This window comes from Lynx rufus, unplaced genomic scaffold (genome assembly GCF_022079265.1).
Source record: "Lynx rufus isolate CCGP_SWC_20201006 ecotype Redwood Valley unplaced genomic scaffold, mLynRuf1.p SCAF_13, whole genome shotgun sequence".
NCBI lineage: Eukaryota > Metazoa > Chordata > Mammalia > Carnivora > Felidae > Lynx > Lynx rufus.
The window spans coordinates 45,090,459-45,213,071 of NW_025814827.1; the positions used below are offsets into that span (position 1 = coordinate 45,090,459).

Genomic DNA, 122,613 nt, shown 5'->3' on the forward strand with positions numbered 1-122,613 from the left:
GAAAATCTTTGAGCAAGGAGCCCTGCATTTTAATTTTGCCCCAGACCCCACAAATCATGCTAAGGGAGGTACAAAGGGAGAGGATACAATACTGGCTGGGATCCTTGCCTCAAATCACACATGGGCTTTAGGGGCTGTGATTCTTGTGAAGTGGGACAATTCATGTGCCCATGCAGTCATGCACTTGAGAATAGTGTGCATAGATTTCATAGATTGCCAAAGGGGTCTGTGACCCAACAAATGACAAACCAGGATGTTACTGATTGCTGCCGGGGAGGGCAGTTGGGTGGGGGCAAGACAGGTGTAGGAAGTGTACTTTTCATCATGTGCCCTTTTTGTTCCTTTTGAATGTTTAACTATGGCGTATATCACCTGTTCAAAAACTAAATAAAATAATGTAAAACAAAACACAGCCTTGATGTTCTAGAGAAAGAAGGACTAAAGCAGACGAAGAAGGTGGAGATGTAGCCACCACAGAGGCAGGCCGTGGAAGGACTAGAATTGTGCAGGTAGTGGCCAGTGCCAAGGAAGGAGGCCTTTTTTTTTTTTTTTTTTTTTTTAAAGTAAACTCTATGCCTAGCGCCGGGGGGTCAGACTCACAACCCTGAGAGCAACAGTAGCATACTTTACCAACTGAGCCAGCCAGGCACCCCAAGAGGAGATTTTTGTTTTTTTTTAAACATTTCTTTATTTTTGAGAGACAGAGCAAGACAGAGTGTGAGCAGGGAAGAGGCAGAGGAGGGGGGGTACACAGAATCTGAAGCAGGCTCCAGGCTCTAAGCTGTCAGCACAGAGCCTGAGCAGGGTTTGAAGTCACTCATGAGACTGACAGATCATGACCCAAGTCAAAGTCAGACACTTAACCCACTGAACCACCCAGGTGCCCTAGGAGGAGGGCTTTTAAAGGAAGACTACCACCAATGGTCAAATGTGGCCAAAGGGGCAGATGGGGAAAAAGGTCCAGTGCCTTTCACGTGGCTGAAGCTGAAAATATGCATATTGAAGATGATGGTGGTGGCGGCAGGGCCTCCCCCAGGAGGGGGACTGCACGCGCCACAGGCTTCCCTCCCCCTAACTCAGCCAGTCCCATCAGCCCAACCCATCTGTGCGTTCCCTCCAGACGCCTACAGGGACGAGCTCAGAACAGACGGAAGCTGAAGCCACGCTCCCGTCAGACTTGGAAAGTGGGGTCTTCTGCGAGAGCCAGGCCATTCTTCTACCTCCCTCTGATCAAGGCATAGTGCCAGGCTGCTGGTCTGGGCCGCTGTGAGAGACCAGCAAAGGACCCTGGGGCCTGAGCTGCTTGTGCCAGGTAAGGTCTTCTCTGCCCTCATGCTCCTCTTAACCACTGCAATCTTGTCTCTGCTCCTTTACCAGCTGGCCCCTGCGACCCCCGCGATTTCTGGCCCACAAGGCCTCCTCACTGGCTGAGAGCATGAGCTGTGTGTGCTCTGCTCTGAGGGGCCAGAGGTGAGGCCTGCCCTGCATCTTGGAAAGCATCTCTCTGCTCTGGGCCTCTGCTCAGAGTTGGGCCTTTGTGCCCTGCTGCATCTAACCCTCTCTAGAGAGACTGGGCAGGGTCTCTCCTCTCCTAAACTGTTTTTTAATGTTTTATTTATTTTTGAGACAGACATAGCATGAGCAGGGGAGGGACAGAGAGAGAAGGAGACACAGAAGCAGGCTCTAGGTTCCAAGCTGTGAACACAGAGCCTGACATGGGGTTGAACCCACGAACCACGAGATCATGACCTGAGCCGAAGTAGGACGCTTAACTGACCAAGCCACCCAGGCGCCCCTTTCGTCTTCTAAAAGGCTGCCAGTCATGGAAGAGCATTTCACAAGTCTTCTGGGTTAAACCCTCATTCCCAGAAAGTCCACCCATACATATACATCTTTTTATTCATCTAGCATAATTCTATCCACATCAGTCTAAGTCAATTTTTCCTAGACTTTCATCCACAAATACTTGTTGTTCCCCTCAAGTACTGCCATAGGCCAGTCACTGTGCTGGACCTTATGGGAAAAACAAATACAGGTGACACTATCCCTGCCCTCAGGGAGCTTACAAATGAGCTGGAGAGATGGGACAAGGTGGTAATAGCACTACCAGGGCCAACAACAGCAAACTGTACCACATTCTGACTATCTGAGGGCTATGTCCTGAGCTCTAAGAATTCTGAATGGAAGAAACAGAATTTAAAGACAGATTTTAGGAGCTGGGCCTTAAAGGATATATGTAAGCTGTGGATAGATGGGGGAAAGAAGAAAAAACTCCCTGTGGTGAAACTACATGAGCAAATGCACAGGAGACACAGACATGGTGGGCAGCCCGCCATGTGAGGTAAATACCCTTCCTGTAAGAAGGCAGCCAAATTTGGGTGGATGGTACAGCCAAGTTGTCAAGGGACCCCAAAACCAATAAGCAGCATCTTGCTGCTTAGTACTTTATCATCTTGGTGGCTCTCTGATGGATATGCTCAAGGTCCCTTTTAACCTTTTTTTTTTTTTTTTTTTTTTTTTTTAGGTAATCTCTACCTCTAATGTGGGGCTAGAACTCATAACCCCGAGATTAAGGGTCGCACACTCCACCAGCCCAACCCATCTTTGGGCCAGCCAGGTGCCCCTCATCTGTATGTAGCTTGATGCCATGCTCCATGGCTTGGTCACCTTGCAGACTCAAGATGCAAATACAGACTCAATGTGGGCCTTGCAAACATTTTAATTAGCACTTAGTCCCATGATTTTCTGGATGGAGGACACCACTCTCAACGTCTTTGCCTTTCTGAACCTCAGCTCTCCCAACTGTAAAATGAAGATAACATTACCTACCTTGTAGGATAGTCATAAGGACTAAATACAAATCCTAGTATCTTTGTAATTTGTCAAACATTATCCAAATGAGCTGTGGAAGTAATGCTTTTTACAACCTGTGTCCAGGTCCCTTATTCAGGCATCCAGACAGCTTGCTAACCTCTCAAGCAGAGCAGCACCCTGGAGATACAAATTTAAGGTGTGCCTGGCTGGCTTGGTCAGTGGAACGTATGACTCTTGATCTTGAGGTTGTGGGTTTGAGTCCCACCCTGGGTGTAGAGATTGCTTAAAAAGATAAATAAAAAAGTATTTAAGTTGCAGTCCACAAAGTCCAACTTGCCTCCCATAGGACTCACAGGTAACCCCCTGTGAGTTGTGTTGTTTTGAAGAGGATGGGGAAGGAGGGGGGTGATTGGCAACCAAAGCCTCAGTGATGGTATTATACTGCCTAGTGTTCCATTGTTTGTTCAGGTTATAATGTCTTTAGGCAGAGTACCTGTGCTGATTTAAAACATTTATCTGAAAGGAAATTGTCAGAGTTCTGGAGACCAGTGATGGCAGGTGCTACAGGAGCACCTGCGGAAGGTCAGGAGGGAGACTAAGCAAAGGGCTGTAGCAGACACCACTAGGATTTTCCCCGGCCAGACAAAGCAAAGGGCACTAGGTACCCTGAAGTTACCTGAGGGGGTGGGGAGGGAGAGAATCACATTGATTTTTCAAAGCCGTCTCGCTCTGATTTATAGTTTCAGGCATAAAAAGAGATTGAGCCAGTGGGACTGGTGTTTCTGAAAACTAAGCTGCTTGTGACCCAGGACCTAGGGAGCTTGGGACTTTAGTCCAGGAACAATTGAGACTTACTTCCACCATTGCCTCACCTTCACTTCTCTCCCTGCATATATTAAGCATTCTCTGAGGTTGGAAGATGAGGTCAGGTAGAGTCAAGTGTGTAGGCATCCAGAGGAATGGGGATAGTGATGGCAGTAGCTATGACAAGTAGTAATGACAAGATATCAAGTTCTAAGCCCTCAACACAATCATTTCATTGCATCCTCACAATGTCCCTGAGACAGGTACTATTGTCATCATTTCCCTTTTACAGAAGGGGAGTCGAGGTTAGAGAAGTGATGAACATCCAAGTTTATTCAGCTGGTTTGTGACAGAAGAGCTATCTGAACCATGTGGTATTGCCCCAGAGGGTGACCATTCTGCTACAGGATGGAGGTCTCCTGACTTGGTTGGGCCCAACCCAGTTCAGAAAAGGCTAATTTTCAGCACCACCCATTCTAAACAAGTAGGCTTCATGATGCCTGAAAGCTGACTGAAGCTCCCTTCCTTTCTGGGACATTGGCTAGAGTTTGACAAGTCTCTGATTTCCAAGGTCATTGCTTCTCCTTTCTGCAATCTAGCACTGACTGGCTCCTTTCCAGTCTTCAGGGCCCTCATCCATCTACCATTGCCCTAAAAAATAACTGCTTAATGGCTCTCCAGTAACTGCAGCCAACTCCTTAAGGGCTCTTGAGAGGAGATCATCTGGGAAAGCTAACAGAACTCATCCAACTTTTAAAAGTGAGCTATGATCAGCTCTTTCCTTGCCTCCACCTTCCCGTATGATCTAAACTGATTGGTCTGCTTCACCTCTCAGAGCTCTCTCAACCAAGAGCACACTGAGCACATCAGTTCTGGATATAAATGTAAGAGTTGGGAGAGAAGAGAAGGAATGTTTGAAGCCAGAAGGTTCAGACACAGTTCTGAGACCAGAATTTCTTTCCTGGATCCAGCTCATGACTATTGACTTCACCTGGTTGCCATGGAAACATCAGTCTGTGTTGGATGGGAAGCAGCATTTTTGACAGAAAGCATCACAGGCTACCATGGTAACACCAAAAAGAGTAAAGCTGCTTTCTCTCTTGGAGGGTGAGGAATGAATGGAGGAGGAGGCCAGGATGGACATTGGAAAGCTTAGCTCTGACTTGAACAGAGGGGAAATTAATTCAAGACATCTAATATGTGCAAAGGAAAGCAATAGTGAAAAAGACATGTCGATGCCTTGTCTCATTGGGCTATCACCATCTACTAGTAGAGTTTACACAGAACTGTAAATAAAGACAGAATGAGACGTCTAATGGGACAAAGAATACTGAAAAGGGAAACCAACTAGCAAAGCTTCAGAGTCTTAATGGACAGGATTTTAACCAGCAGGAGAGGAGCAAAAAGAGAACAAGATGAGCAGACGTGGAAGAGGAAAAGTTCAGGACATACTGAGAACTCTGGGTACAGAGATAGGAAAAGTGACTCCAAGGCCTTGGCTTCCACAAGAGGCAGGCTGAGATTAGGATCCAGGAATGTGAAGCTAGACTGCCTGGATTGGAATCCCAAACTCACTTGTGTAATCACAGGGCAGGTTACTTACCCTTTGGGTAGCCTCTTCCTTGTTCACAAAGATGATAAAAGAGTCTGCCTCAGAGGTCACTGTGAGGTTGAAGCAACTCTATACATACAAAGTGATTAGAACAATGCCTAACCCACAACGACGGGACAACCCTGCACCGATGTTAACCGTCATTATACCCCCTCCTACTTTCCGAAGCCAGGACAGCCTTTTCTCCCTGTCTAAATATTACTTCCGGATTCTCACCAGACCCCTTCCTTAACAGAGAAAGGAGAGGCTGCAGTTGACCATCTCCCTTCAAGGTGTAAACTTATTTTCCTTCTGCATAAGCACCAGGACTAAAGGTTCAAAGGGTAAACACCTGCTTCCTCTGGTAGCTCACATTGGGGGCTGTTGGAACCTAAGAAGGAAGTAGGCAGAAACCCAATTTCAAGAACACAGAAGTTTAGAGAACAGGGAGGAAAACATCACTGCCTTAGAAAAGGCAGAAGCATGGGCTAGAAGCCAAATGTCAGGTGAACATCTGTTTAGAACTGAGGACAGTTGGGAAATTCTATGCTAGTAGAGGATCCGGGTCAGTCTCTCCTCTACCTTCGCCCCAGGTGCCATGCCCAGACAAGAGAGGTTGAAGGTTTCTTTTACCTTAAGCTGGGCACAGAGGCTGTTTGCTGCCCCCTCCTCTCTACTCCAACCACCTCCAATGCAGGCATGAGTAACAAGAAGGCACTGAGTCACATGCAGTGACTCCAGCTGTCACCCACTAGATGCTGTCACCTTATATGGATTAAGACTAGAGTAGCTGTCTTAGATGTTTCCTCACTTCCACCACACTCTCTCTCCCAACAAGAGGCTGTATGAGGAACTAAGAAGGGTGGCAGGAACCAAAGTGCAGAAAGACCAAAGGAGGCAAAGATGGGAATATAAGGAAACCAAGCAGAGATAGACACCCATCTGAGGAGGGCAGGGAGGCAAAGCCTGTGGGTATTTATGGTTTGGAAGAGTTCAAAACTGCCATGAGGCGGCCCAGTCCATAGCCTCAGGATGACTAACAAAAATGGTCCACACTGTACTTTTCAGGATGCATTAGCAGCCAAATCAATAACTACAGGGGGACTGGGCCACAGCCAGCTGCTACCTAAAAACAATGTATCCTCTGTCCTATCCCCCTGGCCAAGAGAGCAAATTAGAACAGGAAAGGGTGGAGGTGGTGGCAAAGGCAACCATAGCAGCAAATGAGGCTGCACCAGCCTATACAGCCATACCACCCTAAACACACCCCATCTTGGCTGATCTCAGCAGGTAAGCAGGGTCGGTCCTGGTCAGTACTTGGGATAGGAGGAATCAAGACCTAGTCCTGGGTCCCAGTGGCCTTTTATACCACAAGCAGGCACCAAGTACTTAATACTTCAGTGTGAAAAGCAACCCCAGAAACTAATTATCACCAAAAACTCTTCACTCTGGTTAGAAGTCTGAGAGCTGACAAATTAAAACCTAACAGCAATTATCCATATTTTTAGCATGACAATACAGTCTTAACATTCTGTTGCCATAGAGACCAGAAGAGAATGGGGGAGTCCCACAGAGCTCTGCCCCTGAACCTCAGACCTTCTTCTCTAGGCTGGTCCCTAACTGGTGAGCCAGGTTCTAGCAGGCCCCTTGTCACGTATCTTACAAAGCCGGCAGAGAAAAGAAATGTGCATCCCCTTCCTCAGGGCGATTCCTGGGATACTCAGCTTTCTGTAATTCACTGTTCCTAGCCTGTGTTATCTCAAGCAGAGCCATATATGGAAACCAAGACTTGAGGGGACTGACCAAGGAATAGCAGATTTAAGGCCTGGGAGCCCTGATGTAAGACCCCCAAGCCCCTTTGGATACCAGACTGGGATTTCCATTACAAAAAGGGCCAAAAGCGGGCACAGAGGCTAATGGTAAAACTGGTGAGCTTACGCTTCCCTGGTACTTAAGCTGCTCAAGATCTCAAACACCTCTAGCCACTTGAGGAGCAGAATGTGCTACTGTCACACTGCCATCTGGTGGAAAGACAAGATCTGTCCCTTAGACGCAGAGACAGCCTTGGGAAGTGTGTCCAGTGGGCAAGGTAGGTTTGGAAATAGTTAAGATGAAGACAAACGGAGGAGACAATGGGGCTAAAGGTGTAATGCAGATACAGACTGGGAACTCCATCCAGGCGTGTGCCTTTTGTCCATTTTAATTTCTAAAGAACATTAGATAAAACAAAATTAAAGGGAAAAAACAGAAAGGCATTACAAATGTTTTATATCCTAGAACCATTCACGGTTTTGGCTCATGAAAAGTTATTAACATCAGACAGATACACCGACTGAGACCACACACACATGGGCAGCAGCCGCCACAACAGTGGAGCTTGCCTTTTATACAAAGTTTATACGTATGTGTATGTGTATACGTGTACACATACACACACACACACACACACACACACACACATACACACAATTTTATGTACACAGACACAAGGGTATAAAATCCAGTGAGAAGGGCTCACATGTGCCCAGGTAGGGGACAGGAGCAGCTTTAACAGCTGGGGTTGAGCCCATGGTAGAGGCACATGGGAAGTGGTAGAGAATAGCAGCCTCCTCTCCATCCTCCCACCCTGGGCCACAGGAAAGACCTGGGAGGAAGGAAAACTATACAGAGGAAGATGGAACCTAGTAGAGAAGTACCCCACCTTTCACTCAACTCCTGAATGCCCCTAAGACATCCAAAATGCCTGGCAGGACAGATTACTCCCATACTTCCCACTAAGAGGCTGAGCCCACAGTAGCAGTTCTGGCCTCAAGCTGAGACCCAAGGAAAGCTTCACAATGTTCATGTCCATGCCATCTTCCAGGGCCTGTGCAGCAGCAAGCCAGCACTTTCAAGGTTCACCTTCCAAACTGCAAAGTCCTCTTGGACTAGAGGTCTTCAAGGGTTTTCCTCAACAGATTGAAGGGTAAAAGTACAGGAAAAGGAGAGAGGTTAGTTCCCTCAGTTAATGCCCTACGGCCTTCCCAACAGGGGAGGAATCGAGGAATCACTAAGAGCTGGTCGGAGAGAGCAATGAAGGTCATCCCGGGAGATGACACACACGGAAAAACAGGTGTTCAATATAGGTGCAGATTCTGTCCTCTTCGACTACTGGCTTTGCTCAGCAGAGTCCATTCCCGATGGGGCCCTGGGCAGGAGCTCTTCTTGGAGTCTAAAGGTGGCCCCAATTCCCACAGAGTCAACATCCACGCCCTCAGGATAGCTTGGTCCACAAAATGGAGAGAAGGGGCCATGGAAGGGTAGACGTGGAAAAGGGAGTGGCACCCAGAGGCACAGGGAGGCAGTGTACTGAGCCACTGATTTACCTATGGCAAGGAGAAGAGGTAAATGGGAAACCAAAGGAAAGAAAATAACCAAAGACATGGCACTTGCCACCATGAATACCAGACCCTGAGACTCACATGGTCTGAGGGGTAAAGAGGCTGGAAAGCTGGAAGCACTGGGAGGCGATTGCTTGGGAGGCGAGGTTCAGGGCTGGACTCAGAGCTGCAAAAAGAGAGGCACAATGAGTTGGTGAGCACATAGCATTCCTTCTTTCCAGGCCCCAACCCAATTCCTCCCTTTCCCAAGTTTAAGTCTACCAGTCAGAGCCGCAGGGTTCAGGGCCCCCAAGGGAACTGTCCCATTCAGTTGCAAGGCAGCAGCAGCCTGGGCGGCAGCAGCAGCAGCAGCTGTGGTAGTAGGCAGCTGCATTCCAGAGCCTAAAAGGGAAAGAAAAGGTGGGTTTAAGTCCCAACCTCCTATCTAAAATTCAACCCCATGTTCTTCACTCTGCAGAGAAACTCTCTCCACCTTCTGCCAATTTGGCCATGAGCTGCAAACGTCCACCTGCTGATCCCAGATCCAGCTCCTGGTCCCCATCCGGAAAAGTGATGTCTGTGCCACCATCCAGTCGCTCCGTCACATGACCAACTCTCATAGGTCGACCAGCAAGCTCAAAGCCATTCAGCTGTTCCAGGGCTCGCCGAGCACACTCGGAGTCTGAGAACTACAAGAAACCCAGGCCGTATCAGTCACTTCCCGGACACAGACATGCTCTCAAAACCCCACTACTATTCCCTAGTCTCGCTATCCCAGGAAAACTGCATGCTCACCGTGGCACAAACTTTTCTGTCACAGGGAATGTGACCTAAGGTCCCCATCCTCCCAAAATGGGGTAAAAAGGACCTTTTCCAACTGACTAAATGGCAATCACTTCAATCTTCCAGCTACACTAAAAACCTAACAATACAAAAAAAAAAAAAAATCTATTACCCATAGAGTGCCTACCCTGACAGACTGTTTCACAAATGACCAGATAAAATGGAAGTAAGACAGGGTAAGGGGCCCAAACTCCTGGACTTTTATTTTATCTCAGCCCTTTGGACTAGTCAGTTTCAATTCTCACTCAAGAAAAAGGAATCTGGAACTCCAGAGTTCAGTCGCAGGGGGGAGCGCACCCTGGCGTGGAGAGCAAGACTGCACCCCACCCCTACGCCTACACCAGTGCTGTCGATCAGAGGGCTCCACTCCCCAGTCCCTTTCATCAGCGTCACCAGAGCTGCCTAGTGTAGAAAAGTTTCCAGTCTGCTATTTAAGTGTCATGGGTGTTTATCAAAAAGGCAGCAGCGCAAGGGCAAAAAGGCCTCACCAACACTTTTCTGCAACTGAGTCACACAAGGTGTTAGAAGAGGTACTTGCCACCATGAATACCAAAGCTGGCTTTGTTTATTCTGGTGGCACCTGCCCTAGGGCCTGGCACGTTGGTACTGACAATTCCTAGGCAGGTGGTGTAGGTGGCTTGCCTTTACTGGATACTTCTGAGGTGAGCAATACCTCACCTGTGCAGAACACAACCTAACTCTCCTCTGCCCTGCAGGCAACTGTGGGGGGTGTATGCTTCCTGGACTAAACCCAGGAAATATCAGCTTCTGTGAGACTCTGTGGCTGGCAGCCAGTCTTCAGCCTGGAGTCACACAGGGCTGGAAGAACCAGTTATGGGAACTGGAAGTAATTTTGTGACAGTGTCAGGAAAAGGTAAGACACAGCCCCACTATTCTCCCTATAGCCGTCTTTAAACATAAAGATATTTCTCAGTGGAGAAACTCCTTCAAATGGGATAGTGCCAGAAAAAATATAAATCTCTATTCCCACTATCATGAAAACACCAATTCCATGAAGCATGTCTACAAAAGCCCACATCTAACCTCCCTCATGCCCCCAACCTTTTAGCTGCTGCCTGAAATCATTACTTTTACCCAAAAAGCAAGTTGCAGCACCAGGGAAGCTGGTTGAACTCCTGGACACCCCCATGCCAGGGCCACTGACAGAGTGTGGGAGCAAAGCCAAGATCTCAAGCAATGCACTCATCTCAAGGGGAGGAAGGCTAGTCCAAGCTTCAGGCACCAGGGCTTATGAGTCATTTAGACAGTTCCTAAAGGAGGAGGAGGAGGCTGAGCTGCAGAATCAGACAAGTGGACAAACCCACGCTGAAATTCAAAACTTCAAGACCAGAAACTTACCGTAATGAAACCATAACCTTTAGAACGGCCTGTATCTGAATCCTTCATCAGGACAATATTATCAATCTGTAGAAGAGGCGGAAATTATTAACAATCTTTGGGCTAACCTGAGCTTTCCTATCTGACTGTTCACACTACCTCTAACCTTCCAGCCAATCGATTTCAACTCTCCCAAATCTTTTCTTTTTTTGAAGCTTATTTATTTTGAGAGAGAGTGCATGCATACACTCAAGCGGGGAAAAGGTAGAGAAAGAGGGGGAGAGAATCCCAAGCAGGCTCACTGATAGCACAGAGCCCAATGACACAGGGCTCAATCTCATGAACTGTGAGTTCATGATCTGAGCAGAGATCAAGAGTCAGACTCTTAACCGACTGAGCCACGCAGGGGCCCCCAAATTTTTAAAGAAGAGACAAATGCCATCTCTTTTCAAACCACCTCTCCTGACCAACCTTACTTAATCTGCACCCCATTATTTGATTTCACGGTGCCTGACTGACCCGTTTACTGAGCACTATGAAGACAAAGATGGAGCCTAACTTTCCCAGTGTGGACCTACATGCCCGTTCGATGGATGCAGTACCTTAATCGTGGTCAGAATAAAGAGGTACACTCACCCTCCCCACTTTTTCCAATTCCCTTCAGAGGTTTCCATCACTTTCTACTCACTTTGCCAAAGGGCTCAAAGATACCCCGGAGCATGTCCTCAGTGATATTGAAGTGCAGGGAGCCCACATAGAGGCGCATTGGTCCACCACTACCCTTCTGCAGGTTGTTGGCCATGGCTGCCAGTCGGTTTTTCTCAGCCTAGGCAAGGAGGAAATGACGGGTCACATCCCATACCTCCTACCTTCAACCCCATCTTCTTGTGTCAGGTTTTCAGCCTGCTCACCTGTGAGGCCTGGACAATGATAGGCACTCCGAGCAGCCGCTGCCCAGTCAGCCCAATGGCCAGTGGCACAGACTGGATCTCACAGAATTCTACGTAGGCGATGCCCTTAGAACGACGGGAATTCCGATCTGAGATGATCCGGACGTCACGAACCTATCCGGGGCAAGAAGGAAATCCTGAGTTGGGCATAAGGGAGGATGGACAGAAAATAGGCCACATGGACGAAAACTAAGGGAGGGAAGGTTACCTTGCCGACAGCAGAGAAAAAGTCCTCCAGGTCTCGAGGCCGAATGCGGGCAGCTAACTGCATACAGAAAACCGTGCGGGCATCACGCTCCTCGGGACTCAGATTATCAATTGGTTCCCTAAAGAACAAGTACAATTTCTTCAACGTTTTTTTTTTTTTTTTTTTTTTTTTTTTTTTTATTTATTTTTGGGACAGAGCGAGACAGAGCATGAACGGGGGAGGGGCAGAGAGAGAGGGAGACACAGAATCGGAAACAGGCTCCAGGCTCTGAGCCATCAGCCCAGAGCCCGACGCGGGGCTCGAACTCACGGACCGCGAGATCGTGACCTGGCTGAAGTCGGACGCTTAACCGACTGCGCCACCCAGGCGCCCCAAACAAGTACAATTTCTTGAGACACCTGCTCCGATACACAGTCCTTGTTTTCTAGCTACACTCAAGCACTACAAGTTCCTGTATTCCAGCTCAAACGGCTTTTTATTCACACCTCACAATCCCTGGGAAAGCTCATTATCCACTCACCTGACCGGGCTCTTCTCTCTGAAATGAGGACTCTTACTGTGCGCATACCTACGCCTATCGAACAGAGAACAACAAACGGAAAATCGTGTCATTCAATGTCATTCGCGCTAGTCCAATGCTCAGTCTTCTAACACGAGAAAACCAGATTCCAGCACTTCACCTCACGGGAATTCTCAACACCACCCCTCCAATAACAAGGTCTCCTGCCCATCACATCAGGTTGTAAGCATCCCCAGGCAGGAAGCACAGCACACTGGTTTTACCCAGACTACAACACAAAGGCCATCAGATTGGTGAGAGGTGTTACCCAGTGGCAAGTGGCGGGCTCCTGTAACGCACACGATCCTCACGCCGCCGGTCCCGACTGCGTGACTCACTACTGTGCCGACGGTCCCAGCTCCGGCTGCGGTGGCGACGCTGCCGCTCTCGACTTCGGCTCCGAGTGCTTCTCCGCCTGTGCCGGTCCCGATCTCGACTGCGACTATAGGTGGAAGGCACTACTGAGTTTGTTGAAGGACAAACCAACCTCTTCTGGCCTTTGATGGAGAGCTTTCCCTGGTATCTTTCCACTTATAGCAATCCTCAAAATCCAAAAGTCCCCACAATTACTTACCTGCGCTTTCTATCCCTGCTTTTACTAGGGCTCCGACTCCTCTTTTTCCTGGGAAAGAGGGGATAACTTATTGAGAACGTTTTATTCTCTCCCCCCAAGGACAAGAAACAAAAGAAAGGCCAGGGTGGAACGGCAGTCAAAGACCAAAGTGCCCAAGATGACCTGGCAGGAGTTCACAGTAACCGCGCAACACGAGCTTGCACACAGCCCTGGATGTTGTCAGGCATCTGGAGTGGCCGTTTCCCCCCCAAAGCCAGGCCAAACTTGCTGTCTCCAAATCAGGGGTCCTCTTGCTGTTTTATTCAATTAAAATATACTGATGCTAGAACAAATCCACAAATCTAGGCAGGAATGTGAAGATTAGAAGAACATCAAACCAAGTCACCGTTATTCTCAGGACCCAGTGGAGCCATCACTAAAAGTCAGCAGTCTTCTAAGCAACCATCTCCCTGTTCTGGCTGTTTCTCTCATGGACATGGTTGCTTCCTTTCCCCCAGCTGCCAGCCCATTTCTCCATACCACACTCACTTGCTTGCCTCCCCACTGGCACTGCTCCCACTGGTACCACTGCCACTGTTGCCGTTGCTGCTGGCGTTGGTGTTGCTGGGGCCATCTTTTTGAACTTCTTTCCTTTGCTGATCATCCTAAAGGGTTAGCCAGGAAAAACGTCACAAGGCACAAGGTGGCAACACACACATTCCACTGGGCAACAAAAGAACAAAACTGGACAGAGATTTGATTATGAAATCAAAGCTCACAATTAACTAGTCAGTTCCTCGGCACCCGATCTCCTAACAAAAGGAATAAAATAGGAAGAAAGAAAATCAAAAAGAGATCAGAGTGACAGATTTTGTCAAAACTTCAGCTACCCAACATTGGTTCCACTGACATCTATTTCCCAGGAGAGTGAGAAATTATTTAGGTTTGAGATACACTGACTTTCTAGTGTGTCACTGAGAGCTTTGAGCAAAGTACTAATTACTAGCACATTATGCCCTGCCCAAACCTCTCCCCCACACTCCCAGCTTTGGGAGCCTCTCTGCCAGCATGTCTTTGAATATGAGAGCTGGAGAGTGGGGTGCGCTAAAAGACTATGACTTTTACGAATAGCCACAACACATAATAAACAAGCAGGAAAAAAGGATTCACAAAATGCTGAAGCTGATGACCTAGAACTGCTGCTTCTTACTAACCCAATTCTAGGAGTGAAGTGGGGAGTATTACCTCTTCTTTTTTATAGGGAGCCTCCAGCATGGCTTCAATCACTATATCAAAGTCATCGGACGCCATCGTAGCAGATCTGAGGAGAAGACATGGATACGTGAGAAACTCGTATTTTTCCTCCCCTTCTGGCACCCCACATTCCCTTCCTTCTCCAAGAAACAGACTTCAGAATATACAGTTCTGTTTCTTGAATTCCAAAGGGATCTTCCTGGCTGTTGCTTACTCTAGGTTTATTTTTGTACATTATAAACCTTAACTAGTTCAGCTCTGTGGCTCAGAAAAACTCAAGGGTTGAGAAGGAAACTGAATAGGTAGGAAGAAACTACAATATGGACCCTGTCCTGTGAAAACAAAGTGTTGGTATTCAAAATTACTATTCATTTTACAGTAGACGCTAGGCCTCCATTCTACAGTTCCAAAATTCTGTATATATAACTGGCTTACACGTCAATCACAGAAACAGACACACGTTTCCAATAAAAAGGTAAAAGTGAAAGAGTACAAATCAGGAACAAGACAAAACAACACCAGAATGCAGATCTGCCCTAAGCTCTTCTCCCCACATACCCCACTCAAACATCAATAATTAGGCAACTCATCAGTAAGTATCTCGTGTACAACAGCAACTAGAATTCAGGTAACTCAGAAAGATTATGATTAAGACAGGCTTAACCAATTCCACTTTGAAGCCTGTCTAGGTAGGCAGGGTAAGACTTCCTGCCTCCCCCGAGCTTTCACACCTAGCAATCATCCTTCCCAAGACTGTCCACCACAGGCCTGTCAAATTAAAAAACAAACAAACAAAAACCAGAAGATATCAAATAAAATCAGTACGCTAAATTATTAAAAAAATATATACTGGTCTGGAATTATCAATATATAGAACATGGATGAATTCCAAAATAATTATGCTGAGTGAAAGAAATAAGACCAGATAAAGTATATACCATATGCTTCCATTTATATAAAATTCTAGGAAATGCAAACTAACTTGTACTGGCAGAAAGCAGATGAGTGGTTGCCTAGGGATGGACGAGGTGGGCAGGGGAAAGGAAGAAAGAATTATAAAAGGGCAGAGGTAACTTTTGGGGGTGTTGGTTTCATGGGTGTTTAAACATCAAATTGTACACTTTAATGTGTACAGTTTTATTTTAGGTCAATTATATCTCAGTAAATCTGACAAAAAAAAAACACAACCCTCCAACTAATCTGAAGAATTTCTGTACAAGGAAGCTAATCATAACCAGACTTTCCATATCCCCAAGAGCTTTGTCCTCTTTAAAGGAGCTAATGCATTATCCAATGATGCTGTCCTTGTTGCCCTCAAAGCCCACAGCCTATTTTGATGACTTAACAATGAGTATAAACATACTAATATAAACTAAGTGATACAAAAATAAAATTAATCGTTCCATTTGTCATTTACAGTACCTGATATTGCTAGGCACTGAACTAAGCTTGTTTCAGAAACAAGATTCTTGGAAAGAGCAAAACAATAAAATAAAAATTACTTGGAGCTATGGGCACCTGGGTGGCTCAGTCTGCTAAGCGTATGACTCTTGGTTTCAACTCAGGTCATGATCTTGAGGTTTGTGAGTTCAAGACCCACATCAGGATCTGTGCCAAGAGTGCAGAGTCTGCTTGGGATTCTCTCTCTCTCCCTCTCTCTCAAAAATAAATAAACTTTGGGGCGCCTGGGTGGCTCAGTCGGGTGAGCATCTGACTTCAGCCTAGGTCATAATCTCATGATTCATGAATTCGAGCCCTGCGACTAGCTCTGTGCTGACAGCTCGGAGCCTGGAGCGTGTTTCGGATTCTGTGTCTCCCTCTCTGCCCTTTCCCTTCTTATGCCCTGTTTCTCTCTGTCTCTCAATAATAAATAAACATTAAAAAAATTTTTTTAAATAAACTTAAAAAAAAAGTTAAAAAAAGAAAAAAATTACTTGGAAACAAATTTAAGACTTAAAATGGAATTCAAATCAAGATTAAATAGCTGTGTCTAAAAACCGGTGAACTCAACTGCTTACTATAAGTAACATCATACGTTTAACAACCAAAGGTAATATATGTCACAGGCAGCTGTCAGACCCAATGCACAATGAAAAACACTGAGGTTTTATGAATTGCCCAGAGCCACAAAGCTCAAATGGAAGAGCTGACTCTTCATTAAGGTCCCCTGACTCTAAGTCTAATGTCTTATCAAGTCGATCAAATTACCTCTCCTGTACTTTATAACTTAATTTTAAAGATTTTTCTAATTTTATTTTTTATTTTTTAAAATTTATATCCAAATGAGCATTTAGTGCAACAATGATTTCAGTAGATTTCTTAGTGCCCCTTACCCATTTAGCCCATCCCCCCTCCCACAACCCCTCCAGTAACCCTCAGTTTGTTCTCCATACTTGTGAGTCTCTTCTGTTTTGTCTCCCTCCCTGTTTTTATATTATTTTTGTTTCCCTTCCTTTATGTTCATCTGTTTTGTCTCTTAAAGTCCTCATGAGTGAAGTCATATGATTTTTGTCTTTCTCTGACTAATTTCACTTTGCACAATACCCTCCAGTTCCAGCCACGTAGTTGCAAATGGCAAGATTTCATTCTTTTTGATTGCCAAGTAATACTCCATTGTATATATATACCACATTTTCTTTACCCATTCATCCATCGATGGACATTTCGGCTCTTTCCATACTTTGGCTACTGTTGATAGTGTGCTATAAACATGGCGGTGCATGTGTCCCTTCAAAAGATCACACCTGTATCCCGTGGATAAATGCCTAGTAGTGCAATTGCTGGGTCGTTGGGTAGTTCTATTTTTAGTTTTTTGAGGAACCTCCATGCTGTTTTCCAGAACTTTAAAGATTTTAAAAAGAAGAGTACACAGCATTCTAATATGTCTAGTTTTATTTATTTATTTATTTATTTATTTATTTATTTATTTATTTATTTTTGGGGGGGCTTTTAAAAATTTTTTAGTATTTATTTCTGAGAGAAAGAGAAAGAGACAGTACGAGCCAGGGAGCGGCAGAGAGAGAGGAGACACAGAATCTGAAGCAGGCTCCAGGCTCTGAGCTGTTAGCACAGAGTCTGATGTGGGGCTCCAACTCACAAGCTGTGAGATCATGACTTGAGTCGAAGTCAGATGCTTAACTGACTGAGCCACCCAGATGTCCCTAAGATTTCATTTTTAAGTAATCCCTACGTCTAACATGGTGTTCAAACTTACAACCCTGAGTTCAAGAGTCACACTCTACAGACTGAGCCAGCCAGGCACCCCAAGATGTCTAGTTTTAAATACATACTCATCTGAAGAATGACTGTTCTGACAGGTTTATCAAAAGAATTACTCCCCTCAGTCACACCTTATTATGTGTCTTGTAGGTATGAGGCAGCATACACTTCAAAATATTAGGAACCTGGCTAATTTTAATACATACTATTTGGCCTATTGTGGAAAAATGGTTCTTTAAAGGTTTTGATGTTCTGTTTCTTCCAGTCATTTTGGCTGCCAGGTCTATACAAGTTCTCTAGGTGTCATACAGCTCCTCTTTATATTTTTACAATCTTTTTCCTCCCCAAATGAAATGCTTCGGATTTCAGTAATTGCTCTCTGTTGACTGCTAGTACAGAGTAGGAATTACTTAAACGCACAAAAACTTTCACTTAAGTCCACAAACGAACCACCACCTATCAAATAAAGTTTTCACTCAGGTACTCAGAAATGAATGAATCCCTTTAAGCAAAGATACACACAACACCAGCACATTTTGAAATGAAATCTCACTAGGTTTGGTGCATCTTTTCAGATATCCTAGAAGCAGTAAAGTCCCAAACACCATGCATTTTCACACTGGGAGTTTTCAAACTCTTCCCATGTCCCAAATTATGGGTCAAAGTCCATTCAATCCCATCCATTAAGACACTGTAAGAGCCTTAGTCCATCCCAGCTCCAAAAACTGCATTAAGGGAGGGCCCACAATCATGCAAGTCTCAGGGCTCTATCAACGCACAGTCAAGACCCAAACAAGCACTTAACTTAGGCCCCACTGCTTAAGGGTCAAAAAAGAGTGAAAAACCACTGTCAGCTCAGTTCAGGCAAAATTCACCACATGCTGAGTCCCAAAGGGTGATCACCTCCTGGGTCCACAGTCACAGAGCTGGACACAAACACCTCCAAACTGAAGACAGCTTAATTAAGAACAGGAGCAGTAAGATAAAAAACATTCCCCATGCTGCGTAACAAGCCAAGGCTACACTTCAAAAAATGGTCCTTACTATGAGCAACCGACTGGCATGGTCTCTGCGAGGGCCAGTGTCCCATGCTAAAAACCTCTTATGAAGCCTCACTATCCTCCGGTAAGGCCACGGAATGTGTGGTTAAAAAAAGAAGGAAAGCCCCGAGACGACAGAGTGAACACGAGTCTTCCAGAGACTGAAGACTGAGGAAGAAATCTCAGTTCCCTAGCCTCTCTCGGAGTGGTAGCACTAAGAGCTGAAACCCGAACCTGCGAGCTCTGTCAGACCGCCCCGGTATGGACGACCCTAAACGTCAGGGCAGAGGGGACCTGGAAAGATATCAGTCACTGGGATCCTTAAGACAGCACCTTCACCATTAAGAGATATACCCACGAGGGTGCCGATCCCTAAATCCATGCCAGCGGGCTACATTTAGGTAGCGAACACTTCCAAATCAAAGTAAACAATTTTTCTTTGTTTTTAAAAGTTTGCCTGACTCTGCTCTTGACGCCATTTTCTGCCTGTGACGTCAGGGGGAGGCGCCGTGCGGCGACGTCACGCATAGGTGACGTCGCGGAGGGACCGGGTTTCGGGGTTTCTCACCAGTTCCGGGTCCCCGCAGGGGGCCCCGGTTTCCTCCGTTCCTTTGGGTGTGTTGGGGGCAGGAAGCAGGGCTATTTTCCAGAGTCTCAGCAGTAAAAGCAGCACTGCAGTCGGAGCTTCTCCTCTTCCCGCAAAATGGCGGCACCTCCGCTGTCTTCCAGAACTTTCCCCAATCTGCGCAGGCGCCGAAACATTTAGGCGGTGGAACTAATCTCACTGGTTTCGCGGCAACAGTCCAAAGTCTAAATTTTCATTGGCCAAAACCCTAAGCATGGGTGGAGCCAAGCTCAAATGTTTCTTAGCAACCATCAAGTTCCCATTGATTGGCTAACCTCTCCCAGACACGGGAAAGTGGAAGCGTCCTAAGGCGGCCCGCCCGTAGCTCTCTCATTGGTTAGGCGACTTGAGGAAGGCGGAGAACGCGGGCAAAGAACCAGCGGGAATGATTTCCTACCCAGCTCCCGAGCTCCAGGCCAACGCCGGCAGGCAGGGCCGGCAAAGAGGTACAATTGACCTCTTTGCTAGTCCCTCCCTACTCTGATTTGCCGAGGGTTGCGTCGGACTTACCTGTGACAGCTTTGGGGACACTGCGGCACACGTCAGGAGGGATGCCGAACTCCACATCCCCATTCTGAGCTGGCTGTCTACACAACCCTCCCAACCATCTCCTCTTGCCCTTAGTGCTTTGGCCCCGGGAAACACAAGTCTTGTAACAGATTTGTCTTCTTTCACATTCTGCCATATCGTCATTACCTGGTCCCACAGCTCACACGCCTCCCACTCCAAGAGTAAACTTGGAAGATTCTCCTGGGACTCCGTGGGTGCAATACTCAGCCCTCTCTAACCAGAAAGAGAAGGAACTAAGGTCCATTCTCACATTCCAAGGGCTTCCATAATCCCCACACTTCACTTGCCCCATACGTGCTGCCAAAAATATAGCTGGTTATAACATCAAGAGAGCCAGAGTCAGAGGATCTGTGTTCCAGTCTTGAATACTAACTTCGTATCTATCAGTTTGATTCCTCCTCTGTAAAATGGAGAATTGGACTCTTAGGACTTCAAACTCTCACCTTGTGATTTTATTCAAACAAAATAGGTGCCTTCTTGCCGGCGATGCCTGGATGGCTTCCAGCTTCCCTTCCAAGAGGTAGCAAAGGAGCTGGTGGTGCAGCAGCTCAGAAAAGTGGAAGGGAAGCTGGCTTCACTCACTACTACATCTTTCTCCATAGTGGCAAAATTTCATCCCCAGAGAAAAGCCTAATCACAGGACCTAATGTACAAGACCTCTTTGCAGCTGGCCAAAAAGGCCTACGGCCAGGAGTCCAAGTGTGACCATTAAGCTTCCTGAATAGGGAACAAAGTTTTAGGGCACTTTGAATCTTGCATAAGGGCACAGATCTGAATATGCCTAGGTTTAAGTAAAGTGTGGGAAAGCAGAGGCAGGGGGCAACAGGGTTGGAGCAGGAAAAGGCTATAACTTCACTTTATTTGTATTTCCTCCCACACAAAACCATCAAAACAGGAACAGAGATGGGCAGGGAAAAGGGCTGAAAATTTGTTCAATCCACATGTTCTCAGGGCTATTCCAGGGAGCGCTTGAGGCCGAATGCCTGTTGGAGTAGCTTCAGATCCAGCACTAATTCCTCCCACCCTGGCCTGAAGTCTTCACAGATTGGTGGCTCGAGCCCTGCAATTAACTCTCATCCTTTGCCCACCTTGATGTAAGGCAGGAAAGCAGACTGAAATGCTCCACTCTGATGGGCAAGGGGAATCACAGCCCACAGATGTACTGCACTTTCTGTGCTACAGGAGCAGAACTTGAAGCTGCTTCCAAGGTCTCAACACTTGTAGGCAGGGCTAGAGGCCGATGGTGTATGAGCGGCCTGTGGGGTTATGAATAGCAGAACAGACTGGTGCTGTCACAGCCCACTCATACCACACCTTCTTGGAATTGCTGCACCGCCAGAAACGGACACAGATGGTCTGGCCTTCACGTACCGTAATGGGCTGCTGTAAGAAGAAAGACAGGGAGGTTCAGGGTGGAGCTAATGAATTGTATGTGGCAATGTACTACTGAGCTAAGTGTGCAGAGAAAAGGATAAAACATGACATTCCAACCCTCATGAAGTTTATTTGAAGTCTTTCAGAATGAATTATCTGAACAATCAGACACTAAACAAACCATCAGAAGTGTGATGAGTGCTATGAACATGCAGAGAACATTGCGCTACAAGAGCACCTAGGAGGCAAAGCGAACCTAGTTCAGGCAGTCAGTTAAAGTTATCTGACAAGTGGAATGTTTAAGGGGACCTGGAATATAAGTCAGCTGAGTGAAGAGATGAACAAAGAACTTTCCAGGTAAAGGAGGTGTGAAAGCCTGAGGCAGGAAAGAAGACAGGGTATTAGAGAAACCAAAAGAAGGTCCACAGAATCATGATGAGCATTGAGTAATGTACAGAATTGTTGATTCATTATGTTGCACACCTGAAACTAATATAACACTGCTTTGTTAATTATACTTCAATTAAAAAAAAAAAAAGGGCTGATGCAATGTAACTAAGGAAGAGTAGCTGAAAAGACAAGCTAAAACTAGATCACACCGTCTTACAAGGTTAAACCTTTCCCCTGATGGCAGTGGGAGGTCAATGAACGGTATTAAACAGGACAGAGATATGACAAGATCTGGGCTTTTGCTCAAGGTAGAGACTAGACAGAAGAGGAGCCAGAGGAGATGTGGGGAAGCTAAGGAGACAGGCACCGCAGACATCTCAACATCTACAACAGGGATCCAAGAACATGTGGGAGTAGCAGAACATGGGTCATACTCAAGCATCCTCCTGAGAGCAGGGAAAGGGCAGAACACCAATGGCAAAAGTTACTCCTTAACCCATGGAGTATTAAAGGTGATTCCTACCTTAATAGGGAAGAGGATGGGAAACCATGAGAACATCCCAGGAGAGTGAGTTTCTGGACGGATACCTGTTTGAAAAAATGAAAACACTGAGGTCTCTGTGACTCTGCTTTTTGCCTGGGTTGAGGAGTGTGTCTTCTGTGAACAGAGAAACAAGTAATCAAAGATCCCCATTCATTGATTCTTGGGCTCCCTGTGCATCTAAATGAAACATTAACAAAACTGCCCAAGTAACATACTCATGCCCTGCCATCCACTGCCCCAGACACTCACTCAGGGTGATGTCCTGATAAAGCACAGTTTCAAAGTAGCCTGCAAAGCCATGTAGCACTGTGTTCACTTCCACAGGAAACTCCAAGGTGCAATAGCGGTTGTTGTCAATCATAGGATCTGTCAAGGAAGAGTTATGTGGATGACAAGGGGCCAAAAGCTCTAGACAACTTAGAAAAGCAAGAGCAAAAAACAGGATGGGAAGCCTAGACAGAGCAGACCCAGGATAGCAAGAGAAGAAACCAGAAAGGTAAGCTCTCACCCATCCAGTCAGAGGAGAGTCATGCGGGAACCCACCTCTGTTGGGATGGCTGAAGGTAAAACAGGGCTGGGGCGCCGACAGCTGGTGGAAGTTGTGCAGCCGTACCACATAAGGCATCTCAAACTGGGCCTGTCCCGAGAGACCAAGCAAGAGCTGGAGCAGACAGGCAAGACACACCTACTTCCCCGGGGAAAAGAAGCCTGAGCCTCAGGGACACAGAAAAGGATAACATTTTCATTTCAACTTTCGCTTTCCCACATCCCCAGCTCCTCCATCACTTCATCTTCTCCAGTGCAAGAAAACAGTTGATGCTAACGTAGAAAAAGAAGATGACTAAAGAGAAAAGAGCTCTCCAGAAGACAGTGGCTCTTTACCTCAGGGTCACGGTCCTTTTCCCGACAGGCGCGGACCTCATTATACAGCTTGGAGGAGGAGATGGGAGCCAGAAAGGAGGTATACTCCCCAGGGATGCTCACACCATCATCTGGAGAGTAGGAGGGTCATATTAGTTCCCAAGGGATGAAAATGGTGCGTCTAACTGAAGGTTCAAACCTCCTACATCAAAACATACCACATGTGACAACATGGAGCTGTCTAGGTCTGTTTTGTCTAGGTCCTTTCATGAGAAATTCTACTTTGAGGTTTACTTACAGAGACACAGGTTAAAACTGGAAAGAACCTAAGATATTCTAATCTAGTGGTTCTTAACTTCTGTAGGGTCATAAAGAACCTTGATATATGGATGAAAGCTAAGCCCAAGGTACATATTACATCAGCTCAGGGAATCCACAGACCTCAGACTTAAGGAGGATCTGCTCTAGTCCACTCCTCTCATTTTACAGATGTGAACAGTGAGGTTCAGAGAAGTTACTTCATTTGCTAGGGCAATGACCCAAGTCCAACCCACCTTCCTTTAAACCTTGTCACCTCCTCCTAGGCTGCTGCTGCCTCACTCAACCCGCCCCCGCCCCCCAAACTGCCATGGCCTTCCAAGCTGAGAATCCATTCCCCTTACTCAGCACACCCCAGCCTAGAGGCACCTTTTAAGAAGTGTTGGGCTCCATCCAGGCACTCAGGTGACAGTTCATTGTCAGCAAAGGAGCCCAAAAGCTCACTGACGATGATGTCTGCTTTCTCTGGAGCCACCCATTCCCGCATGTCCGATGAGACTACGGTTACCTGGCTTCCCCATTCTTCAAATTGCCAGTTCTCTAGCCTAAAATAAAGATAATGCAAGTGAGGACACTGGTAAGAAAAACTGGCACTGGAGACAAACTTCCCAGCAAGGAGGTTGCTACTCACGTCACCACGGCATTTGGGTTCTTCTCCACGGCATACAGCTTTATCCTCCGGTCAGCCTGCTTGGCTGCCCTCAGAGAAGCATTTACCAGGGGACCCCGGCCTGCTCCCAACACCATTAGCACCCTAAGAAAGAGGAAGGGTCAAGCTGACTTAGCAGATAGAGAAGAGGTATGCAAATCTCTGGGATTGTGGGCAAGAGCACTCACTGGACATTGGTATCCTTCTCTTCGTCAGGCACTCGATCTAACAGACATTTATAGATGGCCTGGTGGAGGAAGGAGAAAAGACCTCATGGCTATGATCCCATCTTCACCCAGGACATCCCGGCCCTGTACTTGACCCAGACCCACACTATACCTGCTGATATTGAGAGTATTTGATGGGGTCCTTTTCAAACACTTCATATGTCTGAGATTCCAGATTGTCCATCAGTGGCTGACGAATGAGAGGAAAAAGGGAAAATAAGTTAGCCAGTTTCTGGCAAGGGCAACATACCAGAATACCAAAAAATCTCCCACTGCTTCCTGAGCTCTGGTAGGATTTTAGGGCACCTATGGTCAGAGACTCTTCTCCCACACCTCCCTCCTCTCAGAATACTCCAGACCCACCTGGAGTGGGGACTGCAGATAGTCTTCATAGCCCTTGGCAAAGAGTTCGTAAGCATTGGGTGGAGGACGGTTCTGGCTCAAGTATTCCAGGTACTGGAGGTAAGAACAGAACTCCTTCTCTGAGTGGTGGTTGGTGCCTGTGATGATGAACTGCACTTCCAGCTGTGAGAGAAGTCAGACCATCAGGTACAGTCCTCGAACCAAGATTCTGGGATATTGTTATGGCTTATGGCCAAAGAACCCTGGCGTAAAATAAGGCCCAAACGATTTGTCTTCCAGTTCAACAGATATCTCCAAGTATCAACACAACAGCATGAAGCTTCAATAAACTTATAAAGCCCTCTAATGCCATATAAGCATCATCCTGACTCAAACAGCCCCATCGATCCTCACTGTAACATCTTAAATGAAACCTTCTGCAAAGTTCTCATGAGATTTGGTTCCTTTTGAAATGTTCTGGGGCTCCTAATCCCATTCGCCTCTTTGTTCTCAAGAGCTCCAATTTTGATGAAATCGCTCCCCAGAAACCAGAAAGGAAAAGAATCAGCCTCACAGAAAAAAAAAAAAAAAAGCACCACACATATGTGAATAAGGCAAGAGGATTAGCTGGAGTATCTTTGGAAACCTTCTACCACCCACCTTGAGGAGCCGGAAGATCAGCCTCTGATGCATCTTAGAAAGAACAGGAAATCCCTTCTTATTGGTCAGGAAAATGCTGGTGGGGAGAATGGCTGCTTTGATGGGCTCCCCAAGCCAACGATCAATGACATGGTTAGATGGGAGGTCGGCCCCAATTTCAAGAGCTACACGAGGGAAAAGAAAGTTAACTACTATATAAGAAGGCTTTCCTTGCTTTTTTGTGCAACATCTGTTTACTCCTTAAGAGCAAGGCCTACTGAGACATAAAGTAGCAAAACTGCCCAGCAGCCTAGTATACATGAAACTCCTTTTTTTTTTTTTAAACTTTTTTTTTTATTTGAGACAGGGAGAGACAGAGCATGAACAGGGGAGGGTCAGAGAGAGGGAGACACAGAATCTGAAACAGGCTCCAGGCTCTGAGCTGTCAGCACAGAGCCCGACGCGGGGCTTGAACTCACAGACCGCAAGATCATGACCTGAGCCGAAGTCGGCTGCTTAACCGACTGAGCCACCCAGGCGCCCCTGAAACTCCTGATTTTTTTTTTAACTGTATCCAGCTTTATTAAAGATACTTTTCATAAACAATCATGGTATTTCAGGCAGAACATGAGCAGACAATGTTAACAGTATACAGCAACTTTCAAACTCCTTTCTTTAATGGACTACCAAAATCAGAAAGCCATTTCATAAAACCCAATGAAGTCTTCATATGATGCTCTGAACAGGGAAACGTTTAAAGAAATTTTAATATTTTATTTATTTTTGAGAGACAGAGACAGCACAAGTGGGGGGAGGGGCAGAGAGGGAGACACAGAACTCGAAGGGGGCTCCAGGCTCTGAGCTGTCAGCACAGAGCCCAAAGTAGGTCCCAAACCCATGAACCGTGAGATCATGACCTAAGTTGAAGCCAGACGCTTAACCGACTGAGCCACCCAAGTGCCTGAACAAAGAAAAGTTTAGAGTAAGGGTTGACATTTCACATTTAGCATGTTGTTAAACAACTTTTCACAAGCCAACCCTGACTTTGAAATGAAAATGGCAGAATTATCAATCTGATGCTCCACAAGCTAAAAGAGGAACTCTTTTGAGGGATGCCATCTCCATGGTGACCCTGCAAAGTCCAGATTGCCTGACATACTGGGAACCATTTTGACACTCGGGTCAGGTTCCAACAGGTCTCTGGGTTTAAGGAAGTCAAATCTATGTTGAAGGCAGAGAAGGAGAAGAGGACATAAAAAATGAATTTTAGTTTTTCCACACCATAAGGTGTCTGTGCCAAGGTGGCTAATGTGTATCATCATCAAGGAATCCCTCCTCCTGGGAACCAAAGAGGAAGTTTCTCAGAACTAGAAGGGAAAGGTATTTTCTCCCCCTTATCAATCTAGCTTCAGAGACATTCAATTAGTGACATTTGTCTTCCCCCTAAATAACAATGAAGTGTTCTGTGTACTAACAACATAGCTTAAAAGAAAAAAAAAAAAAGTAAACCAGGGATGCCTGTGTGGCTCAGTCAGTTAAGCGTCTCTTAACTTCAGATCAGGTCATGATCTCATGGTTCATGAGATTGAGCCCTGCATTGGGCTCTGTACTAACAGCGAGGAGCCTGCTTAGGATTCTCTCTCTCCCTCTGCCCCTCCCCTGCTTGCTCTCTCTCTCTCTCTCTCTCTCTCTCAAATAAATAAATAAACATTAAAAAAAGTAAAAAAATCGTCATTTTAACAAAACTTAATAAAAAAGTATTTCAAGCTGTAAAGTCACCAGAAGTACATAGTTATCAAAAATGCACACATTTCACTTGGCATCTCCAAAAACTCCTAATTCTTTTTTTTTTTAATATTTATTTAGTTTTGAGAGAGATATATATAAGAGAGAGGGAGAGTGTGTGCAGGGGAAAAGCAGAGAGAGAGGGAGACAGAGGATCTGAAGTGAGCTCTGTGCTGACAGCAGAGCCCAATCTCACAAACTATGAGATCATGACCTGAGCCGAAGTCGGATGCTTAACCAACTGAGCCACCCAGGTGCCCCCAAAACTCCTAATTCTTACTCGCAGGAGGTCAGAGAAGGGATACCTATCCCAGTACCCTTGTGGACTTACCCACCGCAATCCTCTTGCTATAGTCACACAAGGTCCGGAAGTTGTGCCACCTGTCGGGGTCAAATACAGAAAAATACAGTCAAATATATATAGCTCACCAATTACCACAGCTCGAGGAGACCTCCCTACAGGCTCCACCCTGTACCTCCCCTTATCCTCCCCTTTGCCCTGGCACAGCAGCAAAAGGAGACATACCACATCCATGTCTTCTCCTCTCCACTGTACTCCTCTGTGTGTGTACTTGGTGCATTCTCAATTATATCATCTCTCAGGTCCTCTGGGGCCACCAAGGGTACCCGCATCCAGAACTGCACATGAACAAGTACTCTATTTAGAACTCTTTGGAACTCACTAGGTCCAGAAAGCTTCCTTCAATTAAAAATATCTTGATCCACAGGGCACCTGGGTGGCTCAGTTAAGCATCCCACTCTTGATTTCGGCTCACAGTTGTGAGATTGAGCTCTGTGTCAGGCTCTGCGTTGACAGTACAGAGCCTGCTTCAGATTCTCTCTCCCTCTCTCTCTGCCCCTTCCCCACTCATGCTTGCTCTCTCAAAATAAACTTCAAAAAAAGAAAAATCTTGATTCAGCTCACAAGTTAATCCTTTTATGTTTTTCCCAACTTGTGGTTATATGCACATGTACACTTACCTTGTGTATATCCTTATGTAAATACCTGCCTTGTCCTTTATTGCAACTGTAAGTTTCTAGAAATAACTATACATTCTATATATTTTATAACAGTCTGCTTACCACTTTTAGATGCTGGTAGGCAGTACTGACATGTCAGTTCTCCCAAATGCACTCTTTACTCAATGGCTAGGAACAAGAAAATACCTAGCAGACTATCATAACATGCAGCAGAAAGGGAGGCCCTTAGCCATACCATGGAGGAGTGGTGGCCAGTGTGGATGTGGTTGGTCAAAACCCTGGCCAAGTTTGTGTTATCTTCCTGATTTAGGGGCAGCAGGAAAGCTGGAAGACCCAAATATGCCCCAAAATTCAGCTCCTGTAACATGGCCTGGAATGGAGATCAAGAGGAAAAGGTTAAGAGCTAGGAATCCAATTAGCTTTAATTGAATTATATTAGATTTACTAAGTTATGGGAGAAAAAAAAAAACAACTGCTCTTTGCACCCAGCGTGGTTATGAACCTGACCTCTAGATAAATCCATTGGATTGGTGAAACAGTCTTACCGCCTCGGAGTTCCTGCGGATCTTCTCCACTTTTGAGTCTGGACGAATCCATGGAGAAAGCTTTCCCACAATTAGCGTATTCCAGTCTGCACTCCCCCCATCCAAGAAAGACAAAGACTAAATGAGGGTCAGCACTTTACTTGTTCAATTTCTAGTTCTTAACAGGGAATAAAGAGTAGAGATGAGAGATAAAAGACTTTTTCTATCACAGATATGGGATAGCCTGATGCAGAATAGACTACAGCTTTTAGCAGGTAAGCAAGAAAACAAGAGTTATCTGTGTCCCAGGACTAACCAATATATCCAAGTCAGGAAAGGAGGAGAATGAGGGCACTGTTAAAGCAGAAGTTGTTACTGCCTCTAATAATTAAGGGGCATATGGGATGGTCCCTACCCCTTCCTGACAGCAGTAGGTCTGATCGTGTCTGGGGGCCCGGCCGATTCTTAGCAGGTTCCTGAGTGAACTCCCTCTTGAAACGCGGGTGGAAGACAGGCATGCAGAGGAAATCAAACCTACAACCGCGACAGACCCAGAATCGTCATGTAAAGAGAGCAGCAGTGCCCAGAAATCCAAGCAACTGGATTAGGCTATCTCAATTCTGCACAACCCTCTCAGCTGCCATCAGTCACCCGACGGGACTGCTGAGTTCAGCCCACCTTGGGGCAGATCACTTCCGCTGCACTGTGCCTCAATTTCTCCCCAAAACACAGGCATGGAAAAGACAAGGAGAGAAGATAAAAATCCACCCCAAGTGGATTTCTACTCTGCTGTCACCGGTTTTCCAGGATCGTCACATCCAGATTTGCCCCAGTATCGCCCATGCCTTCCCCCTTAAGATTTACCTCTTTCTCTAGCCCCCTGACTCTCCCTCCCACTCTCAGACTGTAATCCCGCTCTCCAGGGCCTTGGAGATCTGTATGTTCCCTTTTCGAGTTTACCTGACAACTCCCCCGACTTTGGGGCTCAGTGACCACACACCTCCAATAAGTTTTTTTTTTTTTTTCTTACGCCCCAGAGCCTAAGGCTCTCCACCCACCCGCAAGGAGTAATGGTTTCTCCCGCCCTAATCTTACTCCGACCCCCTCACCCCTGCTTCTCGGGGATGACTAGTCTGTCCCCCCTTCGTCCCCGAGTTCGGAGCCCGCATTCCGCTTGCAGAGGTCTGGGCCCTCACCCCTGCTTGGCCACAGCCCCCAAAGTGTCAGCTATTTCGGGGACGCAATTCAGGTCCCTGCCGCTGGACACGCGGCTCCCACCGGCACCTCCGACCGCCATCGCCGCCATCTTTTCCCTCGCGCTGTCCACGCGAGGGATTCCTTGATATTAGCAGCCAATCAAAAAGCCAGAAAAAAGCCCCCGGAAGGCGGGATGAGTCGCCCTAACAACCAGAGCGTCTTCCACGGCTTCAGAGCGAGAGGCGGAGGGGTGGGGAGTGGCTCCTCCCGCCAATCCGCGGGCTGCACAGTGGCTTACGGCGTGGCTCCGGAAGATCCACCAATCTCAGGGTCTGGTTCTCGACGAATTTCAATCTCCCAGAATGCTTCGTGCATTCATAGAACCCCGTCAAGGGACTACACGTCCCATGAAACCCTGCAATATAAGCTTGAAGTGTCATCATTGAGTCGGGTGTAATTGTCTCAGGGCCAGTGGCGCAATGGATAACGCGTCTGACTACGGATCAGAAGATTCCAGGTTCGACTCCTGGCTGGCTCGGCGGGACTGAGACTCCTTTATTGCATCGCATGCGACACGGCCTTAAGCAGAATCTTTTAAATCTCCCTTCCTTTCCTTACACTCTTAGAAGTTTCCTCTTTTATCTTTTCGCACCTTCGTTTTATAGGTCTTAATTTGACTGAGTTCTGCAGCCATCTTATATCAGCTTTTTCCGTTACCTAATTCAGAAATGACTCTTGTGTCACTACTTGCTTAGGTCCATCTAAGCAAGAGAATTGAGTTAATGGCTGGTGCTCTTAAAATGGGCTTTGTATGGGCCTTCGTATATTTACAAATAGATTGTGGAAACTCAGCCACTAATTCCTTGTGATTTTATATCTCAACACAAAAGGTAAACACACACACTCACACATTCGTGGTAAGGGATTACAGCGAAGAGGAGTCATGAAGTGCCTGGAGGAGGCCTGGGAAAATATATACACTCTTGTTAGAGGGATGGAAAGAAGCAGAGGAATGAAGCAAGGGAAGACACGGGGAGGAGAAAGGGAATACCTGAAGGCGGGGAGCCCAGAGGTGTTGAGGGCCTGGGAGCAGGGATGGAAAAGAGAACACAGTGCAAAAAGCCCGAAGAAGGAGGCGTTGACAGAACTTAGGGACTGCTTCGCAGGCCTCCAGGAAAGAGGAGTCTGGGTTCTGGCCTCTGTGAGTGAAACAAGAAAGGAGAGAAGCGGGTTTAGGGAGAATCAAAGTTCGGGTTTGGAAGTGCTGAATTGACTGGGCGCCTAGGGGGCGCTGTGTAATAGAGAGTTGGATGAACAGTGAGTGATCTGATCTGAACCAGAGAAGATTTGGAAATGCCAGAAGAGAGGTAGTGATGAAAGCCACGAGACTGAATGAGATCATCCTGGACCGTTGGGGACAAAGTCCTTGGAAACATGGAAAGGGTGTGGATAGGATAAGCTCGAAAGAGCTCTGGGTGCAACGATAAATGCTCCAGAAGGACGAAAGTCAAAAAGCCAAACAACTAAGAAAAGGCATACAAAAAGCCTCAAGTGGTTGGAAGTGCTTTTGTCCCATCATTACTAGTACACCTACTACAAACTACTACTAGTAGACTTTATTTCTTTGCTTAAGTTTATTTATCTATTTTGAGAAAGAGAGCACAAGCAGGGAAGGGGCAGAGAGAGGGTGGGGGGAGAGAATCCCAAGCAGGCTCCACACCATCAACACAGAGCCCCATTTCGGGCTCTGACTCACCAATCATGAGATCGTGACCTGGGTAGAGATCAAGATTCGGACCCTTAACCGACTGAGCCACCAGGCACCCCTAGCACTTTATTTGCTAAAACAGTTTTAGATTTACAGAATGATTGAGCAGATAGTACAGTGAGTTCCCATGTGCCTCCCCAGAGCTCTCTTTGTTATTAAGATCTTCACATGTATGGTACATTTATTATAATTCAGGGACCAATATTGATAAATCATTATTATCAAAGTCCATAGTTCATTCAGATTTCTTAGTGTTTACCTAATGTCCTCTTTCTGTTACAAGATCCAATCCAGAATACCGTGTTACATATAGTTGTCATGTCTCCTTAGGCTCCTCTGGGCTGTGACAAGTTTCTCAGTTGTTCCTTGTTTTTGATGGCCTTGATAGTTTTGAGAAGTACTGGTCAGGCATACTATAGGATGCCCCTCTGTTGGAATTTAGTTTGTCTGATTGTTTTCTCATGATTAGACTGGGATTATGGGTTTGGGGAGGAAGATCACAGAGGTGAAGTATCATTTTCATAATATATCAATAGTACATACTATCAACATAATTTATGACTGTTGATGTTGACCTTTATCACCTGGCAAGAGTAGTATTTATCAGGTTCCTCTACTGTAAAATTACACTCTCCCCACCCCCTCCCATCCTGTGCTCTTTGGGAGGAAGTCAGCATGTGCATCCCACACTTAAGGAGTAGAGAGTTCCGCTGACCCTCCTTTAGGGTGGAGTGTCAACAATATTTATTTGGAATTCTTCCCTGCAGGTCTTATGAGTAGGTGGTTGTCCACAGGAAGTGGGTGAGTGCTCTACCAACATTTTAAGAGGTAAAGAAGAGTTTTCAGGAGGCCTGCTTATTCTCTGCCCCAGCTGTGCCCAACCAAGCTCTACGTTCAGAGAAGACTTATGAGATGTGGTTTCTTCTTCGGAAGCTAATTATCTGGGTTGTGGACCATCTGTGCTCCTGGCATCTTCCTCCTGATGTCAAGCTGGTGGCTGCTTTTGGCTGTTGGTTGTTAACTAACCCATCCATGAGTAAGAGAGAGAGAGAGGAAAATCTATAAAGCAGTAATGTCAGTTTTGCCATCATTAAAATAATTTTCAAAAGAATATGTGTAAAAAGGGATTGGAATTTGTTTGGCCTTAAAATAAATTCACATGGGCTGCATTTCAATTCTCTGTAATGTCTTTGGTTTTTCATTCAAGATGGCCTCAGCTCTAAGGCAAGCATGATGCTGAACAGCTCAAAATAATTCCATACCATGTTGTTCCCAGTCTTTCCTACAGCACTTACCTGTGACTTAAAAAAAAATACAGCAAATACTATGGGTCTATCTATATGAACCAGAGAGAAGCAGAAGGCAAGGAGTGAAAAAGAAACAGAGAACTTTGTCAAGGACTTGGCCCTAAGCATAAAGTCAGAGCTGGCAAAGTCTGTCTTCTGTTCTGACTCCCTCTACCCTGCCCTCCGTGCTGAACTCTTGTGCTCAGAAACATGTAAGTCACTGATAGAAGGCCTCCAGATCCAAGCCTTTGCTGAGATGAGGGTAGGGAGATGGTAGGACAGTGGGGCAGATACAATATTATTTTCTCCCAACAGGAGCCAGTGACCAACAGACAAAGCACTGGAAACTCCTCTGGAAAGGAAACAGTATCCTCTCCCAGATAATTCTCTCCTTACCCACCCCCCCCACCCCCACCCTTCCACACCATCCCTAACCCTGCCTGGCATTCCTCACCTTCAGGCCCAGTTCTTCTACCTGATCCTGTTTTTGTGACCTTGTTTAAACACCTCCAGCCCATTGTAAATGCTCCTTTCATCTCTGGTGCTCAGCTCCTCCCTCAGCACTTGCCTCCCTCCCCAGGACCCCTTCACTCACCTCTGTGCCTGCCCAGCCAGCTACACTCTTCAACACCAAAATAATGGACCGTTTGACCCTCCTACTGCTCCAAATTGCGCCTGTACAATCAAGGCTGTCCTGCAGCTACAAAAGTGGCGGAGTTACTGAGGCAAAATAATCTGTGCCGATTTGCATTCTCTTCCTTGTCATCTCTATTATACAGTGTTTATCTGTCAAAATGAATAGAAAGTAGAAACTGTTCTGGAACATAGAAAAAGATGGAAAACTACCCAATTTGTTTACGAAGCCAGAATATACCTAATATCAAAACCTGTCAGAAATAGCACCCCCTCAAAAAAACCCTATAGATAAATCTCACTTGTGCTGCACATAAATGTAAAAATAAAAAATATTTAAGATTAATACATAAAGGTCAACAGTATATTAATATAATAATTATATACCACAACCAATTAGAGCTTAATCTCAGGATTTAAGACAAGATTAGGTATTAGGAAATTTATTTATATAAAAGGTCAAAATAAACCAAACAAAAAAAATTTGATCATTTTTTAATAGTCACCAAAGAGAACGTGGCAAATCAATTCCGTTTTCTGTAAACACTCCTAATCGTGTTAATATTCTTCATATATAAACACATGTATTTACATACATGAAGTCAACAGTTTATGTAAAAAAAAGAATGTCTACTTTCATCACTGTGTTATTTAATATTATTCTGAAAAATCAAATAAAATAGGCTGCAAATTTGAAAAAGGGGTTATAGCTTTTGGAAAGAGAGAAGCAAATTTATCACTGTTTGCAGATGATATAATTGTATACATAGAAAATCCATAAGAATCTATTTTAAAATGATGAGAACTGAAAAAAAAGGGGAGGGGGCACCTGGGTGGCTCAGTTGGTTAAGTGTCTTGACTTCAGCTCAGGTCATGATCTTGCGGTTGCGGTCTGTGAGTTCAAATCCGGCGTCTGGCTTTGTGCTGACAGCTCAGAGACTGGAGCCTGCTTTGGATTCCGTGTCTCCCTCCCTCCCGTAGCCTTTTAAATGCTGAGAATAACCAGTTAGAAGACATAATTAATAAAAAATATCCCAAAAACATGATAGTTAAGATTATGGACTGTGAAGAAGTGCCTGGCTGGCTCAGTCAGTGGAGCATATGACTTTTGTGGGATTGTGGGTTCAAGACCCACCGTGGTTACAGAGATTACTTAAAAATAAAATTTTGGGAGTACCTAGGTGGCTCAGTTAGTGAAACATCTGACTTTAGCGGTCATGATCTCACAGTTCATGGGTTCAAGCCCTGCGTCAGGCTCTATGCTGACAGCTGAGAGCCTGGAGCCTGCTTTGGATTCTGTGTCTCCCTCTTTGCCCCCCCCCCACTTGTGCTTCTTCTCTCTCTCTCTCAAAACTAAATAAGCATTAAAATTTAAAAAAATAATAAAATCTTTATATATATAAAAAAAGACGGGCCTATGGAGCCAGATGGAAAGAGATTAAAGTTCTGTTCTTCCATTTACTAGCCACATGAGCATAAACATCTCTGGCCTCAGTTTCCTCATCCATAAGATGGGAATGTAAATAACAGTTTTTATCTATTGAGAATTAGTTAAGTTTAAATGTTTATTTTTTCTGAGAGAGAGCAAGCAGGGGAGGGGCAGAGAGAGAGAGAGAGGGAGAGAGAAATCCCAAGCAGGCTCTGTGCTGACAAAGCCCAATGACTCAGGGCTCCAACTCAAGAACCATGAGATCATGACCTGAGCCGAAATCAAGAGTCAGTGCTCAGCTGACTGAGCCACCCAGGCACCCTGATGATTAGTTCAGTTTAAATTAATTAAAATAGCAACACACTTTCCTGCACATAGTAAGCCTTCAATATTGTGATTAGGGGGCACCTGGGTGGCTCAGTCGGTTAAACGTCCGACTTCTGCTCAGGCCATGATCTCGTGGTCTGTGGGTTTGAGCCCCGCATCGGGCTCTGTGCTGACAGCCCACAGCCTGGAGCCTGTTTTGGATTCTGTGTCTCCCTCTTTCTCTGACCCTTCCCTGTTCATGCTCTCTCTCTGTCTCAAAAATAAATAAATGTTAAAAAAATTTTTAAAAAAATACCGTGATTAGTATTTTCCCTATTCACAGTGGTAACAATAACACTGCTATAAAATACTTAGTTGTAACCTTACTGGAAAATGTGAGGAACCTATATAAAGAAAACAATAGGGGCACCTGAGTGGCTCAGTTGGTTAAGCATCCAACTCTTGATTTCAGTTCAGGTTCATGAGATCAAGCCCCACGTCATGCTCTGCACTGACAGTGTGGAGCCTGCTTGGAATTCTCTCTCCTCTCTCTGCCCCTCCCCTGCTTGCACACACTCTCTCTCTCAAAATAAATAAATAAACATTAAAAAAAAGAAAACTACAAAGTTTTGCTGATACAATGAAAGAAAAAAAAGGAGACAGCCGTGTTCTTACAAAAAATGAATCTCATAAAGATGTCAATTCTTACAAAATTAATTTCTCACTTTTACAACATTCAATCACAATTCTAATGGAATCTTTTGTTACTTGACAAAATGATTCCACTGTTCATCTGTATAAAAATCAGACAAGAAAAGCAAAGAAAATTTTAAAAAAGAGGAGAGTGAAGAAGGAATTTATTCTATAGTTTTAGCCCTTTACCTTAAACCCCTTTATGAAATAAGCAATGTATAAATAAAGAGACACAACGTGCAGTTGGTATAAGAATAGAGAGAATAAAAGAGCTAAACCAATAGTCCAGAAACAGACCAGTTGTATGTGTGTACATGTTTGTGATTAAAAATGATTTTATTTGTAATAATAAAAACAGCTAACAATTACTGAGCCCTTCTTTTGTGTCAGGTTCTATGAAAAGCATTCCACATTTATAAGAACACTGTGAGGTAGGAAATATTATTCTTTCAGTCTTAGAAAGATTAAGTGAGCTGCCCCTCTAAGAAAGAGTTTAGATGGGGTACAAACTCAGGTCAACAGACTCTAGAGCCTTGGATCTTAACCTTAAGATATATCATCTATAATTTTCCTTCTAGAAAGCTATCCTACTATCCTAGACAATCTTTCCCAACTAGGACAAAGATTAATTAAGAGAAATGCTTACTGTAGCATTTTTTTATGATTACAAAGAATGTAAAACAACAACTTGGATATCCTATAGGGGTATGGTTAAATAAATCATCCATGCAATGAAATCTTAAGCAGCCATTAAAATCAATGTTGCCAGAGAAAATTTAATAGCATGGAGGACCACTCAATGATATGCTATTCTGTGACACAGATTACAAACTGTATACACAGAATGACTTTGATATGTGGGAAAAAAGTGGTATTTTCCAAATTTTCTGTAATAAATGTGTTTATATTATATGAAAGACATTTTTAAAGTTTATTTATTTATTGAGAGAGAATGAGTAGAGGAGGGCAGAGAGAAAGGGGGACAGAAGATCCAAAGTGGGCTCTGTGATGACAGCAGAGAGGCCAATGTGGGGCTCAAACTCATGAACTGTGAGATCATGACCTAAGCTGAAGTCGGACACTTAACCGACTGAGCCACCCAGGTGCTCCTGGAAGACTTTTCTTTAAATTTTATTTATTTTAACAGAGAGAGAGAGAGAGAGAGAGAGAGAGAGAGAGAGAGAGAGAGAGAGAGAGAATCTCAAGCAGGCTCCAAGTGCAGCACAGAGCCTGATGTGGGACTCAATCCCACAATCCTGGGATCATGACCTGAGCTGAAACCAAGAGTTGTATGCTCAACTGACTGAGCCAACCAGGCGCCCCAGTTTAAGGCCTTTAGAGCAAAAACTGAGGTTTCCCGCTGAAGAAGAAATTCTGCCTCAAGACAGGAGCATCACTTCTGCCGGAGTTTCCTGCCTACAGCCTGCGCTATAAATTTCAGAATTGCCAGCCCCACAATCACATGAGCCAATTCCTTAAAATAAATCTTTTTATCTAATTAATATAATAAATATAATAATATAACATACATAATAATATAATATAATCATATAATCATAGGTTCCGTTACTTGGGAGAGCCCTGACCTTGCTCTTTGGATAACCCTTTTCTAAACTCTGGGCTAATTGTTTACTTTTCATTATACGTTCTTTCTTCAGCCAGGCTTGGTACATTTAAGTGTCTCTAAATTTCATTGTATTTTTCTGAGACTAGGAAAGCCACTTAGGCTAGACCTCAGCCACTCAAATACATACCATTTTTACTGTTTTTTAATTGTTTTAAGTTTATTTATTTATTGGGGGGGGGCAGACAGAGGGAGAATCCCAAGCAGGCTCTGCACTGTCAGCACCTAGCCCAATGAGGGGTTCAAACTCACAAATCGTGAGATCATGATCTGAGCCGAAATCAAGAGTCTAAGGCTTAATCAACTGAGTCACCCAGATACCCCATCGACGACATACCACTTTTCTTGGTAAATTATTTCTACAGATTGCTAATCTTGTCCATTATCAGTTGCCTCTTACATTTTCACTGTCTTAAGATATGAAAAGACCTATCAATTCCTTTTTTTAGTAACATATATATTTTTTTTTAACATTTATTTGAGAGAGAGAGAAAGAGACAAAGCACAAGTGGGAGATAGGCAGAGACAGGGAGACACAGAATCCAAGGCTCCAGGCTCTGAGCTGTCAGCACAGAGCCCCAGGCAGGGCTCAAACTCTCGAACTTGTGAGATCAGAACCTGAGCTGAAGTCGGATGCTCAACTGACAGAGCCACCCAGGCACCCTGACCTACCAGTTCCTTTAACAAAACCTAGCTCAGGTCCTTCAAGATGGGTAATGCGGAGGGACTGTTTACAGGGTGAGGGGCCCCACAGAGGGGGGTGGATGTCAGGGATTCCTTTCTCCTTTGGGGATCATCAGACTGGGCTCTAAGGGGGCACTGTATTTCCTCTTTGTGGTGGCTGAGGGAAAATGCAGGGTGGCTGCCCCAGAGACCTGGATAGTCACCCTTCATAGAGAACCTTGAAGGAACAGGTTTAGTTTGTCCAAGAGCCCCAGAGTTTCCTTAAGGAGAACAATCCTAGGGGTGCCTGGGTGGCTCAGTCGATTAAGCATCTGACTTCCGCTCAGGTCATGATCTTGTGGTCCGTGAGTTCAAGCCCTGCATTCAGCTCTGTGCTGACAGTTGAGAGCCTGAAACCTGCTTCGGATTCTGTGTCTCCCTTTCTGTCTACCCATCCCCCACTTGTGCGTTCTCATTCTCTCTCTCAAAAATAATTATTAAAAGAAAAAAAAAGAACAATCCTATCCTGAGCTCTGGAGGTGATATACTTTGTTTCTTATTATTGAGGAAGAATCAGCAAGACTTAGTTCTTGATCAGATGTAGTAAAAGACAAGTGAAGAAAGATATGCCTGCAAAAGAATGAAGGAAAGGCAGTAAATGTAAATCTTTACTGAAACGCGTGAGGGGCAGCGAGGGCAACTGAAGTCCAAGATGTTAACCTTCAGCTCTCACTGTCACCCACCCCCTCTGCTGGCCCTCCTCCAATCCCCTTCCCACCTAGTCCACACTAGCCAACGGCTCATCCTGCGAACCTGCTATCTCCACTCACTGCGAAGAATGAGGACCAAGACAAACTGCTGTAGTGTCCCCTTTGGGCAGCACCGAACACCCTTCATGTCCCTTCTCCCACCTCCATGGAACAGTCTGGAGATACTTTTCCTACCAAACTATATTCATAAGCTCAGTAATTAGTTTATTTTTTCATGAAATTACTAGAATATATTGATTTTCTATACCAAAAGTGCTTTAAAGGCACTTGAGCAAGAAACAAATGCAATGATATTCAATTAAGCATTGTGTAATAGGGCAAACTGGGAACAATCTGAATATCTATCATAAAGGGAATGGTGAAATCATGATACAGCCATACCCCCAACGATATGAGCTAATATTTCTGTGCATACATTTGCAAATGTTTAGAAAAAGCTCTGCTCTGGCATTATATTCACCAAATCAGTCTAGTTATTCTGGGGTAGTGAATTGGCATAATGGGCTGTGTGTGTATGTACACGCATGTGCACGTTAAACCTTTTACTTTTATATATTTCTGCTTGAATTTTTTTACAAAGCACATTTGTTTTGCTTTTAAGCCAATGTTTTTTATATAGTTGGGCAGCACTGTTGCTAGCAAATGTTCAGTTTTATTTAGGTTTTGGGAAACACGAGGAACAACTAGCTGTCCAGCTCCCTGTCATTTAGGGAACCAGGGCTGGGAACCACTGCCTTGGAAGCCATTTTGTTTTCTCAGGTAGTCACTTCTCAAACCTCAGCTCTCCAGAAACTTGATTGACGCCAGGGGATATTCTTTTCAAATTTTGGTCATTTAAGATGAAAGCTTTCCTTGGTGTGCGATTTACTCATTTCTCACCCTGTGCTTTCACTTACCGTCGCTTCCCCTTTCTCTGTCTTTGTCACTTTTTGAACAATGCCATCCCAGACTCACCTCTACAAATCCTGAACCAAATCTGTTTTCCCTACTAAGGCTCTACCTTATAATCCCGGATTCACTTCTCTTGGTTTTTCAACCATACTCATTTGCACTTCCTGTTACTTTATATACTTAGACTGTCTTTTAAATTAATTTTTTAACGTTTATTCATTTTTGAGACGGGGGGAGGGGCAGAGAGAGAGGGAGACACAGAATCTGAAGCAGGCTCCAGGCCCTGAGCTGTCAGCACAGAGCCTGATGCGGGGCTCAAACCCACAAACTGGGAGATCATGACCTGAGCTGAAGTTGGATGCTTAACTGACTGAACTACCCAGCCGCCCCATATACTTAGACAGTTTTTATGTGTCCACTATTGTCTATAAGTTGTAGACACTAAGACAGAGTCCATTTTTTTTTATCATTATTTCAAATACCAAAACCTAGTATGGTTTAAGATGAGTACCTAACTGAGGAAATGCTAAATGCCATAATAAATATCAGGAAAAACTATTTTGAGACTTTTGATGTCATCTCCAGATGCTACTAACTACAAAGGGAAAATGTACTTCTATATTTTAATTCTGAGCTTTTTATTTTTTTTATTTTTTTTTTTAACGTTTTATTTATCTTTGAGACAGGGAGAGACAGAGCATGAACAGGGGAGGGTCAGAGAGAGGGAGACACAGAATCTGAAACAGGCTCCTGGCTCTGAGATGTCAGCACAGAGCCCGACGCAGGGCTCAAACTCACGGACGGCGAGATCACGACCTGAGCCGAAGTCGGCCACTTAACCGACTGAGCCACCCAGGCGCCCCTGTACTTCTATATTTTAGAGACATCAGCAGTTACCACCTTAACCAAGCAACCCAACTCAGCATAATTTAAGTCTTTAAAAAAAATTTTTTTTTAATGTTTATTTTTGAGAGAGAGGGAGAGACAGAATGTGAGGGGGTGAGGGGCAGAGAGAGAGGGAGACAGAATCTGAAGCAGGCTCCAGGCTCTGAGCTGTCAGCACAGAGCCCCAGGCAGGGCTCAAACTCTCGAACTTGTGAGATCATGACCTGAGCCGAAGTCAGATGCTTAACCGACTGAGCCACCCAGGCATCCCCAACCCAGCATAATTAATAGTGACACACTCTAACCTGATATGGCTCCAGGGTGATATAATGTGAAGTACGTTATGTCATCTATTAAGTTTTCTTTGCAAAAATGTTTACCCTGAATCTAAAAAGGCTGTAGACCTACTTCCAGTTTACAGGAAATATAGGCTTATAGCACTGTCCAATAGAACTTTTTTTTAAACAGCATTTGTATTTTTTGTTAATGTTTATTTATTTTGAGAGAGAGAGAGAGAACAAGTGGGTAGTGGGGGAGGAGCAGAGAGAGGAGAAAGGAAATCCCAAGCCAGCTCCACAATCAGTGCAGAGCCCAACACAGGGCTCAATTACACACCATGAGATCATGACCTGGGCAGAAATCAAGAGTCGAACACTTAACCGACTGAGCCACCTCGGCACCCCAATAACTTCTTTATATTTTTAAAAACTTTTATTTATTGGGACTGGGGTGGCTCAGTAGTTGGGCGTCTAACTTCAGTTCAGGTCACAATCTCAGTTTGAGTTCGAGCTCCACATTTAAAAAATTAAAAAAAAATTTAAACGTTTATTAAGTAATCTATACTCCCAACGTGGGTCTAGCGTTGGTAGCATAGTGGTGAGCATAACTGCCTTCCAACGTGGGTCTTGAACTACAACCCAAGATCAAGAGTCCCACTGACTGTTCCACTGACTGAACCAGTCTGGCGCCCCTAGAACTTCCTAGAATGATAGAAATGTTGTATATTTGTACCATCCAATACAGTAACCACCAACCTACTGAAATTTTATGTCATCCTAATTAACTTAAATTTGAATTTGAATACCTGTATGTGGCTAGTGGCTACTATATTGGACAGAACAGGAAAGGTGCAAGTTAACTACTGCAGGAAATAGACAATGGGACATTCTACAAAGTAACCAGCCTGGATTTTTCAAAAAATTAATTTCTATTTAAAAAGAAAAAAAAAAGGTAGGAGAAATGGTCTATTTTTAAAGAGATTAAAGGGGCGCCTGGGTGGTTCAGTTGGTTAATGAGGTTGAGTCCCACATCGGGCTCTGCAGTAAGTGTGGAGCCTGCTGGGGATTCTCTTTCTCCCTCTCTCTGCCCCTCCCCTGCTTGCACTCTCTCTCTGTCTCTTGCTCTCAAAAATAAGTAAACATTAAAAAAAAAAAGAGAGAGAGAGAGAGAGAGAGAGAGAGATTAAAGAAACCTAATATCCAAATGTAATGCCTGGGCCTTTATTGGACCCTAGACCAGGAAAACATATTAGGGAAATTTTAATATGACCTGGATAAGAGTTATTACAAAGTTACTAACTTTTAGGTATAATAATTTTATTAGTTATACAGAGGAGTGCCCCTATTTTTAGGAGTTACCTGCTTAAGTATTTAAGAAATGAAATATCACATCTGTAATTTACTATAAAATGGTTCTAGAAAAAAAAAGTCCATATAACCAAATATTTATCAATCTATTTAGAGAGAGAGGGAGGAAGGAGAGAAAAGAAACAGAGAAAATCAAAATGTTAGTAGTTGTTGAATCTAGGTTGTTGAGATTATACTGGTGCTTATTGTATTATTCTTTTATATTTTTCTGTAAGTTTGAAACTTTACCCCAAAAATGTTGGGGAAAAGAACACTATAGAACTAAGCAATATTGATTATTTCTGACTTTTTCCATTAATTGGTTTGTGATTTGTTAATTTTCCTTATAGATAAATGGCAATAATCACCATTTACAGAAAAAGCTAAAAAAAAAAAAATTAAAATTATGTCAGGATACCTGGGTGGCTCAGTCAGTTGAACATCCAGCTCTTGATTTTGGTTCAGGTCATGATATCAGGGCTTGTGGGTTCCAGCCCCAGCTCTACATTGACAGTGTAGATTCTCTCTCTCTCTGGCTCTCTGGGATTTTCTCTCCCTCTGTCTGGCCCTCCCCCACTCACACTCTCTCTCTCAAAATAAATAAACTTAAAAAAAAATAAAATTATGTCAAAGACCTTAGTCTTTCCTATAAAGCAATCCAAGACCATCGTTATTCATTGTAGCAGAATGCCTCGAGACAGCCTCCCTTGAAAGAAGTTTGAGAAGCTAGGTAGGCTCTTCTAAATAAGGGTGGAGGTCTTCTGCTTCTGTTCTCAGTCCCCGACTGTGATGCCAATCAGGGCCCTGCCTTGTTCTAAAATAAGTGGACTGTGAAACTTGGTCCCTCAGGGTGATCTCTTCCCACTCTCTGCTTTCAGAGGAAAAAGTAACCCTCAAACCACACCAGAGGGAACCAGGAATCCAAGGGGTGGGTGTCCCTTCTAGTAACAGAGCTGGGTGCCCTGCTGCTTTATCAGGACTGCCCCACTGAGAGCTGTGGTGATGGAATAGTTCCCCCCCCCCACCGCCTTGGCATTGAGCACTCCTCTGGATATTACAGTTCTTTAAGAGCAAGGCCAGATGTAATCCAAGTCTGCTCTCCAAGAATGAAGCCTCTAAGGCTCCAGGTGGGCAGGCTGCACTCCTGCCTCCCACTGCTAGCAGAGGCATTATCCATCGGTCTGTCTGGATCCACTCAGTTCTCCTCCTTACCCACCTTTCATGTTCTTTTTTCATCCTTGCCCAAAGGAAGCATCATCACTTTATTCAGGAGGTAATCAAATATCCTATAGGGCTGACACTGACAAATAGTTGCACATAAAATTATATAAATCTGTTACATTTCCCAGAAGAGACTCAGTCACTGTAAACAAGGAAGAAAAACCAGGACGGTGCCTAAACCACTGCAGGGCTTCAAGCAAGTGTCCCCACACTTCTCAGGTGGAGGTGGTCCTTTTGGCAGGAGGGGGAGGCAGCACCGGAGCAGAAGTCCACCTCCAGACCCCCACCAGCCAGCGCTCAGCGGCAGGCCTTGTTAAACTCTTGGAGGGCCCAGCGCTTGTTCTCAGTTGCCTGCTTGAGTTGAGTGTACTCTTTTACCAGCCTGTCAAACTCCTCCCCAAGGACCTCATAGGTGCTTAGGACCTGTCGGGACTTCTCCATGTCCTGCTCTTGTAGGTAGATGGCCCCCTCCAAACGGTCCCTATACACCCGGGGAACAGAAGATACAATATAAGGATCTGGCTCCTCAGAAAGTAGACAAGATTATCCAAAAGATACAAAAATGCTGATTGAAACAGGTACATGCACCCCAATGTTTACAGCAGCGCTATCAACAATAGCCAAAGTATGGAAAGAGCCCAAATGTCCATTGACAGATGAATGGATAAAGAAGATGTGGTGTGTGTGTATATATATATAGTGTAATTTTTAAAAAATTTTTTAATGTTTATTTATTTTTGATAGAACACAAGGGGGGTAGGAGAAGAGAGAGAGGGAGACCCAGAATCTGAAGCAGGCTCCAGGCCCTGAGCTGTCAGCACAGAGCCCGACATGGGGCTCGAGCCCATGGACCAAGGAGATCATGACCTAAGCTGAAGTTGGTCGCCCAACCAACTGAGCCACCCAGGTGCCCCTATATACAGTGTAATATTACTCAGCAATCAAAAAGAATGAAATCTTGCCATCTGCAACAAAGTGAATGGAACTAGAGTGTATTATGCTAAGCAAAATAAGTCAGAGAAAGACAAATGTCATATGATTTCACTCATATGTGCAATTTAAGAAACAAAACAGATAAACATAGGGTAAAAGAAGGAAAAATAAGAAAAACAGAAGGGAGGCAAACCATAAGAGACTCTTAAATATAGAGAACAAACTGAGGGTTGCTGGAGGGGAGGTGGGTGGGGGGGATGGGCTAAATGGGGGATGGGCATTAAGGAGGGCACTTACTGGGATGAGCACTGGGTGTTGTATGTAAGTCATGAATCACTGGATTCTACTCCTGAAACCAATACTACACTGTATGTTAACTAACTTGAATATAAATTAATAAATTTTTTAAAAAAAGAAAGAAAGTAGACAAGAATGTGACCACGTTAAAATGAATAGGTATGGAGAACACAGGACCAGCTCTGAGTAACTGCACCCTGTCCTCACGAGTTCTTACCTTTTTTTTTTCAAAATTTTTTTTAATGTTTATTTTATTTTTGAGAGAGAGAGAGAGAGACAGAATGTCAGCAGGGGAAGGGCAGAGAGAGAGGGAGACAGAATCCGAAGCAGGCTCCAGGCTCTGAGCTGTCAGCACAGAGCCCGACGTGGGGCTCGAACTCAGGAACCATGAGATCATGACCTGAGCGGAAGTCGGATGCTTAACCGACTGAGCCACCCAGGCACCCCGGGAGTTCTTACCTAATGAGACGATGAACTTCCACTTTCTCAGTAGTGTAAGTGTCAGACAAGATCTTTAGCTCCTCCATCCTGACAAAGGGAAGAAAGAAATATCAACCTGATGATCCCTGACAACAGCAAAGTTATGAACACAACAGAGAGTACCTGCCTATGGTCAAGGTGTGGGCTAAGCAGTGACAGGACAAGCAAGGTCACTCTGAGTTCCTGAGCAATGTATCTCATCTCACAGGAAAGCACCTATTTCAGAAGGCTTTAAAAATAAGACTCAGGAATGGTGAATGCTTATGGGTAATCCAAAGGCTAATACCCACAAGGTGCTAGGCATGGTGGAGAGGAAAGACAGATGAGGGTGACGATTGAAGGGGGTGGTGTGTGAGACAGAGTTCCTTGGACCCACAGGGGTCAAAGCTCACCTCAGCTTAAGGATCATGGCACTGCACTTGATCTCTAGGTACTGAGCATTGATGCGGTCCAGCTCAGACTGAGTCTTAAGCCGGTGCTCTTGAAGAAGCCTCTGCAGCAAGGCTAGGCAGCGGAGAAGCACCTGAGCCCCCGGGAGGCAGGAAGAAGAGGGCAAAATCAAAGTCAGTAGTAAAGAAGGCAGATCAGAAATCCTTGTCTTCCTCAGGGCACCCGGGTGGCTCAGTCGGCTAAGCATCAACGTTGGCTCAGGTCATGATCTCACAGTTCATGAGTTCGAGCCCCACCATCGGGCTCTGTGCTGGCAGCTTGGAGCCTGGAGCCTGCTTTGTATTCTGTCTTTTTCTCTCTCTGCCCCGCCCCTGCTCATGCTTTGTCTCTCTCTCAAAAATAAATAAACATTAGAAAAAAAAAATTCTTGGCTTCCCCCAAAGTGCCCCTGGGGCCAGGATAAAAGGGGGAGTGGCTATCCCACTGCCCTGACAAACCTGGGAGTAGGTGGCACTCTTCTTCTCCAGCAGCACCATCTGCTCCTGCTGCTGGCTCTTGGCATCCTGGCATTGCTGCTTCTCACCCACCAGGATCTCTGCCAGTTTCCACACCTTTGCCGCCTTCAAGGTTTCACTGTCTGAATCTGGGCAAAGAAACAGAGGACTAGACAGGAAAACCCTAACTGCTACTGCCCTTCTGAGGCCATTTTTCAGTGCCTTATCCCTTATCTAGCTCTACAAATTCTCTCTTCAGGTTTTCTTCTGACGTCCTGTTAAAATGGCCCACTTCTCATAATTAAGTTCTCTTTCCTCTTACCTTTATTTTTTATTTTAAAATTTTATTTATTTAAGTAATCTCTACACCCAACGTGGGGCTTGGCCTCACAACCTAGAGATCAAGAGTCACATGCTCTTCCATCTGAGCCAGCCATGTGCCCCTCGCTCTTACCTTTAATTCCAGATTTGGCCCTTAATTCTTAAGTCAAATAAATAAGATAAGGAGAACACCTATTAGCTTGAACTTTCCTCCCTATTCCATTCCGATTCTCCTAAGAATGAATTCATCCTTCCCTGTAGCAAGAGGACACTCCCACTTGGTTTTCACACAATTCCTTGCTTGTATTCTACCAGCAAGGAAAGAAGCCTCTCCAGTGCTTCCTAGCTTCTGTCGCAAATCTATAATTCAACAAGTTATTCTCAGAAGAGCAGACCAAGAGACTGGAAGGTCAGCTGTGGACAGAACAGAGTGCCAGCACTCACCTGAATTGGGGTCATGGTAGCACAGCAGGGTGAAACATTTCTTCTTGAGCTGCTCCTCTACTTCCAGCGGGAGCCGAGCTCTCATCCACACAAAATCCTACATCCGCAGGAATGAGAAGGGAGATGCAAATAGACCGTTAGAACTAGGAAGATCCAGCCGATGAGCACAGGATGATAAGTATCTCAGTGATAACCAGAGAAAATGCCTCAAGAGACATCAAGGAGATTCACTTTTAGCCTACCAAATTTGCAAAGGATAAAATGATGGTTAAGAGCCCATGTTGATGAAAAAGTGGGGAGCTGGCAATATGCACCAATGTTTAATGTGTATATCCTCTTGACCCATTGATCCCACCTCAAGTACTAATACTCCGGGAAATAATCATACAAAGGCAAACACACCTATGAACTAGCATGTTCCTATCAGTGTGGTTTCTAACAGCAAAATGTAGAAACAACCATATCGATCACTAACGTTGAGCAAACTGTGCTACATTCATACAATGGAATCCTTTTGGTTTTTTTCAGGTTTTTTAGTGTAATCTCCACCCCCCCATCCTGGGGCTCAAACTCACCACCTGGAGATCAAGAGTCACATGCTCTACCAAGTGAGCCTGCCAGGTGCCCCCACACAATGGAATCCTACCAGTGATTTAAATTGATGATATACTAAGAACACTGAGCACAAACTACGTGCCTGGCACTGTGCTTGGAGTGCTTTAGGAACTATCGGTTTATTTATGTTTATTTATTGACTCAAAAAAAAGTCCAAAATATATTCAGTGAAAACGGATTATATTCACTATACAAGCATGGAGGCTATAATACTGTTTATGTCAAGTTATATATAAAACACTGTATTTATTTCTAGATGTAGTATTTCAGCTTTTACTCTCTTCTGTGTAACACATCTCTCTCTTATTTATTAGAGTTTACCCCCCCCCATGAAATTAACGCGTATCATTTTTGAAAAAACAATAAATTGTAACGAGACCACGTTTAAGTATATGGGAGAAATTAAGCCATTTCACTTCTTTGGTCCCCGTATCTGCCCACTCCCAACCTCTGAGGGGGGCATGAGCTCCAGAAGGTCGGCTTTCTCCACCCCTAGCAGCGGAGGCATTTCCTTCTCCCGGCTGGGCCCTAACAGCCCCGTCAGTTCAGTCACGAGTAGCCGCTGTTCAAGGGTCTCGTGAAACTGAAAGAGAATAAAAAACAAAAAGAGGTTACTATAAAATTTCTCCCACTCCACCTCCTCCATCCTCATATACCAGTTCTTCACACATTTTTAAAGTCCTCAAACATGTTATCCCCTTCAGCTGCCAGCGCTTTCTCCTGTCAGTCTTCCTTTTCAAAACCCTAACAACACATCCACCTCTTCCCCCATAACTACGGGCCATTTCTTTCTTTCCTTTTTTTTGTTAAGGTTTTATTTTTAAGTAATCTCTACACCCAACATGGGGCTCAAACTCACAACCCTGAGATCAAGAGAGGCATGCTCTACCTGCCAAGCCAGCCAGGTGCCCCCTGTCCAGTTCTTTTTTGATAACCATTACTCAAAGCTCCTATTTCCCCTAGATCATACAATCAGGCGAAGCCATAGTTGGCCTAGTCATTCCTGCAGATGGTAACCAATGCCTCCTGTGTCTCTCCTGCTTCACCTTTTTGTCCTCAGAAGTTAAATTTGTGTCTTGTGTCTTCACATAGTAGTCCACAAGCAGCTCTTGAATGACTCTCTGTAAAATCTCAGACCTCAACCATGTTGTTTTATGCAGTCGGACTTCCTTCCATGCCTAGAAAACCAAAAAAATCCCAGGTAGGAACTTCTCTGTCTTGGAAGATTTTCCCTTCCTCCTATCATCCCTCCCCCAAGAGCTCTTACCTGAGCCTGCTCCTTTGCCAGGGTGAGGCTTAAGCCACTCTCGTCTACGTGTTGTGCGAGACTCAGCAGCAGCTTGCTGAAGTGTGGGTTTTGTAACAGGTCCTTTTCACTCAGGTTACAAGGAGGAAGCTGTTTGCTGCACACTTCGTGGGATGTCCCCATAGAGACAAAAAAAAAGCAAGGATGGTATTATATATAATTGAGAATAACTCTTAGCTTAACACTTTCAAAAAGGTTTTTGGTAGGGGAGTTTTTTAAATCTAATGAAATTTTTATTTATTTATTTTTACTTATTTTAAAAAATGTTAATGTTTATTTATTTTTGAGAGAGAGAGAGACAGAATGCAAGGCGTGGGGCAGAGAGAGAGGGAGACACAGAATCCAAAGCAGGCTCCAGCTGTCAATGCAGAGCCCGATACAGGGCTTGAACTCACAGGCCGTGTGATCATGACCTGAGCCGAAGCTGGCCACTTAACTGACTGAGCCACCCAGGCGCCCCTAATGAAATGTTTAAAAAAAAACAAACAAAAAAACCCCACAAATAAACTAGAGGCAACACTCAAAGTAACAAGTATTTATAATATATACAAAGATATTGATCAAGAATTAGGGAATGACTAATAATTTATTAGTCTCTAATAAAACTAAGAGATTTGGGGTGCCTGGGTGGCTCAGTCAGTTAAGTGACCGATTTTGGCTCAGGTCATGATCTCACAGTTTGTGAGTTTGAATCCTGCATAGGGCTCTGTGCTGACTGTGCGGAGTCTGCTTGGGATTCTCTCTCTCTCCTCCTCTTTCTCTGCCACTTCCCTGAGTGCATTCTCTCTCTCTCTCTCTCAAAACAAATAAACTTAAAAAAATAATAATGAGATAATAAAACTAAGAGCTTAGAAAATGGAAGTACAGTTGGAAAATATTACACAAATAGAGTCAGGAATAAGGGACCTCTTAGTAGGGATCACCACAGTACCCCAAATACCTCATTCACACTGAATAACTAGAATTCTTGAGGAAGGGGGAAAAAAAAACATGTAAAGTTCCTTTGGATGTGATCTCTAGTCACATAAGCAAGACTGAGAAAAGGTATATTCTTAGGGATAAGTGAAAAACTTAATGGAATTCTTATTGTAAACAGAGTTGAGTAACCCACCTGGATTAAGAGCAGCACATGTATGAGAAAAAGTGCAGGAAACTGGGATCCTCTGGTTATTCCATAGGTTCAAGGGGCTTTCTTTAAAAATTTACATTTATTGGGGCTCCTGGGTGGTTCAGTTGGTTAAGCGACCGACTGCGGCTCCGGTCATGGATCTCGCAGTTTGTGAGTTCGAGCCCCGTGTCGGGCTCTGTGCTGACAGCTCAGAGCCTAGAGCCTGCTTCAGATTCTGTGTCTCCCCCTCTCTCTAACCCTCCCCATGCTCTGTGTCTCTCCATCTCTCAATAATAAATAAACGTTAAAAAAAATTAAAAATGTATGTTTATTTAGTTTTTGAAAGAGACAGAGCACAAGTGGCAGAGGGGCAGAGAGAGAGGGAGACACAGAATCCGAAGCAGGCTCCAGGCTCTGAGCGGTCAGCACAGAGCTCGACATGGGGCTCGGGCTCACAGACCACAAGATCATGCCTGAGCTGAAGTCAGACGCTCAACCGACTGAGCCACCCAGGCACCCCATCGGCCTTTCTATCTCTTTTGTCACACGTTTTCTGCTGGGGTCCTCTGTTTTACTCCTACTTACCAAACAATCAAACTTTCATTCTTTGGACCCTCAGAAAGTCCCTTTGAAGAATAAGAAATCTCCTTTTTCTCCCCTCAGGCACTGAAGGATCAACATGGAAATGGTCAAAATGTAGAAGATTCAAGTTCTTGAAGGATTCAAGATATAGAAAGGGTGTGACATATAGAAAGAATTCAAGATACGAGATGATATGGAAGCATCTGAGATTTTAGAGTACAAGATATGAGAAAATTCAAGATGCAGGTAGGAAGGAAGCCTTCACAGAGTTTCTTGGCCAGCCTTACATTCAGGTTATGCCTGCTAACACAGCATCAGAGCAGCATGAGTTTTTAGTCCACTGCAGGAGCAGACACTTGATAGGAGCCAGTGTAATATGTTTTCCAATAAGAGAGTATTTAAGAATCTTTATGTATTCTCTAGTTTCCCCCAGAAACTTAGGCTTTTATGTGAGAAACCATACTGGTGAACTTTATAAATCCTTTTTATTATACAAAGCAAGAACCTGGATAAGATCTCTCTGGAGAAGTCATCAAACCTCCTTCAAATGGCAGCCCTTACCTTGTTGGAGTATTTCCATTCCTTCTCCAGGTGAGCAGAAATCCCCGGATGCCATCTGATTTTCTTGAAATTCTTATCTGTGGAACTGAGTGAAAGAAAACACAAAGTGAATAAACTGGGTTGCTGCTCCAGAGAAAACTACCATGGGTTCAAGTTTCTGTTGTCTATGAGCTGGGGAGGAACTTCAGGGATGCCTCTTACAGGGAGGGACTATATTGCACATCATGGGTCCCAAGCTCTTGCAAGTTTTATAGACAGACTTCTAAGTGGCAAAACAATTTGCATTCTAAGCACATAAATGTTTCCACTTGTTCCAAGCCTTCTAAAAAGGAACCTTCTTTGGAAAGAAAATTTTCCAATTCACTGAACAGGACGATGCTCCCCTCCCCTCACCATTATGTCTAAGTTAAAACGGAGTTGCTACTTGCCAGTGATGAGTGAGTTGGAGGAAGGGAGGGTGGGGAGTCAATGTCTGCTTTTTTTTCCCTAGTCAAATAACTCCACTTTCAAATTCCACAATAGTTTCTTGTACTTCTTTAACTTGTCCTTTTATCTAAGACCTGTTGGTAGTTTTTGATCATTAACTTTAGAATCATCCTTCAGGAATGACAAATCATTCCATATTGAACAACCACCATTGGTTTTCACATAGCAGCGTTAGTAAAGAGCACCTGGAGGAAAGAGCATGACAAGAAGACTGACAGGGAGGTCGGCGCCAAAAGAGCAATGCAAAGGTGTAGTTAATACAGCTAAGGCTGGGCTGTGGGCTGTGGGGTGTTTTGCCAGAACATGGAGTACACTGAAAAGGATGACATCAACACAAAGGGGCAGTAAAGGTGGGCACAGTTTGGACTCAAGACAAAATTTTTCCCTTGACCTTATCTTCCATTTTTTTGCTCCACCCTGTTCTCTCTGTAAGGTATTAAACTCCAAAGGGCAGCTGAGCCTCCCAAAGAAGACATTGAAGGTTATTAGGATTTAACATTTGATGTTCACAGAACATTTGGTTTACTCCCTTGTTTTATGAGTAGCATCAAAGTAACTACTCATTTATTATTAAGTTTACTTATTTATTTTGAGAGAGAGAGAGAGAGAGAGAGAGAGAGAGAGAGATGGAACAAGAGCAGGGAAGGGCAGAGAGAGGAGAGAAGGAATCCCAAGCAGCTCCATGCTGTCACCGCAGAGCCCTTGGTGGGGCAGTGGCTCCATCCCACCACCCACGAGATCATGACCTGAGCCAAGATCAAGAGTTGGATGCTTAATGACTGAGCCACCCAGGCGCCCCTACTACTCATTTATTTTGTAACATGGTCTAGAGAGGAACACAGATGAGGAGTCCAGATGCTAGGACTTCATTTGCAGCTTAGCCGTCGCTGCTGTGTGAAGTTAAGGGAAATGCTTTTTGGTGCCAAACTTTCTTCGCCTGCAAAACAGATAATAAATCCTGCCTTGGATGAGACATCGAGAATTAATAACACAACTCGTTAACAAAAGCCACTAGTTAAACTCAGTGTTTTAACAATTCTGTTGATCTAAGTTCTGCAGGCAAATTTCGCAGACGGAAATGAGGACCAATCCAAATTTCAAAAAAGTCAGCTGTTCTTCCCTCCCTAGGGGAACTGCCCACTGGGGTTTTCTTAGGGTGCTTTTCTTTACCCTTTTAAAATGTTACAGGGCGTGAACGAAGGCGACAATCAGACTCGATTCTCCACCCTCTGCACTCAGACGTGTTAAAACGCTGCTACAGGGACCCAAGCATTTAAATGTTCTGACTCAGGCGTCTTTTAAATTCTTAGAGCTGTCTTTACACGCTGCACTGAACGTTAAATTGATTTTACAGGTATTTTCACAAGATGTGACCCTTACAGGGCCCGAGATGAATCAAAATGCGGAGAGGGCTCTCCGGCGCCTACTTCCCTTCCGTCTGGGCAGCCAAGGATTCCCAAGGGCGAGGGCGGCCGAGCCGGAGGCCGGGGGCTGGCCGGACTGACCCTCCCAGCACTCCTCCTCCCCGCCGCGCCGCCCTCCGACCCTCAGAGGCAAACCTGCACACCATGGGGCAGCTGAAGCTCCCGAGGCAGTGCGGAGCGGCCTGGGGCGGGATGGCCCGCAGCGTCCACGCCGAAATCCCGCCCGCACCCGGGCTCCGGAACCTCTCACTCGGGCCTGCACTGGGGTCGGGGGAAGCTAGGCCCGGGTGGACTGAGCAGGAACTTCGGGGGAGAGGGGGAAAAGGCCGAAAGTGCACAGCGGCCCCGTGGGAGGGAGGAGGGGCGGGGCCCCGCCTGAAGCGGGAACTGCAGGCCCCGCCCCTCGTCGAGCGCGCGCCCTCAGTCCTCAACCACCTGCGAGCCCGGCTTTTCGGCTTTTGGAGTGTGGGATGGGAAGGCCTCTTTGCCCCTTTTTCTGAGGGCCTCCCCTTTGTTGAGGGCAAATGTAGAGAAAATGGTAATGATTGCTAACATTTATCGAGGGCCTACAATGAGTCAAGAGCTATGTCAATAGGCTTTACTTGCCTTGCGGGTTCCTCATTTAGTTCTTACGTCAGTTCTTAGGGCATCCTACGAGAGAGTCACTATCATACCCATTTTACAGAGGGGAAAACTAAGGCGCCGAGAAGTTAAGTGACTTGTTCATGGTCGCAGCTCACAGAGTCTAAATCGGACCCAATGGCCCTCTGAAACTTACACCTGCCGCCCACACTAAGCCTGCCAGTCTCTTCACTCTGGCGCTGCCCCCTGGGTCAGCTTCCAATCTAATTTCCTCCCAGGCTCCTCTAACTTCATTATCTCTCATCCTTCATTCACCTCGCTCTCTCAGGCTAGCTCGCTCCCTCTCCCCCCTCCCTCCCTTTCACCTTCTCTCCTTCTTTTTTAAACTACAGGGACTTGTATAGTTTGCTTAATAATAAGTCTGGAGCTGGAGATCCCAAGGCTTCTTAGTAACTCTGTGGTCATGTTTTTTTGCATTTTCCTTATGGTTACAGGGTAGCTGCAGAAATCCAAGAAGTATATCCAATTGAACAGCATCCCAAGCAGGCAGGAAGGGGAGGAGCCTTCTTCCTGCAACAGTCAGGGAAGAAAATCTTTCCCAAAGTACACAGCGGACTTTCCCATATGTCTCATTGACCAGACTGGGTCACGGGCCCATCTCTAGACCAATGAGCTAGATATCTTCCATTTGCCCCCCAGATAACCAGTAAGGACTGCCTGTAAATACTTCAGGGTTTCCATATGCCCTACTTTCAGCCAATGAGGGGTCCCAGCAGGAGGCTGGATGGGAGGGAGGGGATGACTGACTTTCTCACTGGGCTTGACCTGAGGCTGCCTACAGACTTTAACCCAAGATCATTACTTCTGTCAAGGGGGTTCCCCTACCTCTCTCTGTCTTAAACACCACCCACTCCCACCCTCTTTTCAAAGTTGACTGGAATGTAATCATTAAGTGAATTATTTCTAAAATAATATTTGATGCTAAGTAAATTACACCAAGTTTCTCAAATCTCTTGCATCAGAGAAGCTGGTAGTCTGGGGTGGTGGGGCAGGAATCTTGGTTAGGTGTGCAGGGTGGTAGAGAGTTTCATATTTTCCTTTAGTACCAACCAGAGAGTTCTACTGGCAATACATAGAGGAATAGTGTGATCCAGTGCAGAAATTTTATATCCCTGGTCATCTTGTCAGCTGCCACCTTTCGTGCTTAATATTAAAGTGCTGTCATTTTCTACGGCTTTTAAAAATCATTTATGCTTCCTCAGCTCTGTGGTGCAGCATCATTAAATATCAGGCATAATGTCCCTAACAAACGACACTTGGAACAAAATAGCAAGCATGCTTTGGTGACTCAGAGCTGATCAGAAATCTACTGAAATTTCATGTCTCGTATTTGTCAAGTTTTATAATCTGGTACTACAAAGCTTTGACTAAACAGCTCTAAAGGACTTGGGGAATGCAAAGGTGAAGGGTGAAGAGGCCTGTCTTCAGATAGCGTAGAGGGGAACGAGGGGGAGAGCCATGGGAAACCTTGAATTGGCTCAAACCTTCATATGTAATTATCTGTTCCAGCTCTCTCTCTCTCTGTCTGTGACCTTGGGCTTCAGGTTCCTTATTTGTCACAAGGAGGAAATAACATATTTCTAGCTCCTCCAATCTCGTAGTGTTGATGTAATGATCAAATGAGATAATGGCTGAAAAGTGCTTTGGAAAGACTATCAAAGTGTCTTTGATAGTCAATTTTAAAATTGACACTTATTGAGCACATATTAAGTGTCTTGAGAGAGACACATAGATAAATATGACCCAGTCCCTGCCCTGAAATTCATAATCTAGTTGAGAAGATAAGACATGCACACGAAAAGCAAATAGTAAATACTAGAAGCAAATAAATACTAAAAGCAAATTATAAATACTAGAGGGGCACCTAGCTGGCTCAGTCAGTAGAGTATGTGACTCCTGATCTCAGGGTTCTAAGTTTGAGTTGGGTGTAGAGATTACTTAAAAATAAAAAATCTTAGAGTTGCCTGGGTGGCTCAGTCAGCTCAGTGTCCAACTCTTGATTTCGGCTCAGATCATGATCTCAGTTTGTGAGATCGAGCCCCACGTCGGGCTCTGTGCTGATAGCATGGAGCCTGCTTGGGATTCTCTCTCCCTCCTTCTCTGCTCATGTGAGTGCACACTCTCTCTCGATATAAATAAACTTAAAAAAATGTTTAAAGGTTATAAATACTAGAGAAACTTAAAAAAAGGTACAGAACTCTTTCTGCAGGAATGGATAGTAAAGACTATGAAATCAATCTTATCTTAACTGGGCCTAAAAGGAGAGAAAATTCGGATCATTTAGAATGGAGGAATATCCCAGCAAGCATAGGCAGGGACAGGGAGTCCAAGCTGCTTTCTGGGTTCAAGAGGACACTGGCCCAGCTGAAGTGAAGGACTGTATAGGCCTGTTCTACATAAGACTACAACATTTAGCCCATAGACCATCTGGGCAATCAAAACTGCAGCAAAGTACTGAAAAAAGATATTACAATCGCACACTGTCTGATGTCCTTGAGCAAGTAAGATTTGCAAGAGAGTCCCTAGAATTCATTGTCTTTCTCTCTCCCTCTCCCTCCCTCCCTCCCTCCTTTTTTACTCCCAAATTAAAACAAACAAACAAACAAACAAACAAAAAACCACTCACACAGGGGCATCTAGCTGGCTCAGTCAGTCAGAAGAGCACGGGACTCTCGATCTCAGGGTTGTGAGTGAGTTTGAGCCCCATGTTGAGTGCAGAGATTACTAAATAAATAAATAAGAACTAAAAACAGGGGCTCCTAGGTGGCTCAGTCGATTGAGCATCCAACTCTTGATTTCTGCTCAGGTCATGATCCCAGGGTCATGAGATTGAGTCCTGCATTGGGCTCCTCCCTGAGTGTGGAGCCTGCTTGAGATTCTCCCTCTGCTCCTCATCCCTGCTCACGTGTGCTCTTTTCTCTCTCTCTGTCTCTCTCAAAAATAAAAAAGAACAACAACAAAAATACACACAAAAACAGTTTTATTTATGGGGCACTTGGGTGGCTCAGCCAGTTAACCATCCAAGTCTTGGTTTCAGCTCAGGTCATGATCACAGGGTTTTGTGGGTTCGAGCCCCATGTCAGGCTCCACAATGACAGTGCAGAGCCTGCTTGGGATTCTCTGCCTCCTTCTCTCTCTCTGTCCCTCCTCCACTTGCGCTGTCTCTCTCTCTCTCAAAAATAAATAAACTTTAAAAAAAAGTTTTATTTAGGTATTTTGACATACAATATTTAACATGTACAATTCATTAAGTTTCAACCTTAACTATACATATGTGCTATCACCATAATCAATCAAGAGAGTGAACATATGCATCACCCTCTAAATGTTTACTTGTGCCCCTTTGTAATTCTTTCTGGCCCCTCCCAACCACTGATCTGCTGTCACTATAGATTAGTTTGCACTTTCTAGAATTTTATATAAATGGAATAAAATAAAGATGTACTTTTTGTCTGGCTTCTTTCACTCAGCATAATTTTGCAATTCATATATGTACTAGTATCAATAGTCCATTTTTTTAGTCTGTGTCTATTGTTGAGAAGTGGCATGAAATCCACTTTAAAACCTTCATTTGTTTGGGTTTGTATTTAAGGAGATGCTTCCTCCATGATCCTAAGGTACCTATCTCAGTGCTTGGCATATGGAGCGCTTATTTGTTGAAAGAATGAATTTTCACCACCCCACAATGTTAATTCCTTATATAGTTTTGTTTGTTCCATGGAACGCTTGACCTTTATAGGCCTGTCTCTTCATCAGTGTTGTTCATCTCACATTCTGCTATGCCATATGCAAAATACAATCACTCACTTCTTAAATGTTCTTTAATGATAAAGCCAAGAACATGCTCAAGTATTCCTGAGCTAGATTCTTGCAAGGAATGGGGGGGGGGGGGGGAGCGTGTAGAAAGATAAATTAGGCATAACTCCTGCCCACAATCTAGCTCTACTTTCTTGGAGACATTGCTCTTGATCTAGTATTCAAAAAATATTAATGTGTATCTTTTGAACTTGATGTTAAATGTAAATGGGAGCCTGAGAAAAAGTTTACTTAACCTTTCAGACTTGGACATTCCTTTGCTGCATTGTTTAGAATTACAGAGAAGAATGGAGATTTGCTGAGAACATTGTAAGAACTCTGCCTCCCACATTCTAGCCAGGAAACAAAATGGCACTGCAAAGATAGAGTATTTAGTACACATTCTATTTATCAAACCAATGGAAACTTTTGAGTAGAATACGTTTTCACATGGAAAATTTGGGCTTAAATAATCAGATTTCAAAGCTAGGATATTAAAATCGCCATTGGAGTGTGGAACTACACTTAACTGAGCAATTGTTTAGAAAAGTTAAAAAAAAATGAACAATACTACTTTGAAAGTATCTGAATATGAGTAGCAAGAATATATTTGTATTATGGACCCGAATATATATGAAACCAGTTTCAGGAATAAAATTTACAGGCAGTCAAGAGGTTTCCAAATTATTTTCAAGGGTGTTCACTGGAAAATGAAGGTATTCAGAGACACAACTATTGATGATTAAGCTAGGAAATTCCATGCCCATTGTGAGTACATGATTTAAGGAGAAAACAAGTGGATAAAGAAAATACGTAATCAACCTATGACATCGAATGGCAATTTTGGAACAAATGTTCATAATGTGCCATTTTTCAATTGCTTAACCATTCCAAGGGGGATTTCAAACCCAGCTCCCTTGTGGCTTCAAGGGTTGCCTGTCTGTTCATGGAAACGTTTGTTATACAAACTGAAATGAGCCTGGTTTTACTGAGACACCATTGTGAACTAGTATATAAATAAGGCCTGATAGGACATTTTGGATCTCAAAGAAAAGCTGAGAAATTTGGCTCAAAAATGGGACAGATTGAAACAATTTTTACCAAAGGAATATGAGACAGTAAAGGAAATTGATTCAGAAGAAGAAGACCAGTATCATTTTGAAAAGCTAGACATGAGGCACAACGTGTGCAGTTCTTGTTATACGGATTGAGTGTGCTGCTGTAATGAGAAAACATGTGCCAGGCTGATAAAAGTATTTCCCTGGATTTTAAACTGATGATGACACTGTCTTACACTGAGTTGCATATGAAAGAGATTTTCTCCTTTAAAAACTGTATCAGAACCAGTGGGAGAAACAGACCAACCAAAGGGCATTTGGAGTTTCATGGTTGGGAAGACCATACATTGTAAATTTTGAAATGCCCCCTAAGATTAAGGTGTAATGGCAAAAAAAAGCAAAACCTTGAGGAAGTTAGCAATTTAGTATACTTTCCAAATTCCATTTACCAAAGAGAAATTTTGCTAAACTAATTTACAGTATGCAACCATGGTAGCTAAGTAGATTAATTATTACATCTGGGTTTCACATGACTGGGTTGCCTTATAAAAAACAAAAACAAAAACAAAAACAAAAACAAACACAAACAAACAAACCAGGCACAGGTAATTCTGGAACAGATGCTTTTCTCGGGCACCATTTCAAAACTAATTTGTTGATACCTTCAACAATTAATAATGGGAGGGTCTATGGATGGGGAGGAGCCCATCAGGATCACCCAACTAGAGGGTTACTGACGCAAATAGAGGGTCTACAGGAGCCAGGCAGTAAGCAGTGTGAAGCACACAGAGTGATAAGAACTGTGACAAATGAAGGAGAGAATATACCCTATAAAGGAGCAGCCATCACTCGGTTCCAACTAATTGTTGCCTTGTGAGACTGGAAGGCCAGGGGTGACAGATCTTCTGATTATTCAGAAAAACCTTAGAAACCCCTCTCTTCACATACAATCTACGGATTTTTATGTGAAATTTCCTTAATTATAAAAGTTGGCAACTAGTTATTTTATTCGTAACAGCTTTTTACTACTACAGAGGCAGTACAAGTGCACTGTATAAAAATAGAAAACACAGGCCAACAACACAAAAACATACTCTCACCACTCAGAGATCACCACTGTCAACACCTTCATGCATATCCTTTCAGATCTTTTTTTTTTTTTAACATATAGACACTTTGAAAACAAAAAAACGATTACCCTGTACTGGTTTTGTGACTGGCATTTTTGTTAATGATTTTGACCTTTCCGGCTCAGTAAATTTTCACCTCATCTAATCCCGTCCATATAAAAAATTTCCCAGTTGACTCCAAATATCTTTTACAGCAATTTGCTTAAACCAATAGGGAATCCAGGACCATGCGTTGTATTGTTACAAGATAGTTTAAGTCCCTCTAATCTAGCAGTTTTGAAGTTAAAAAAAAAAATCATGCGGACTTGCTCAAGAGCGCTGACCCATTGCCCTGCAGATTGCCTCACCTCCTAGGTTTGTGGGGTTGCTTCCTCCTGGCATCCTTTACTTTCTCACAGCACTTCCTGTAAACCTCAAGCTACATGTCCTACTTCTCCGGTGGGTGGGGAGCAGCTGGACTCTACACTAGGCTGGGTTATGTATTTGCCTCACACCAGAACCGGTCAACTGGCTGGTGATACTAAGACCCATTCCAGGAAATGAGTGATGACAAGACCATAAGCTGGTAGGTTACTTGGCACTATATCATGTATATATATATATATATATATATATATACACACACACATATATATATATACACACTATGTCCAGTTGTCCACCAATCATTTCACTTATAGCTTTCACTCTACTTAATAATTTGGCCCGAATCAATTATTTTATTCGGGTTCACAAAATGCTGTTTTTCCAATTCTATCATTCTTTCTACATTTACTATCTGGCATTTTCCTCTCCTCAGTGAAGGTTCAAAATAATATAAAAAATAACTCCCACTCCCAGTGGCCAAAGAATGCATTTGGGGACAGGATTTGTCTATGGGCCGCCACATTCTGATCTACAATCGAAGTCCAACAAAGTCTCCCCCCTGTCATCTGTACCCTGCAGCATTAGGTCTTTTGTTTGTAACACTCAATTACTTTGCACTTGGTGACATGTTGCTTGTAATCTTCTCAAGGCATTTTATGTGTGTATTTGTCTCCCTGGCTAGACTGTGACCTCCTCAAGGGCAGGGACTCTCCTGCAGTGTATTTCTTTTGCTTCTTCTAATGTGCTTTTAAAGATACTTTGGCTACTGCTAGTTCAAGTTAGCAAAAAAACCAACCAACCAACCAACCAAAAAACAAAAACATTAGTAAGAAGCACAAGTTTTCATTATTGTCTCTTATATTCCCTGGCTTTCCCACTAAAACTTTCCCTAATTATCCATCATAATGAAGGGCTGATCTAATTTACAGTTTACTTGTGCTGTGGGAGTCCCTGCAATGGGGATGAAGGTTCGAGTGGGAGGGAAGAGGGGAAATAAACTCTTTATTAGTCTTCAAAAGTTGGAACCTCATTTTCCAGCTGCATGACCTTAGGTAAGTGCCGTTATCCCTCCACTTCTATTTCTTCATTTGGTAAAACGAGGTCACAGAGTTCCAAAATCACACCCTGCTTGGCTCTAACCCTCCCTCTAGGATACAAGCCTAACCTACACCTTTCAGCAGATGTTCCTGGTAACCTGTGTCTCCCTGCTTGGATCGCTCCTTGGCTCCCTTCACAAGGGGCAGTGCTATCCTTTCTAAGCATAGGTGGACAGAATCTGCCTCTGACTACTCTCCGAACACATTAGACTGCTCTAATCCATATGTCCCAGTGACAGTTTGCTCTTGTTTCCAAGGTCAAACCTCAGTCCTTCACAACCAGGGCCAAGTGTGGATATTCCAAGGTTTCTACACCAGTAACGGGCAGCAAGGCAGAGGCCGTCTTAGGTTCTCCTTTGCTGTGAGGGAGAATGGAGAGGACGGAGATTGTCTTTGTTGTGGAACCCTCTAACATTAGGGCTCCAAATGACCTGGCTCAGGTCTGGATCCTTCTAAAACAACAAAATGCTTTTGCTCACTGGTTTTTCCAATCCTTTTGTCTCAATCCTATCAGTCTCCTTTCTCTCTCATTATCCCTCTTGTTATATGTACAATCTCAAGGACCTTATCCAGCTGGCTTTATGTGCCTAGAAATAGCTTTCTCTACTTCCTCAACTGAGGACAGTCTCCGGCCTGATTGCAAATGGAATCTTACCAATTCCCTGGCCTAGGAAAGGGGGAAGGGAGAAACAGGTCTTGAAGGAGTGAGGCAGAGGGAGAACCACCACCAACCATATTCTTCATAAACCAAACCACATTCAGGCCTGTAGTGAACGGAGCTTACCAGAGCAAACAGCCAGTCTGCTGTGAAAGCCTGACCCCCGTACTGTGACTCTCATCTAGAGACACCAAAAAGATCCAAGACTCTCCCATTTCCCCCTTGTCCCATCTCAGGCCTAGTGGCTATTGATGAAAACCAGGCAGTAAGCTGGCCAAACAAGGTCTACCTGTTGCTGGGTCCTTTGCAGCACCCCACGAATCTATTAGCTGTAAATATTAAATAGAATGGGTCAGGTAGAGCTGTCTCCTGGGAAACAGGAAGAAGGGGTCTTGCAATGCAGGGAACACTTGGGAGCCTGCCAGTGACAACGTGAGGTGGCTGGGGCTGATCTTCTGCCACAGCCTGCCTTCCCTGGGCCTGTCCTCATCAGCTGTTAGCACTTGTCTTTTCTCAGGATGGAGGAAGGGAGTAGCCCCAGTGGCAAGAACAGAGTCCTGGGGAGCCTTGGGGCTGGCACAGAGGAGCACAGACCCAGAAAGGAATCAGCCAGTAAGATGGAGGCTGAAATCAGAGTAAGAAACCAAAGGTCAGAGTGGACACGACCTCCAAGAGTCAAAGAAGGGATGGGTGTAAAGGTATACATACTTGTCTGGATTTCCCAGGCCTGGAGCAGCCTGGTGAGAAAATTGCCCAGTCAGCGTCATTGTATTCACTTATTTAATAATAATAATTCGGAAGAAGCAATCCCAGCTGTAGATCAAGTAATCTATCAGAAAATTTATCCCTCCAAAAAAAGTGCATCCCCTCTGCAGTCAGGGGTATGAATGTGAGCTCTTACTCCCCCTCACACCCTCATGCACAGGCCTCTCCTCTGCAACCCCAGCTTGGCTGGCACGGTCACCTTAGAATAACCCCTAAACGCGGAATTTCTGTTCTTAGGAGTAACCATTTCTAGTATGAAACTCTAAGTGACAGGGAATGAAGACTAAGGATTAAAGATGATCAGGTTAATTTGCCGAAAACCAATTCACCTACAGACAATTAGTCTAAAATAAATATTTATCAAATCTGCAGCATTTCAAAAGGATTTAGCAGATTTACCCTTTCACTTTTTATTGTTGTTGTCCACATAACCTTTAATTGTTAGTCAACTGAACATGCCACATGCCTGCTCATTTGTTTAGAATATATTGGCATTTTTAACAGCAGGAATGTAGAAGTTAGGCCAAAGCATCAAAATCATATTGAGCTCTATTACATTTTCCAAGGCATCTAATTTGTAAAGGAATATTGAATTAAGAAACACAAAAAAATGATACACAAAATGTCCATACCAATTATATTTATTGCTAGAAACTTTAAACTTTTTAGAAAAGTGTTTGAAAAGCAGATAACATAGGAAAATGTCCATAAAGGTAGGAAGTAATCTCAACATTACAAAGTGCTGCAAATTTGATAAATTTATGTTGTTGACAATAATTCAGAAGTACTGTTGGATGAATAGATGTAAATCTTGAAAACACCCAAAACATAACAACGAAACACCTAAATGGCTATAAAAATACCCCAAAGGGACTGAGCTTTTGGCAAACTGGTCATTAAGTAAACTTTGGCAGCTCTTTCTGCTCATGGGTCCTATTCCCGTGCTTTCAATAAAACCACCTTTTTTGCACCCTCCCTGCCCCCCCCAAAACAAGTAAACTTTAAGCATACAAGTCTCCCACGAATTGGCTTTAAGGGAATCTAGCTTAGGTAAACCGATTTCAGCCAAACAACTAGAACCAGATCAAAGTGTGTTGCCCCTCTGGCTCCCCAGAACCTCAGAGTTTGGGAGTTGTAGTGGTTATAATCCTAGATTCCTCTGAGAGGTGGCAGGTCTGGAGTGGTGAGTGACTATTAGGGAACTGGATAAGAGTGACCTGAGAAGAAGGGAGTGAGACAGTGTGTCTATGAATGTGCCTATGTGTGTCTACATTGGGCTGGAGGTCTCAGTGCACCTATACCTGGGCATGTGCACGGAGCGCGGTTGGCCTGACACTTCTTACATGTCTCACCTGGCACCTCCACCACCAAGGACCCACTCATTACTTCCCCAACTGAGGAGAAGAGGAACCAAGTATGGGCACCCACCTAGCCTTCCCAGGCCCACGTGAGTCCCTGAGAAATAGGCAATACAGGCAACAGGCCCACTGAGAGCTGTCCCCCTTCCCAGCAGAGGGGTGAGCAGTGCTCCTAGTCTATAGGGAGAAGGTGGCCAAGAAAAAAACTCATTAATAAGGTCTAGTGTCCATCTCTTCATCCAGATACAAAGACACTGTAGTAAGAACCTGCTGACCCCATACCTGACCCACATGAGGGGTACAAAAGAGTGAGGAGTGCTCATGATGTCCTCTCTTCCTATAATCCAAAGCTGGAACATCACTTGACTTATGCATAATCAGACACTGGAGATACAGACCAGAATCAGACCTTTAGAAAGTACTGGAACTCGCCTGTAGTGTGTGCCTGAGTACACACTACAGCACAGGCTACACACATGGAAAGAAAGCCAGTCACCCCACCATGGCAATTGGAAGGTTCCTTCTCCACAATCCATTTGGAATGTCATATCTTTGGGTCTCTGGCCCTTGGGGCCTTCCCCAGAGGGCTCTTCTTCCCGGCCTGGGAGTGCGTTCCTTGCCTCGGCTGGCCTCAGAGGGGCCCTCTGGCCAGAGGAATTTGTCAATGGTGGCGAAGGCAGCAGTAGTGACTGCAGTTCAGATATAGTTGGCAGGGGGCTGTCGGGCATTAAGCCGCTGCATGTGACAGCCGTGGCAGAGCAAGTGCCCATCCAGAGGGAAGCAGCAGCAGCCTTCCTCATCACTCAGCTGCATCCGGCAGTCCTAGGGAAGAAGGACATCTAGTTTACCTCAGCCTAGGCACCTCAGACATCTTGGGAGTCTGCCTTGCTCCACACCAGACTCCTAATGACTGGAAGAAAGGAGGTGGGGTTGGAAGGGATAGACTCCCAGAGAAGAAACCTGAGAAAATACCTCAGCGGGACAGCAGGTGTCGCTGCTACAGCAGAAATAATGAGTCAGACTCCCATTTCCAGCAGTTATCAGGAGTCCCTAGTTTAGTCTTGCCTCTGGGGAAGCCAGATTCAGAAAGGACTAAACAACCAAGACCAGAGAGGGTGGCTGGAGGATGAGACACACACACACACACACACACACACACACACACACACACACACACACTGGAGATAGGCCAGAGCACCTTCCTGGTTTCCATGCCTTAGACCTCTCCTGCAGGCAGTTTAGGGACATGCCTCACCCCCCAGCCCCATTCCCATTCTCCTCCAGAAGCCCTGGCTCCCAACACTCACCTCACAGTGGTAGCACTCAAAGTGATAATCCCGGTCCATGGATATCACCCTCACAATGTCCTCACAGCCCTGAAATGATGCAGACCCCCATGGGATAAGCTTGGGATGAGCACAGCATGACAACCCCAACTTTACCTTCCCTACTACGGGCCCCTCCCACACCAATGGGAAGATCATACAAAGGCCTCCAGAGAGAGCTCTCTGCAATCATCTGTGGCTTTGAGATGGTTTTTGCAGATCCTACCAGAACTTTCCCCCCACGCTTTCTTAGGGTTGCCTCCAGGAAGCATGTCCTCTCATTGTCTTCCCTCTGTCCAGCAGCTCTGGCCTTACCTACTTCTCCCAGCTTTGAGGGAAGCAGAGGGAGGGAAAGGGGGCAGGCAGCATAAGTAAAGTAAACTAAGCTGGGGACAAGGAGATCCAACAGGGTCTGATATCTCATTGGCTTTTGGCTTCTCTCCCCAGGCAAATGCTTCACACACACAGCATAAATCATTGCTGACATCTTCCTACCAGCCCTAAGGATTCTTCCCACCTTTTTTCCAGCCCCTACCTCTGGAATCTGGTGACCCTGACCTCGAAGAAAGTCTCCTCCTCTGGACTGGGAGAGACCAGATGAAGCCTGGGCCCAGTGAGGCTGTCAGACATGTCCAGGCCCGGATGTTAGGGTCAGGGTGGTGACCCTGAGAGCAGAGTCACACGGGAATCTTCGCAGAGTACATTCCTCAGCGCCACCGCCTCCCTCGGGAAGCCAGGCCCTATGTCCCATCCCCTTCCCAGGGGCAGCGGCACTGGCTGCCCCGCAGGAGAACCCAAACATACTGACCTCTGAGGGGAGGATGGGTTGGCCGCAGGCCGCACACTTAGGAGCATAATTTCTGAAAAAGAGAGACAGAGATGAATTAAGGTTGGAGAATCCCTGAGCCCAGTTCCACACCATACCCCAAGGGGGTAGACTCACTTGTGGTAGTCAGTGACGCAGTACACCTGGTTGGAGAAGTCCACTGTGAAGGGGATGCCATCCAGGCACTTGTTGCAAACGATGCATCGGAAGCAGCCTGGGTGATAGGACTTTCCCATGGCCTGTAGGATCTGGCTCATGGAGTGGGAGGAAAATCAGTCTCCCTCTGATCTTGACTCTCCCGTTACCCAGCTACCCATGGCCCTTCCTGCTGCCCCCCACCCCATCCAACCCCCTGCTATCCTCCCAGAACAATGCTACATAATCTGAGGGAAGCCAGGACTCTTAAAACAGAGGCAGAAACCTTGAACAAGTTCTTAGCATCCAGGCCAGTGGTTCTCATCTGGGGCTACATATTAGGATCACCCAGGGAGCTTAAAATACCCATCAATGCCTGGGTCCTACCCCAAAAGTATCCATCACAGTCTCTGATGAAGACCCAGGCACTGGTATTTTCTTTACTTCTTCCCAGGTGATCTGCTAGGCTGCTAGAGTTGAGGACCTCTGATCTAATCCTATCCCTCCTTCCTAAATTAAAAAAGAACAACTCAGTTCTAACTGATCCCAGTCAGTAGCAGGAAGGACATTAAGACCCAGCATGCCACACCCCTTGCTCAGGTGGAGGGCCTGGCTGTGCCTGCAGAATTAGGTAAAGACTAGGTTACAGAAGCCTGGGATGGCAGGATTAGGGGTCCAGACTTGACCCCACAGGCAGAGGGACGCCACTGTAAAGTTGCTCTGGGGAAGAATGAGATGAAAGTGATTCATGTGGTGATATGGTTCCTCCCTCCACCTTTCTCAGTACCACCTATCCCCTGGCTCTACCCCTCGGCCCCTCAGGCTCATAGAGAGCCTCAGATGAAGACACCTTGCTTACCTTCTCCAAAATCAAGTGACCACAGACACAGCACTTCTCAGCTGCCTCCTGAAACCCTGAAAACTACAGAGAAAGAAAAGACCAAGGTAGGGTGTTACAAGTAGAGAATGACCTGATGGGTGGAACCCCAATGGGCCACCAAGAAGGGAATCCCACTGTGGGAGCCAAGTCCAGGCCCAGGGGACCTCTCACTCACCAGATAATCTTCCTCACAGTACACGGAGCCATTGACGCTATAGAAAGCTTTGCAGCGCAAAGTTCGCCCTAAAAGCAGAAGACAAAGGACTGGAGGCCATCCCGGGGTCCAGGTACAGGGTTTCCCTGCCCCAGGGTCACTCCTCTCCAATGTCGCATGATGTGTTTAAGTCTGGACTTTAGTGCCTATGCTCCTAACTGCTGTTTGTCCTCCCTCCCTACGTGAAAGTCCCATCTGATGCAATTTCAATTTGCTTTGGTCTCATTCCTGCCAGCTTCCCCTCTCCTCTGCTCACTGCTTCTCCACTTCCTGCCTCCTCAACAGTTTTCTAGTTTCCTGGCCTCCCTAAACAAGTACATTCCCCACCAGTGGATGGGGAGCCACCAGGGAAAGCAAAGACAACTACAGGCTGGGGCACAAGGTAAAGGAACTCTGAACAAGGTGCTGGACGATGCCCATGGAGGTGGTCACACTGTCACAGGCCTCGCCCTCTGAGACTTTTCAACCTGGGGGCCTCTTTGTGGACAGCCATCTTGCTCTCCCAGCCCTGTCTGTCTTTTTCCAGGGACAGGCTGGGCAGGTCAGGACATACTGGCATTACTGCTGGGGACAAAGTGCTTCGCTTGGGACCAAAGTCAGTTCCCTTTCCCGCTGTACTGAACTGCTACCCCAAGCTTAGAGGAACCCAGGGAATCCAGGATCTTCTGTGAGCAAACAAAGCATGTGATCAATACTTAGGAACTGCTCCAGGGTGTCTAACTTGTCAGAGAGGGCGTAGGAGTGAGACCCAGGATGGAGAATGGGCAAGTTGGCCACTTCCTCTGCCCTCTTTTGATCACAATCTCCACTTCCACCTCTGTCCAGTGGTTTAGAAAAGCTGACTTAGAAACTCATGAGACACAGCAGGGATAGAAAGAAGGAAAGAGACATACCCAGGAGAGGCCCTATAAACAGGACAGACAGATAGATGAACCTAAGAGAACCAGGCAGAGGTGGGGGGGGAGGATTGGGGTGGAGGGAGAGAAAAGCTGAGTGCTGGAGTCAGACAGGCAGAGATAGGAGATTAAAGGTTTAGCAAAGGAATCAAGAGTGGGCAAGCAGTGGGGAGGGGTAATGAGGGAGGTGAGGGAAGGGCCCGGGAGTTAAGGCCACTGGGAGCACCCCCCCCCTCCCAGGCGGGCCTCCTGAGCTAACAGCAGCGGGCATTCCTGGAGCGTGATGTCATCAGCTTGGCATGGCCCTGTGGCCTGCACTCCAGCGAGGTGGCTGAACTCTGACCAGCCAAGAGAAAACCCCTCTCTCCGCCCCCCATGGCTCCCAACTCCCCCAGCCCACCCCCACCCTTCCCACATTCCAGTCTTTCACTGTCGCCCCAGGCAACTCAGACTGCCCAGGACCAAACCCCACCAAGGAGAGGCTGAGGCCGGGCTGGAGTCCAGGCTGGGCAAGCAAGGAGGCAGAAGAAAGAGGGAGGAACACAGGGGAGGAAAGAGGCTGAATGGAGGAAGGGAGGACTCACTCCAGAAAGCAGACCCAACATGGGGACTAGAGAGTCAGGTAAAGCACAGAGAAGGAAAGGCGGGGCAGCAATGGACACCCAGACATATGGTGGGCACCTGACAGCTGCTGTGTGAGCAAGTGAAGAGGCAAAAGCTCTGCTTTCCCTAGGCACTTGTGAGTGTGGATGCATGTGGGGAGTGCTTGAGGCCCCAGCCCCTGCGGGAAGGCCTAGGGGATACACTCACCACAGGAGCAGCAGACAAAGCACTGGGTGTGGTAGAGGCTGTCCAGGGCCTGGCAGGCGTTGCTCTGCCCATAGATGCCTTTGTTGCACTTGATACAGGTGCCTGAGGGGAGAGAAGAGGTTGTCAGCATCACACCCTATGCCCTCAGCTCAAAACCAGAGATTCAGGATCTTTCCTCACTATTCTTTCCTAATTGTGTCAGAGGACCAGGGGTCTCAGCCTCCCTTTGATGGGCTCCCTCCTGGGAAGAGAGGATAATGAGAAATGGGATGCAAAAAGGTCTTGGCTGAGCAGACCCATTCTTGTTTACGTGATTAATCAACAGATATTTTCTGAGCATCTAGTTTGTGCCTACCAAAAACATTGTGTCCAAAACTGTGGAAGATTGGAAAAGGTCAAAGATATGGTCCTTGGCCTTCAAATAAATGCTTGCGTTCTGTCAGGAATAAAAGACTAATAGGCTAGGATATGACCCCTGTTGCACTGTGTGGGACAAGGAGTCAGATATGCCAGTCCATAATGTCCCAGCAGTGCACTCCTAGAGAAAGTAGGCCAGGTCCAGAAAGCCTCTCTGGGACCTCAGTTTCCCCATCTGTAAAATGAGCTGCTATTCAGCTACAGAATGACTTCTTACTGCTCCACACCTCCAGGCTTTCAAGGATGAAAAGAAGGATATGGCTCAGCAGAAGGCCCTGTGCAGAGGGGACCATGTGAGCATGACTCCTGTGGGGAGGTGGCTGCTAAGAATGTAGGGTGTGTTCCAGGGACTGGAAGTTGCATAGGAAGGTGGGGGAAGGGTGACAGAATCCCTAATGTCTCCCAGACATCGATCTTGGGAGGAATAGAGCTAAACTGCTCTTCTCTGACACCCCTCCCCCTAAAACACATACACCTGGCTCTGGCACCCACCTTTCCCGGGTGTGTTCTTCCCTCCCTCCACTCCCCAATTCCAGGCCCATGAGTGAGGGCTAGGGCCTGTCTTTGGGGAGCAGATCCCAACGGGCCCGCCTCACCCCGCCCCACCTCTCCCCCTCGGCACACTGCCATACTCCTTGCCTGTTGGGGCCCATCCCAGTCTTTGCCCAGGGGCTTGGGAGCCCGTGCAGCAGCTGCAGCGATTGATGGGCCCAGGCCTGTCCTGCTCCCACCCTCTGGCAGCTGGGCAAGGCTGTAGCCAAGGAAGAGGGCCCCTAACTAGGGGCCAGAGTAGGAGGGTACAGTCAGGCTGGGGATTCTGTCAGAGGAGGCAACCTGACTCTCAGGAAGAAGAGGCCCCTACCTCTAGGGTCGAAATGCCCATAAGAGTGAACATCTGCTCCAAGATTGCCATGCCAGGGGGGCCCGTCAGAACCATTTCTTTGGGAAGCCTTGAACATTATGGGAAGACTGGCACAAACTGCTCAGGCATGTCCGCCTCACCTCCTCCAACCCAGTATATCCACACTTAGGTTCTTCCTGCCATTTTATTGCACTCTGTCCAAGCTCCTTTCTTCCTTTTAACTCTGATGGCTTAGCCAAAGAGACTTCTTTCCACTCAACAGCCACTTCTCACAGGCTCCCACAGGAAACTGCTAAAAGGATCCTGTCGCTTTGTCTCCGTTGACCAAACCATTGTCTTATCTACAGCTTTCCTCTCTCAGGATGGGAACACTGAGGGTTGAACCAGGCAGGGCCCTTCCAGACTGCAGCCCTGCTACCTCAACCTCCTCCTCAATCTTCCCTCCTTGGCTGGGTTCCTCTCCCCGGCCGCATTTCTAACCATAGAGATCTAGAGATCTAGAGCATGGGGTCCAGCGCAGGAACATGGATGGTGAGAAAGGTGAGAAGAGGCCCACAGCCCTCCATTTCTGCTCTTCCTACCATATCAGCATTTCTTCCTGCAGCGAAGTGGTGGTTGTGGGTCTTAGCTAAAAAGATCCTTTAAGACCCCAATATCCCCCGGTAGCTGTGACATATAATCAATTAAAACTTCTTAAAGGTGACCGCGTGGGGGAGAGAAACAGCGACCAGGTTTCCTAAACAGCAGCAGGAAAGAACGTGCTACTTCCAGCCTGAATTCTGAGGAGGTTGTGCCCCAAACTGAAGGCCAGGTTATTTCTGGCAGTTAACACAGGGTCGTTAACCAGCTAGGGATGCTGGTGTACGGGTGGTCATGGCTTTTGCCCTGACTTCCGGAAGATAGGGAAAATAGAAGCGGACACCACCAGATCTCCGCTTAAATGCCCACGCACGCAGGCAAGCCAGCAGGACTGGGACGAGCCAGTAGCAGGGTCCCCGCTTTTCCGTCCCGGAACGCTTCACACTCTCTCCGGGTTCCATTTGCCCGACCGCGGCCGCGGCTGCGCGCGTGTTAGCAAGCAGCACCCCCGCCCCCCACCGCACTCCACCCTCTGCCCCGCGCCGCGCCGTGCCGCGCGGCCAGCCCCGCCCGCGGGCACCTGGAGCGCCCGGGCAGGAGCCGGCACGCACGCGGCCCGCCCGCCCCGCCCCCCACCCGCGCATTCCCCGAATTCCTGCGGGCGGAGCTTGGGCCGGGGTGGGGGCGCGGCGCGCGGAAGCCTGCAGGGGCACCGCCGCCTAGGGGGGAGCAAGATGGGGGATGCTCTCACTCCCCACTTGGTCCCCTCCCTACGAGGCCTCCTACAGCGAAAAACCGAGGCTCTAAAGCTTGAAGAACTGGGACTCACGAGATCATAATCAGGGGGTTGAATGTAGCATGAATAAGGAGCCCCTGGTCCATTTGAGACCTGGTGGAAAGGGGAAGTCCCTCTTGCCTCTTCTAGCTCCGCGTCTCCGCCTCCGACTTCCCGGCGCCGGCAACTGGGGCCGTCGGGGCAGTGGGTAACCGAATGCTGTGACGGGTCCCGTCCCATCCCTAACCACTTGTCTCACTCACCGAAGTAGTCTTCTCTGGCCTCTGGTTCCCGCATCCGGGCCCGGGAGGCCTCTGGAACGAACGGACCCGGCGGCTCCTCGAGACCCGACGGCTCAATCCCCGAGGGTTCCCCGCGGGTGCCGGCTTCTCGCCCACCCGTGCCCACCGTCAGGCGCAGCAATGCTGTTAGCTCATCCTGGTATCGGGCGCCCGCGGCGCAGTCCCCGTATCCGGTCACCGAGTGTCGTCCGGGTTGCGCCCCGCGTCTCTCCAACGGCCCTGCAGCTCCCACTCCGGCCCCGGCTAGAGCCCCGGGGCTGCCTAGGGCCGGGGGATACGAGTGGCGGCTTTCCTGGCAGCCGAATCCCGACGGCCGGTGAGCGCACAGTCGGTCCAGGGCAGCGTGGAGCTCCGGGTAGGCGGACGGCACCCCTCCAGGGGAATAGCCCGCCGGAGCCCCAGCCAGGGGTGGGCCAAACAGGCATGGCCCGGCGGGCAGGGGGCTGCCGTGGCGCTGGTCGTAGCCCATGCTGATGCCGCTGGTACGATTGCTGCAGGGTCGGCTACCTCCGGCTCCACCGGCCCCCGCCCCGTCCAACAGCAGGCTGCCCCGGGGACTGGACGGCTTGCTGGCATCGCTGGCTGAGCTACTGGCGAAACTGGAGCGGGGGCTTAGAGCTGGGGCCGTGGTCTCCAGCCGAAAGTCGGGGGGCAATGACTGAGGTAGAGGCAAGGCCCGGGTGGGAGGCGGCCCCCCAGGAAAGGAGCCTTCGTAGCGCTGCGCCTCAAAGGAGCCGCGCGGGTTCCGCTCAGCGTCCAGGGGGCCCTGCTCCCGGGCTGGCTCCAACGGCTCATCCCCAGGTCCCCCAGTAGCTCCACGGGGCCCTGATTTCCTAGGTCCCCCCAACCCACTCAGACGCCCCTTGCCCGCCCCGGGGGTCCCATCAGATCCAGACCGGCTAGATTCACCCTTTCTGCGGCCGAACTTGGCGCTGCCGGAGTCCGAGAGTCTTAACTTCTCCAGCAGGCGACTGGCTTTCTCCCCTAACCGCTCCATGCCCTCGGGCCTGGGGCCTCCAGCCCCCTCCCCGCCCGGCACCCTGCAGCGTCTCTGCGGCCGCTTCTCTTTCCCAGCGGCCGGACTCCGGTTCCCCGGGGGCACGGGGTAGGCACACGGGTTTAGCGGGCGGCCCGGATGCCCGGCACCGGGAATCCCGCAGCATCCCCCAGCGAGAGGGGCTGCTTCCCCCCGCGCATCAGGGGTTAAGCGGGGCTAGAAGGGCCTACGGCCGCGGCTGTCCCGTCCGCAGGTCTGTCTGTTCACGCGTCCACTCGCCCTGCCGCCCCACTCTCCTCGGCCCCCGCCCCCCTCACTCTCACACTCAGCACAGACCGAACTTCTCTCCCAAACTTTTGTCTGCCTGGCCGGATCTACTTTCCGGGAGGGGCGGAGCGCTGTGTGCAGGAGGAACGGGGGTGTCTGCGCAGGGATCTCTGGTGCGCTGAAGGGGGAGGGTGGTGCTGGTGGTAACTGTCCCGGAGGTGGAGACCCGCCGACTGGAGGCGAGAGGCGGCCGTGGGGCAGTTTGGGCAGCGCCGCTACATCTCTCAGGAATTGGGACAGGGAAAAGTGGAGGAGGGGGAGGGGAACTCTTTGTTTGCAGTTGGAATGCGCGGAGGGGCACGGTGGAATGTGACGGTCCCGGACGGGGCGACGCGAGGCATGTTCTGCGCAAACATCGTGACTTTGTTCCTACTGTGGGGACTGTGGGAGAGACGGAGAGAGACTGGCACAGAAGTAGTGAGACAGGGAGAGTTCCATAAGAGGGGGACAGGGAAAAAGAAAGGTGGATACACAAAGAGGCTCAGAGACGCGTATGTGAAGAACCCAGAAGGGCGATGAAACCCATGTAGAGAGGTGGAAGACAGGTAGCGAAAGAAAGGGCGAGCCGGAGCAAACGGGATCGTGGGTGGTACGGAGACCGAAAGATGAGCAGACTAAGAAAAAGAAAAATTTATGCATGTCCGGACAGAATGAGAGACCTACGATAATCCGCAATAAAAAGACACCACTTTCTGAACCCAAAGCTCTGCGACGGTAGGGAGAGAAGGACCTTTAGGGGCTACGTAAAAGGAGTGGGGAAAAGGGTTGGGGCTAATCTCTACCTTCAGGGTGGGACAGATACAGGAATAGAGACACCCCCTGGTGTTGGGAAATGAGATTTTTAGCAACTATTTCAGGTGACTATGGGGATAGAAGGACTGGTTTTAGGGCTAGCGAATGCCTCCCCCTTGGTTGGCCCACAGGAGATTGGTGATAAAGAGTAAGTCTTAACTTAGGAAGAAGAAGAGAAATGTCCTTTAGACGAGCTAGCAAGTGAAAATGATCAGGGTGGAAAAGGGAAAGAGGCTTCTAATATGGGCCACACTGGAAGGATCAAGAACAAGGAAAGAAGGAAAGGGGGGGCTGAAACTGAACATACCTAATTAAATACCAGTCAACTGATTTTGCCCTGACTAGCACATCAGGCGCAAGGGGTGGAGGAGGTAGAATGGAGAAGGAAAATGATTCTTTTGTATTTAGATAGTAAATGAGTATGAAAATTATATGCAAACAAATCATGCATATTATTTTCATTTCAACATTTTGAACACCTTTCATAATCTTAGTGTAGCCTTAGGGAATGGTGAAGCAAAGGAGGTTAATATCTTTGGGGAAATTAATTTGGCACAAACTATTTGGCTTCTTTGTCCTAGCTGCATTGTCTCCCTGACCTCATCTCTCGGGAGAATCAGCCTCTCTGTTTCCCTATCAGGCCTACAGCTCTTCTCTGATCCAGAGGAGAGTTCACTATCAGACCAGAAGCAGGGAACACTGAAAGCGTTAGTAACAGAGGGGAGCTATCAGGTTGCATCCAGAACCTGCTGTGAGCAACATCTTCAGAATTAACCATAAGGCTCTCCCTCCTTTCCTGTCTCCATATGGAGAAGGAAAACCTGGATTCTTCCTTCCTATTACTTACAACCAGAATATCCACAGAGCCTCTCATATTTGGAAGCTTTCCCCATTTATAGTGAGGATGGGAGACTGAATCTCTTATGAAAAGTTGAGGAGCCTTTGGTGGTGGCAGCAGTGGGCACAGTTGGGATCAAGCACCTGTATTTTCAGGGGATAACAGGAAACAGAGACAAGTGAAGGGGGAGAGGGATGCACTGAGGGCATACTCTGGTAGTGCTCATGACCTCAGGGTAATCACTCTTTTGGAGCCAGGAGCTCCACCAGCCCTGTTCTCCCTTCTCAAGACTTTAATTATGAACTATGTACACAGATGGCTCCCAAATCCCTATCTGTAGCCCAGACATTTTTTTTTTAAGGTAAGCTCTATGCCCAACATAGTGCTTGAACTCATGACTCTGAGATCAAGAATCCCATGCTCCACTGATTAAGTCAGCCAGGTGCCCCTTAGCCCAGACTATCTTAGACTTAAAAACTCAGCTGACTACTATCATCTCCACGTGGTTGTCTCAAAGGCATACAACCCCCTCAACTGACTTCACCTTCTCTGCCTCCTGAAATTGGCCCCTCCAGCATCCCAAGTAAACGGCGCCATTAACCACTTAGATGCTTATGCCAGAAACCTGAACTTCAACCTTATGTCCTCCTCCCTCAGCCTTAAGTCCAAGCCCTGTCAATCACCAAGTCCTTTCAGTTCGGCTTCCTAAATCTCTTTCAAATCCCCTCACCATCACTTTCTGTCTAGCCACCATCTCTTCTCTCCTGAACCACTGCAGGACATCCCCCCCTGCCCCCGCCCCGCAAGGCTTTCTCCCTGCAATCCATCTTATCCCCAGGGCAAGTGATTCTTATCAAACACAGAACTGACCATCTCATTTCCCTGCTTACCACCTTTGAAGGATTTCTCATGGCCTTTGAACTAAAGTCTATACTCTTCAAGATACTTGACAAGGTCTCTGGGTCTCTCCAGCTTTCCTCTGCACCAACTCCTCCCCATCTTTCAGGTATTACTTTAAACAGCACTCTCTGAGAAGCGTTTCCCCACCACCAGCGTAGGTGAGCCAACCCTGCTGTCTGCTGCCGCTACACCTTCTGCTCCCCCATCACCACCCTTATCACAGTTCATTTCACTGTCTACTTAACTACCTGGCTTCCTGATTAGATAATAAAACCTAATCGGCATCTAACCTGATCCACAGTGTAACCACAGCACCCAACACAGTACCTGACACCTAGTAAGCAATCAGTATTTGTTACATACTGAACAGAAAGCCATTTTTACTTCACAATCCATTCGTAATGCACAAAGTTTGGGTGTGGGTGTGTGGGGGTGCACGTGTGGGTGTGCGCGTGCGCGCGCACACACGCACACACGCACACACGCACACACACACACACACACACCTTCCTCAAAATACAGTTTGGTTGACAGGACTAATAGCTACAAAGCCTCATATACTGCTTGGTCACACAGTGGGAGAGCAGCTGCTAGTGACACATGGGAACTCTTTAAGCTTTAATTTCTTCATGTGTAAGATGGGAATAATAAAATCTGCCTTACATAATTCAATAAACAATAGCTATTATATCTGTTTCCCAATTCCCAAATAGAGACACAGCCGTGTTCTGCTCAGAAGTATCAAGCCCATGGCTGAGACTGCCCACCAGGTGGCAGTATTATCCTGGACTGGTTCTGTTCGGCTACCACTGCAGAGCCAGACCAGCAGTCATGGGGAAGCAGAAGGTACAACCAGGGCTGCTTCCCCAGAGCTTTGAGTGAAACCAGAAAAAAAACCAACTCAGAGACTGGGGCAGATGTCAAGAAGGCCTCATGTTTCTTAGACCCATCCTTCTCCTTTTTTTCAGCTCAGGCTCCCCGAGGCACTATTTATGCTTAGAAATAAGCATTTTCTGGCTTGCCATTCACAGTGGGGGGCGGTTTTCCCCCTTCTAGATAAGTCTTTATCCCAGCACAGCTGCTGGCTTCCACTTCCATTGGGGACTGTGTTAAGAAGAGAGACAGATTTGCTTTCTCAGACTGCAGAGGACATCTTGTTATTCTGGGAAGCCCCGTGGCCATCCATTTCTGGGACATGGGGAGTGGCAGAAGCCAGAGTTATTCTTGGTTATAGATTTCATTCATCCTTTTCCACTTTGATTTCAATGAAGGAGTTCAAGTCAGGACAACAGGTTTTGTGGGGTTGGTCAAAAGATGGGGAGACAGGTCCATTCTCATCACCTCCCTCATCTTCCTCTTCTTGGAAATTAGGATTATAAAGTTCTGGTGGAAGGAGCTGGGCCTCAGCAGAAGGTAATCGGTCTGAGGGAGGTCCATACACACGGTTGGCTTTTGTGCCATGCTTAGAGTTGGCATCCAGGTGGTAGCAGAGTTCCGTGAGGCGCTGGGCCCGGAAACGGGGAGGCCGGGCCACCCAGACACCTGGCTCATTAAGACTGTCCTCTTCGTCTGACATCAGCTCTTCTGTCACATCCTTCCATAGGCGTTGGTCCTCAGGTCCAAAATGCCTCATGATGCTGGATCGGTTGGCAAAAAGCTAAGGTAGGAGCCCAGGATAGAGATTAGGAAGAGAGACAGACTAAGGATTAGATTTGGGGAGAGGAGTTCGGGTAGGAAAGCTGTGTAAAATCTGTGCCTGAGAGAACCTAGCCCCCCTCCCTCCTCCTCTACCTGCTAACATTCCTGGCTCTCAACCCTATTCTCAGATGCCAGGTCCTCTGGCCCTTCCCACTGCAGCTCAGTAGGGTTTAGCATTTAGCATCTTGAAAGGAAGGCCTAGAAACCTACCCGGTATCTGCGACTTCGAAGCTTCTTCTCCTCTTTTTCCTTCAGGCCTTTAAAGGGGTTCAGGGAATTGCGGTACTCACGCCTCTTAGTAAGGAAGTAGGCTACACAGGCTCCTGGGAGGAGGGAGAAGGGAGGGGGCAGAGAGCAGGGTCCTCTGAACCAGGTCCTCAGCCCTTTTTTCTGCCCTAACACTGTTGGCTGGGAAGGTGAGGGTCCCTCTAGATGGTGGGCTTTCTCACAGACCCATCAGCAGGTATTTACTCCTCTTTGGTTTAGCTCTCTCTGCTCACCTCCATGTCCAGCACTGACTCCACCCATATCTCCCCCTGGGAACACAAGTCCAAGCTTCTGTAACTCCCTCCCTGGCCCTTGACTCAATTAAACCCACTCCCATTCTACTCTGCCGGTAGTAGATTCAAGTGCTTTTTCAACAGCAGCTTTCTAAATGCTTCAGGGTTAGCTACAAGCAAAAAACAGAAGAGTAAGGAAAGTAGAAAACCCAGGACATAATATTTAGGGACAAAAGGGCAGGCCTGGGGCGCCTGGGTGGCTTAGTCGGTTGAGCGTCAGACTCTTGATCTCAGCTCAGGTCATGATCTCAAGGTTCTGTCGGTGAGTTCAAGCCCTTTGTTGGGCTCTGCACTGACACGTGGAGCCTGCTTGGGATTCTCTCTCTCTGCCCCTCCCTCACTTGAGTGAGCGCGCACATCTTAAACTAAATAAATAAACTTAAAAAAACAGAAAGGGCAGGCCTGGATTCTGACTTCCTTTTCTTTTTTTTTTTTTTTACTTTTTTTTTTTTAACGTTTATTTATTTTTGAGACAGAGAGAAACAGAGCATGAATGGGGGAGGGTCAGAGAGAGGGAGACACAAAATCTGAAACAGGCTCCAGGCTCTGAGCTGTCAGCACAGAGCCTGACGCGGGGCTCGAACTCACGGACCGCGAGATCATGACCTGAGCCGAAGTCGGTTGCCTAACCGACTGAGCCACCCAGGCGCCCCCTGACTTCCTTTTCATAACACCCTAGGTTCAGGCCCTGCAGAAACATCATGCACGCTGGTTTCAGCCCTTTCCTTTTCCCATTTTCAGTTCAAGCGGGGCAGGGGAATAAAAAAGCAATTAGAAGCAATTCTGTGAAGAAGATGTGAGAATAGCCCCAAAATTTTATTTTAAGTCCACTCTTTTGAAAACCACCCAAATCATCTCCATTATGCCTCTACTCTGAACAAGAACAGTGAGTGGAAAAAGGATGAGATGGGAGTTAATTCAGTTTTTTCTCACCTTTCAGCTCCTTATCAGTGTAATTGTGGGGACTGGTCACCAGCTCCTGCTTGAGCTTTTCCAGAAGGAACTTCACTACTGAAATATTCCAAGAGGACTTGATGCTGCCACAAAGATCATGAACAAGGCAGTCAGCATTTTGAAAGCCAGAAAAACAGAGATTCCTGGCATGAATCAACTGTGTGGTAAATGCCCTCATGGCCAAGGGCAGGATGCAAGGGGCAATGGTGAGAGCAAAGCCTTAGCCTCATTGTTACACTGGAACAGCCCTCTAGTTCCCTCTCCTTGGCAGAGTACCTTATGATTGTTTTCCCTCAAGGGGATCGTACCTTTCAGACCCATTGAATCTCTTGTCGTTGGTGATGTGGTTATGCACATTGTGGACCAATTTCTAGGTGAAAAAACAAACACAGATTCAAGCTGAGAGTGTATATGATGGAACCCTCCTCTGTTCCCTAGGCATTGTCTCTATGGGGTTCTCTGCCCGAATCCTTCCCATAGTCTGGGCACCATTTCTGATGATACTCTTTCTTAGCCAGAGAGCCTATCCAAGTCAGTACTTCTAATGTCCCCCCTTTTTTGGTCCTTTTCATTTAATTTGTATGGAGGCTCTAGGATCATCCCTGGTCTTACTTTTCTGTTCCTGGGGAATATGATCAGTAGAGCAAAAGGTCTCAGACATTTTCACAAACATACTCCTTACAAATAGCCAGGAGAGAGCAAATATACACCAAGACTACTGCAAGTGGACATTTCTTGAGGCCCCCTATTCTTGCAAATTTTAAAGTTTTCTTTACAATATATCTATATATTTTTAATCTAAAAATGTCTTCCAATCTTTTAGTACAATTGATGACCCAGGAAAATGCCCTAGGTGTATATATCCTTTTGCACATTACCACAAGTCCCAGGGGTATACACACCATGGTCTGAAAAACACAAACCTAAAATAACAGAAATGTGAAATGCAAAGGACCTTGGAGACTCTATCACCCAACCTCCCTTTCACATCATCGAACAGGCTTTCAGCTTTGCTTACACACCTTTAATAATGGGTTCTCACTAGTTTTTTGGGCCAGCTTATTTTACTGTTGAACATCTCTAATTGTTAAAAAGTTTTGCCTTAGACTCCAAAATCTGACCAGTTTTGCCTATAATGGCACCTAACATCTTTGAAGACAGGTCTCATGTACTCCCCAAATCTTCTCCTATTCAGTCTAAATATCCCCAAGTCCTTCAGCCATTCCTCATGACAGTTTCCAAACAGACTCTTCATGAAACCATCAGGCTCTCTGGCTTGCCAGTGTCCCTTGGACAACATGGCACTGGGAACTGAATCTAATCCATCAGCTGGGACCTGGCCAAAGGGAGCATTACTTCCCTGAATGGAACTCTACATTTCTAGGAATGAAACCCAAGATGGTGTTACCTTTCTTAGCAACCCCACCCCTATTCCCAATGTCACAGGGTTCATTCCCTGTGAGCTGTCAACTCAAGTCTACTTTTCACATGGATTCCTATCTCTGCCATTCTACAACTGCTTTGCTTTTTTAACTTTGATGCAGAATTTTACATTTCTTCCTATTAAATTTAGTTTTGCTGTTTCTGATTATATTTTTTATCTCAAGCTCCCTCAGTCAGTGGAAATTCCCAGTCCCAAACCGATGGACCCATATACTGATCTCAAGACCTCAGTTTCAATTAAGAAATCCCCATTTACCCTTCTGCTTCTATGACTGACTAACCATATCAATTTAGGAAATTTTTATGGTTAGGGTCTCTACTCTATAAAAAAGGCCTGTAATTAAACTAGCTTCTCATATTTTATATATTTTATCTCTTAGAAGTCCCAACTTAAGGAATCACAAGAGGTGGGCAAATGCTTCAAAAAAATTTGAAAGTGTTGCAAAAAAAAGGAAAAAAGGGGAGTTGCACAGCTTCCAATTCAAGTGGCTTGGAAGAGATCAGCTGATAAAAATCAAACCAGGCTTGAAGTGGAAAGGGAAAATACTCCGAGACAATAATAAGTGTTAAGACTGTAAAGGCAGCTGGCTCACCTACCTCCTGAGTGAGCTAAAAATAAATATATTCCCCAATGGGTAGCTGGGATTTGCAGCATTCCAAGAAGTCAGTGGTTCCGGTTTGGTCCTTTTGGATCCCTAGCAGTGACCCACAGCAGCCTGAGTGGATTGGAGAGATGCCTCCTTGATTCCTTCCCAGAGCTAAAGGCTGGAAGACTGAAGGCCTGCGGCTAGCCCTCTCCCTCTAAACCACATTTTAAACCTTCCTCTGTGATGGGCAGCAAAATTCCCTGACCGGTCCTCCAGGGCCTTTTCAAGTAATGTAACAGAGAGCATGGGGAGTGAGCGTACTCTCCTCCAAGGTCCTCAGTTTCACCAGGCTCTCCAAAGGGCAGGTGGGAGCCAGCCCTCCACACCGACCTCTCGCTGGAGGCAGTAGGCTGGAGAGGAATGGAAGTGGTCGGAAACCCTAATTTTATGCAAATTGTAATTATCATACATTTATTCATGATTTAAACACTATGCTTGAAATGCATTTCTAGGTATATATGCCTCCATTTCTATCACTGGAAGCAAGAGATTCATGACAGAAAAACTAAACCCTATTCGTGATAAGTGAGATATCCCTGAACATAACCAAAATTTTAAATGAAGTCTGGAAAAAAAGGTAATAAAATAAAATAAAACGAAGGTTAGAAACCAGTTGATTCGGATTATGAACGGTGTCTTCCTTCCCAGGGATGAAAAGAATCCCTCGGTGTAAAAACAAATCAAGTGAAAGGGAGAGTAAGAGTCAGGAGCCCTTAGGAAAGGGAAAAAGAAGAAAGAAGTAATGCAGATGAAGATGTGCGCGTAACCGGCTGTCTTCAACCTTTACTAAGACTGTGACAGGAGGAAAGGGGCTGTGCTGTGAGATTTCTTCGGATGGGTGTGAATGATGAGCTCCCCTCCTAATCAGAACTCTCCAGTTACTCTATCAGCCATAAGCCAGAGAAAGGAAATGGCTTATAGTCCATATGAACACGATCTAGCTAAGGAACACCCCCATGGTTATCAGAAAGATGTTCTGGGGCACAGAGTTGATCCACAGGACAATGGTTACCTTAGAACAGGGTTTCTCAACCTTGGCACTATGGACATTTTAGGTCGAATAATTTTCGGGGGCTGCCCTGTGCACTGCAGGATGCTTAGTGATGTTCCTAAGGCTCCAAGCCACTCCAAGTTTCAGGCAAAACTGGTTCAACCCGGTACCTTCCCTGCCAAGATCCCCTTGGATCACTAGACTGTCCAAACCTTCATAACTGAGCTGAGTGTCTAGTGGTCCTCTGCATCCTTGGGGTTTGGGACCACCTCAGGATACCTTGGCCTTTCTGCCAATGGGTCCCTTGCTGCTTACCCTGAACACTGGTAAATGGCAGGCTGTTTCCAGTGCTAGGGAGGAGGTGTGATATAATTCCCTTCTCTTTAAACAGAAGATTTCAATCTATTTGGCAAAGCCTTAAAAAAATTCCATGATTAGCAGGGGGACTGCCTGTCCCTAGGGCTATGGACCAGTCTGTCTCCTTCTTGCCCCTCCCTCTCCAGTATGATACAGGACACCACTCAATCAATATGGGAAGTTTAAAATCAACCCACACTTCATTCTTATCTCTCCAGACTGAAGAAAAATTTATAGAATTGAGCTCACTCACGGAGAGTACCAGATCCCGCTTGCGCCTGGAGTTCTTCTGCCCACTCCCTCTGGTCCTGCATGGGGAAGCAGTAAACCCTAGAGAGTGTCTCAGCTCCCCTGTTCCCCCAGGGCCTGACTCTTCCAAGGCACCGTCCAGCGCAGCTGCAGCACTGAGCATGTCCTCAGGGCGGGGCGGTGGCAGCTTGGTTCCATTTTCTGGCCCTGTCTCTGAGGTTGCCCGCTGGATAGCCAGTTGTGTGGCTGGTGAGAGTTGCTTGGCATAAGCAGGGACCAGCACCCGCTGTACTGCACCCTCAGAGGCCACATAATCATCCACCAGCTAAGAACATAAAAAAGAATAGCCTATTAGCCATCCAGGCTTAGGGGAACCCGGTCACCCATCATTCTTTGGCCAAGGATAATGAGAGAGTGGAAAGCAGGGGGAATCCAGGACAGTCTTTAATGGCCAATAACTTGTTTCTCTGGTACTCCTATGGGGGTGTTGGCAAATATTTCTGGGGTACCCAGGGCCTCTCATGTTGAATTGTTACCATAGGACTGATTACAAGGACAAGGCTTGTTTCTGACACTCTGTTTGTGAGGAATCCTCTATGATTTGCTCTTGGGTATAAGAACCGTAGCCAGGCAAGTATTTTGTCTAAAAGGCACTGGGGGAGGAAGTGATGACAAGAAAGGAACACCGAGCAAGAAAAGAAACAAGAAAATAAAATGATAACAACAAAAGGGAGAAATAGGAGAAAATGGGAGCAAAGACGGGAGCTATAAAGTCAGAAATTTCTAGAGAGGCTGGCACCAACTGTCCCCCACCTCCCACCCCATTCCCTTTGCACCACCTGTCTGTGCCCTCACTTGATCCTGCCCTGGCTGCATCCAACCGTCGCTGCCCTGACATCTACTTGCTGCCTGTGCCCTCACTCAAGGACACACAGGGCAGGGAAAGGAAGGAGGGAGGAAGGAGACTGAGGGAAGAAAGGAGGGGGGATTTCTGCAGCCAAGAAAACAAAACAGTGAAAGTGGGGGGGGGGTGGGAAACACAGAAAGAAGCGGGGGAGGAGACTGAGATTTATAGACCTGTGAGCTGCTTTCTGCGCTGTGAAATCTAATTCCGTCCTGTCGGCTTGGAAGCCTTCCCTGCCTGACAGAACCACAGCTCAGGGCATCGCCTGGCCTGGTACCTGGTGCCTCCTGCCTCCTCCCACCTCCCTGCAGCCCCAAACCCCCCTTGAGTTCTGGCTGGGCAGAGGGAGGCATGAGGCAGTGACCACCACCCACCCACATGGCTAAGCCTTCAGGGAGCAGTGACCAGCTGTAGCGTGACACTGGAGGGGGACATGGGGCTTCTACATTCGTTTCTCAGATCCAGCAGATGGGCTGGGAGTTTCCTCCCTCCCATCTCCCCTGTGTGCTCTGATCCTTTTCTCTTTCCTGGGTGTCAGGGCCTTGTCACGTGCTGGAGGAGGAAAGAGAGGGCAGGGCGGGAGCATGGGGGAGGAGGGTTGCCAGACCTCCCACTGTCTCTCAAGTGGCGACACATCTGTTACTTTCCCATCTCTATGATCTCTGTAGTTGCTCCATCTCCTTTTCATACTTCCGTGTGCCACGCTCCGCAGTTTTTACTCTACTCAGCCAGGGTTTGCCTGCTCAGATGGCCCTGAGCAGTAAAGAAACTGAAATAGCACAAGGTGCTTCTGTGTCTTTTCCTGCGCACGAAATAGGTGCGCTTGCTCCCCTGGTTCTCCCTACATGCCATTCTCTTCCGAGGAGCTCTCGACGACAACTGTCTGTCCGCTTCTTGTCCTCCTGTTACTCCCTCCCCTCTGCCTCCCTCCCACCTTCCCTCACATTCTGTGGCACGCATATATTCTCTTTCCATTTAGATACACCTTTCCTCTCTGCTCGGTTCACTTTTTCTCCTTCCTCAACCCTTCATTTCCACCTGCCTCCTTCCCTCCCTACACCTGTCTTGTGTCCTTTGTCCTCTCCGTCTCTCCTTCCTTCCCTCTCCTCCCTCTCTGTCCCCCTCTGTCCCTCTCCTCTCCAGCTCTCCCTTCCTCTCCACCTCTGCATCTCCCCCCTCCACATTCCCATCTCTCTCTGTACTGAATTCCTCTTGGCAAGCAGAGGGCCCATGATAAAATATGAATGAGCCGTCTGTGCACGGCAGGCCTTCTCGCCAGGAGAGGCAGAGCCCCTGGAGCAGCTGAACCAGCTGTGGAGGAGAAGGTGGCACACAGAGCTCCTGAGAGGGAGGGAAGGGCACGACCATCACCACGCACACCAGCAATGACCTGCCGAAGAGGTTGAGGTTCAGAAGAAAACAGATGAGTGCTGACTATCCCTGCCGGCTAAGGAGACTTGGTGCTGTCCTGTTTTAGCACAAGTAAAACCAAAAAAAAGGCTTACAGCTGGAAAGAAACTAGAGGGAGGGGGAAGGAGGAGAGAAAGGCCAGGAGAAGCAGTCAGGAGCTACCACACGACACTGGCGTCCTGCTCTGAGGCCATACTCACGGGATTGAGCATCGGGGCCGCCTCGCTGGCAGCCAGGGTGCATCCGGGGAGCCGCGTGTCTCTCTGGCCGGCTGGGAAGCCCAAAGGCCCGGGACCCACAGCCGACGTGGCTCCCACCTGCCACAGCTCCTCAATCACCACCTGCATGCCGCTGCCCACGCTGTCACACTCCTCCTCTGCGGCAGATGCGGCCTTGCAGGCTTCCCCGGGGCTCTCTTTGAGAGGCCCAGCCTCCTCGGGTGGGGAGCCCTGGGCCCTGCCTTCCCCATCTTCCTCAGGGGCAGAGGCTTTCCCCTGCCTCAGCTCACCCACCTCCTCCTGGAGACATTTTAGTAATTCGTTGTTGGCCCTGGCGAGCCCCAGAGCAGCCTCAGCCAGGCCCACTGCCTTCTCCACGCGCTGGTAGATAATATGAAGGAGCTGCTCTGAACTCTGAACTGCCAGGCCATGTCCGGTCACTGTGATAGGGGTGCTGGGAGGAGGGTTCCCGCCCTGAGAGCTTGTGCTGCCCCCACTAGTCTCGCTCTTACAGGCGCAGCAGCAACATCTGGCCTCACTGCCACCAGGAGGGGAGAAGAGAATGGTGGCACTGAAGGACATGGTTGACCGCAGCGGGAACAACTTCGGTCACACTGCCGGACTGCTCCAAAAGGCGTCCCCAGTCACTGGACTCCAGTCGGTAGGAAGCTCTGGCCTCTTTGCATTCACTTTCCTTTGTCATGGAGGGTGACCAGAGGAGCCTGGGCACCAGGCGGTGGATTCTGTGAAGGAGGAGCAGGCAAGCCGTGAGGGAGCACACAGTCCATGGCTACCTGTCCTCGGCCTGGGGAGGAGAGATGCCTTCTTCTACCTGCAGATCCTGTGCTCTCCTAGCACAACTCGCTGGGTGTCCCACTCACCCGTGGCCAAAAGCGTGGTGCCTACACAGGCCTTCCTGATGAACAGAGTTTCATGGAGTAGAAGGCATTCTTCCTGCACCCAAGCATGGAACCCGCCACCACTCCGACCTAAGGAACAGAGCAGGGACTCAAAAGGACCCACAAGATTCTGGAAAGATTAGAAGATTAAGGAAGAAAATGCAGATCTGTCTTCTCCTCACTATCTTTGCCCTAATAACAGTCATTGCATTTTGTCTCCTTGACATCATTCCTGAAGGAGTTCAGAACACTCCTTGCAGGTTATCTCATTCACACAGCAGCTCTAGGAAACACATATTACCCCAGGTCCACAGAAGAGACATGTAGAGAAGTGATATATCTTTTCAAGGTCATAGGGAGACAGCAGAATCCAGTTATTGCTACTTTCAATCTAGCATTTATTTTTTTTTTAACTGAGACCACTTTTTGTTGACATAAAGAATCATGATTCTACCCTCTCTATAATTTTCTTACAGATGCATTCAGAGTAAGACTCCTAAATAAGGAATATGCCGATCACTGCAGCCCTCAACATGTCACCAACCCCACACTATTATATCCCTGATGCTTTGGGGATGGGGCAGGGAAAGGAAGGGAAAAGCTGGATCAGAGAATCAAGCTGTGGTGACCTGGGGCTGCACAGCCCCCTTGCTCTCACGCTTGTGCATCTGGGTCTCCAGCCTCTGAAAAGAAGTCCAGCTGTTCTGAATCCTACAGCTGGTAGCCCAGAGAAATCACCTCCTGGGCCCCTCACCTCCACTTCTCAAGCTCCTTGAGGGAACGGCAAAGCTCAACAGGCACAAAGCTCAACAGGCACGTTTACATAGCTAAGCCACTTTGCCCACATGACCAGCCCCATTAAAGAAGAAACCAGAGGGGCACCTGGGTGGCTCAGTCGGTTAGGCGTCCGACTTCAGCTCAGGTCATGATCTCGCGGTCCGTGAGTTCAAGCCCCATGTCAGGCTCTGGGCTGATGGCTCAGAGCCTGGAGCCTGCTTCCGATTCTGTGTCTCCCTCTCTCTCTGCCCCTCCACTGTTCATGCTCTGTCTCTCTCTGTCTCAAAAATAAATAAAACGTTAAAAATAAAAAAAAAAGAAGAAACCAGAAAACCAATGATAAGCCAAAGTGCCTTACTTTTGAATCACCCTAGTTAAGCAACTAAACCATTCGAGAAGAAAAAGAAGAAAAGGTGTGGGAGGGTTGGATTGTACCACCGAGAACACTCCAAGGAACTTCAAATTGTCTTTTCTAAATACTTGATTATAGAAAAAAGAATCCTTCTTCCTGAAGCTCCCTAAGTGACAAAGTCTTGAGTATGTTTATAATTTGCACAAGAGATACATTTCCATCTTACCCTTTAAATTATATCATAACATCACAATTAAAAAAAGAGGCGGTTAAGAAAATTTTCTATATATTGAGATTTGGGGGCTTTTTTCTGCATCAGCAATCTCATTTCAGAAACAGGTAATATCAGTGCCTCTGAGGTACTAAAACGTAAATCTCACAATGCATTTTAATTACATTTGGTTATTAAAGAATAGTCTTTAATTTGCTCTTTCCACCTTATATATCGAAAAAACGGTTTCCGTGCCAGGTATTCGCTTTTTGTAAGAACTGAACTCAAATCCATTTGCAGCTTCTCTGTCATTAGAGTCACCGGAAGGCACAGCTAAATCTAAAACTAAAGGTTAGAGGAAAGCACTAAGCAATTCTTATGTCAACTTATGGATGTGTCATTTATGTATCCTTTCTCTTCTTAAATAAGGGACTTCACTGTTCTCGCAGGGTCTTTAACCAACATTATGCAAGGAGTTTAATGTGAAACGTGGCTGTTGTGAGAAAAAGACAGTTATGTAGAGGATAACATACAGATAGTGGCCAGTTGGGTTCAGCATTTGTGAAATCAGAAACTAAGATGCATCAGGTTGGGATACTGGGTAGGTACCCCTTCTGGTACCAAATTGACAACAACCACATTCTTACCCAGAACACTTACTCTTTCTTGCAAGAGGCCTTTACCCCTGACACTGTTGTGCCTGCCTTGAGCCCTTCCCTACACCTCGACTGGTCTTCTTCCCCAAACAGCAGAGAACTGGAAGTAAAAAATATATATATTTGGGGTTCTCATCCTGCTGCACTACTTAGCAGCTGTGTGAAATTGGGCAAATTATTCCCTTTTTTGAGTCCCAGTGTTCTCATCTCTGCCTACTTTGAGAGTTTTTGTGATGACTATACATAATGTATGTAAGGCACCTACAGAGTGCTGGCATATGGTCAGTGCTCCACAAATAGCAGCTGAATGATATTATGATTGTTCCTGAAATATTTTGTGTTTCCATCCTGGACCCCCATCCTGATTTTCCAATCTCAAAAAAAAAAAAAAAAAAATGCTGTGGCTTGGAATGGAACTTGGATGATTTTTCCCCTACATTTCCCCCCCTAAATTTAATAATAAATTTCTAAGAAACAATAAATTCAAGTCTACAAAGATGCATGTAAACATACTAAACCTTCTATGATATACATTAGAAAGGTAATTAAGAAAACAGAGTATTTGCAATTTACTTACTCTCATGAGCTGGCTTTAGACTAAGGGTAATATTCAATTCTGCCAGCTTTTAATGATAAATATTATTTTCATATTTGTGTTGACATAAAAAAATCATGATTCTACCCTCTCTATAATTTTGTTCCTCAACTTATTTCTGCTTTTCTCCTTTGTGTATTACCTATGTCCGCTTTAGAATGTCACATTCAGAGCAATAAATAGGTATTTTTTTAAATTAACCTGTCTACATAAACCTGGTACAGTGCAGTGCAGCACAATGGGTATTCAAATACAGTAAAACCTTGTATTGTGAGTAACTTGTTCTGCGAGTGTTCTTCAAGATGAGCAAACATTTCTAATAAATTTTAACTTGATAAAGGAGTGATGTCTTGCAATACGAGTAGTATGTGACACTAAAAGTCACATAATTACAGCTGAGCCAGTGGTTCTTGAAATTCCCTTTAATATAGAAGTGCTTTGGATTATAAGCATGTTTCCAGAATGAATTATGATCACAAACCAAGGTTTTATTTTACCTCTTTTTTAGTTTCTATGGACATTCCTGCTGACTTCATTTCCGTGGCTCCCCTAGCCACTTAAGCTCAAAGACAGTGAAATGAAAAGGATAAGGAAAGAGGGGCATCTGGGTGGCTCAGTCAGTTAAGCATCCAAATCTTGATTTCAGCTCAGGTCATGATCTCATGGTTCATGAGTTCGAGCTCATGTTGGGCTCTGTGCTGATGGTGCCTCCTTCTCTCCCTGCCCCTCCCCTACTTGTGCTCTCTCTCTCTCTCAAAATAAATAAATAAAACTTAGAAAAAAAAAAAAGGACAAGGAAAGAAATAAGGGCCATCAGGTAATAAAAGAATCTTTCATATTATAATATTTACTAACCGGATAACAACTTAAATGTTGGATAAGTTGGATTAAAAACAAAACAAACACTAATTCGTTAGTTACATATATCCCCATTAGAGAAAAAGAACATGTTAGAAAAAAAAAAAGTTGTTTCTAAAAACTCTCAGTATGCAAGGCCATGCTGAAGGATGAGTCACCAAAATGGATTGCCACCTCTAAGTACTCAAATGAAGGGAAGACAAAGTCCTTACATGCAAGGAGATTACAGCATATGTGAGAATGAAATGTTCAAAGGACAAAACAAAATATATACAAGTGCCTAAAAATATGGTGCAGACAAAAATTCTTAATTAGTTAGTTCAAAATAATGGAAAGATGAACAGAATGAAATCATGAGGAAGGGGTCTTACAGAGGAAAAACCTCCAACAGGGCAATGTATAGAATGAACAGGGAGGGTGGTAAGACATGAGAGATGAGAGAAAAAACAAACATTACAGGAATAAACAGGGTACATGTGTGAGGTCAGAGTAAAGGGGCTTATATAGAAAGGTACGGAACACTGATCCAGGATTTTGAAAACCAAGTTAAGGAAATTCTTAGAGTAGGGGTCAGCAAAACTTTTTCTGTAAAGGACCAGACAGTAAGTAATATTGGCTTTGCAAGTCATGTGGTTGCTATCACAACTACTCAACCCTGCCACTGTAGCACAAAGCAGCCACAGGAAATACATAAACAATGAGCACAACTATGTTCCAATAAAACTTTATTTATGGACAAAGAAATGTCATAAAATATTATATTTAATTAAAAAATGTAAAAGCCATTCTTAGCTCATGGGCCATACAAAAACAGATGGTAGGCCAGAAATGTCCTATGTATGGGCTGTAGTTTGCTGACCCCTGCCTTAGACACCTAAAGTGGAAGAGTTAGAGATTAGGAGACTGTTTAATCCTGAAGTGAGGTGAGAATGAGGATTGTGGATATGAAGGTTCAACATCCTGGAGGAAGATCTGATAATATTTCTTTACTAGACAACTTCAAGATTATCAATCTGAGAGTCAGAAGATGGTACATTGACAGATGATAGAAATGAGGATGCTGAGAGGAGGTACCATCATGTTAAAGAAGACGTGTATTTTTATTGATTGATTGATTGTTTTTTAGGGAGCTCTACACCCAACTTGGGGCTGGAACTCATGAGTCAAGAGTCACATAATCTACCAACTGAGCCAGCCAGGCACCCCAGATGAGTGTTTACTTAACAAGTTAAATTTCAAACTGATAGCAACATCTTTATTTTTTTAATATTTATTTTTGAGAGAGAGGAAGAGACATAGGATGGACAGGGGAGGAGCAGAGAGATAGGAAGACAGAATCAGAAGCAGGTTCCAGGCCCCGAGCTACCAGCACAGCGCCCGATGTGGGGCTCAAACCCACAAGCCACGAGATCGTGACCTGAGCTGAAGTTGGACGCTCAACCGACTGAGCCACCCAGGCGCCCCAGCAACATCTTTAAATGTATGTCCTGATAGCAACTGACTAGGACTGGAAAACAAAACAAAACAAAACAAAACAAGAGGAAGGTCAGAGCTGGGATGCAGATTTAGAATCTTTGCAGGAGGGAAGTAGCTAAACCTGAGAAAGTGAATGCACTCTCCAAGAAGTAAAGATAAAGTGTGAAATGCAAAGGCCAAGGACAGCGCTTCAAGCCAATTTGTGGAAGAGGCTTCATTAAAAGAGAAGTATGGTCAGTGAGGTGGGAGAAAAAGAGTGTTATGAAAGCCAAAGTAGAAAGAATGTCAAGAAAGTGGATCTAATCCACTGTGACAGGTGCAGCAGAATGGCTAAAAAAGATGAAAATTAGGGAGATATATTTTATTTGTCTGTGATGGTCACTGGTGATGACCAGAAAGGTAAATCCTGTAATGAAAGTAAAACTATGCAATAGATTAAAGAGGAATGATGGAGAGAAAATGGAAGCAAGACATGAAATCAAGTCTTCTAGAATTTAGTTATGAAAGGAAGGAAGGAAATAGGAAGTCAGAAGGGGCCCTAGAGCTTTGGTATATTTACAAAGCAGAAAGAAAAAGGCCAGTGATTTTTCTGACATTAGCCATAGCAACATTTTTCTAGACATGTCTCCTGAGGCAGCGGAAACAAAAGCAAAAATAAACCATTGGGACTGCATCAAAACAAAGACTCTTGATTTTGGCTCAGGTCATGATCTCACAGTTTGTGTCTTTGAATCCCGCATTGGGGTCTGTGCTGACAGCCCGGGGCCTGCTTGGGATTCTTTCCTTCTCTCTCTCTCTCCCTCTCTCCCTGCCCTTCCCCAGCTTGTTCTTTCTCTCTCCTTTTCTCTCTCTCTCTCTCTCTCTCTCAAAATAAAGACAAACTTAAAAAATAAAAGAAAGAAAATTTTTAAAAAAGGGTGGTTGTTGTTCCTGGCTGGCTCAGTCGATAGAGTACGTGACTTGATCTCAGGGGTCGTGATTTCAAGTCCCAGGTTGGGTGTGGAGCCTACTTAAAAAAAAAAAGACTTAAAAGAAAGTAAAAGCCCATGAAAAAGTAAAGGATGAAGCTATTAGAAAATAATTAAATTTTCTTTTGGGAAGGCTCTTCCCAATGTAAGAAAGAAGGAAGGGTAACTGTTGCCTGAGACTGCAGAGAAGAAAAAACGGATACAGAGCAAAGATTCGTTGAGGTGGAGAGAGGAAGACAAAGATACACAACTGAGACTCTCTTTTTTACTTAGAGGCAGATTTTTCTTGGCATGAATAATTCAAATTGATAACAGAACTTTATTATAAACAGTGCTATATTATCTGTTGTTACAACCTGTTAAATCCTTTTCTAACACTCCCAGACTAACATAATTAATTATTCTTGCTTTTTTCCAACACTGGCTTATGGTTCTAGAGCCCATTTAACTCTGCCAACACTATTAAGGAACAAAAAATTTATTCTGATATCTTTATTATATTTCTCAAAATGTATAACTGTTTAATTCAATAACCCATGAAGCAATCCATGAAGTGCCTGGCAAAGCAATGGTTAACTGTAGTAAATTATCTGGGCAGTGTCTGTACCATCATTATTAAACATTTTAATACTGTCAACTTTTGCAATTTCAGATTGCTAATTTATTTTATCATTTTTGCAATGTTTATTTATTTTGAGTGAAAGAGAGCACACGTGCATGGCAGGAATGGGCAGAGAGAGAATTCCAAAGAGGCTGTTCGCTGTCAGCAAGGAGCTGGACTAGGGGTTTGATCTCAGGAACCATGAGACCATGACCTGAGCTGAAATCAAAAGTCAGACCCTTAACCAACTGAGCCACCCAGGCACACCTCAGATTGCTAATTTATCTTAAAGCCAAGAATTCATATTTTTGTTCAAGAGAGGAAAAAAAGGAATAAACTAAGGTTGACCACCACAGAAAAACATACAGACCTTTTACAAAATGCTATCAACTTTTAGAAGTGAGTTTTAAGAAAAAGATTTTTAAGGGAACCTGGCTGGCTCAGTCCATAGAGCATGCAACTCTTGATTTAGGGGTTGTAGGTTTGGGCCCCCACAGTGGGTACAGAACTTACTTTAAAAAGATAAAAGTTAAAAAAGAAAGAAAGAAAAAGATCTATAACCTTTTGATGAGTTGCCAACACAAAGTAACAACAGTTGTCAAACTTAAGTTTGCATAAAATATATGTTTGAGGTTCATTCCGTATTTGTCTAATTTTAATACATGTGAAAGGAGCCCAGAAAGTGCATTTTTCAATAATTCTGATATTTTCTTCATAAATATTTAGATAAAAAAGAAAGAAAAGTCATCTTCTTCAGACAGATGAGACTGTCTGAGGCTGTCTCAGGGTGAGACTGTCCATAATCTTAACTACCCCTTTCCTCCCAAGTCACATGTATTTTTGTTAGAACTAAATATATCATACTCTTGGCAGCTCCCTTGCTTGCTTTCAACCCATTCTGAGCTTGAATTTTCTGCATGACTGAGTTCACCTCCAAACTATGAAAAATAAAAGTTTCCTTTTAATAGATGTCTATGATATGGTATCACTCTAATGATATATGTCTTTATAATGGGCCCTTGACTCATTCAGGGTCACGGTAGCAACGGAACTCCTTAAATGTGATTACGGAAAGCACAGCAATGCATACCATAATTTTCATTTTAAGAAATAAAAAAAGGAAAACGGCCACTTAAAGCTCCTGCTGTGCTGGTCAGCCCTGCTCCTCCACTTGGAGGTGCAATATGGCTCACCTGTTGGAAGGTACTCTCAGAACCTATTTCTTTCTTTTCTTTTAATGTTTACTTATTTTTGAGAGAGAGTGAGAGTGGGAGAGGGGCATAGAGAGAGGGGGAGAGAGGATCTGAAGCAGGCTCTGTGCTGACAGCAGCCAGCCAGATGGAGGGGGGTGGGGGGGACTGGAACACAGGAACCATGAGGTCATGACCTGAGCCAAAGTCTGACACTTACAACTGACTGAGCCACCCAGGCGTCCCTCAGAACTTATTTCTATCAAAAAAGAGCTCTTTTATCACACAAGAGCAGAGAAACAAATACCATAAAATATTACTTTCCTACGTTTTGAAAGACTGACCCATCTCACGATCTGCAGACTATCTAAAACCTCATTTTCAGGGATTAAAAAAACAAGAGATGTAGACCTAGGGGGAGAATGAGATCCTAAGAAAAGGATTTCATTCGCCTGAAATTTTCATGTACACTTGTATAGTGGTACAAGGGTTTTTAGCCTAGTGTAGCGGTCTTTTTCATTTACATTTGTTAAAATGTAACTTGGTAAGATTAAAATCCTGGTTTAAGATTTTCCGAGAAATGTGCCTGACATAAAGGGCAAGTCCTGCATTGCTGGGTCAAGTGAAAAATGAACCACCAGCTCCTAAAGCTATATCATGTGCCCTGTGAGCCCTCGATAAATGTTAGTTGATTAAATATTAGTCAGAGATGACAAGGTGGGCACCAGAGACAGAAGAACCATTTCCGAAGGGAGCGTGGTTCAGCTACAAGCAGGACGACCGGCAGCGACGCAGGAGGAACAGAGCTCGAGCACAGCCCTCGAGGCCGCAGGGGTCATGGCGACTCGCCACTGAGCCCAACCTCAGAGAATACCTAGGGGGTTCCGGGGAATGGGGTGTAGCGGCAAATAACCGAGTGGCCCAAGGCGCTGGGATCTCGCCGCCTCACCGTGGGTACACTACGTGGCTACAAAAGCTCTGAGGACTCGGTCTGGGAACAGCCCGGAAGTTCCTGCGGCGGTCCTGCTCTGGCAGCCCTACAGGTGTTCCATCACGGGTGTTCCACCGCGTGTGCCGCGCGCCACCGCGGCCAGCTGCCTCAGCTACAACTATACGAGCTCGCGGGCTGGGGAGAGAGACCGCGGCGCCGGCCCGTGTACCCGGCCAGCGCGCGCACGCGGCGAGGCACCGCCCCGCCTGTCCTCTGGCTCCCGGTGATTGGCGATTGAACGACGAAGGGAGCAGGGCCAGGGACGTTATTGGTTGCATTCCACAATCACTCAACGAGCCAGGGAGGGGAGGGGCCTCTTCAGGGCGGGACACCACTGCTAGGCTCTTTCAGGGCCGTTAGGCGCCATCTTTAGCTTGTTTTGTTTTGTTTACTCGGTTCTGTCCTCTGCTGCTTACAAGGCTGCGTGTACACGATTATAAACTCAGTGGCCACAAAAAGGTCTCATACATTTGGTGGTGGAAAGCTTTTAATTCCTGTCGGCCTTGGTTACAGACCTTTCAGTTCCCACTAGCAAGGGGGCAGTTCCACTTAGTTCAAAGTTTTCATCTCTCCGAACCCCAAAGTCAACTGAGTTCAGCTGTGCTTTGGTAGGAAGGCCAAGCCAACGATATATTCGTGGGACTCAACGCAGGGACCTTGGACATGAACCTAGGTTCCTAGTAAAAATCAAATGGCTTAGCAAGTGTACTGCTCTACAAGAGCTCTCTCACTAGAAGTTAAAAAGTGATGCCCTGCAGTGATGTGAAAAAGAATTAGAAAGAGCAAAGCTCCATTAAAATTCCCAGAACCGCGGCCATCACAAAATCACCGTAATCTGATTAGATTTAGAGATATGCATGCAGGTCTAAACTTGTGGAATGATCCGTATTTGAGGCAGTATTTATTAAGTACTGATCTGACTTGCATTGTTAGTTAATAAAAATACAGCCAGTACAGATAAGTAACCTAGAGTGCCCACAGAGGGCGACTTTCATTATGAATTTCAAGACTTGTACAAATAATTTTAAAGCTGTTGTTGAGGCGTCCTAAATGCTACTTGACACTGAGTAGGACGTTAGCTGAGGAATAGAACTGTGTTACCATCACCATACAGAGGCTCTGTTGTAATGAAATTTGAACTCTACAGTAGATCCTTTTATATCCCGGTTGCTACTTCACTGGTGACATTCCAGTTTCTCCCTCATCACCCCATATACTTCCTATGCTTTCACTCCAATCTGCGAATGCAGATTTTAATATATTTTCCGTATAACTCCTAATAGAAGACACTGGTTCTGTAACAGAATGAAGGGAGAATATGGCTCATATAACAGGAGGTCCTGCTCTAAGCTTGTTTTGTCCTCATGCTTATCCTTTTCTGTGACTCTTCCACTCGGGGAGAAGGCTTCCCATTCCAAAAATGCAACATGATAACCAAAATGCATTTCTTATCCCTCCTTTGTATTATTTTTCTTTGCCTCCTCTGGCCCCTCCCCCATCACAACCATCATGAACAGTTTTTGAGAATTGGACTTGACTGGATTATTTTCCTGACACTTTGCCAGCTGTGGAGCTTTTCAAACAAATCCCAACCTATAAACGACCATTTTTGTCAAAAAGCCAAGGGAGACCTTCCCTTCAGAACACACCAACGAAACCACACATAAAGGCCAAAATATACACAGCTGTACATTTATGAACGTGAGACAATAAAAAGCAAAACCACTTAGGCAAAACAATCACTAAAGAAGGCTTTGAACCACAGATTCAATAAATTGCCTACCCTCATTTGCCACATGGACTATATACTCCCTGGCAATTATTTAATTATTCACTGATACTTTAGAAGAGTAGTAGAAAAATACAGTAAATGCACATAAAATGAAAGTGCCTAAGTGTGCTAAGAACAGGATTTCTTCTAAACTCTAATTTGCACACGAAATCCTGTTTTAATCACTTTTGGGAACACAACAGAAAAAAAAATCACATCCTAAGGGCTACTTTGCACACATAAAACCAAAGGTAATCTTTTTTTGAAAACAAAATCTGATACGGCACATATACACACACTGTACATATACACAAAGCACAAAACCCCAAGATAAATCTTTATGATATCATTTGCTCACACACACACACACACACACACACACACTGTCTTCATGAAAATGTAAGACACTTTTGTAAGAAGGGCTTTGCCCACCTCCCCAGGGAAATGAGTGTCTCAATTATAATATCCAAACATTTTTAACCTATTGGCCTTGGACAATTGCCACATTCAAACCACTTGGTTTTGATTCTGGGGGAGGGTGTGTAAAACGCACGCAAACAGCTTTGTGAGAGAGTCTCAAATCTCCGCTTCTTTCGACGTTGCCCTTGACGTTGCCCGTGGCAGAAATTTACATTATCCCTTCAGCCCGCCTAAAAAGAAGAAGAAGAAGACGAAGAAGAAAGAAAGAAATCTATACTTCCCAAGCGTCTAATTTTTTTTAAATCCCTCGACCATAAAAATTTACCAGTTTTCTTTTATGATAACAAAAAGAAAAAAAATCTCTACAAATTTGGCTGTTAACAGTTGTACACGGCCATCCTGCTTCTCAACTTCTTGGTATATTTAAAACCTTGACCAGGAAAAAGAAAGAGGAAGAGAGACAGAAAAAGAAATGGGGGAAAGCGCAAATTCCCCTTAGCAACAGTTTCCTCACCCCAGCACTGCCACAGATCTCTATTTTAAAAAATTTTGAAAACACACACAAGATTAAGGAGGAAAAAAAATGGAAAAAGGATACCCGAAGGTCGTATGGCTCTTTGTATTCGTGTGTGTGCAAAAAGGAGGACTCGCGGCGCCCGAGCCGGTAAGCTCCGCCCCTCCCCGGACGCCCTCCCGGATTGGTCGCCGCCGGCGGCGGGGCGCCCCGCCCGCGAGCACACGCGCCGCGCCCCGGGCCGGGTCCCCAGGGGGCCCCTGAGGGCAGCCCGACCCCCGACCCAGACCCCCTGCCATCTGGACCCTAGCGGTTGGCTGGCATCTATCCTTTTCCCCGCCTCTGTCCCTTTCCTTTCACTTTCTAACCCTCCTCACCCTTTCCCACCGTCCTTTCTCAGCGAAACGAGGCCCTCGGCATCAATATGAGTAACAGTCCAGTGAGCGAGCTCCTTCGGACATTGCTAAACTTGGTTAGCTACTCAGTGAAATTCTAGACTTGGATTAAGCATCAAGGACTTGGTGCGTGGGCCTGAGCTCGTGACTTCCAGGTAGAACGTCTCTGGGTCGTGGCTGTTGCTTGACACTCCCACCTTTACGTGAACGAACATTTCAAGCAAATATGTGACATCCCTCAGGTGAAAGACAAATAGTCTTGGACTTTCGGCGATGCTTTTGCTCAGCCTGAGTCTCCAGTTTTTCTCTACCCGGCTAAGATAATATTCTCAATAACCTAAAATGGCTCCCCTTTACCTCCTGCATGAGGACCTAGTTGCTTGTACTTCAGAGTTAGAACACACATAATCCGGTCCCACGCTCTTGTTTGTTCTTAGTTCCCACTGCCCTCACCTTTTTAACCCGAATTATTCCTTTGCTCAAGTGCTCTCCTCTGCCTGGAATAATGCCTGTTTCCTTTTCTCTGACTAGTCAGTTTTTATCCATTCTTCTTCAGCTATTTCAGTCAACACAGACCACTTCCTTCTCTATCAGAATGAACTTCATGCTTTCTCAGGTTAGCAGCACTTAACTCTACCTTGATTGTTTCACCTATTTTAGTGATTTCACACTAGTAAGCTGTTTGAGATCACAGATCATGTCTTAAACTTATTTTTCCATTCAGGAACCCCCCCCTCCTTTTTTTTAATTCTTACTTCAGCAGCTGGCATAATTGTAGACAACAGTAAGCACTGGAAAAAACATCATTTATAATTAAGTGAGTGGATTTTTTTTCTACAAAATTTGAAATTCCCACAAGAATGTGTCTTCTATAGTAACAGTTCATGAGCACTTACTGTGCAGGGACTGTTCTGAAAACTTCACGAATATTACATGTATTTAATCTCCACAGTAATGAAGAGGTACCATGATTATCCCCATTTTATATTAGAGATTCGAGTACAGAGGTACACAGATCTCTCTCAATTTACAGTGGGGTTACCTCCTGATGAACCTATCCTAAGTTGAAAATGTTAAGTTGGAAGTATATTTTATATACCTAACCTACTGAACCTCATAGTTTAGTCTAGCCTACTTTAAAAGTGCCTAGAACATTTACATTAGCCTACATTTGGGCAAAATCATCTAACACAAGCCTATTTTATAATAAGGAGTTGACTATCACATGTAATTTATTGAATGCCGTACCATAAGTGAAAAACCAAATGGTTATAAATGTATTGGTTTATGCTTGTGATGGTGTGGCTGCCTGTGAGTTGCGGCTCACTGCTTCTGCCCAGCATCATGAGAAAGTATCCTACTGCATATCACTAGCCCCGGAAAGAGCAAAATTCAAAATTCCAAGTATGGTTTCTACTAAGTGTGTATCACTTTCACTCCATTGTAAAAAAAAAAAAAAAAAATCCTAAGTCAGGGACCATCTATAATAATGTGACTAAGTTTATATAGATAATAAAAGATAGACCTGGGATTTGAACCCAGAAAAATCTAGCTCCATAGTCATAGTTCCTAACCGTATGCCTCACAAGCTCCACAGTGCAGCTTTTAAAAACATTGTTATCTAATTGGAAAAAATTAGATACACAACATTCCACAAAATAAATGGCCTGAAAGCTTTCAAAATATCAATGTCTTGAAGCCACACACAAAGGTAGGAGGACTGTTCTGAATTAAAGGACAATATAGAGACATAACAACTAAATGCAAAATATGACCCTTAATTGGATCTGAATCAGAAAAAAATGAGTTACAATGGACATTACTAGAAAACAACTGGGGAAAATTGAATATGATAAATGGAATTAAATACTATGGGTCAGTATTAAACTGGCAGGTTACTGGCATCCCCATTTTACAAGAAATCAAGTATCAGAGCTTACTACAAAGTCTCATAGCTAACAGGTGGCAGACCTGAACCCCCAAGCCAACTGTTCTATTTACACCCCCGCACTCCCCGTACACCCCTGTTTCAGTGATTTCCTGGCTGTCAGTCAAACCTCCTCCATACAATTGTTGGTTCCCAAAGTCCAGGACGTTCTTGGTAGAATCTGGTTCTCAGCAGAAAGGCCTGTTGCCTCCAGCATCGTTTTCATCCAGGCAGCACCCTTGCTTCTGTGGCAACCCAGCTTTGCCTTTTATCTGAAAATGAGATGGCAGTGTTTATATTCTTGAGGGTTATAGATTTTCTATTTATTTTCCCACAATTTTTCATTAAAATTTTTTAAACATTTTTTTGTTTAATTTTTTTAATGTTTATTCAGTTTTGAGAGATGGAGAGCAAGCAGGGGTGGAGCAGAGGGAGAGGGAGACACAGAATCTGAAGCAGGCTCCAGGCTCTGAGCTGTCAGCACAGAGACAGACGTGGGGCTCGAACTCACAAACTGCGAGATCATGATCTGAGCTGAAGTCAGACACCTAACTGACTGAGCCACCCAGGCGCCCCTCCATTAAAAAAACATTTTTTTTTTTTATTTATTTTTGGGACAGAGAGAGACAGAGCATGAACTGGGGAGGGGCAGAGAGAGAGGGAGACACAGAATCGGAAACAGGCTCCAGGCTCTGAGCCATCAGCCCAGAGCCTGACGCGGGGCTCGAACTCACGGACCGCGAGATCGTGACCTGGCTGAAGTCGGACGCTTAACCGACTGCGCCACCCGGGCGCCCCAAAAAACATTTAATAATACAAGCAAGCAAGCCAGGAAATCACTAGGAAAACATGAATTTTGGATAGGAATATACTACGACATCTCATATCCTCAAACATACAGGTGGTCGTTTTCAAAATGTTAGGATGAAGGAAAAATAGAATTGTTAACAACGATTATTATAATTGAAATTTATTGGGGTGCCTGGGTGGCTCAGTCGGTTGAGGGTCTGACTTGATTTCAGCTCAGGTCATGATTCTAGGGTTGGGGGATCAAGCGTTGTGTTGGGCTCTGCTTCAGATTCTCTCCCTCTCTCCCTCTCTCCCTCTGCCCCTCTCCCCAACTTGTGCTCTCTAAAAAAATATATATATATAATTTTATATACATATATAAATATATATATTTATATATGTATATAAAATTATATATATATTTATTACATATATTTATATTACATATATTTATATATATGTATATATGTATATATATGTAATATAATATATATTACATATATATTACATATATTTATATATACATATATATGTATATAAAATAAATATATATTTATTATATATATGTATATATTTGACATCCATTGAGGGTCTCCTTGGGCCAGGTACTCTTTCATTTAATCAATCTATAAGTACTATTATACTGTCTCTTTTATTTATTTTATTTTTTTCATAATGTAATTTTATTTATTTTTTTGAAGTTTATTTATTTTTGAGAGAGAGAGCATGAGCAGGGGAGGAAGAGTGGCAGAGAGAGGGAGACAGAGAATCTCAAGCAGGCTCCTCCACACTGTCAGCGAAGAGCCCGATGCAGGGCTCGAATTCATGAACTATGAGATCGTGACCTAAGCCAAAATCAAGAGTCAGACACTTAACCCACAGAGCCACCCAATGCCCCTACTGTTTCTTTTACTGATGAGAAAACAGACTCAGAGAGGGAAGGTAAATCTCAAAGTCACTGAGCTCATTAAATGGTGGAGTCAGAACTTGAATTCAGGCCTCCAGACTTCAGAACCTGTGCTCTTGACCAATCATTAGTCTCTGACTAAATTGACAACATGCTCTCAGCCTTGCTGTGTTACCCTCTTTTGGTCTCTTACTTGGAGTCTATGAAAAATAAGCTGTCTTCCCTCTGAGAATCAACAGAATGTTCATGCCTGCCCGTCACCCACCCACCAATGTCTCCTGGGATATATTTTAAATTATGAGTCCATTTCTACAAATGTCAGAGTTAAGTTGGAAAAGCCATTTCTTTTTAAGTTTCTTTTTCCCCCCTGTGGTTATAAAGGAATCTTTGGTAGAAAGTTTGAGTAAAGCATTTTTGTGCTATTAGGTAATGAGAATAGAAAGAAAATGCACCTTTTTCACCTAAAAAAAATCACAATTTTAAACTCTAAAGCATTTGAGATTTCAAATGTTAAACTTTACAGATGACTTGTCGATTGAAGAAAAGCTGCTCATTTGGCTTTGACTCAAGCAGATCTCTTTATTTTAAGCTGTTTCTGTTCAGTGAGATCCCATGGGAGCCTCCACATACAGTGAAATCTGACTTGCCCTGGAGTGAGGCTGGGGAGCTGATTCTGACAGTCATTCATTAACACACCCGAGAACATTTTAGAACAGTAGTGGAAGGAAATCCCAGAGCCAGCTGGGAGGGTGTCCTTAGAGGCACTGGAGAGGGAAGTGTGAGTTGTCTGAGAGAGTTGAAGTTTGGAGACATGAAAGAGGTTATAGAAAGGTGGAAGGTAATGCAAAGGAAAAGAGAAAGGAAGACAGACAGGCAGCCGAGAACAGTACTCAATGAATAGTAAGCAAAAGAGTTTATGTTGTAGCAGGAGTGAAGGCAGATTAGATTTTAATATAAAAATTTCTGAATCAGATTATTAAATGCAAAGGAAATTGTGTAAACAGCTGGGAAGTCTTTCTTAAAGACCAGTAAAAAATAAATACCAAAAAAAGTTAAAGTGCCAAGAAAATTAAATACAGATAAATGTGAAAAACGAGGAGGATGAGGAAGAGGAGAAGAAGAAAGATATTTGAGCCCCGCGTCGGGCTCTGTGCTGACAGCTCAGAGGCTGGAGCCTGTTTCGGATTCTGTGTCTCTCTCTCTCTCTGACCCTCCCCTGTTCATGCTCTGTCTCTCTCTGTCTCAAAAATAAATAAATGTTAAAAAAAAAATTTTAAAAGAAGAAGAAAGATAAATGCCAGCTAATGTATTTGCAAGAAATGACAGCAATCGAAAAAATAATGTTTGCCAACCACCAAAGCAAAAATTATTTCAGGAAGGATAATCAGTAGTTGCTAAATCCACTGGGTGCAAGACTGCAGGAGAACAGGATATTCACATGATCTCAAATAATCACTCTACCTATTATTAGTTTACTAAGTAATTACAAAGGGCAAACATGTCTTTACAATGGAGAAATCTAGCAGACAAACTTCAATGTCTAGCAGACATCACCAATAAGGTAACAAACTGACATGTGTCTCCATATGCAGTACAATGGAAAATACACAATACCACCTAGGTAATATTCTTGCTACCAATGTTTAACCCGAGTCTAATCAGGAGGAAACAATCAGACAAATCCAGTTTGCTTGTGGCAAATGATGGCCTGGACTCTTTAAAGTACAAATGTCATGGGGCGCCTGGGTGGCTCAGTCGGTTAAGTGTCCAACTTTGGCTCAGGTCATGATCTCATGGTTTGTGGGTTTGAGCCCTGCATTGGGCTCTGTGCTGACAGCTCAGAGCCTGGAGCCTGCTTCCAATTCTGTCTCCTCTCTCTGCCCCTCCGCTGCTCATGCTCTCTCTCAAAAATTAATAAATGTTAAAAAAAATTTTTTTAAGTACAAATGTCATAAAAGACACATAGACAAATATGGGAGCCTTTTTTAAATTAAAGGAAACTAAAAAGATATGACAATTAAATGTGATATGTGAGCCTTGGGCTGCCTGGGTGGCTCAGTCGGTTGAGCGTCCGACTTCAGCTCAGGTCATGATCTCACACTCCATGAGTTCGAGCCCCGCGTCAGGCTATGTGCTGACAGCTCAGAGCCTGGAGCCTGCTTCTGATTCTGTGTCTCCCTCTGCCCCTCCCCCATTCATGCTCTGTCTCTCTCTGTCTCAGAAATAAATAAACACTAAAAAAAATTTTTTTTAATGTGATGTGTGAGCCTTGATTGACTTCTGGATCAAGAAAAGAGAAAACATTATGGACATAATTTGGACAAATGAGGAATTTGAATATGGACTAGATATCAGATAATATAATTATATCAATGCTACATTTCTTGGTGTGGTAATACGGTTTTATAGGAGAATACCTTAGTTCTTAAGAGACATATTTAGGGGTAAAATGCCATGAATCCTTAACCTACTTTCAAATGATTAAGTCAAATACATTCTAACAAATAGATATATACTTAGAGATAAAACAAATGTGGCAAATTTGTTATCAAATTTGATATCAATTAGTGGACCTATAGGAAGGGTATATGGGTATTTGTTGTACTATTCTTTCAACTTTTCTGGTCTTGAAACATTTCAAAAAATTTTTAAAAAGTAGATAATGTTTTTGCTTTAGATATTTATTTAGATTCAGCCTTTACTTGAGACAAGGAAATAGTCCCATGGACTCTGGAATTCTCTGATTTATTTTAGGACTCTGTTACAATGCTTCAGAAAATGCCAAAGTGTGTGTTAATCTAGAATGTCAAAGAATGTGTTTTTGTTTTAATTTTAAAAAATGTATTTATTTTGAGGGGCACCTGAGTGGCTCAGTCAGTTAAGCATTTGACTTGGTTTCTGCTCAGGTCATGATCTCATGGTTCATGAAATCAAGGCCCGAATGGGGCTCTCTGCTGATGGTGCTGAGCCTGCTTGGGATTCTCTCTCTCTCTCTCTCTCTCTCTCTCACTTTCTCTCTCTGCCCCTCCTGTGTCTCTTTCTCAAAATTAATAAATAAATTGGCGTGCCCAGGTGGCTCAGTCCATTAAACGTCTGACTCTTAGATTCAGCTTAGGACATGATCTCATGGCTCAGGAATTCTAGCCCTGCATCAGGCTCCTGCTGACAGTGAGGAGCCTGCTTGAGATTCTCTCTCTCTCCCTCTCTGTCTACCTCTCTCCCATGCTCTCAAAATAAATAAACTTAAAAATATTATAAATAAACAAACTTTTTAAAAAAGTCATTAAAATTTATTTGTTTTGATAGAGAGAGAGAGCACACAGGGGAGAAGCAGAGAGAGAGAGAGAGAGAGAGAGAGAGAGAATCCCAAGCAGGCCCCTCACTGTCAGCACAGAGGTGGATGCAGGGTTCAGTCCCAAAAATCAGGAGATCATGCCCTGAGCTGAAACCGAGAGCTGGATGCTTAACCAACTGAGCCACCCAGACCCCCACAAAGAATGTTTTTAAACAGGTAGAAGAAGAACAAGTGGCAACAATTCTAGATTGTGAAAAAAAAAAACAACCCAATGAAAAATGGCTTTTGTTTTTAAGGTGTGGGGGTTGGTGATGCATGAACCTCATTTTCACCATCGATTAGTCCTTCCCTTGTAAAGAGCAACTCACTCACGCACCTGACATCCAGGGACCAGTCTTGAGTATTGGCTAAGCCCCTACCCATCGATCTAACAGAAAACAAAACAAAACAGCACAATAAGACAGACACTCTACAGAGCTACCTTGAAACTCAATTCTTCAGGGCCTGACCATATTGTGTGTGAGACTAATCCTATCATTTGGAGAGAAAGATTACAGAACTGCAGAATCTGGGCAAGGTGGGATGGCAGGACTGCTCCTTAAAACTGCTTTTTATGGGGCGTCTGGCTGGCTCAGTCTGTGGAACATGCGACTCTTGATCTTGGGGTTTTGAGTTTGAGCCCCAGGTTGGGTGTAGGGATTACTTCAAAATAAAATCTTAGGGGTGCCTGGCTGGCTCAGTCGGTGGTGCTTGCAACTCTTGATCTTGGGGCTGTGGGTTCGAGCCCCACATTGGGTGCAGAGGTTGCTTAAAAATAAAATCTTAGGGGCGCCTGGGTGGCTCAGTCGGTTGGGCGTTCGACTCTTGATTTCGGCTCAGGTTGTGATCTCGCAGTTTCGTGGGTTCGAGCCCTGCATCAAGCTCTGTGTGCTGGCCTCCAGGAGCCTGCTTGGGATTCTCTGTCTCCTTCTCTCTCTCTGCCCCTCTCCTGGTCACACTCTCTCTATCTCTCTCAAAATAAATTAAAAAATAAAATAAAATTGTAATAAAATAAAATAATGTAAAATAAAATCTTAAAAAATAATAAAATAAAAAAACTTACTTTTTATTACACCTAGCTGTCTTCATTTATAAGTAGGGGATGGCATAACACTTTAAAAATATGCTCAAAGCAAGTAATTTTTTCTTAATTAAAAAAAATTCATATTCACTTCAAAGTATGCTTAAGAGCAGCAAACAGCATCTTAAAATTCAACAATTATAGGGAGTCACAGTTCTGAGAAGGGTAAGAAAGAATCACTGGCATAAGGGCACATAGAAGTCCTTCATTCATTCATTTATTCATTAAGATACATGTATTATATAATCTCTACTGAGTAGCCTACACTATGCTAGTCACAAGGGGACAAAGAGTAAGTATAGTAAGTGTTTGATGAAAAGGATGACAGACATATCACAAAATAACCAGAGACCCTACAGAGATGTTCTTCAAAGTGGCACATGCCTCGGATGGTTTAAAATATTTAAGTTACTTTACTTATTTTGAGAGAGCGAGTGTGCAGGAGGGGCAGAGAGAGAAAGAGATGGGATCCCAAGCAGGCTCTGCACTGTCAGTGCAGAGCCCAACGCCGGGCTTGAATTCCTGAACCATGAGATCATGACCTGAGCCGAAATCAAAGATGCTTAACTAACTGAGCCACCCGGATGCCCTGCCTAAAACTATTTAAATGAGACAGGGGAACACTGCTACCCCTAGCCAAGAACCGCATTCAGGCTCTATTGACTCAAGGCTGAGCTTCCCTTATGCACATTTTGCTTCTTTGGGAGGTACCATGAGACTGTGCTTAATCTGTTGCTCTGGTTTAAAATGCTCCACTGCTTTCTTTTCTAGAGATTAAGCTGGGGGTACAGCCCCAAGATTCAAGAGACACAGGGTGAGTATGACCCCTCCCCCAGAACCCTGGTACTCGGTGGATTTCCTCTGATCAGGTGACATTGCACAGCACCCCTGGAGAAGAGCTACCATGAAAGAAGAGCCTGTGTATTCTATGAAACTCTGTATGCATGGGGAAGCTTAGAATATATGTCCCTGGGCCAACAATGGTATGTATTGAGGCTAAGCTGGGTAAAAGGCTGCAGTAGTTGCAAAAATATCCCCTTGACCTTGGTCCCTTCTGATCTGCACACATTCCTACTTAGAGCTACTTATTTCCTTCCCACTGGAAGCACCTGCTATTCTGGTCTTCCTGGGAGTTTGTGGCCTTCCTGGGAGTCTCCCCAGCCTTGGCCCTGACCTGTGGGCATTACAGAAAAACAGGGATGAGTTATGCATATGTGAGGTATGTGGCCAGGGGGTATGAAGCAGAAGGAAGAAGGGATCTCTTCACGAACCTAAAAGTAAAAATGTAAAAGGTACTGAATCTGTGATCCTGCCTCACTTACCCTGTTCCTCTTATGAGACAGATTTCTACTTTTCTGTCTTTGGCCTGGCTGAGGTGGTTCTGAGCACTCAAAGCTTTTTCCCAACCTTGCACAAGCAGGGTAGGCATGGAGAGATTCTTGCGGAATGTAAGTGACTGTGACAGTACAGGGGCAACACACAGGGAGGCACGTGTTCATTATGTATGGCTGGAGAAATTATCTGTCTCCAGGGGGACATGTTTCATTGTGCATTAGCTTCTAGCCGCTTCCTTCCTCCTGGTTTCTCTGTCCACTCTCTCGATCACTGTCCTTCGGAGTCTCCTTCCCACCCCCCACCTGTCCCTCTTCCACAGCGCCGCTCTGCCCATCACTGTCTCCTTCCACGTCCACGTCTCCCTCTCCACTTTGCTCACTCTCTCCCTTGCTGCCCAGGACTTTGCTTTTCCATTTCTGTCATTTGTCTCTTGTTTTCTCTAGCTCGCATTCTCTCATTCCATCTGTGTTTCTCTCTGCAGTACCAGCATTTTGGGTACCCCGAAGCTAGTGATAACCTTTTCTTGTTACATTAAAGTCCATAGCAGCACTTGGTTTATTGATTGATTGGTTTTTATTTTAATTCTGTGGAGGAAAGAAAAGGGAATTCTTACAAAGTGAGAGGACAGAGAGAAAGCATGAAATCAAGCAGAGGGAGAATAGAGAGACAGGGCAGCCTGAGAGGATGGGGTCAGGGCCAGAGAGGAAGGCATCAGAAGAGGTGGAATCCATGGTGTCTAATTTCCCTTCAAATAAACTAGGTCAGATATTCATGGCTGATGACAGCTGAATCTGGATTATAAAGGGTTAAGTATTAAGTTAGGCTTGGCACCTAACTCAGAGAGAAAAGCTTCAGGGAGAAATGAGTTGGGTTAAATAAACCCAAGAAGCTGACGTGGGTAGAATTTCTTCTGCCTGACCCACTAACAACTGCGAACAGGACATTTTGGAAATGGTTTTTATTGAAATGCTTCAGTGGGGCATAGCCCCTGGAAGCAAGAACTTGGCTCAGAGGCCAGGCCTGGGGAGCACTGCAGGAATGTGGACAGTCAGTTGACCGGAGGGAGGGGGTGGGGAAGGAGGGGCGGCCAGGGTCAGGCAGGAGGTGGCAGCAGCTGCTGATCAGGGCAGTTCTGATGCTGTGTGTGTTCCCTCCTCTTGCCTGCTATAATTAAAGCTTTCCCAATATGATTCTGGCCTCCTGAAGGGAAACTAGAATTTTGAAAACAAACAAGAAACAAACAAAAAAACCAGCAGAGATGCTTGGTTGCAATATATGCATATTTTAATCAGAAAGCACTTAATCATGTCCCGAGGTCACTGCCGCTGGTCAGTTTCACAGTACCTCATCTCCTGCTATAGCCCTGGCAGGAGGGGCTCTTCTAGGAAAACAAACAAAAATACCAACATGAAAAACCCTAACTGTACGCACAGGATTAGATATGCTCATGTAAATCCTTCACTGACCCCATCCTCTTCCTTTCGTTGTGACACAAGGGAAATGCTGCCCCCAGAGTGTTCCTCCACACTTTTTTACCTTACTCCCTTTTCCTCCCACCTCTTGTTCCTCTCCCACAACGGACCACACAGAATCCATGGACCAGAATAAATCCGTTGTTTTATTTTCCCTCAAAGGATGTAACCTTCCACTGCCCAAATGGCTTTGACAGTTTTCTCATTTGCTAGCTGAGGAGGATATCAAGAGACATTGACCTTCTGGTTTTGCCTAAAGAGGGAACACTCAAGAACTATTATGCTCCTGTCCCTGATTTCCTTTCATTGTGCCCTTCCTCCCCCTCCCCCATGTCCTTGCCTACCTTTTCCCTTTCCCTCCTGAACATTCTGCTCTCCCCACAGCCCTCCCTCGCCTGGTGTGGCGATGCTATGGGGCTCGTCTGCCTTCAATCCCACAGCATTCCCTGCTACCAAGAGAAAGCACAGGGCCTCAAGGAGTGCTTGCTCCCTATTTAATCAGATTAGTCCCATTACCTACCCTGAGGAGTCAGATTCTGGTGTCACTGAGCTATCTCTAGAAGGAGGAGAAATTGTCAGACATCACTTAAAGAGCCCTGTCCCGTGGACGCCTGGGAACTGCCGAGAGAAATTAATCTTCCAGCTATTTAAGGCAATTTCTTTTCCATCATCCTTTGTCAAGAGGACTGCACTGGGAAATGAATCTGATGGGAGTCCCTGAACTGGTCCACTCCACTCAACAGAATCTCTCCAGTGCTGTGCGGCATCCATCATCCCCACACAAGCGGAGACATACAACATCACTGCAAAGCCAGCTCCCCACCAGCACTTGGCAGCAAGAAGTCACAACTGCACAGGGTGGGCCTGACTGGGCCTAGTCACTTGCAATTTTCCTCTACCTCTGCTCTACTTTCTCTCCAGAAAACCTACCAAAAATCGATCTCTTCCATTAATCAAATCTTTCTTTTATCTAAGATCCAGGAAGGCAGCGAAAGGGGCATCTGCAGAACAGAACATGGGACTGATGGTTGTGCATTTTCTTGCCTGAACATAAGGATGCAGTCAGTGCCGGGGCGCCTGGCTGACTCAGCTGGTTCAGCGTCCAACTTTGGCTCAGGTCATGATCTCACGGGTTCATGGGTTTGAGCCCTGCTTCGGGCTCTCTGCTGTCAGCGCAGAGTCTGCTTCGGATCCTCCACCCCACCCCCTGCCCCTTCCCGGCTCGCTTTCACTCTCTTAAAGATAAACACTCTCTTTTCCTTATTAGGAAAAAAAAAAAAAGATTCAGTGTAGAATAGGTGCTTACATTAAACAGCTAGACCACTACCAAAGCCAGGTGTGAGACAGAAACAGGGCAAGGGTAGCATTGCTTCAAGACCATCTCTTCTCTCCAGACTATTTTCTTTCATGGGCTAGGGAGGCCTGTGCTCATTCATGTAAAAAAATTCCAATCTTCAACTCTCTTTCCACCCTCTCAAGGTTATTCCCCAGGGCGGCAATTTTCAAATTGTGTTCCTTGGGGTTTCAAGAAGTGCCGGGGAGTATGTGTCTATAAGGGTGTGTTGGTAGGGAGGTGGTGTTGTGGACAGTGGCTCCATGGAGGAGGAAGCTCAGTGGTTAAGGCTCTGGATCCCTCAACTCTATCTCAACCTGAGTTGATTTCTTTCAGGTGTTAGAATTTCTCCTAAGAGGTTGTTTTTGTTTGTTTTTAGGTTTCAATTTTTATTTTTTTAAGTAAGCTCTACACCCAATGTGGGGCTCAAACTCATGACCCCAAGATCAAGAGTTGCATGCTCTACCCACTAAGCCAGCCAGGCACCCCTAAGGTTCTAATTTTGAACAAAGATCTCCAAACCAGTGTCCTGAGAGGTCGATGAGTGTACCTGTGTCTATCATTCAGCTGACCATGGGCTGATGGCCTCAGAGAAGGGAGGTGCAGCATGGCTCCCGCCCCTTCTAATGGCTCCTAATGCTGAGTAGGCCCAGGTCCCCACTAGCAGCTCCCTGACTCCAGGGGCTCCCAAGGCACTTTTCAGCAAAATGAATCTCCTTAGGCACCAGTCATTTGTTTTCCAAACTCCCTTCTCCAATCTCACTAATTCCCAATTTCCCTGCATTTGACAAATGCAATTAACAAGCCTCGATCAGTTCCTGGCCGACAGCCCTCATCAATCAATATGCGACTGCATGAGGCTGAGGGGGAAGGGAAGGTACAAGAAGGGAAGGTATCCGCAGTCCAGGCAGAGGAGGCCTTACCCCCTCTATAGCTCAAACCCCTCTGCCTCAAAATGGGACGCTGGGTTGTCACCCTCACGAACCACTTTCCCCTTCCTGCTAACTATAAAAACAAAGCAGTATTGTTTTATACCCTCCTCTCCCATCTTTTAAAGGTTTTTCCCATCAACCTCCTCTATCTCCCCTATGCTTATGTCTTCTCTTTAACAGAAGGCCTTGCCATCTGCTGCCACCATAGCTTGGGAAGCCCCTCAGTGCTGGGTGTGATAAATCAGCCATTTTTCTGCTCTCAGAAGGGCCTCTTCTCCACCCACATTTCCCAATGACAATTTTGTGCTGCTTCCTGTCCAGAAGGCTCTAAGCCCACCACCAACCGCTCTGTCCCCCACACCTACACACACTGGAGCGCCAAAAGGACAAGGATCACCAACCTTGGGGTCACTACCGCTTTCACACTCACCTCTGTGTCCTCTTTTCCCAGGGTCCAAAACTTCCCTTCCCAATTGGTTCAAGATGCAAGATTCACCCTCTTCACCTTTCTGCTCTGCATGTAACACTAGCCTCCCGTCCCCCACCACAAAGTGAAAGCTTTTTCCTCCGCAGCTCTGGCTCATACAGCCCTGTGCATCTTTCCACCTCATCAACTTTTCATCTCTTTGCAAACAGAATCGGGAAGTCTCTCCCTCCTCCCTTGCCTCTCTCTCCTTCTCCTTTGTTATTAGCTTCATGAGTGGGGATGCTAATGTATTCACTAGACAATGTCTTCACACCACTGTTTCCTGTAATTACAGTCAGTGCCCTCCCACTGTCCTGGCTTATTTGGCTGTAAAGTGCTTGGAGGAGGGACAGTGTGGACAAAAGACACAACACAGACTGTGGTCAAGTAGTGTAATGTTAACATCCAAGAAAGTAAAACGATCACCTCTGCAGCAGCAGGTCATTAACAACTGGTAACATAGAGAGGTCAACGGCACCAGAGCTTAAAAAAATTATCAATACAATTGAGGACCACTCCACTATAGGATGGGGAGCTGTATCCACATTACCAACAATAGTCACCCCAAGAAATGCAAGCAGCCACATCTGCCCTCTTTCAGGGGGTAGATCCACTATATTTGTCATGTAGATCAGCTACATTGTCACTGGAGACTCGGATCCAGCCATCCTCTCGGACATGGTAGAGGTTGACTGCACCTCCTGAGTAGGCATCTCTATAGGTGGCTTGGTAGATGGCTCGACGGGCCAGGTCATAGGCCTGTTCCACCTCTAGGTCATAGGAGTAACCCCGATCCATGACCCCATAAGCATACACAGAGCCAGAACCTACAGAGAAGGTGGCCCCTGAGATCCGGTTTCCTTCACTGTCCACATAGTAGAGGCCTGGAAAGAGAGGTGAGGTTAGCAGGACAAAAAGAAAAAAAAAATGACCACCCCTTCTGACATCTAATTCATTTTCCAAGAACAGTTCTTTAGCTCTTTTGAAACCCAGGGGAGACCAACAGATATATGTAAGAAAATAGCACTTTGGGGTGCCTTGATGGCTCAGTCAGTTAAGCATCTGACTCTTGGCTCAGGTCATGATTTCATGGTTCATGGGTGTGAGCCCCACGTCAGGCTCAGCACTGACAGCACGGAGACTGCTTAGGATTCTCGCTCTCAAAATAAATAAAGACTCCAGGATCCTACAATATACCATCTCATCTAACCTCACATTACAGTAACTCCTTTCTTGTCCTTGCTGTATAAGCAAAAAGTATAATCCAAATGACTTAGGTTTCAAACACAGAACTTCAGGCACTGTGGGAGATGTTTAACACGATTCTAGCCCTCAAACTTCAGACTATCTGAAGGACAAGACATACATCATACAGTAGGAGAAAGCCTGGAGTTTTGAATCATACTGCAAAGACCTGCACTGTCCAGTATGGGAGCCACTAGACATGTGACTACTGAGCATTTGAAATGAAGCTGGTACCACATGCTGACATGATAACACTTTGGATCCATTTGGATCCACGAAATAAAATATATTATTAAAATTAATTTCCATTAATTTTTTTTTAACATTTATTCATTATTGAGAGACAGAGCGTGAGCAGGGGAGGGGCAGAGGGAGAGGGAGACACAGAATCTGAAGCAGGTTCCAGCTGTCAGCACAGGGCCCGACGCGGGGCTCAAACTCACAAACCACAAAATCATGACCTGAGCCAAAGTCGGACACTTAACTGACTGAGCCACCCAATGGCCCCAAATTAATTTCCATTTTTAATTTTTAGGATGTAGCTATTACAAAATTTAAAAATACACATGTATTACTCACATTTTATTTCTATTGGACAGTGCTGCCTGTTTTTGTAAACAAAGTTTTACTGCAACACTGCCATACCCATTTGTGTACATAGGGTCTATGACTGCTTTTGTGCTAAAACAGGAGAGTTAAGCAGTTGAGACAAAGACCAGATGGCCTGCAATCCTAAGTTATTTACTATTTGGCCCTTTATGAAGAAGTTAGCTGATTTTTAGTATATATGAAAATTTAGACAAAGATTTTAATAAAATTTTTATCAATCCCAAATGCCTGCTGGACCTTTCCAACAGAATGCCCTTCTCATCAAGTTCAGATTCAAACTTCCTATCTTCAAATACTTTCAGTGGCCCTCCATTACCAACCAAACTCATCTCTCATGTGCTGCACCAGCCCGCATTGCCAATGGCATCGTTAATTTTTTTCCTACTTCAGTGGTTCCCATCTCTCACTATGTATCAGAATCCTCTAAGGAAGCTTTTTAAAAAGATGCCCAGGACCTACCCCAGGTATTCTTTTTCAATTGGTCTGGGGTGGGGAGTAAGTATGGAGCTTGTGTTTTGAGTTCTTCAGGTGATTCTAAAGCAAGCCAGTAGAGAACCACAACTCATCTCAGCTTTTGGGTTTGAAGGATTCCAATGTCTACCCCCAACTAGCCCCTTCCGGGTCCCACAGCCACCGCCTTGCCTAGCTGGCTCACTAGCTGGTTCCAGATTACCTCTCTGGCTTTATGGATCCCTAACTCCTCTTCATACAACCTTAGTTGCAATTAAAGTGGGCTTTCAGTTACTCCCCCAAAACCGCATGCTTGTTTCCTCCCTTCCTTTGTTCACTAGCCTTCCCCTCTCTGATATGTACATCTTGGACAAATGCCACCTACCCATGAAGTCTTTCCAAGTTCCTCCCATCAGAAGTAATCCCCTCCTTCTCAAAATTCCCTCAGCATCATATTGGTTCTTTTAAAAACAGCACTCATCTCATTTAGCCTTGTACTAAGTAATCTGTGATCCTTTCTCAATCTTTTTTGAAAAAAAATTTTTTTTTAAGTTTGAGAGAGACAGAGATAGTGCGAGTGGGGGAGGGGCAGAAGAGATGGAGAGAGAATCCCAAGTAGGCTCTGCACTGTCAGCATGGAGCCCGACTCGGGGCTCAAACTCTTGAAACCCTGAGATCATGATGTGAGCTGAAACCAAGAGTCAGATGCTGAACCGACTGAGCCACCCAGGTGCCCCTCTCAGTCTCTGCTTCTTGGAGAAAGGGGCTGACTCATCCTGAATGGGACAGGTTGTCAGGAAGGCTTTTTTTTTTTTTTTTTAAGGTAGGCTCCATGCCTTGTGTGGAGCCCAATGCAGGGCTTAAACTCATGACCCTGAGATCAAGACCTGAGCTGAGATCAAGAGTTGGATGCATGCGGCACTTGCATGGCTCAGTCAGTTAAGCAACTGACTCTTGATTTTGGCTCAGGTTATGATATCACGGGTTCGTGAGTTCGAGCCCCACACTGGGCTCTATGGTGACAGTGCAGAGTCTGCTTGGGATTCTCTTTCCCTCTCTCTCTCTACCCCTCCCCCGCAATAAATAAATAAACTAAAAGTCCTGGGTATCCTACAGTTGTTTGATAGAGGAAAACTAGGCACTCAGTAAGCAGGCGAACGAATGAAGCAAAAAAAGGAAGAGGAAAGAATAAACTATCTTCAAGCATTGAGAGGGAAAATGACACAGAAAGTGACTGGCTGTATTCCAGCTTGACTAAAGAAACAGACATTCAAATCTGGTTAAAAAACTGGGTTCCTCGCTGGCTCAGTCAGAGGAGCATGTAACTCCTGATCTTGGGGTCATGGGTTTGAACCCCATGTTGGGTGCAGAGATTACTCAAATACATAAAACTTAAAAACAAACAAACAAACAAACAAACAAACAAACAACTGGTTGAAAAGGAAGAGACATTAGATACAAGGTTAAACTTCCTGGCAAGGTCTCTATATACTAGAAAGAGAAAAAAGGCTAAGGAATTTATTTTCAGAGATGACAGAACAGGACCTAGGATCCTAGGGTATTATATCAAGCAAGGAGAGGGTGAGTCCCAAAAGCCCCTTCTAGGTCAAAGACTCTCTAAAGGGAAAAAGGGAAGAGAAATAACTAAGTTTACAGTAGCTACTTGTATAGTAGAATTTCACTGTCCAACACAGTGGTCACCAGCAACATATGGCTATTGAACACTTGAAAGGGGGCTAACGCACATGCAAAAATGTTACTATTTTAGGTATTTTGTATTAAATAAATAGTTAAAATTAATTTCCCAATCTTTTTGCTTTTTAAATATATCCATTAGGCAATCTTTAAAAATTTTAATTATTATTAAAAAAATTTTTTTAATGTTTATTTATTTTTGAGAGAGAGAAAGAGAGAGAGAGACAGAGCATGAGCAAGGGAGGGGCAGAGAGAGAGAGGGAGACATAGAATCTAAAGCAGGGTCCAGGCTCCGAGCTGTCAGCACAGAGCCTGACGCAGTGTTCGAACTCACAAATAGTGAGATCATGACCTGAGCCGAAGCCGGATGCTTAACCAACTGTGCCACCCAGGCACCCAAGTTATTATTTTTTAAGTAAGCTCTAAACCCAACATAGGGCTTGAACTCATGACCCTGAGAACAGGAATTGCATTCTCTGTTGACTAAGCCAGCCAGGTGCCCCTCCATTAGACAATTTTATTAAAAAAAAAAAAATTTTTTTTAATGTTTATTTTTGAGACAGAGAGAGACAGAGCATGAACGGGGGAGGGTCAGAGAGAGGGAGACACAGAATCTGAAGCAGGCTACAGGCTCTGAGCTGTCAACACAGAGCCCAACGTGGGGCTCGAACTCATGGACTGTGAGATCATGACCTGAGGTGAAGTCAGATGCTTAACTGACTGAGCCACCTAGGCGCCCCTAGACAATTTTAAATGACATATGCAGCTCACATCATATTTTTATTAGAAAGCACTGACTGGTTTTTAATGTCTATTATCCAATTTCACTCTCAAATACACTCTTCATAGGTATTATTATTATTATTATTATTATTATTATTTTAAAGTTTATTTATTTATTTTGAGAGAGAGAGAAAAAATGTGAGAGCAGGGGAGGGGCAGAGAGAGAGGAGAGAGAGAATCCCAAGCAGGATCCATGCCATCAGGGCAGGGCCCGAAGCAGGGCTTGATCCCTTGAACTTTGAGATCATGACCTAACCTGAAACCAAGAGTCAGATGCTCAGCCCAATGAGCCACGCAGGTGCCCCTGTAGATCTTATTATTTTACGGGAGAGAGAATAGAAGGAAAAACATTATGTGCCAAACACTACATGCTTTACGTGTATTACTTCATTTAACCACTGCAACAGATGATGAAACTAACTGGGAAAATGAGCGACCTGTGTAAGGTCACATGGGTAGTCAATGACACAGCTAATCTAAGCTCCATGCCCTCTCCTACACTGTAGTGCCTTCCTTCAACATAGAGAAGAGCCAAAACCTAATAAACACATCCTCAGCACTGACACAAAGCCCTTTCATTCACCTGTTCATCCAACCCCTCCTCTCTGTAGTGTCAGCCCAAGAATCATGTGGTTGCAGCTTAACTCACCAGGGCCTCTCTTATCCCAGCCACAGATCATGGTGCCCATGGACAGCCCCATGCCTTTATACTGATACACCATGTTGGCAAGCAGCTTGGAGGCAGCTGCTACAGAGATGCGTTCCTTGTTTCGAAGCTCATAGATTCGACATTGACGAGCCAACAGGCGCTCCCAGAAGCTGCAATCCGCTGCGCCCCCAGCCATGGTGCCCAGCAGGTAGGGATTGATCTCTATCACCTTCTTTACTGTCTGGGAGGCTATATAGGCACCCGCTGTGGCGCGAGAGTCCGCTGCAACAATGACTCCATGTTGAAACTGTTAAGATCAGAGGAAAACACAAAGCAGGCCACATCAGACCACAGAAACATCTTGACATTTCTTTTTGCATCAATGGAAACCCAGAACATCTTTTTCTCTATCGTTTTACACTTCACAATATGCTTTCCACATATTACTATCAACTAAACTTCCCATCAATCCCTCGATGGGATATAACCGGTATTAACTTCCAATTTCATTTTATAGATCAGGAAACAGGTTCAATGAGATCGAATGACTTGCCCAAGATCCTAGAGCTAGTTATTGCAAAGCTGGATCAGGAATCCCAATTGTCTGGCTCCCACTACAGTGCTCCCTCCCACCAACCTTCCCTCTCAAAAGACGCAGCTTTTCGGTTACCCTCGCCTAACGGGGACCCAGTTTTCAAAACCTTTGGTTAATGGTTACAATATCCCACCCCCTGTCAGTGTTCATTGCTGCTGCGGCCTCCCCTTTCCTGGCCACCTGGGGTTGCCTAGGAATCAACCCAAGCAGCCTCGGTTTCTTCTTCCACTTAACCCCGGCCACACGGTCCTGCGGCGCGAGAATCAAGGTCTCCCGGGGCAATGAGACAGCGAAACCATCGGGACCGGGACGAGAGGACCGAGGCTCCCACTAGGCTTCGTGGTCGCGGCCCCCGCGGGCTCCGGTCCAGCTGAGAGGCTAGGAAGGGCGCGGGCGCGCGGGACTAAGCCCGGCGCGGCGGCTGGGTCCGCACCTTGAAGGCCAGGGTGGTGGTTCCATGAAGCATTTCGATTCTCGGCTCCTCTGGGACACCCCGGTGGGGTGCGGCCAGGCTCAGCCCATCGCTGGGACTCCCTGGACCCAGATCCAGCAGATCCGCACGACCCCCGAGTCCGAAAAACCCGAGCCCGTTCACCGGTAGCGGCCTCTCCAACACGCTGGCCAGCGCCATGTCTAGTAAGGGCACAAGGAACGCCCGGCGAGAACGCCTACCAGAGAGCAGTAGAGCAACGCTTCGCCGTCACAGCTTCACTTCCTATTAAAGCTATCCCAGGGAGGAACCATTTTAACTCCTGGCAACCACGCCTCCCAAAACAAGATCCAGACACGAGGGACTATATTAACGGAAGGGTAAAAAAATAAATGGATTAATTTATTCTAAATTTAAAGGGACGCTGTTGTCATCTTGACTTTAGTCATGCAAGCAGTACTGGATTGAGTTACCCTACAATTCATAGGAAATTGTCCATGTTGCGTGAGGGAAGTGAGGCCGGCCATCTTTGAGACGGGCGTGACTAGTTGAAAATCCTTTCCGAACCCTTAACGCTAAGTCGTCCCCGCCCTGCCGGGTGTCTGAGCGATACTTTACATCTTTGCGGCTTTAGCATCCTATTAATTCGACTGACGTTGCCATTTTGTTTAAGGGCACCCTCTAATACTAGGTAAAATAATGATCTACTCTGAGGCCATTTTCTTGTGAAGTTAGTTAAACCACAGTACTTTGTGGTAAAAATCGCAACAAAATAAAAGTGCTATACCTCTTGTTGTCTGGTAACATTAATCACCACACTACCCACATTCTGTAACCAATTTTTAAGATTTAATATTCTCTTTACTCCCACCCTGTGGTGCAAATGCTAATAAGTAATGTATCGCCAAAGATGAAAAATAAAGAAGGAAAAGTACGGGACTCAGTTAATCCACAAACTAGATTCTCAATTCAGCTGCGAATAACTGAGTCAATAGTCATTTACCATTTCAGAGCCTGGAGGAGGGTTGACGCTCTATAAAGATGTTCCAAGAGATTCTCTAACTTAAGCTTGCTAAGACGAGCTCTTTATTAATACAGGAATGTGGTATTTATCATTGTCTCTCCTTCTCTCCACCCACCTCCATTTTTCAACCCTTTTGGGACCCATAACAAACAAGGAAGTGGGCAAAGGTATGAAATGTTGCCTCCTGCTTTATGGTTCTATGAAGTCAGTGTCTGGCCTTTCTTGTTGGATTCCAGCAGCAACATCCATCAATATCTAAATTCCACTTTCCTCTGATGCCCAACTCAGCCCCTCCTCTTCCCCAGTAGACTCTGCATATGTTGTATTTTTAATGCTGAAATTTGGCAACCCTTTCCAAGCCCAACCATCAGAATGTAATGAAGCAGAAGATCTTTATCTGCGTCTCACACTTGGATGGTGTCGAAAATGCGGAGTGCCTCTGTTTATAGATCAGGTATTATTTTGCGGTCCCCCCTGCAATGTAACTAGTCCTCTTTCTGACTTTTCCCTGTGGTTCCTTCACACTGCCACTAATAGCATTTGTTCGTCTCTGAAGACACTTTTGCATTTTACCTGGCTGTTAAGTGTACATTTATCTCCTAATTGATTGTGAGTTTCTAAAGACAGGTATTTCTGCACTATTCATCTCAGCGCCCACTGTATGCTTAGGTAATGCTTGCCAAATGAATACATGAGAGCATGACAACAATGTTCTTCCAGTCACAGAGGCTTGAAGCCCCGGCTCATCTCTGACAACTCCTCTTCCTTTCCTCCACATTCAGTAAGTTGTCAAATCCTGTTGATTTTTCCTCTACGATGCTTCTCATGTCCTTTTTCATTGCAACTGATATCACCTTATTTGCTCGCCTCTGATTACTGAAATAGTCTCCTACCTGATTTTCGGGGCCCAAACTGTACTCTCTAATTCATTTTGCACAGCATCAGATTGATTTTCCTAAAATATTCTCTTAATGTTTTTTTTCCTAATTTTTTTTTTTAGTTTATTTATTTATTTTGAGAGAGAGGGCACATGGGGTAGGGGCAGAGAGAGAGGGAGACAGACCTCCAAGCAGGCTCCACACTGACACACTGCAGAGCCTCATGTGCGGCTCAAACTCACAAACCATGAGATCATGAGCCAAAATCAAGAGTCAGACCCTTAACCAACTAAGCCACCCAGGTGCCTCATTCTCTTAATCTTATCACTTACCTGCTTAAATATGTTCTGTAAAATTCAACAGCTCAGCATGGCATTCAACGCCTTCTGTAATCTGTTTCCAGCTTACCTTATATTGGTTCAATAGATAGATAGATGGATAGATAGACAGACATAGATATATGTATATCATCTGTCTCTATATCTATCTGTATCTATATATAGAGAGATATATGTCACACAGAGAAAGACAAACACTGTATGATCTCACTTATATGATGAATTTAACAAAGCCAAACTCATAGAAACAGAGAATAGATTGGTGGTTACGGGGGGTTGGGTGGTAGGGGAAATGGGGAGATGTTGGTCAAAGGGTACACACTTCCAGTTATGAGAAGATTAAGTTCTGGGAATCAAATGTACAGCATTGTGACTATAGTTAACGATGCTGCACTGCATTATATACTTATAAGTTGTTAAGAGAGTAGATTTTTTTAATGTTTATTTATTATTATTTTTTTGAGAGAGAGAGAGAGTGTGTGTGAATGGGGTAGGTGCAGAGAGAGAGGGGGACACAGAATCCAAAACAGGCTCCAGGCTCCGAGCTGTCAGCACAGAGCCCAACGCGGGGCTGGAACAAACCATGAGATCGTGACCTGAGCCGAGGTCAGATGCTTAACCGACTGAGCCACCCAGGCAACCTTAAGAGAGTAGATTTTAAATGTTCTTCCCACCACCACAAAAATGGTTAATTATGTGAAGTGAAGGATGTGTTAACTAACTTTATTGTGGTAAACATTTTGCAGTATATACATGTATCAAATCATTACACTGTACTCCTTACACTTACACAATGTCATATGTCAATTTTATCTCAATAGAGTGGACTTGGGGGAAAAATGATAACTATTGTGGTTCGGAGGTGAGAGAGGAGATTAATACAGTTTGGGTTGAGGTTGGGAGACCAAGAAGGCTTTGCTAAGGAGGTGTGGATTCGTTTCCCTAAACACCACTTTGGTCCCATTGTTCCTCAAACCAACAGCCTCTCCTTTCTCAGACCAGAAGGATTTTCAGAGTAGATGATACTTAAGCCAGGCTTTTAAGGATAGGATTCATATTGATAGAGGGGAGGGGCACCTGACTGGCTCATTCGATACAGCGTTCAAATCTTGATCTCGAGGCTATAAGTTTGAACCCCACATTGGGTGTAGAGATTCCTTAAAAGTAAATAGTAAAGGGGCGCTTGGATGGCTCAGTTGCTTAGGCATCTGACTCTTGATTTCGACTCAGGTCATGATCTCACAATTCATGAGATCGAGCCCCATGTTGGGCTCTGCGCTGACAGCACGGACCCTGCTTTGGATTCTCTCTCTCCCTCTCTTTCTGCCCCTCTCCCACTTGCATTCTCTCCCTTCCTCCCCTCTCTCTCAAAATAAATAAACAAACATTAAAAAAATAGATGAAAAAGGTAGATAAAGGGGGAGTGTGAGATGTGTTAGGAATAGCATGAAAAGAGGTTGTGGTGGATGGATCAGGGTTGCACCATAGTGGGTCTTAAATGCCAGCCTGGGGAGGAGAAGGTGGTTTGAGTTTGATCTTGTAGCCCTTCAAGGTTTCTTAGTGTGGAGGATAAGATTAGAGGGGAGACTGGAGGATGGCCAATTAGAAGGCCATTCAACTGTCCAGATCTGACTTGAGAATGGCTTGACCTAGGGAGGTGACAATCCATTCATATACAAAACATCTAAGGCTTAGTCTTTAAAATCAGTAGACATTCTGGGGAACCTGGGTGGCTCAGTCAGTTAAGCATCTGACTCTTGGTTTTGGCTCAGGTCATGATCTCGTGGTTTGTGCATTCGAGCCCCGTGTCGAGCTCTGTGCCGACAGCTCAGAGCCTGGAGCCTGCTTCAGATTCTGTGTCTCCCTCTCTCTCTGCCCCTCCGCAGCTCACACTGTCTCTGTCTCAAAAATAAACGTTTAGGGGCGCCTGGGTGGCGCAGTCGGTTAGGCGTCCGACTTCAGCCAGGTCACGATCTCGCGGTCCGTGAGTTCGAGCCCCGCGTCGGGCTCTGGGCTGATGGCTCAGAGCCTGGAGCCTGTTCCGATTCTGTGTCTCCCTCTCTCTCTCTGCCCCTCCCCCGTTCATGCTCTGTCTCTCTCTGTCCCAAAAATAAATAAAAACGTTAAAAAAAAAAAATTTTAAAAAAAATAAACGTTTAAAAAAATTAAAACAAAACAAAACAGGAGACATTCTTATCTGTCTAGTAAGAGAGGGAGAAAGAAGGGAGAAAGACTGGTTGGACTTTACTGTGACATCCTGGTTTCTCTGGTCTTCCCATGACATGTTTGCACTTGCCATTATAGCGACTCCACGGCCCTGTCATCATGGTATCTGGAAGGCCTGGGATCTTTCTCTTGTGTGTGTGTCTGTTTCTTTGACTAAACCCATTTCCACAGCACCCCTTTGAGCTGCAGTGTTTAGTAAAATATAGTCCAGATGGTGCTGGAAGAAGTTGCAGCTTGCCGCTCTGTCCCAATCTACTTTGTCTTTCTGAAGGGCCAGCTGTCAGGGTCTACTAACCCCACCCCTTGACCACCCCTGGTTGGTCTAAGACTTAGACTTAGCGGTATGGGGACAAGGTCAGTTGTTTCTCTTGCCTTGGAACTACAAATACCTCTCTTGCTATTGTTAACTATTGGGCAGAAGGGGGCGGGGAGAGGGAAGGCCATTAGATGCTTTCAGCTACATCCTCAGAACT

At 45.4% G+C, this 122,613-nt stretch overlaps 6 protein-coding genes and 1 non-coding gene across 13 annotated transcripts; 1 reads left to right on the plus strand and 6 right to left on the minus strand.

Annotated features, from left to right (window-relative positions):
• Positions 1–7,388: 7,388 nt before the first annotated feature.
• RBM23 (RNA binding motif protein 23) lies at positions 7,389–19,276 on the minus strand. 3 transcript variants are annotated; one of them, XM_047075446.1, is made up of 14 exons: positions 19,101–19,276; positions 14,265–14,340; positions 13,569–13,684; positions 13,041–13,088; positions 12,735–12,908; positions 12,428–12,481; positions 11,908–12,025; positions 11,661–11,813; positions 11,438–11,575; positions 10,771–10,836; positions 9,098–9,257; positions 8,851–8,970; positions 8,671–8,755; positions 7,389–8,574 (listed from the first exon to the last, which is right to left on the minus strand). In XM_047075446.1, exons 2-14 carry the CDS (start codon positions 14,328–14,330, stop codon positions 8,571–8,573), a joined length of 1,302 nt encoding a protein of 433 aa, XP_046931402.1. In that variant the 5' UTR covers positions 14,331–14,340; positions 19,101–19,276; the 3' UTR covers positions 7,389–8,570. The 3 variants fall into 3 exon arrangements, with proteins under 3 accessions (XP_046931402.1, XP_046931400.1, XP_046931401.1); XM_047075444.1 differs by having other exon boundaries at positions 9,062–9,257; XM_047075445.1 differs by lacking the exon at positions 7,389–8,574 and having other exon boundaries at positions 8,667–8,755; positions 9,062–9,257.
• Positions 19,277–20,538: 1,262 nt separating this feature from the next.
• On the minus strand, positions 20,539–29,771 carry PRMT5 (protein arginine methyltransferase 5). Its single transcript, XM_047075447.1, has 17 exons — positions 29,558–29,771; positions 28,777–28,895; positions 28,383–28,468; positions 28,073–28,207; positions 27,383–27,495; positions 27,188–27,237; positions 25,093–25,256; positions 24,454–24,615; positions 24,203–24,280; positions 24,052–24,110; positions 23,846–23,968; positions 23,584–23,759; positions 22,918–23,027; positions 22,579–22,672; positions 22,285–22,401; positions 22,015–22,079; positions 20,539–21,110 (listed from the first exon to the last, which is right to left on the minus strand). Exons 1-17 carry the CDS (start codon positions 29,665–29,667, stop codon positions 20,958–20,960), a joined length of 1,914 nt encoding a protein of 637 aa, XP_046931403.1. The 5' UTR covers positions 29,668–29,771; the 3' UTR covers positions 20,539–20,957.
• A 252-nt stretch (positions 29,772–30,023) lies between these two features.
• Positions 30,024–30,096, plus strand: TRNAR-ACG (transfer RNA arginine (anticodon ACG)). The gene has a single exon. It is a non-coding gene; the product is annotated as a tRNA-Arg (tRNA).
• A 4,104-nt stretch (positions 30,097–34,200) lies between these two features.
• HAUS4 (HAUS augmin like complex subunit 4) lies at positions 34,201–53,091 on the minus strand. Of its 3 annotated transcripts, none has more exons than XM_047075451.1 (10): positions 52,929–53,091; positions 50,884–50,968; positions 48,594–48,736; positions 48,373–48,504; positions 47,775–47,909; positions 46,712–46,808; positions 45,950–46,095; positions 45,455–45,585; positions 45,042–45,110; positions 34,201–34,237 (listed from the first exon to the last, which is right to left on the minus strand). In XM_047075451.1, exons 2-10 carry the CDS (start codon positions 50,936–50,938, stop codon positions 34,231–34,233), a joined length of 915 nt encoding a protein of 304 aa, XP_046931407.1. In that variant the 5' UTR covers positions 50,939–50,968; positions 52,929–53,091; the 3' UTR covers positions 34,201–34,230. The 3 variants fall into 3 exon arrangements, with proteins under 3 accessions (XP_046931407.1, XP_046931406.1, XP_046931404.1); XM_047075450.1 differs by lacking the exon at positions 34,201–34,237 and adding an exon at positions 42,693–43,833 and having other exon boundaries at positions 52,937–53,091; XM_047075448.1 differs by lacking the exon at positions 34,201–34,237 and adding an exon at positions 42,693–43,833.
• A 9,707-nt stretch (positions 53,092–62,798) lies between these two features.
• AJUBA (ajuba LIM protein) lies at positions 62,799–76,052 on the minus strand. Its single transcript, XM_047075452.1, has 8 exons — positions 71,645–76,052; positions 68,749–68,850; positions 67,004–67,071; positions 66,808–66,870; positions 65,931–66,061; positions 65,796–65,847; positions 64,970–65,038; positions 62,799–64,484 (listed from the first exon to the last, which is right to left on the minus strand). Exons 1-8 carry the CDS (start codon positions 72,678–72,680, stop codon positions 64,359–64,361), a joined length of 1,647 nt encoding a protein of 548 aa, XP_046931408.1. The 5' UTR covers positions 72,681–76,052; the 3' UTR covers positions 62,799–64,358.
• A 398-nt stretch (positions 76,053–76,450) lies between these two features.
• On the minus strand, positions 76,451–97,375 carry CUNH14orf93 (chromosome unknown C14orf93 homolog). Of its 3 annotated transcripts, none has more exons than XM_047075453.1 (7): positions 97,332–97,375; positions 84,951–85,997; positions 82,441–82,761; positions 79,058–79,119; positions 78,729–78,832; positions 77,446–77,558; positions 76,451–77,194 (listed from the first exon to the last, which is right to left on the minus strand). In XM_047075453.1, exons 2-7 carry the CDS (start codon positions 85,548–85,550, stop codon positions 76,775–76,777), a joined length of 1,620 nt encoding a protein of 539 aa, XP_046931409.1. In that variant the 5' UTR covers positions 85,551–85,997; positions 97,332–97,375; the 3' UTR covers positions 76,451–76,774. The 3 variants fall into 3 exon arrangements, with proteins under 3 accessions (XP_046931409.1, XP_046931410.1, XP_046931411.1); XM_047075454.1 differs by lacking the exon at positions 97,332–97,375 and having other exon boundaries at positions 84,951–85,711; positions 85,850–86,808; XM_047075455.1 differs by lacking the exons at positions 82,441–82,761; positions 97,332–97,375 and having other exon boundaries at positions 84,951–86,808.
• A 14,221-nt stretch (positions 97,376–111,596) lies between these two features.
• On the minus strand, positions 111,597–117,890 carry PSMB5 (proteasome 20S subunit beta 5). The gene is made up of 3 exons (XM_047075456.1): positions 117,678–117,890; positions 116,650–116,956; positions 111,597–112,102 (listed from the first exon to the last, which is right to left on the minus strand). Exons 1-3 carry the CDS (start codon positions 117,873–117,875, stop codon positions 111,816–111,818), a joined length of 792 nt encoding a protein of 263 aa, XP_046931412.1. The 5' UTR covers positions 117,876–117,890; the 3' UTR covers positions 111,597–111,815.
• Positions 117,891–122,613: the final 4,723 nt, after the last annotated feature.

Bases quoted from the DNA above. Each gene is read 5' to 3' on its own strand.
- RBM23 (XM_047075444.1), bottom strand. From the start codon at position 14,330: ATGGCGTCCGATGACTTTGATATAGTGATTGAAGCCATGCTGGAGGCT. The intron at 11,576-11,660 runs GTGAGCAGGCTG...CTCCTTGCCTAG, and splicing joins TCATTGTCCAGGCCTCACAG to GCTGAGAAAAACCGACTGGC. The intron at 8,971-9,061 runs GTGGAGAGAGTT...TTTCCCTTTTAG, and splicing joins CATGGCCAAATTGGCAGAAG to GCTCTGGAATGCAGCTGCCT.
- PRMT5 (XM_047075447.1), bottom strand. From the start codon at position 29,667: ATGGCGGCGATGGCGGTCGGAGGTGCCGGTGGGAGCCGCGTGTCCAGC. The intron at 24,616-25,092 runs GTGGGTGGTAGA...CTTCTCTCACAG, and splicing joins TGATCTTCCGGCTCCTCAAG to CTGGAAGTGCAGTTCATCAT. The intron at 22,402-22,578 runs GTGGGTTCCCGC...CTTCCTTGACAG, and splicing joins CTTCAGCCATCCCAACAGAG to ATCCTATGATTGACAACAAC.
- HAUS4 (XM_047075450.1), bottom strand. From the start codon at position 50,938: ATGGCATCCGGGGATTTCTGCTCACCTGGAGAAGGAATGGAAATACTC. The intron at 45,111-45,454 runs GTGAGCTTTGAC...TCCCTTTGTCAG, and splicing joins GCCATGATCCTTAAGCTGAG to GATGGAGGAGCTAAAGATCT. The intron at 43,834-45,041 runs GTAAGAACTCCC...CCGGGTGTATAG, and splicing joins GAAGTTCATCGTCTCATTAG to GGACCGTTTGGAGGGGGCCA.
- AJUBA (XM_047075452.1), bottom strand. From the start codon at position 72,680: ATGGAGCGGTTAGGGGAGAAAGCCAGTCGCCTGCTGGAGAAGTTAAGA. The intron at 66,871-67,003 runs GTGAGTGAGAGG...CTTTCTCTGTAG, and splicing joins ACTGTGAGGAAGATTATCTG to TTTTCAGGGTTTCAGGAGGC. The intron at 65,848-65,930 runs GTGAGTCTACCC...TCTCTTTTTCAG, and splicing joins TGCGTCACTGACTACCACAA to AAATTATGCTCCTAAGTGTG.
- CUNH14orf93 (XM_047075453.1), bottom strand. From the start codon at position 85,550: ATGTCCTTCAGTGCCACCATTCTCTTCTCCCCTCCTGGTGGCAGTGAG. The intron at 78,833-79,057 runs GTACGATCCCCT...TCTTTGTGGCAG, and splicing joins AGATTCAATGGGTCTGAAAG to CATCAAGTCCTCTTGGAATA. The intron at 77,559-78,728 runs GTGAGAAAAAAC...CCCTCCTCCCAG, and splicing joins CACTGATAAGGAGCTGAAAG to GAGCCTGTGTAGCCTACTTC.
- PSMB5 (XM_047075456.1), bottom strand. From the start codon at position 117,875: ATGGCGCTGGCCAGCGTGTTGGAGAGGCCGCTACCGGTGAACGGGCTC. The intron at 116,957-117,677 runs GTGCGGACCCAG...TGATCTTAACAG, and splicing joins CCACCACCCTGGCCTTCAAG to TTTCAACATGGAGTCATTGT. The intron at 112,103-116,649 runs GTGAGTTAAGCT...CTCTCTTTCCAG, and splicing joins CTGGGATAAGAGAGGCCCTG to GCCTCTACTATGTGGACAGT.